At 33.8% G+C, this 116,105-nt stretch overlaps 13 protein-coding genes and 1 long non-coding RNA gene across 15 annotated transcripts; 9 read left to right on the top strand and 5 right to left on the bottom strand.

Moving 5' to 3' along the window:
* The first annotated feature begins 2,548 nt into the window (after positions 1 to 2,548).
* On the top strand, positions 2,549 to 5,700 carry LOC134273155 (sister chromatid cohesion protein DCC1-like). The gene is made up of 11 exons (XM_062755331.1): positions 2,549 to 2,655; positions 2,831 to 2,995; positions 3,202 to 3,367; positions 3,488 to 3,622; positions 3,831 to 3,921; positions 4,022 to 4,160; positions 4,290 to 4,339; positions 4,588 to 4,664; positions 4,836 to 4,913; positions 5,293 to 5,441; positions 5,546 to 5,700. The coding sequence occupies exons 1-11, from the start codon at positions 2,633 to 2,635 to the stop codon at positions 5,652 to 5,654; spliced, it is 1,182 nt and encodes a 393-aa protein (XP_062611315.1). The 5' UTR covers positions 2,549 to 2,632; the 3' UTR covers positions 5,655 to 5,700.
* Positions 5,701 to 8,091: 2,391 nt separating this feature from the next.
* On the top strand, positions 8,092 to 12,242 carry LOC134273143 (PHD finger protein 24-like). Its single transcript, XM_062755322.1, has 7 exons — positions 8,092 to 8,416; positions 10,665 to 10,853; positions 11,175 to 11,253; positions 11,346 to 11,527; positions 11,683 to 11,831; positions 11,965 to 12,042; positions 12,124 to 12,242. The coding sequence occupies exons 1-7, from the start codon at positions 8,144 to 8,146 to the stop codon at positions 12,203 to 12,205; spliced, it is 1,032 nt and encodes a 343-aa protein (XP_062611306.1). The 5' UTR covers positions 8,092 to 8,143; the 3' UTR covers positions 12,206 to 12,242.
* Positions 12,243 to 14,105: 1,863 nt separating this feature from the next.
* On the top strand, positions 14,106 to 17,642 carry LOC134273312 (PHD finger protein 24-like). Its single transcript, XM_062755516.1, has 5 exons — positions 14,106 to 14,411; positions 16,449 to 16,631; positions 16,800 to 16,878; positions 16,985 to 17,172; positions 17,421 to 17,642. The coding sequence occupies exons 1-5, from the start codon at positions 14,154 to 14,156 to the stop codon at positions 17,640 to 17,642; spliced, it is 930 nt and encodes a 309-aa protein (XP_062611500.1). The 5' UTR covers positions 14,106 to 14,153.
* Positions 17,643 to 18,695: 1,053 nt separating this feature from the next.
* LOC134273486 (ankyrin repeat domain-containing protein 29-like) lies at positions 18,696 to 27,184 on the bottom strand. Its single transcript, XM_062755683.1, has 9 exons — positions 27,106 to 27,184; positions 24,643 to 24,753; positions 24,096 to 24,194; positions 23,684 to 23,782; positions 23,258 to 23,455; positions 22,815 to 22,913; positions 22,568 to 22,663; positions 22,217 to 22,315; positions 18,696 to 22,067 (listed from the first exon to the last, which is right to left on the bottom strand). Exons 1-9 carry the CDS (start codon positions 27,115 to 27,117, stop codon positions 21,948 to 21,950), a joined length of 933 nt encoding a protein of 310 aa, XP_062611667.1. The 5' UTR covers positions 27,118 to 27,184; the 3' UTR covers positions 18,696 to 21,947.
* A 415-nt stretch (positions 27,185 to 27,599) lies between these two features.
* LOC134273133 (small ribosomal subunit protein eS21-like) lies at positions 27,600 to 30,485 on the top strand. The gene is made up of 6 exons (XM_062755314.1): positions 27,600 to 27,651; positions 27,909 to 27,970; positions 29,508 to 29,571; positions 29,702 to 29,773; positions 30,191 to 30,246; positions 30,417 to 30,485. The coding sequence occupies exons 2-6, from the start codon at positions 27,921 to 27,923 to the stop codon at positions 30,424 to 30,426; spliced, it is 252 nt and encodes an 83-aa protein (XP_062611298.1). The 5' UTR covers positions 27,600 to 27,651; positions 27,909 to 27,920; the 3' UTR covers positions 30,427 to 30,485.
* A 2,917-nt stretch (positions 30,486 to 33,402) lies between these two features.
* LOC134273116 (cell division cycle protein 20 homolog) lies at positions 33,403 to 36,248 on the top strand. Of its 2 annotated transcripts, none has more exons than XM_062755302.1 (8): positions 33,403 to 33,677; positions 33,803 to 33,895; positions 34,062 to 34,267; positions 34,542 to 34,639; positions 34,727 to 34,940; positions 35,043 to 35,168; positions 35,311 to 35,497; positions 35,991 to 36,248. In XM_062755302.1, the coding sequence occupies exons 1-8, from the start codon at positions 33,431 to 33,433 to the stop codon at positions 36,101 to 36,103; spliced, it is 1,284 nt and encodes a 427-aa protein (XP_062611286.1). In that variant the 5' UTR covers positions 33,403 to 33,430; the 3' UTR covers positions 36,104 to 36,248. The 2 variants fall into 2 exon arrangements, with proteins under 2 accessions (XP_062611286.1, XP_062611279.1); XM_062755295.1 differs by having other exon boundaries at positions 33,782 to 33,895.
* A 7,213-nt stretch (positions 36,249 to 43,461) lies between these two features.
* LOC134273105 (uncharacterized) lies at positions 43,462 to 46,464 on the top strand. The gene is made up of 5 exons (XM_062755287.1): positions 43,462 to 43,534; positions 43,639 to 43,704; positions 43,858 to 43,905; positions 45,865 to 45,918; positions 46,230 to 46,464. Exons 1-5 carry the CDS (start codon positions 43,471 to 43,473, stop codon positions 46,367 to 46,369), a joined length of 372 nt encoding a protein of 123 aa, XP_062611271.1. The 5' UTR covers positions 43,462 to 43,470; the 3' UTR covers positions 46,370 to 46,464.
* A 169-nt stretch (positions 46,465 to 46,633) lies between these two features.
* LOC134273475 (aminopeptidase O-like) lies at positions 46,634 to 53,120 on the bottom strand. Its single transcript, XM_062755677.1, has 15 exons — positions 52,129 to 53,120; positions 51,697 to 51,863; positions 50,827 to 50,932; positions 50,298 to 50,474; positions 49,999 to 50,185; positions 49,582 to 49,700; positions 49,342 to 49,432; positions 49,083 to 49,190; positions 48,919 to 48,959; positions 48,751 to 48,814; positions 48,465 to 48,530; positions 48,304 to 48,372; positions 48,051 to 48,167; positions 47,784 to 47,876; positions 46,634 to 47,262 (listed from the first exon to the last, which is right to left on the bottom strand). Exons 1-15 carry the CDS (start codon positions 52,995 to 52,997, stop codon positions 47,116 to 47,118), a joined length of 2,421 nt encoding a protein of 806 aa, XP_062611661.1. The 5' UTR covers positions 52,998 to 53,120; the 3' UTR covers positions 46,634 to 47,115.
* A 90-nt stretch (positions 53,121 to 53,210) lies between these two features.
* On the top strand, positions 53,211 to 59,034 carry LOC134273097 (monoacylglycerol/Diacylglycerol O-acyltransferase-like). Its single transcript, XM_062755277.1, has 9 exons — positions 53,211 to 53,337; positions 53,604 to 53,882; positions 54,802 to 54,969; positions 55,061 to 55,159; positions 55,537 to 55,631; positions 56,030 to 56,093; positions 57,073 to 57,148; positions 57,308 to 57,371; positions 57,567 to 59,034. Exons 1-9 carry the CDS (start codon positions 53,304 to 53,306, stop codon positions 57,651 to 57,653), a joined length of 966 nt encoding a protein of 321 aa, XP_062611261.1. The 5' UTR covers positions 53,211 to 53,303; the 3' UTR covers positions 57,654 to 59,034.
* Positions 59,035 to 60,833: 1,799 nt separating this feature from the next.
* On the bottom strand, positions 60,834 to 64,222 carry LOC134273465 (octopine dehydrogenase-like). Its single transcript, XM_062755667.1, has 2 exons — positions 64,067 to 64,222; positions 60,834 to 62,322 (listed from the first exon to the last, which is right to left on the bottom strand). The coding sequence occupies exon 2, from the start codon at positions 62,308 to 62,310 to the stop codon at positions 61,093 to 61,095; it is 1,218 nt and encodes a 405-aa protein (XP_062611651.1). The 5' UTR covers positions 62,311 to 62,322; positions 64,067 to 64,222; the 3' UTR covers positions 60,834 to 61,092.
* Positions 64,223 to 65,642: 1,420 nt separating this feature from the next.
* LOC134273087 (transcription factor Sox-14-like) lies at positions 65,643 to 68,960 on the top strand. Its single transcript, XM_062755266.1, has 2 exons — positions 65,643 to 65,923; positions 67,906 to 68,960. The coding sequence occupies exons 1-2, from the start codon at positions 65,695 to 65,697 to the stop codon at positions 68,568 to 68,570; spliced, it is 894 nt and encodes a 297-aa protein (XP_062611250.1). The 5' UTR covers positions 65,643 to 65,694; the 3' UTR covers positions 68,571 to 68,960.
* A 2,842-nt stretch (positions 68,961 to 71,802) lies between these two features.
* On the bottom strand, positions 71,803 to 73,111 carry LOC134273080 (uncharacterized). Its single transcript, XR_009993351.1, has 3 exons — positions 73,031 to 73,111; positions 72,836 to 72,934; positions 71,803 to 72,713 (listed from the first exon to the last, which is right to left on the bottom strand). It is a non-coding gene; the product is annotated as an uncharacterized LOC134273080 (long non-coding RNA).
* Positions 73,112 to 104,026: 30,915 nt separating this feature from the next.
* LOC134273071 (uncharacterized) lies at positions 104,027 to 106,802 on the bottom strand. Its single transcript, XM_062755251.1, has 5 exons — positions 106,632 to 106,802; positions 106,006 to 106,126; positions 105,723 to 105,862; positions 104,820 to 104,952; positions 104,027 to 104,535 (listed from the first exon to the last, which is right to left on the bottom strand). The coding sequence occupies exons 1-5, from the start codon at positions 106,768 to 106,770 to the stop codon at positions 104,526 to 104,528; spliced, it is 543 nt and encodes a 180-aa protein (XP_062611235.1). The 5' UTR covers positions 106,771 to 106,802; the 3' UTR covers positions 104,027 to 104,525.
* A 203-nt stretch (positions 106,803 to 107,005) lies between these two features.
* LOC134273307 (organic solute transporter subunit alpha-like) lies at positions 107,006 to 111,352 on the top strand. Its single transcript, XM_062755503.1, has 7 exons — positions 107,006 to 107,081; positions 107,576 to 107,745; positions 108,165 to 108,238; positions 109,706 to 109,870; positions 110,051 to 110,165; positions 110,734 to 110,986; positions 111,173 to 111,352. The coding sequence occupies exons 1-7, from the start codon at positions 107,006 to 107,008 to the stop codon at positions 111,319 to 111,321; spliced, it is 1,002 nt and encodes a 333-aa protein (XP_062611487.1). The 3' UTR covers positions 111,322 to 111,352.
* The last annotated feature ends 4,753 nt before the right edge of the window (positions 111,353 to 116,105 follow it).

Below are 116,105 nucleotides of genomic sequence, written 5' to 3'. Positions count from 1 at the left end.
TTTTTATATATCTTGAATTAATTTTGATAAATGTTTGGCAATTATTGAAATTCTAGTAATTCCATGCAAAGTAAAACATTTTTAACCTAGCGAGAACACAATCATCCATATACTAGTAGTCCATTGGATTTTCTCTCCCCAAACAGATTCTTTCTCTCCATACGAAACCTTGGATATGCAGCCACAATTATGGAACGCCGTAACTGCCTTATGTGGAGAACTTTCATTATATGATGGTTCTTTGTCATTATATGATGGTATTTTGTCATTATATGATGATATTTTGTCATTATATGATGGTATTTTGTCATTATATGATCGTATTTTGTCATTATATGATGGTATTTTATCATTATATGATGGTATTTTGTCATTATGGTATTTCATCATGATATGATGGTACTTTGTCATGATATGATGGTATATTATCATTATATGATGGTATTTTGTCATTATATGATGGTATTTTATCATTATATGATGATATTTTATCATTATATGATGGTATTTTGTCATTATATGATGGTATTTTATCATTATATGATGGTATTTTATCATTATATGATGGTATTCTATCATTATATGATGGTACTTTGTCATCATACTACTTTTCATTATATGATCGAGACTTCAAATAATGACGAAAAAGTAGTAGCATATAATGAAAAGTAGTATAATGAAAAGTTGTACAAAGAAAAGTAGCATAATGAAAAGTAGTATAAAGAAAAGTAGTACAATGAAAAGTAGTATAATGACAAAATACCATCATATATTGATAAAATACCATCATATAATGACAAAGTACCATCATATAATGATAGAATACCATCATATAATGACAAAGTACCATCATATAATGACAAAATACCATCATATAATGATAAAATACCATCATATAATGATAAAATACCATCATATAATGATAAAATACCATCATATAATGACAAAGTACCATCATATAATGATAGAATACCATCATATAATGACAAAGTACCATCATATAATGATAAAATACCATCATATAATGATAAAATACCATCATATAATGACAAAATATCATCATATAATGACAAAATACCGTCATATAATGATAAAATACCATCATATAATGATAAAATACCAGCATATAAGGACAAAATACCAGTATTTAATGACAAAGTAGCATCATATAATGACAAAATACCATCAAATAATGATAAAATACCATTATATAATGACAAAATACCATCATATAATGATAAAATACCATCATATAATGATAAAATACCATCATATAATGACAAAATACCATCATATAATGACAAAATACCATCAAATAATGATAAAATAACATCATATAATGACAAAGTACCATCATATAATGATAAAATACCCCATCATATAATGATAAAATACCATCATATAATGACAAAATACCATCATATAATGACAAAGTACCATCATATAATGATAAAATACCATCATATAATGACAAAATACCATCATATAATGACAAAGTACCATCATATAATGACAAAGTACCATCATATAATGAAAGTTCTCCACAGAAGGCAGTTACGGCGTTCCATACACAATATTTAGTTTCTTCCTAAGTCATCGATTTACCTGTCCTAAAGTTACGACATAATTTAGGAATATCCTAAGATAAGACGAGGTTAGTGAAACGGATAAGTAATGAACTTAGGAAAAAGTTCTTTCCTAAGATATAACTTAAACCTAAGTAGGCTAAGCCGCTTTGTGAAACGGGCCCCAGGCTGTTTTATACGCAATAACTCTCCCCATGGCCCTGTGCTAAAAATAGCGACATGTAATACTATAAATACTACATGTAATAAAACAAACGGGGCGGGGCACTTTAGGAGGGATGAGAGAGGTCCTAGGGAGTTCTGGTATAAAATTACATTGCATAAGCTCAAAATCTTCTTGAAATATCGCCCAAAAATGATAGTGTTACACACAGACAGAATGTATAAATACGACCTTGAACTTTGACCTTTTGACCTCAAAGTCAATCGGGGTCTTCATTAGGCCACAGGGAGTTGCTATGTAAAATTTCATTGCAACAGCTCAAATGGTTCTAGAGATATCGTGTGGAAACGAAAGTGTTACAATAGACAGAATTTGCTTATTTATGACCTTGACCTTTGACTTTTTGACCTCAAAATCAATAGCGGTCTTCTTTAGTCCATATAGGGAGTTGCTATGCTAAATTTCATTGCAAAAGCTCAAAGGGTTCTCGAGATATCGTGTGGAAACGAAAGCGTTACAGACAGACAGAAAGACGGACGGACAGAGGGACGGACGGACAAACCCAAATTAATATCCCCCACTTTTCAAGCGGGGGACAACAAAAGGGTGGGATATTTCAGAGACGTATTTGTAATCTTATGGACCAGATAACAAAGTTATAGATGGGATAAAGTTCTTTTTTTTAACTTTGAAGAAAAATTAGAAAACAGTATCAGGGGTCTATACATTCATATATAGGTCCCTGATAGTATTTTCAACAATACTTGTAACGAACTTTTATGGAGCGAGTTAATTATTAAAATACGAAACTGTGTCTGAAACAGCTTTACTTGCGCTTTCGATTTGTTTGGCGGAAAAAATAATCAACTTATCAAGAAATGAAATGGCTAGCGAGCTTGATGAAAGGTTTGTAATTTGTCACTTTATGAGTCAGGAAATGCATTGATTTGTGTTATTTTTCCCCCTGAAATCTGTAATTTATAACACAAATACGTTATCAATTTTTGAAAGTTCTAGATTTGAAAACGTGTCAGTATAAACTCACTAATTTTTTAAATAAAATCTATTGTTTATTTCATAGGGCCCTAGAGGATATTAACACCGTTTTAGAATATGCTAAGCTAGAATCGTCTGATGTAAAGCCAACGGTACAGTGTATTTATTTCTCTAAACACCTTGACAATCAGTCGTTCAAACTTTTGGAGGTGAATGATACAGTGCTGGAAACCTTAACAGATGGAGGAAGGTATACATCTCTGCTAGTAACTGAGCAGAGTTTCTTAACCTGCATTATAACATTATAACTAAAATTAAAATGAATTCCATTTCACTGAATCCTCATACATATTAATGTTTACATTCTTTTTGTCCGTTGAGGGCTTTGAAATGAATTGAATTGAAAAAATAATTTGTAGCTCATTCAACAAATTTAAGCCTTTTTTTTAATCCCAGAGTAGTAATTAGAGGGAACTCAGAAGACATGGCAGTACTTTGCACAAAAACAGCCACTTTTGAAATAAAAGAGGCAGAGATTTCGAATTCTATGTTGATTGTTCCACAACTAGACATTGGTCCGGATTTGGATGATTCAGGTCCCCAGAGACTCAAGGTTTCAAAGGTAATTATATAACTAAATCTACGTCTACTTCTTGAATTAATTGCCATATTCATATATTAAAGTATATTAAGCTTCAGCCTTTAAATAGACAAGAGTTACAATAAATGTTGTTTCACCCAGGTGACATCTGTGATGAATAACTACTATGAGCTGAGACCATGCAAACCTAAAGTGTCAAAGCTGAAGAAACTACTGGAGGAGAACATGTATAGTGGTAGAGAGTGTGAACAGGATGAAGAGCACCAGGGTCATAAGGTCAGTGAGGTTATAGGTTCAAATTAGGAAGATGTTCAGTGTACCTGTGTGTGTGTTTTACGTGTAGCTTAAGTTCATTTAGGAGATCTTAGAAATTCACCCAGGTGAAATAAAGCCTAAAAGATTCAAACAGCATGATATTTTTGGTTAGGAAACCCCAAAAAAACTTACCTGTATTTGTTCTTATACTTTTATATTTTTATTGTAGTATTCCTTTGAGGATTTGCTGAACATTGTCCAAGGAAGTGAAACAGAAATTAAAGAATCTTTGAAGAAACTTCAGGCTTGTCCAATTGAAGGTCTATAATAATGGCATAATCATAATACTCATAAATTTGACCTCAAAATTTTTAACGTATAATTCTTTGAGGTATTGTATAATATTACATTTTTAAACAGGTATGTGGAGAGTGTTAGATTTTGATTTTTTGACACAAGTGTTTAACCACATCATACAACTGTGTGAAGAGAATGACTGGTTATCCACGGGGATACCACTGGAGGAGTGCTGTGAAACTCTGCAGGAACTCTTCCCAAGGTAGACACAAGTTATGTCCCTCAAAAATAGGGTCAATTTATTAGGCATAATACAATTTGATATGGAAGGAAAAATAGCTCTGAGTTATATTTGATTAGAGAAGTGAAACTTTTATTTTATTTTTAATAGTGAAGTGCTTACTCATGTAATAGAGTGCTATGCTGATGAAATGAAATCAGGTAAAATACATTAATTATGTTCCCCAAACAAGGGGACCAGTACACATCCGATTAAGACCTTTTTAGGATAAGTAGGCATGTTAGAGGACCAGCCAATGGAAATAGGTTAACATTATTCTTCACAATTTGTAGACTTCAAACTAGTGTATAAAAACTGTTTCAGTTGTCTATTCCTAATAGCGATTTGATATAATGTATTAAGAATTTTACTAAGATCTTTTTATTATCTTTTTTTTTCACTTTTCCAGATGCCAAGTTTTACTCACTTAATGAAGACAAAATCTGTCAATTCTTTGCAGAACTTATTTTAAGAAATTCAGGAAAGGCAAGTGTTTCTATAATTGAAATTTTGATATGATTTCTGGTATGCAGATTTTGCATGTAAAATACATTAATTGTATTTTAGATTTATAACTAATAAAAATTTTAATCAACACTTAATCAAAGACAATAATGTTGCACCCACATATTTTTAAAAAAGATATTTTATTTACAGTTCAATTTAAAAGAGTTTCTTAGAGTTTGGGAACAGACAGTTCCACAAGGCATGAAGACAAATTTATCACAGCTGGAGGTAAGGAACATTTGGCCCTGAATGAGAAAACATAAATTTTGTACATCTTTAATTTACAAAATGCCAATAAAACTTTGTTTACAATCTGGAACTCAATGAGACACAGAAAAAAAGTTGAGAAATTCGAGATAACGGGTGTTAAATACATATAATTAAAGAATATGTGGTTCGAACTTTCAAATCATTTCAATATATTTATAGTATTTGAGATATTGTTGTCAAAGATAGTTTTTTTTTAAGAACCTGTATTTTTTCATTAAAAAAATTAAACTAAATTCAACAACTTTTAAGGAAGATTTAAAACCCAAAACAGATACCAGGCACTTTTGCTATTCATTACTTTTTTGACTGATTTTTCTGTGTACATGCTGTGTTGCAGGGAATGGCCCTCATAGACAGGAACTGTATGCCAGAGGTTATTTGGTATTTCCCAGTGGATGATCTACCAGAGGATATTGGAGAGAGGTTCAACATGTTGTTCAAAACCCGGGAGAAGTGGATCCTATCAGAGATCACACCTTATATCAGGTATATACTGGGAATATGAAGTCCATTAACGGTAAAAAATACTTTTGCATTGTTGGAAAGGTATGGCAGTTTAAGGTTTTCATTTGCTTTTGTTGAATTTTCAGGGACTTAACTACAGTCAAGGTTGATGTTGGTGGTCTCCTTACAAAGTATGCAAGAGCTTCCATGTTAAATGGAATAAAAGTTTTCAGTTCAAGGAAACCTGTCAACTGATATCATAAACATGTAAAATTCTTGAAATAAAAATGTGATATTACAATGAGTTTATCCTTTTACGGATTATAGACCGCAGATGGATAAAGCATACACTTGGTGAATGTGGTTCATAGGCTTTGAATCTCATGAATTTATCGACATCTGATCATCTTAGCTCATATTGAACTTAGACACCACGTGATATGAATTTTAAGCTCACTTAAGACTCAGACTAATGTTGTGGACCTCCTTTTATTGATTGATTGATTATTGGTGTTTTACGCTGAGTTGGCAATAATTCAGCCGTATTTCGGCTTGATGAACTTAAGTACTGCATGAACGGTTTTGAAAGTAATTGTTTCTCCAGCGGCCCCCAATGAGCCTACTCTTACAAAAACCAGAGAAACGATCTGTAGCGGGCCAAGGGGGTTGCAATCCTTGACACAGGGCACCGTTTAACGTCCCGACAGGTGTACTTCCTTTGAGTGAAGGTTCATTGGTATCTGATTAAATCTAACACTAGTGCATGTATGACTAACCATAGCTTTACTGTTCTTGAGAAGAATATTTATAAAGATTTCTAAAATGTTTTCCTATTTTTAAGCTTAATTGCCCAAATATGGGGGGGGGGGGGCAGTTATGATTTAAACAAACTTGAATCTAATTTACCTGAGGATGTTTCCATATAAAGTGATCAATCATGGCGTTGCCATTCTTAATAATATGATTTTTTAGGTTATTGTTATGTGGATATACCTAGTAAATATGAAAGCCCAAGCACCAAACATTCAAGATTTATCATAAAGGTAATGTTTTCTAAAAGTAGGTCTGGTCAAAATTGCTAACTGTTCAACCAAGCCTGAAGGTTCAAGTTTTTAAAAAGTTGGTCAAAGTACATGTACAAGGTCAAAAATATTAACACCCGTTGAAAGTTCTTGTCACATGTGAGATATGAAAGCCATAGCTCCAACCAATAAAAGGTTATGGGTGTTGTTAAAGTTTTTGCGGACAAACAGACAGACAGACGGATAAGGCAACAGCTTTGAATCCCCGAATACGAGGGGGAAAAAATGAAAATGTAAAATTCCGAAACCTCAGTATATCATCAATGGAACTCCAGAAGATGATTTGGTTACTGCGTAAAATGCAGCAGGATTTTAGGAATAAGGATTTCTTATGGAATTGTAGTTTTTCGTTTCCCAGTTGGCATAAATGATGAGAATAAAAATTCGTAAATCTGACTCAACATCTACAGGATATCATCAACCATATTCTAAATACGATTTGGCTAGTAGTTTAAAAATGTAAGAGGAATCTGAAGAAGATTTAGTACGATTTTCAGTTAACCTTGGACTTTCAGTAGGGCGTGACTTTTTCGATACTACATTGTTAACGTCTCTCAAATGGCGAATATATTCTCATTGGTTAAGAAATTAATGACATCAGCAACTTTAAATTGTTGTTGACAACGTTGAGACGACTTAAGCCCCACCTCTCTGCCGTACGAAACGCTTTCATTGGATCATTGATACACTTCTTGACACTCGGAATATTTCAACAAATAAAAAAAATGAATAGAAAGCTGTGTAAATTTCAGATGCGAATTATGTAACGCCGAGAATACCACGCCTTACTGAAAGTCCAAGGTTAACTGAGAATTGTACTAGTGACCGATTAACGGACCAGGTAAGAAAAATAAAAAGGGTACTAGAGTTTTTTCCCCTTTGATTAAAGTCTATGTTTAGTTGTGCTATTTTGAGTAACATGGATTCTTGTCGACTGACTGGTTTCCTGACTTGTTGGAAAATTTAACTAGATGTAGTATTTTCAACAATTTTCATTAACATTCGTCTCGTTTTCATTTTGAATTTTAACAATTTATCGTGCCTTCTCATTTGGGTCTGTATTTCAAGCTTAGGCTAATTACATTTTTTTTAATTTAGCGTCCGCGTGCGCCTTGGTTTTTGACATCCCTGTCCGAAAAAACACACAAACAAACTCTGGAGTCATGAAATTAATTATTCTGGTCAAAATCTTTGAATACTGTCAATTTTACTACATATTAAAAACTTTCTATCAGAAAAAAGGTTTATGAAATCAAATCGTTTAAAATGGCTTAATTTTTTTAACTAAAATTTATGTTTTATATTTTGGGCTTGTTTTTTCCCCGAATAGGTAGATGGTTTTTTTGAAATATGGGTGGACGCTAAACAGAGAAGAAACTGGAATGGCCTTATAAAGAGAACATATATAAGGTTTACTGAAAATTGTAAAATAAGTATATTATATCCCCTCAAAGTCAACTTAGATCCCTTTAAATTATATTTGTTAAGCTCAACGGGTAGACTTTTCAATAGTAAATGTACATAATATGTGCCTCCTTGAAGTTTTTAGAGTACTATTTAACTGGCTGGAATTATTTGACATTTTCTTAATTCTCTTAATCCTTAGGCTATTAAACATACTGCCACACATTCCTTGGAAAAATTTGAAAGGGTAAACAAAATATGGAGAAAAATCGTACTCTGTGGTCCACTGCCTCCCCAAGCGCTTTATTCATAGGTTCTCTCCTTCAGCATTGTCGTCTGCATCTGAAGGCGTTACAGACCAGGAAACAAAGCACAGAGGCGTTGAAGAATTTCGTCAAAGACATGAAGGAGCAGACGAAGGAGATCAGTTATGAACTGGAGGAGGAACCACCTGACACTCAGCGGTGGTACATACGCCGCAGGTCAGACAACACCGCACCACTGCCCGTGGCTAGTCTTAGATCAAACAAGGTTAGTTATTGTATAAACTTCTGTATCATTTTTTTTAAATTTCACTGCAGGAATAATATGATTGTATAGGGTAAATATTATTCAAAAGTGTAAATAAATGTACCCCGAATCGTTAACTTCGGCAGAATGCCTATTTACGTTTTGAAATCTGAATTATATTATTATAAAGAACGTTGAAAATTTTAATCTTCTGATTATAAAATTATTTTCTAATTTTACTTGATATTTCATGGTTTTCTAATTTTTTCTTGCCTATTGAAATTGTAAAATATACTTTATGTAATAAAATCTCTACAAAATTACAAATATATCTCACAAGCCTTTTTTGTGTATATGTAAAGAAAATGAAAATGTATTACACACACTAAAAAGAACAAAAACAATCATTTTGCCATCCCTATACCTATGTTAAATAAAATTTTTCAAAAGCCATGGCCAAGGTCACTGACTTTTAAAGGTAGGCTAAACTCCGGAGTCAAGGTCAAAGGGTCAAGATTGTTGGTTTATAAAGAAAGGCTTTGCCACAAAGAATATAAATGTGAAGAATGAAAGTCCTAGCACCAACTATTCAAAAGTTATTGCCAAGGTTAAAATTTTTAAAACGTAGGTCAAACTCCAAGGCCCAAGGTCCAAGGGTCAACGTTGTTGGTATCCAATGAAAGATCTTGTCATAAAAATACATACTCACAGTATGTGAAATAAAAAAGTCCTGGCACCAACCGTTCAAAAGCTATGATCAAAGTAAAAGTTTGGAATTTTGGTGTAAAATAGGTCAAACTCCAATGTCAAGAGGTCAGTTTAGTGGTACCCGAAGAAAGGTCTTGTCACAAGGAATACACCTGTGAAATATGAAAGCCATAGTCCCATCTAGTCAAAAGTTATGGGCAAGATTAAATTTTTGCGGACAAACAGGCAGATGGAAGGACAGGGCAAGAACTATGTATCCCTGAAACTTCGTTTTAATAAATATTTGTACTTTCACCTGGGATTTATGATTTATTCTTATAAATTGTATTTTGCAATGATTTCTCTCTATGCACCAGTTGGATGTACATGTTCATTGTTTTTGTTCAGTACTAGTTAATCATGTGTAGAGTTTTAAGAGGGGCTTAAAACCGAAAGTTACAGTCTTGCCTTTGCTAGAAGTAAGTCAAAGTGACATTTATAAAAGGTAGAGACTTTAAAAGTCATGTTGAGAAATTATTTTTGTTTCCTTTAGCACGTTACTGTATTGTTCAGATTTAATCTACTGAGAGAGGCCGGCAGCGCGGCGTTGTAGCGATCATCTTTAAATCTTGACAAATCCCGGTCATTACATACTTTCACTGCAATTATCTTCTTATAGATTTATGCAGTTGTTATTTCAAAATTATACAATATTTCCTTACATTGTTTCTTCCATCCGTGTATGCACTGCACAGGTCAGAAAATTGAATACATGTATTTCGAATTTTTGAAAAAAATGAAGGGCATATTAACTTTTTTTAATTTAATACTGTGACGTCATCTCAGGCTGATTCGGATGGTCCAGTTTTCGAATGACAACTCGTGACTATAAAAAGGCAAAGCTGCATTTCAATTAATAAACGCAAATAAACACACTAAAAATGTTTTAGCTATTTTAGAAAAAATTAACAGGAAAGGCAATATTAGTTATTTCAGTTAAATGTGAAGTTTTGCAGCGACAAGGACAGCTGCGCTCAAGGTAATGTACTTTTCATGGAAGTTTCTTCTATCCCTGATTGGTTGCTCGTGGAACAGACTATTTCCGTGTCAATGTTGACCAATCACACAGTAAATTGTTACGCTAGCTGGATGTGCATATAATGCAAAACTACACACTTAACTGAAATTACTAATAATGTAGGTTCATCATCAATGGTTATACAAGTATTTACTTGGTGTTGATATCCATGATTAGATTATTGAAACGTCTTGGAGATAAAATTCTGTATAAAACCATAGGAAATATTTTATGTTTTCTTTTTTTCTAAATTATAATTGTTGTTTTCATAACCTTTTTTAGACTATTAAACCGTTATGAGAAAAACTCTATAAAAACATATAAAATTGCATTGATATGATACTAGTAGCTGAAAGATCTATTTTTTCCAAAATTTCCGATTTTGTACATGTAAAAAAATTTTGTCTAGAAAAATTATACTTATTGATTTTTTTTTTATGTAGACAGAGTGCGTCATTTGCCGAGCACCTAGCCTCTGTAACCCGTTTCAATATTAATTTGCAGGACTGCGAAGATGTGTATTGTGAGTTATGTCAGTGTATGTTTAAGAAGGCGGAAAAGCAATATCCTTGTAGAATCTGCGAAGGAATTTTCCACAAAGACTGTGTCATGGGCATCAAAAACCTCCACCCGTCCCACAAATCCACCATAGAGCGGGCAGATACCAAAGTAGGATGGAGTTGTCCAGCTTGTGTAGGTTCATCGCTTTAGTCGAGAAACTAAAACAAGATTGTAGTACTTGCAAATCACGAGAAAATAAGGTAATGGAAATCATTAATGACTTTTTGTTTGAAACAATTAGATTATTTTTTTAATAACGCCCCTTTACAGAATTTGATCACGTGACCAACTTCATGTCATATCCCAATGAACCTCTAAAATTGATATCTTATTTCTTAAAAGCAATTATCTAAGGATATTTAATTTTAAAAAAAAATACTTAATGCAAAAGGATAATACTGCTTCTGATAGATAAACCCAAAAGTATTTACATGTCAGGTTTGACTCTTGTAGGATGATCTGAGTCTGTTACTGTCCGAAGACGAGTTGAACAATATTTTGCAAACGTTCGACGAAGAAATCAATCCAAAGGGTATTGGGTTTTATCCATAGCATTTCGTCTGATAAGATTATTTTAAAAATTGTAAGGTTGATTGTATAATTATAATTATCTAATATTTGTAGGAGATCATATCTCTTTTGAGGAATTTCTCGCTTTCAAAAAACGTCAACATGACATAACGGAAGAAGATCACGATCACCTTCGCCTGGAATTTCAATTGGTCGACACCGACTCCAACGGACAAATTGACTGGTGGGAGTTTCTAACGTATCAGGCCAAAATGAGGCTCTTTTCTCGTAGCCAGGTAACGAATCTCTCTACATTCCTTTGAATCTGACATTTTTGTTGCATTTGTCATTCTTGTCGTTGCTTCATAATTTTTCCGATGACGATCATCACTGATGATGATCATTACTTTTACCATTTTCACGTCATTCTGTTCTCATCTAATCATCACAGGAGGAGTTAGTGGACCTCCTGACAGTGAAGGAGATGGAGGTGGCGCAGTCTGCATTTTCTCGACTGAAGTTAAACAAGAGTGGGAGGGTGTCCCCAGGGGAATCAAGGCGGCTTCTGTCAGAATGGTACCGGTTTCTAGATGGTCATGGGTAAGTCGATATTGACTATGCTTGCAGTTTTATATTATTACGGTGTACTTTTTATTCATTTTTTTTATTTTTTTATAAATGCACTCAATAAATTTTTTTACTTTTTTTAAACAAAAACCTTCTTTATCTGCAGCGGAAAAGATGATGTTCTTGATAACTATGCAAGACTTGTATCCACAAGAGTTATGGCTCTTGATAAAACTCCATTGCAGTAGGTGTTCAATTCATTAATATATAAACATTGACATCTATCAAATGAACTACATATCAAAATTATTTATTTTTCTTTTAGAGATTTTTCCTGGAAAGAGTTTTTGATGGGACAAGCCAAGTATATCATTGGAGCGCGTCCTAACATGGTCAAAATTAAATGAGCAAAGTACTTTATTAGGTACAAGTATATGTCGCCAGGACTTAATTGGGTTGCTCCGCCTAGAGAACTGTGCTACAAGGCTTTTTTAGCTATTTGTCCCTGCACATTTTTTTTAACAGCGCCAATTGAGAACCACTGTACAATTTTATATAGACAAAAGCCTGTCCAGTTGTCTGGCTGTTCCAAGAGAATAAAGTCACCAGGAATACAATAAGTAATCTTTTTAATCCTACTTTTTTTTTTAAACAGATATACACTTTAAAAAAAGAAATGTATTTATCAATTGAGAGTATTCAGTGGTGATAAAATGTGAAAAGCAAAATTTTTGGAAAAAGTGGCTGCAAACATTTTTGAAGTATTTATATTTTGTAGTGCATGATTTTATTCTGTATCGAATGACGAATAACTAGTTAAATCATAAAGCATGAAGTGCTTATAATATTTCAAAAACATGTACATGTTTGATGTGATATAGATTTCCAAATAAAGGTGTACAAATTATGTTTTCTTGATGTGATTATCTTTAAAAGAGAGTGCATTTCGTAAAAATGTTAGGAAAAATTGTTTAATTAAGAAGATGAACAAATGCCTATGGTTCCAAGTGTTAACGCCACTGACATTTATTTCTTGAACTATAAGTATTTAGAAGAAAGTTCCTAATATTGAAATTATGATACCCCCCCCTTCTTGACAAAAAAAATCTGAAGAAAACCCTTTCGTCACTCATCGCGGATGCTTGAAATTTTAACACTGTCTTTGTTTTGGCATGCCATATGGTGGGATTCATTTTTGTACGAATCCACTGTCAACTTCTTGTTTATCCGTACGGTTGTCGCGGACTTCCCAGAAACTACCCAAGGCAGGTACTTGAAATTTTAGCGCACGGTGTTAAAGCATGCCATATGGTAAGATTCCTTTTTATCAGTGCGTCTTTGCGAACCAAATTTAAGGATGGAGAAACATTGGATACAATATTTTTTAAGGATGTGGCATATCTATTAACTATCGGCCAGTACCTCTAATTTTACTACCGGGTATATTATGTTTAAAATCTCAACAACTTTTTGCACGGGAGGCATGCAACACGAATCCAAATATACATGTATATATTATTCTACAAGCAGTATTTTGTTTTGATAACTTTTTCATGATTCCAATTTTTTTTTTTTACAAAATTAACCAGTACTGTTTTCAAGAACAATATATCAATTTGAAGAGAATACACTATGTACTAATGTATGAAGTTCAAGTATTAAAATTTAGCTTATTTCTAGATAATGCTTGAGTAAAATTAATTTAATAAAATGCATTGTGTTCTCGTGGTTCATTAGTGCTGAATGCCATACCTTAAATCGGTATAGGGGAAGATCTGGCGGGTTATTACAAATCGCTTCATCTCCTTTGTTTCATTTTTAATCTAAAATAATTTTTACCTATGCTGCGATTCTTTTCTCTCTTTTTTGCGCTGTATTATATATTGAATTTTTTTTTCAAGTCAGAGATTGTTGTATATATGCGGTGGGTGAGTGGGGAGGAGGAATTGATCTTTTTGAGGGTGCGATCTATTATGTTTGATCTTCTTAAGAATACACTAAAATATATATATATAACAGTATTTGCCACTTGAATCAGTATTTAATCAATCTTTGACGTCCCAGATGACCAAATTTTTTGCTTCTAATGGCCAGTGCGTTTTCGGTACTTGCTAGTTTAAAATGAGTGCTGCTTTTGCAGTCGCAATCATAATAAATCATAAATCTTTTGATTTATGACGTAGACCGGAATTAATTCTTAAAAGAAATTTGTTTTAAACAAACACTCGACACATTAGACCCAGATTTTCTCCACATAACTCATCCTTAATCGTCTTAACCTTTTCTTTAAATGTCCGAATAGTCCGATCAAAGAACAACACCATCGTGACCATTCTGAACTTACTACACACAACAATGGACAGTCCCCAAGTAACATGGCAGAAATACATACCCAAAGCCGTGCTAGTGGGATCTATGTTAAAACATTGCAAAGATCATCTGAGCATCCGGAAAGAACTCCATAGCTTTATGGAAGAGATGAAGGAGGACTCCAAGCGGACTAAACAGGAGTTAAGAGAGGAGGATCCAGCGGTGCGTCAGTGGTACATCAGGAGGCGATCGAGTGCTCCGGCTCCTGTCCTCAGTCTCAGAGATACCAGTGGAAAGCAACAGGTTGGTAATGATAAACATTGATAAGAACAAGTGATGATCAATTTGCTGCAGCACTAATAGACTATATGTAAAGGCGTAGAGAACTAACTGGTCATTCTTCTTGTATTATTTGTGCATCACTTCATCTCACCTATCCTCTCCTCTGGCACATAAGGCCCCAATACACTGCCTCCACCTGTTTCTGTGCTTGGCTGCTGCCCTCGCTGACGCCCAGCTTCTCCAACCCAGCTGTAATCTTTCTTGTTCACTTGATCTTCTCCAAATTGTGTTTGGTCGGCTCACTTTGATTTTTTCCTTCTTTGTGCTATTTCAGTGCGGTGGTACAAATTCTGGTCTCTCCATCCTAAGTACATGACCAATCCAATTCCACTTCCTGAGCGTTATTATCTCTTTCGCTCTGGCTGTATTTGATCTATATATGATGGGGGTTCTTCGTTTGACATTTTTCAGGCCAACTCAAACTCAGAATTTTTCTAAGGCATCCATTCTGGAAGATGTCGATCTTCTTTTTGTCCCGCTCTGTTGTTTTCTATGTCTCACTTCCATACATCAGAAGCGACAAGACCAAGTTGATATTTGTTTGGGTGGAAAATTTTGATGAGCTCCAGATTTTTCTGAGCCTTCCAAATTGAGATTTATCTTTCCTCAGTCTGTTGGTAAAGCTCTCATCAGCTCCTTCCTTTTGCTGTCACACCTCAAGGTAAGTAAAGGTTTCTACATCATCCAGGTTTTGTCTATTAGTCTTGACTGGCTCTATCATGTCAGAGTTGAATATCATCACTTGGATTTCTTCAATGTTTGTTCTAAGGCCAGCTTGACTTGCAATTTCATTTATTCTTTGTGTCTTTCGTTGGATGTCCCGGAATTTGTAGGAGAGCAAGATCATCCACGAAGTCTAGATCTTTAAGTTTTGTTTTAAAATTCCACATTATTCCTGTTGGGTTTGTTTCTGCAGTTTTACTCATAACAAAATCTATATTCAACAAAAAATACAGACATTGTGCAACCCTGCTTCACTCCTGTGGTTACCTGGAACACCATTTTGATTCTTCTCCATCTTCAAGGATCGATTGCACACTTGAATGAAAAGACTTTCACTACTCTGACCATTTTATTTGCCATAGAACTTCAAGATAGACCAAATGTTTTCACTATGTTTGGAATCAAATGCCTTTTCCAAATCAAGGTAGTTTACAAACAATGCTGAGTTCCATTCGGTACATTGTTCTATGATGTTACGAAGTGTTACTGGCTGTTCTGTTGTACTCCTTCCTCTTCGAAAAGCAGCATGTTCCTCGTGCAGCTGTTTTCCATTCCATCTTGGATTCTTTGTATAGCTATCGTTGAGAATACTTTGCTTGGCTGTGTACAGACAAAAGCATTATACAATGTACCTCTATAGTTATCAAATATCGATCAATCACCTTTCTTCGGAATCTTCACTGTCACGCCTTTATTCTAACCGATGGTATGGTTTCTTTTTCCAAAGTGTTGTGAAGAGTTTTTCCAAATAGATTGATGTTGCCTCTGTGTCTGCTTTTGACATCTCAGCTGTTATTCCAGCATCTCCTCCAGATTTTCCATTCTTTAATTTCTTTATAGCCTTGATGATTTTCTCTCTCTGTATGGAGCTTGTATCCATCTCATCAACTACTTTTCTTTCTTTCGTATTGACTGCTCAGGATCTTGCCCTCTTTGTCCTTTACTGCTGTTGGTATTCCTTTCTTCTCATTGCCTAGTACTCTGGGCATCTCTATATGAGTTAAATTTTTTTGAGAGGGGCGTCAAACAAAAAGCAAACAATCAATCTACCACCTTCCAAGAGTTTCTGCTAATCCAAGATTTTTGTCCCTTTTCTTTTACTCTAAGTATGCTGTCTGCTGTAACCTTTTGTCTCTTTCCAGTTCTTTTAGCACTTAGAGTCTTTCTTTCAGCTCCAACGTAAATGATCTTCATTTCTCTGGCTGTTGCAGTTTTGTTACATCATGTGTTTAGCAAGATAAGAAAATCAGAAATTTCATTTTATTTCATATCCAGGACAGCCTTCATTGTAAGCTGTGCGATAAGAAGTTTGAGAGCCCTAAAGACGAGTATCCGTGCCGCGTTTGTGACAGAGTGTTCCATAAGAACTGTGTTCTGCTCATGCAGGATCTCCATCCATCGCACGTAACCGCCATAGAGAGAGCCAACACTAGCACGGGGTGGAGCTGTCCTACGTGTGTAAGGGCTTCACGTTCTGTTGATCTGAGGCAGAAAGTAGGAAAGAATGTTGAAATAAAGCAACTCACAGCCTACATATTTTATAAACGTGCATACGAATAATAAAGTATATCACACTCTTCTTGTCATAAAAGAATTATTACTGAACAAACTTTTTTTCACTGACAGGATGATTTGGGTTTCTTACTAACTGAAAAGGAGATAGAAAGTATTATTGAAACTTTTGATGAAGAAATCAACCCAAAAGGTTTAGTACTCAGCACATTTGTCATTTGTGGATACAGTATAGGAATTTGACAAAGTGTTATTTTGTACTATTTTAAGATAATATCTCCGTTTTCTTTTAATGGCAGGAGGTCAAATTACTTTTGATGAATTCATCGCATACAAGAGAAAACAACTTGGGCACCAGGTCACAGAAGAAGAACGAAAACTCTTTGATCTCGAATTCAAATTGGTTGATACGGACGGCAGCGGAACTATTGATTGGTGGGAGTTTTTAAATTTCCAGGCTAAAGTCAAACTCTCCTCAAGAAATCAGGTAAAACTAAAAGAAAGTAAATTAAGCCAATTACTTATCAAAGTGGTAAAACTTCACTTGCTTGTTTACAAAAAAAAAAAATGAAAAAAATAATGTTTTTACATATTACACATAGGCGTTTTTGCATCCAATCTTGGCCTTGGCATTTTGTGAAATGTATCAACTTGTAAATGGGAAATTAACTTTATTAGTGATCAAAATCTTGAAGACATATTAGCACTGTGTAAGATGATGCTGATGCATTGCAGAATGAGTTAGTGGACTTGCTGACAGAAAAGGAAATTCTGATAGCAAAGATGGCCTTCTCCCACTTAGACACAAATGATGATGGCAGGATATCGGAGTTAGAAGCCAGGAAAGTGCTTGATGAGTATATCGGTCGTTTCAACCTACCTGAAGAGCAAGTATTCATAAATTATTACAGATATTTCAAGTTTCGACACTTCACACGCATTATTAACTCAAAATAAAATCATGAAAAAAAAATACTGAGTATGGTTCCATAGAATAGCTGAGGACCATACGATGTACTTGTGAAGCTTCTCCTGGAAGATTTTCTGTAAAGTTACATTTCTAAAAAGAGGATTTACTTAGAAAATCTTTCCCCTTTCGATTTACTACATATAAAAGAATACAACCATTGAAGACTGATTTTTTTTTAAAGAAAAGTTTTTCTAACTTGATTAACTTAGTTGTGAAAATAAAGGTCAAACTGCTTATCGTTTTCTTTGTATCTTCAAGGAGACGATATAGTATTGGCGAAACCTACGCAAAGCATGCTTTAGCTCGAGCCATGTCGCTCGATGTTAAGGAATTGGGGTCAGTATAACATCGATATTCCATCATAATTCTTTTAAATTTGTACATAATCTATATGTTAATTGTTTATCACGTCTTTTTTTCTCTTTGCAGAACTGTCACGTGGAATGAATTTTTGCTTGGTCAGGCTCAATACATTTTAGTCACACGTCCAAACATGACGTATTTAGGACAAGGAAAGCGCTGAAGAAATCGTAAATTGGACATCGATTTTTATACTTTCTAAAAATGTCCCTCTACATTTATATTGAAATTAATTAAATTATTTAAGTCCTTTTTTCATTGTTTCTTTTCTGATATTGTGTCATTCGTGTATCCCCTCAGCTGCAGAACTGTAGCTTGCTGCTCTATAAAAAAAAAATGGGAAGAAGAACCAGAAAGCTACAGTGCCATCCATAGAAAAAGCTGTCATTTCATTGCACAGTGTTTCAGATTAATTTCCTCATATTCTTACCTTAATTGCACAAATGTTCGATTTCAAAAACTTTTTTTATATCTCTCTCAACTATACATGCACTCTTTAAGTCGATACCACCCATATTGGCAGTATGAACATCTGGCAAAAAAGGAAGTTAGACAGCAATTGTCCATCCGAGTGTCTTTTGTGACATAAATTTTATGCTCTAAGCTTCCTCCCCACAACAGACATATTGATTGCCTAAGACTCCTTTTGTTTATGGGAACAAACAAGAAAAATAAAGCAGTTTTAAGCCTTTGCCAATAAATGAGGTTTATTTGCTGCATAATTATTGTAAGAAGGAATACTAACAAAAACATGTTAAGTAGTAAGTAAAAATGTCTGTTTTGATTTTCTCACAACACTAGCTTATATACACCTAATATCGGTTCAAAAACGGGAGGTAACCCCAGTTCTATAATAATACATCACAGATTCATAAAATGTCTAATAATATGCACGTACAAATTTTTCACTTGCTGAGGTTGGTCATCTAATCTTGTATGTGGCAATGCACTTGAAGTTATTTCCATTTCCTACATCATAGCAAAATAAATCAATGCTAATTGTTTAAACATTGTATGTACATTAATGACTGTATTGACACAGCATTCTTCTCCACTATGAAAAAGAAATTGTTTTGAAGAACACTGTGTTATTTTATACAGAGTTCTTTGAAATTATTTTCACCCCAAGAAACTTAAATCCTCAGTGTTCTTTTGCCAAATAAAAAAATCCATAATAACACAAAAAATAGCCAGATTGTGAAGTATTCATAAATTAATGAAATGAAATCATGCTAAACAAAAAATCTAGATTAAAGCATACCACATGTTATCTTAATTAATTCAAGGTCAGGGGTCAAAGCCAACCTTGAAATTTCTCTAGAATAAGATTTATTATTATGAGGAGATGATAAATGTTAATCAGAATGCACCACACTAAATTGAGCTAAGTAAATCCTTTAACATGGTTAACTCAGAAAGTGATTACACCTTTCAATCTTCCAGGCTGTCAAGACCCCAAAAAGCAATGAATGTTTATCACCAACTAATACCAAGGTCAAAGGCCAAGATGTCATGTACATTACAATGTACCTATCAGTATGTGAAGTTAAAAAAAAAAATTAATTAAAGTTATTTGTAGAGACCTAAATATGTACCACAGTGACCTTAATATATCTGTTCATTCCATGGTCAAAATGTTCACATTCAAATTAAAACAGTGATAATCAAAACATACCAATGACCTAGGCAGTTGAACCAAAAGATATCGTGTACTCTTACTTACAAATTATACAGCTTATAGAAAGAGTATACATTTACTGCTATTTTCAAATGCTGGAACTATATTGCACACCTATTACATGTACATGTATCTTAAAACTGTACTGCACAAGTAAAATATCTTGCAAATACATGTATATGAGGGGAATATATTATAACATAAACATGTATGAGTGAATACTGTTGTGACACTAGTCATTCAATAAATGTATCATAAATAACGATCATATATCATACCACTACAAATAAAAAATACAATAAATATGAAAGAAAATACATGCACTTCTTATTCTACAGTAATGATATAACTATAGTCACACAAGTCTCATTTATATTACCAGTTGTTATAGATTCATATAATACATCTGTTTCTGAGAAAATCAACCAGTTTCAAATTCTTCATTATTAATCATCATCAATTAAATCTAAAACAAATTACTTGAAACAACTGAACAGATTTCTAACCTCATCTCAATAATGTGAAAATTCTTATTTACAGAAAAAACCCAATATTTTGTCTCTGAAACTCACCTTACTACTAAAGCCAAAATAATGCCAAAAATTTGTTGGTTTATTCACTGTATATGTTATGACAAAAAAGTTCAGTAATTATGATGGTATTACCCAGAGAGGTTAAGAGTATTCAAACAATTCTGATATGAGTCAATTCACAACCTGTACATAAACAGTCATCCTCCTAAATCACATTTCTCTACCTTGACTTTCCACTTTGGTTTGCTTATCGATTTTCCATAGCTTAATGATTTAAGCTTGCCCTCAATGTTTCATAAAAAGATATTAATTTCATTTTATTCCAAAAGATGTGCAGAAATTTATTCCACACAAGGACATCCTTTAAAAACATGTATAAACTTTTTTTCTGTAAACATTTATCTCCTTTCTGATTAAACAATAATCTGATTGTCTTTAAGTCTACTTTCTGTGAAATATATTTACTACCTTTACATTGAAATTGCCTGAAACAAATATCTACATGCCGACAAGTCAACAACACAACACGGAAGCACCAATACAACATTCAAGGCAGCCGTAATATAATGGAAAGACATCTGGGTGATATACACAGAAACCTGTCACAACAATGGAATATCACCCTTTATTATGCACCAACTTAGATCATTTTGACAACTCGTACATAAAATTTAAATCCCTCATTTCTTAGTCTCTACAATCTCAGAAGTTAGAATACGACTCAGGTATGAGGTAACTCAAAAGAGGCAAAACTGTTCAATAATAACAACCTCTACGATTTAAAACTTAATCTTTATAAAAAAAAAAGACAAAAAATATATATCAGTTTTCCTCCTAACTATGACTAGCACACGAAAAATGAATTGCACTATATTTTTCAGACTCTTACTAAAATAAACTGTACAAATAAATACGATTATCATGGAGATTTAGGAGTATTTTGAAAAACATTAAATATTTTTTGCAAAATTGTGTCAAAATTAAATTGCAAACATAAGCAGGATTCTTTTTGAAAATATTCAAGAATTCTGTGACTTCATTCCTATTATTACTTTAAGTATTTTGCTACTTTTTTGAATGAAGGTCAAAACACAAAAACTCACTGGCAAAAATTCATGAAAACAGCCAGTCACTTTACATATATTAACCCAATCAACACCTACAAACACAATTTAACGACACTTAAATCACAGCGGAAACTAGATATGGTGGCCTGCACCATATTATTTTATTCTACGAAATGATACTGACCTATCTACCTTAAAGAAAATAAGGGCAAGATTATTTCATGTGATAACAAGTGTTGACAATGTCTGTAAATAACCTTCACATCTCTTGGTTAGTTTTTCAAATTTGCTCTAGCTACCATCTATAAAAGATATGCTTATGTTACAAGAACAAAAGTAATTAATATCAAAATCAGCCAAAAAGAAAAACAACTGCAAATATAAAGTTTCATATACAAAAATCAATAGAACTTTAAAAATTACAATGGTGATATTCTGATAAACAAAAAAAAAAAAGAATGAAGCTGCGTAAACATTTCTTTGAAAATTGTTAACAAAAAAACATTGAAAAAAAGTTCGTAAGAATTTTCGATTCCATCATAAATTTGCGTAATTATGAAACACCTGATGGTAGACATGGGACCTTTATAATCATCACAGACAAACAGAAAGCTTGCTTTGCTAGGTGGGGTTTGTAGATTATCGCTTGGCACATCAAGATGGCGGTGGGGTGGTGGGGCTTTTCCTGTCCTGACTGGTTTGGAAACTGTTGATAAATTTGGCAATGTAGTCATATCCTGCTTCTTGGGCAAGTTCTGCAGCAGTTTTACCTTCCTGTAATCAGAGGAATCATGTCCTTATAATGATCAGATAATCCTTCAGGTAATTATTCATGGAGGCTGCTTCAAGAAGTAAATGCAACTGATATCATGATTGTGTTTAAAGAAGTATAAATGCCAAAGTACATGCATACTTTATCATACCTTGTTTTTGAGCCTTGTATCCACACCATAAGACATGAGCAATTTCATCACTTTCATGTGCCCAAACAGGGCTGCAGCATGAAGTGGTGTCTCTCCATTCTGAAATCAAATATAAAATACAGGCAAGGATAGAAAACAAAAAACTTGCAGTAATTGGCATTTACATGTGTAGCAAATTCTTTAATTTTGTTTCTCTTTAGTGATCTTGTTTCTCTTCAGGAAAAACAGCCTATATGAAACTCATGTCAACTTTTAAAATATTCAAATTTTAATTTACTTTAATATATCATTAGAGGACCTTTAAATATCCTCATGATGTGACAACTCATTCTTACTGAAAACCTTCCATACCTTGAGTAAACCCAAGTTTGGTTTGTGTTTAAGGAGTTGCTCAGCAACATCTAAATGGCCCTTATGGCATGCCTTGAAAAGGGGGGTTGCACCATCCTATAAAGAAAACATCATTTATGTAAAGAAAGTCCTCCATCTCATAATTCATCTCTTTTATTACTTGTCCTGTAAGAGGTTTTGCTTTAGAAGTTCACAGAAAAAATGAAAGAAGTTTTTTTTTTTTTTTTTGAAACAGCTCTCTATATACCTCTCTGACAGCATCTACTTCAGCACCAGAGGATAAGAGCTCTTTAACAATGGAGGTGTGTCCCATTTGTGAAGCTATCCACAAGGGTGTAGCCTGATCCTACAAAACAGATTATCATACATTATTAAATGTCATAGCAGTATTTTTAAATTGAACGACCCAAACAAGAAATAGAGAAATTATTGAATTCCATTCAAATATAATTAAATTTCATGTTCAATTTCTCTGGTGCATTGTAATAAAATTTATAGTCTTAATTAATTCCTTTTCAAGCTTAATTTTAATTCAATTTTTAAAAAAAATTAATGATTAATAAATATTTTTTGCCGTTTACTTTAACTAGCGCTTAAGTGTACCCTGTACACATGAGTGATTTTTTAAAATCAGAAAGCCATGATTTTTCAAAAACAATAGAATATGATTATTATCTATAGGTTTGATACCTGTCGTTTAACATTGACATCAGCCCCTCGAGTTATCAGGTATTTTAACAGGTGTAAATGGCCATTTTGTGCAGTGATAAAGAGAGGTGTGGCCCCGTCAATCATTTGAGCATGGAGATCCGCTCCTCTACTGAGTAACTCCTCCACAACATCCAAATGATTACACTGACAGGCTACAAACAAAGGTGTCCCTCCATCCTGTAAATTACACACACTGAATCAACACAACACACTCTTTTGATCAAAATTGTAGCTGTGCAAAATTCAAAAATGTTCCTCACACCAAATGATTAAATTCAAAAATTCAATTTCTAACTGAGTGAGTTATGATGCTTGCAAATGTAATACTAGGTGAACCTTTAAACCCAAGAATCAAGTTTACATCAAACAAATACTGCACAGTATACATGTAATACAATAACTTACATAGCTGGCTAGATCTAGGGAGGCTCCGCTGTCTAACAACACACGTACAATGTCTAGAAATCCTCCTTGAGCAGCAAAGAACAATGCACAGGTTCCCGTCTGTAACAAAATTATTACTTTATATATTCATATAATGTAGGTTGTGTATGTCTTACAAGATTTGGAAATCGTAAAGTGTTCAAATAATAGCATATTTCAATTTGTGTTTGTGTTAAATACCCAACAAGACAGTTCTTAGCAAGTCTATGAATTTACATTACAGGAAAAATATGTTTTATATGAATACATGAAGAAGTCTGCTTAATTTGCTAGATATGCATAAATTTAAATTATTTATTAATTAAATTTCCTCATTTTACATCTGACATTCTGTTTCTCTGTCTGGAATCTATCTTGGTATGCATGTACTCACAAGTCTGCGAGCTGAAGGGTCAGCCCCTTGTTTCAGAAGTTCTTTTACACAGTCTAGATGATTGTTTGCAGCAGCCAAAATTAATGGAGATGTCCCTTCCTGTTGAAAACAAAAATTTAACACATTTTTGAAAAAAACACTAATCCACAATTATAAAAGTATACCTTGTGCTTAAGATAGTAAATTCATATGCCAAATAATTATTTTCCTTGTCTGATATAAATACCACAACTTGAATTTCTAAATACGAATGTAAGCATATGTATAAATATTCAAAATAGTCAAACCAGCCATGGCTGCTGCTGTGAAGTTGAATATTTTATAATTATCATTGATAGAAATAAAAGGCAAATAAACTTCATATCATTCAAAAAGAGTGGAAAGAGTATTTGTATACTAACTCAGTATCATGGAATATCAGAAATTCCAAATTGCAGTAACATATCTTCTGGACTCCCAACAAACCAAGAGTGATGTCCTAACTTTATGAATTTTACCAGAAACAATATATAAAAGAGTAGCTGGCTCCATAAAATGATATAACTACCTTGTCTTTGCAGTCTACATGTACTTTTCCGGTGTCTAGTACACGTTTTAGTTGTTCTAAGTTTCCTTGTAAAGCAGCCAAATGAAGTTGCTGGTCTGATGGAGTTTCCTTCTAAAAAAAAATTATATGTTAATGACATATATAGAGTACAATATATGGGAGGTATTGATTTCTACAGAGGATATGAAATTGGCAAATTCTGTATAATCTACTTGACATTTGGTCTGGTGAATTGTAAATACTTATTAACCAAAATAACCAAAGAGAAGTTAAACCCCAGATCAATATATTTTGTTATAAAATTAAATACAAAAACTATTTTTTTTTTTAATGAAAATGCAATCTTTACAACAGAAAATCTGAAATTGATACTTCTCTGTATGATTTATTATCAATGTTATTATCGTTTGCAGCTAACTGTAAAGTTTCATGTTACTTCACGATTTTTTTCGTCAGATGCATCCAGCGTAAACAATTCACGTGATTGGTCAACTCAAATTATCAACACTGATATGAAAATAGTCTGTTGCACGAGCAACCAATCAAGGATAAGAAGAAAGTTCCAGTCGTAAAGCTTGCAGTTAGGAGGGGTGTACAATTTACCTTGAGTGCAGCTGTCAACTAGATTGTGACATAACGTGAAACTTTACAGTTAGCTGCCAACGATAATATGTAAAAAGAAAAAAAGAAAGAAAGAAAGAATATAATACATTGCTTCAAATGTGTTTACTACTTAGTTTAAGGCACAATAAAAAGATAATCTATAGTTTAAGATTAAGATATTGGTTTCTCTCTCTCTTTCTCTCCCTCTCTCTCTTTTGGGGGTGGGGGTGGATGGGGGGGGGGGATTTAATCATTTATTAGATCTTTTTGAACTTTTACACTATTCAACTTATAGGTAGGTATGGCATGTAGGGCTGAAATAATATGCTGTCTCCACAATAAGAATAAGATACATATTCAGAATTATTGCAATACTTTTTTCACAATTCATTTTTTTCAAAACATTTTTAAACACAAATCATAAGGTTTAAGAAAACATGTATTCAGATTTCAAAAGGCAAGTAAAACAGGCCCCAAGACAATAAACTGATAATAAAAATAAGTCAAAATATTGATTTTTATGACCGTATAAGTGGAAATTTTAGCGAGACACAAATTTAGCGATTTCTCCTTAAAAACTGGTACTTTATTTTTAGCGAGAAGTAATTTTAACTATTTCAAAAATGTTCACTAAAGAAGCTAGTACAAATAACACAATTTATTTTTAGCGATATTCAATTTTAGCAATTTCAACGGCCTCGCTAATAATGCAAAAATTAAATCCTCGCTAAAATTTCTACTTATACGGTATCTTGAGCTGTTTGCTTAAAAAGTGCAAATTTTTGAAAAATTTAATTCTATGATCACTGATGAATATTTTGACTGATTACATGTATTAATATTATTTCACAAGTTATTATATTGGTTTGAAATTTTGATTTAAGTCTTTTCTCAGTTTTATGGTCTTGGAGCCAGGTGGTGGCACAATAAAGAGTACTAAGTAAATGTGCTTCTGAAGATTAAACATGTTAAAAGAGCACTTTGTTTGTGTCAATATTAGCAGCGGCAGTCTTATCTGAAACTTACTTCGTTGTCATGTGTTATGTTGTCTGTTCAAATCTAATCAGCTGCCAGGAGGACAGTCTAATGAACATTAGTGACAGAAATTGATAAAGTCTTCTAACTCAAAAAACTGCCTTAAATTTTATGTGAAAAGAAACTCATTTCTACAATTGATGGTACTCAAAAATTAAAATCTCAAGTTAATCTGCCATAATGATTGCAGTGTGGGTGATATGAATGTCAATGACAATGTTATATTTTGAGTTTATTAATTTTTCAAAGTTGTTTTCCATTTTCTTAAGTTCTTAACCCTTGTTGGCTTAACATATCACATCAACCCTATAATCACCAAAGCATTCCGTTATCATTATCATGATTATTGCAATGCTGTTAAGACTGTAGACTGATGATTTTTTAAACATGACAGAATTATGATTTCTTGCCTTCAGGCACCTTTCACTCATCTTATCAAAATATATGCAGACTTACAGTATATATCATAATCATATACAGTATGTATACCTGATAAGAATTTTATCTCAAAGTTAGTAAATTATGAAAGTATCATTTTGGTCGATTTGGGGTTATTCTCTAAAGCTATCCAAATGTTCTTTTCTTCTAAAGCCTCATCTGACAAACAACAGCAACAACAACAAAAAAAAAAAAAAGAAGAATTTCAACTGCCTCAGTGCCTTGTCATAAACAGAACAGACTACATTGCTGAATTCCGTTACTTTCCAACTGTTTAATTTTTTCATGTGTATTTGCACAGTTTAAAATATTTCGCGTTTTCGGAAAAAAAAATAAAATATTCTTGTAAAGCAAGTACATGATGAAGTTGGGTAGATTTTCACCAACCTTTAACGACATCTTTGGGGGAATCGAAACTTCTTCAACTTCTGCAGACAAACGTGTAACTGATCATGAAAATCATCGCCGAAACGCTTTGCAGATTTGATAAATCGTACAATTTCTTTATGTCAAAAGAAGAAGGAAAGATCATGTTAAGTTAATGTTACTCTACTCAGAGATTTTTTTTTATAAAAGCTTAAATTATTTGTGATTTTTTTTTAAATCAACGGAGATAAATTACAAGGATTTTATTCCAAAGAGACACAACCATGAACGTGTTAACAAAATAAAATTTGAGGGAAAATATCAAAAATCTAATCTTCAAACTTATAAAAATACCCTTTTTAATCTTTTCGACTATTAAAGAACATCTTAGATAGTAAAAAAATGTTTAATTTGTTTTGCTAACATGTATAACATATTAAATGATTTTATGAAATTTAGATAGCTACATAGAAAGTATGGATTTATATACCACCCCCTATATTCTATGAATTCTGGGTAAATGACATATCCATGTGCTTCCTCTTTTCTCTCACAGCCATTGCAGTCGTGTGTATTTATATTTATAAAATTACATATTGCCTAAATTCGCCATATACAATCATTTTACGCCCAGTAAAGTATTTATACATACAAACATCATCTCATATGCCTTTATTTTAAATTCATTTTCAGTCAATATCTGTCTGTATATAAGTCTAATACAAAATAAAAAAGCTTGTTGAAAGGGGGGGTTATAAAAATGTTTTAGATGTGCATTTATTGTTTATGCTCCAAGGTTGAAGTTTATTTGTTTTACATTGTAGTAAGCTGTCACTATGCAGAACGATCAAGGAGAATTTGTGGATATGTACATCCCTAGAAAATGGTGGGTCATTTTCTTTACTCCATATTATTTGGATGTCCCCAATATTTTACAAAGAATGGGTGGACTTAAGTGGCCAGAAAAAATGCTGTAAATTTAAGTTCCATAAAATGTTATTTTTTTCCCATCATATAAACCCTCGATATCTTAACTGTGTATTTATGGTACGGATGTGAATTTAAGATGCTCTTTTCGGGGTAAACTAAATAAATCTCGAAGGCATGATGCCTGAAGATTTCTTGAATATCAATAGATAATCAGGGTCACACATTTTTCATTGTGTGTATACATAGTCAGCGCATGTTTGTCGGCCGTTCTTACAAAAACTGTAGTTGTATATTGAACAAAATAATGTCATATTGAAAGGAGAAGAGCCGACAAACATGCGCTCACACTTATTTAACAAAAAACATGTTCAAAACAAACTTCTCACTTCCATTGTTACGACTTCGATTGACCTTCTAAATTAATATAAAATAATTTAAAGTAAATATATCTTATTGCTCAGGGCAGGGATGGGTTATGTTGATCTCTGTATTAAATAATTATTGTTGATTTAAAAAATGAATTTTTGTAAAATTTCAAATTGTGTTTTTGTTGAAGTTGATAGAGAAGAAAACACTTTAAGAGGTAAAGATTATAGATAAATATGTGTCCACAATGAATAAGATAGGTATTTTTAAAAAATGATAAAATATTAGTTTCACAACAAAATGCCACGAATCTAGAACTTTGAAAAATGTCGTTACGCGAAATCTCCCCCAAGAAAATTTTCAAAAGTTGGCATGTATGTAAATATTACAATTCATGACGTGATGTCCACCTGGGTGGAAACAGTTACATTGTATTCTTCAACCTGACCTCAATGTATATCACTATGTGTGGTTGCCGTTTTCAGAATATAGCACATTAAATGTTGAGTTAATTTTGTGTGTCCTCACATTTAAAAAGAAATCATAATGACATCGCTGTAATATGCCAAACACGTATTGGAATTTCTAGAGAGAGAGACACAGAGAGAGAAATGTCAACAATGACACCGATCGATAGCCCCGCTTCCTAAGAATATTGATAGCGTGACCGAAAAACCACTCTGGTGCATGTCAAATTCCAGAAGAGGACACTAATGTATCGTTGCTTCAATTTTGATTCATGGCAACAAGGCATTGCTTTTGTATATGTGTTCTAGCTAAAATAACTATGTAGACGTTGCTCTTGCTATTGCTTGTAATATACTTTGGATTCACTTTATTTTCAACTTGTTAGAGTAGTTGCAGAAAGATCCAAAATAGGGCTTTAAGTCCACCTATTCTTTATGATTTATGTAGCCTTACCTTTATAACTATAAGGGTTAATGATGGGTTCCTTTATCAGCTTGAGTTGAATGATTTCATTGTATCTCAATTGTCTCAACAGATGATAAAATAGAAGCAATGTTTATGTTTCAAATATGGCATGATTTTGTTTTAAATAATTATGTTAGCTGTGTTTATTTTCTTTCTAAAGTAAAAACTTAAGTAACAATCATCTTACATTACAGCTCTGCAAGCAACAGAATCATAGCAGCAAAGGACCATGCATCAATTCAGATCAATATTGCTGATGTAAGTTAAAGTGCATGTAGTTTAATAATAAACCTGACTGTACTAGTATACCTGAGGTACTTATCAGAATCAAACAGTGCTAAAATGTCCCTATGATGCTTTGATATATATGTGATTATTAAAATTTCAGGTGGATCCTAGCACTGGCCGCATGACTGGATCTAACACAACTTACGCCATCTGTGGAAACATTAGAAGAATGGTAAGTGTAACAGAATATGGTGAAATGTTGATTAAAACATTACTCTTAACATCATTTGTACCAGATTGTTCAATATAGTATTGAATGTAAATATTTATAGACAGTTTCACCATCAGAATTTGACTATTTTTTGTCATTTTCCATACGTTATCTCGACAAAGAGTTGTTTACTGCATATTGCATATGTTAGTCCTTTCATGTTTGTCAGTATCACTGTTGTTGATGCTAGATGAAAAGACTATAATGCCATTATTATTATTGTCAATGGCTGTAATAAGTTTTATTGTGAATACAATGTGAATTAAATATTTGATAATGAAGTCGTGATAATCAACATTGAAGTACTCTTATTTACGTTTTTTGGAGTCATTTAGGTTGGACATTTCTCCCTTTATAATGAATTCTTTTATCTTTCAGGGAGAATCTGATGATTCCCTAATCCGATTGGCAAAGAGAGATCACCTCATAGCCCAGTAAGAAAATATTATGGCAACTTATGTATATAATATATTTTCTGTGAAAATTCTTTATAGAAAACAGATAATCATTTGATATTTTACTGCCAAAAAAAATTAATCCCTCTATGAAACTTCATTCCTAAAGAGTAACATACAATAATGATGAATCTGTGTTTGTTTTACAGGAACTTCTGATGAGAATGTGATCTGCCTGGTGTTGTTAACTTCTATGAATAAACACATCTACAACATCATTTTCTTGTTTCTTTTTTTCCTATACTGGAAATCAGGGAATGCATTTACAGATGGATAAAAAGCAAACACCCAAAATAGGCCATTCTTTAGGTCTAAACGTATTGCCTAAAAATCAATTCCAGCAGAAGCAATTCCAAAAGAACAAGAAATCTGTGAGCCAATGCTCACTAGTGATACCCCGGCTCTGATGTAAATAAGCACTTTTATTTCATGTTAATATACACAAGTTCAGTTACAGGCAGATGCACAGAAAAATATGAAGTTGACATCAGATCGATATAAAAATTAATCCAACCATATGGCATGCCTCAACAAAGAGTGTACTAAAATTTCAAGCATCTGCTATGAATAGTTAACTGTGACGAAGATATGTCATATATGAAATGGACAGATGCACAGACAAACAGGAAGTTAACATCAGATTTTAACAAAAATGTATCCCACCATATGGCATGCCTCAGAGAAGATTGTTTAAAATTTCAAGCATCTGCGATGAGTAGTTGCAGAGAAAACTGCAACGAAAATTTGTTATGTATGAAATGCACAGTCAAACAGAAAATTGACATCGGATTTTAACAAAATTATATCCCACCGTATGGCATGCCCCAGAGAAGATTGTGTTAAAATTTCAAGCATCTACGATGAGTAGTTGCTGAGAAAACTGCGACAAAAATTTGTTACGGACAGACACACAGACAGCTAGACACACAAGGGTAAAACAGTATACCCCTCTCCTTCGGAGCGGGGGTATAAAAATGCATAATTCAAAATACGGACACATCACAGCCAAATTCAAAGCTTGTCAAACATCAAATGGCCTATTTTATATAATTAATATTGGTATAAAGTATCCTTGGTTGAATAAAAGTTTAAATTAAGAACTTTGAAGTGCCAAGTCCCCTTACAACAGGAGATAATCAAGAAAAGACAAAAATAGAGTGGGTTATTTAAAAAAATATCTCAAAAACCACTGGGTCCGAAAAGCTGAAACTTGTAATTCAGGGGCGTAGCAACAGGGGGGGGGGGGGGGGCTGGCCCCCCCACTTTTTTCCCAACCTTATCTATACTATAGCAAATATTAATTGAAAACCTGGTTGGCCCCCCCAGTTTTAGTGATGTACCGAAAATGAAGTATTAGAATTGGTACTGAAAGTAGTTGACATTGAAAAAAAGTTAGCCTCTAACCCCCCCACCCCCCCCACGAAATAGGATTTTCGACTTTCGGCAACTTTCAACTTTTCCCTTCTTCTTCTTTTTTTTTTTTTTGCTTGTCAACTTTTTCAGGTAAGTAAAAAAAATTTTTTTTCTCCGGCTGCCCCCCCCCCCACTTTCAAAAACGATGCTACGCCACTTAAATTGCTCCTAGGGGTAGAATGGGTCAAAATCGGGTGAAGAAGCTACTCAGATGAGCACTATGGCCCATGGGCCACTTGTTTTATTGATAGTTTTGATAATTCTTGGTTAAGGTTAATAAGTATTTTTCTGTAATGTACACATAAAATTTTTTTTGTTATTGGAGGTCTAATTAGAGATCCCCTTAAAGAGAGACCCATGGTCCAAAACGCTCACCTGAGTAACTAATGGTCATTTGTGTTCTTCATCAGCAGATTCTTCTTTCCATATACTCCTATGTTAATTTTTAATATTGCCTATTGTAGCTCCGGTCATGATTTGAACAAACTTGAATCTACACTAATTGATCATGCTTCCACATGAATATGATGAATTGTGGCCTCGTTTTTCTTGAGAAGATTTTTTCTATTTATTCCACATGTAAAATATATTAGTTCTTCTAACCTCTGGGGTCATGATGTGAACAAATTTTAAGCTACAATACCTAGCAACAACCTTTCCTCCTATTTATTCCAGTGTAAAACATTGATTGCCCATTGTGGCCCCCATGATAACCCACGGGGTAGCGAAGACGAGGGGGGTGTTATGACTTTAACAAATCTGAACCTACATACCTGACGGTGCTTTCATATAAATATGACTGAACATTGTTGTGTTGTTCTTGAGATAAAGATTTTTTTTTAAATTGTTCCTAAGTATTCTTATAATAAGTAAAACTTTGACTGTCCATTGTCGCGCACCATGATTTGAACAACTTTAATCTATATAATACTACCTGACAATGAATACGAGTGTTCGTGGCTTTGCCTTTCTTGAGAACATTTTTAAAGATTTTTCCTATATATAGCCATGGAAAATTTCACTTATAGTGGCCCCACTTTACCCCTGAGAACATGATTTGGACAAACTTGAATCCACACTGTGTCAGGAGGCTTTCAAAGATTTTTTTTAAGTACATGTATTTCTAATTATCATTTGATCCTCGCTCAGGTGAGCTAAAAAGGAAATAGGGCAAATTCGAGGGGTAGGGTCGGGTTAGAATTCATTGTTTTTTATAACCAAATTCCATGCACACTTAACCACATTACTCTGACTCCTCTTTGCTGCAACAAAGAAATGCCATTGTGTTTAGAGGGGGAACCAGCCTTTTAATAAACATTTTCAACAATTAAAATAATGTTTGGAAAAAATGGGGGGATGGGGCGCTTGACTCCTCTGGTACTCGGTGGTATTTCATGATACCCCATGGCCAGTCTGTTAGGTCACAAAGTAGTTTGGGTACTCTTGACAGAATGTCGATGATGCGTAACGCCAAATAATTTTATTTGAACAGAGACTTCGTATGATATTCCGGATAGCCACAATGCATCGGAAACTTCATAAAATGTTCTTATTATAATTAAAATCCGATGAATTTACTGATATTATTTTGACTCTTTTTCCCTTCTACAATTGAAATTAGTTTTCTGTGGGTAAATAAATACATCGATTTCCATTTTTTGACGATTTAGCTTCTTTTTAGAATATGCTCGAAAAAGACAAAACGTTACACATGAGTGATTTTGAATTAATAAGAGGAATATGCTACGTAATGGCCGCCACTGAGCTGTGTTCTCCCGGTATTTACACCCATGACCGTTTTATCCCATATCGACCCCACCTAGATGTGGATGTGGCCCACGCCCGGGTGATGAGTCCACCCAGCGAAACCAAGAACCACTCACTTTGGGGCAACGACCATCAGCTGCTTTACAGTGATGTTCTCGATGAAATTCTCGATTCTCCGGGTCAAAAACGAGTATTGCCCATAGCACCATGTCAAAGTCCGGATTCACAGAGTAAGTTAATTTTTTTTCTAGACAATAAGGCTTTGATTTTTGCATGCTGCCAGTGGTAAAGTAGGATCTGAAATGACAATTGTATACAATGCATGTATCTTCAGGATCTTCTGTGTCACCCACAGGTTGCCCCAAAATATGCTCCAGGAAGATGAGAAGAAAGGTGGTCACATCACCCAAAAATATACTGGATATGCCAAAAATTCGAAATGATTTCTGTAAGTAGGAATTTAGGAAATCTCTCAGATCTGTTGCAAAGCCATATGAACAATGAATCTCCTGTCTCTTGGCAGTTTATATTCTTTCTTTTCATGCAAATGTAGTTGAATTCCAGACAATTTGAAGGATTTGGTCTAGTCACTCTATTAAAATTTGTCACTTCAGACACAAATGTCCTTGACTGGGGACGTTCCAACAAGATTGTAGTTGCCTTAGAACAAACAACATACATCTGGGATGTCGATTCAAAGGTTTGCAAGAAAGTTAACATCGTCCCGGAGGATGAAACCTCCTCTAATTATGTGTCTGCTGTCTGCTGGAACAACGAGGGCTACCTGGTGGCAACTGGAGACAACCAGGGTCATCTGAAGGTACACATGACATTGCAACGTCTTGGGGAGGAGGACAATCTTGCAAACAGTTTTAAAACTCTCAAAAGATGTTAAATAATCACAGTATATATTTCTAGCGAATTACAAAAACAAACGTTTAAAAAAAAATTGAAAACATTTTTTCATATCACATCCCATATAGACAATCACTCAAATTAAAAAGAAAACGTCTCTTTTGATTTTTTTGAATATATGTTATTTGTAACTTATTCGAGTTTATGTTTGATTAAATCATTTTAAATCCTTCTGTAAGGTCTTCGATCCTGAAATGGAAAAAATAATACACGATTTGAACGTAGATGAGAAGACTACAATAAGTGTGATAAAATGGAGAAACAACGAAATCTACACGCAAGTATTATTAATTGAAGTATGGAAATTCATTTGAGAAAGGGGGGTTAAAAATAAGCACTCTACAACTAAGATTTTTTCTTTCAGGGGAGATCGCAAAGGGAGAGTTTGCCAGTACGATCTAAGATGTCCTGTTTTAGCTGGTAGACTAATTGGACGGGGGTTAGACATTTGTGGTATGGCACTGTCCAGTAATTCTCACGAAATGGTGACGGGTGGTAACGGGGGTATTGTGCGGTTGTGGGATCTGCGCGCGCAGCATTGCTTCAGGACGATTAAAGCACACAGTGGATGCGCTAAGGTTTATTAAATTTTTCAACAAGATTGGCAAAGTTGTTTCAAGACCAAAAATTCAATTAAACTCGGAACATTTTTAGATAAAATTATTTTACGAAATGCGCAGGCGCTGGCATGGTGTCCATGGCGAAGCAGTATCATAGCAACGGGAGGGGGAGCACAAGATGGGTACATCAAACTGTGGCAGATTCACACGGGGGAACTGATAGCGAAAATGTCAACCAAATCTCAGGTTTGGAAAAAAGTCGTTTGCAGATGTCATAGAATCTTGCACTATGATACGGAAGTACCGACAGAAATCATCAAAACTATGACGACAGATACATAAAACTGTATTGTAAGATTTATTATAAAAGTTTTTGAAATCTTTTTAGGTGTGTGGGTTATTGTGGTCACAAGAGTACCAAGAACTTGCTTCCAGTCACGGTTCAGTAACACCAGAAAACAACGACATTGTGCTGTGGAGGATGTCAAGATTTCAATTCGAACCCCTTGCAAAACTTCAACAGCACTTAGCACGCCCTCTACACATGACGCTAAGTCCTAATGGGACTACAATAGGTAATCATATTCTTCATACTTTAATAAGACAATACTCGTGTTTCCATTGGCATTTATATATTTCTATTTTGTCACTACTAACATAATCACTATTTTCACAATTTTCTTGATTCAAAAATTTAGAAAGTTCTACATAGCATGTCTGTACTTTTAGGCTAGGTGGTATTTCATATTACTTGTATGTTTATCAAGTATCGCCATATTTGTAGTTACTCGTGCGTATCGGTTTGATCTGAGGGAAAATGCACTCTTATGTCATTTGGTTTCCATAAATGAAAAAAGTTACGAATTTGCATGATTTTTTTCTAATAGAGGACAAGAAAGTCCGTCTTTCTCTCCTCTTCTCTATCACTTGTTTATTCCTGGGAAACAATTAGAATTTTATTTGATCACAATGTGGAACTGCATGCTTTCCTTTGTTATTATTTTATCATAAATGTATACATTATTGCCATGTTATGACAATTAGGAGGTATTATGGATTTTTCTGCAGCCTCCGCCGGAGTAGATGAAATGATGTGTATCTGGGAATGTTTTCCGGAAAATCGCGACAACTACCGGAAACAATCTTCGTCGCCACTCGCTCTGAATCAAGTGATCCGATGATAATGGTTACCTTGGAGACTTGCATCAAGAAAGCTTCTACAAAAACATTTTGATTGTTTTGAGCATGTTAAAAGCTGTTTGAATTTGTAAATATGAATAGTTACTGTGTTATAATTGTTACGTATTAAAAATTAGTGCATGTTCATTATTCTTTGTTGATCTTTACCTTAACAAAGTTTGTGTCTGCACAGAGTATCCTTCTATGTTTCTGTGACAAAATTTCTTGGCTGGACACAAAGGTTATTTAACTATACCCGTCTCTGGTCACGAAAAGAACCGTAAGAAATTCATTCAGTGGTCTTAAAGTGGCTTGGACGCAGATTTGAAGTTTGTATTTTCGCAAATTTTCTGTATAATATCATGACATGCCATAGCACTTCACAATGTCAAATGGGAGATTATACAATACAAATTGAAAAGATCGAACATTACAAGGTTTGACATGCCATACAACCTTTTGAGTTTATTTTCAAAGGTAAAAAAATATATCTCGGGAATAAACGCAAAACTTTCTCTTTAAAACGCGTAACTTTCGCAAAACTTTGAGTTTAAAAAGTGTGTGATTTACAGAAAAATCCTATCTTTATATACAGTAATTAAAGAAAGGGAAAGATCTTTTAAATTTTGCTTATCATAACTTATAAAGATACGTATATGACATAATGATAAACAAGAGGCCCAGGGGCCACAGCGCTCACCGGATCACATCGGCTAGGAAAAAGCACGTATCAGATCAGAACTGAAAGTTCACTGAGGTTGGGGGGGGGGGGGGGGTTGAATTTTAACCTCCCTGGGGATCATTGTTTGAACGAACTAGAATCTAGAATCTACATTACCTGAGGATGATTTCATATAAATATTACTAATCATGGCTTTGAAGTACTTAAAAAGAAGGTTTTAAAATGTTTCCCTATATATTCTATTGTAAAACTTTAGTCGGCCATTTTGGCCCCACCCTACCCCCGGGGGTCATGATATGAACAAACTTGAATATACCTTATATGAGGATGATTTCACCTGAGTTTCATCTTTCCTGGCCAAGTGGTTCTTGAGAAGAAGATTTTTAAAGATTTTTCCTATATACTCTTATGTAAAACTTTGATCGACCATTTTGGCCCCACTCTACCCCGGGGGTCAAGATTTGAACAAACTTGAATCTACACTACCTGAGGATGATTCCACATGAGTTTCATCTTTCCTGTTCCTATGGATCTTGAGAAGAAGATTTTTAAAGATTTTTCCCATATATTCCTATGTAAAACTTTGATGGGCCATTTTGGCCCCACCCTACCCCCGGGGGTCATGATTTGAACAAACTTGAATCTACACTACCTGAAGAGGATTCCACATGAGTTTCATCTTTCCTGGCCCATTGGTTCTTGAGAAGAAGATTTTTAAAGATTTTTTCCTATATATTCCTATATAAAACTTTGATCATCCATTTTGGCCCCACCCTACTCCCGGGGGTCATGATTTGAACAAAGTTGAATCTACACTACCTGAGGATGATTCCACACGAGTTTCATCTTTCCTGGCCAAGTGGTTCTTGAGAAGATTTTTAAAGATTTTTCCTATATACTCCTATGTAAAACTTTGATCGACCATTTTGGCCCCACTCTACCCCGGGGGTCATGATTTGAACAAACTTGAATCTACACTGCCTGAAGATGATTCTACACGAGTTTCATCTTTCCTGGCCCAATGGTTCTTGACAAGAAGATTTTTTAACAAGAGGCCCATGGGCCACATCGCTCACCTGAGTAGCTCTTTACCAGATTTCCACTCTATTTACATCTATTGTGGCTTCCTACCCACTCCCAACCCCCATCTTTATTTTAATATTTTAGAATCTACACTACCCCAGGATGCTTCCACCTAAGTTTCAGCTTTCCTGGCCCACTGGTGCTTGAGGAAAAGATTTTTCCAATATATTTCTATATAAAACTATGATTCCCTAATGTGGCCCCTCCCTACCCCCGGGGTCATGATTTTAACAATTTAGAATCTACACTACCCCAGGATGCTTCCACATAAGTTTCAGCTTTCCTGGCCCACTGGTTCTTGAGAAGATTTTAAAGATTTTTTTCTATATATTTCTATGTAAAATTTGGATTCCGTATTGTGGCCCCTCCCTACCCCCGGGGTCATGATTTTTACAATTTAGAATTTACACTACCCCAGGATGCTTCCACGTAAGTTTCAGCTTTCCTGGCCCACTGGTTCTTTAGAAGAAGATTTTTAAAGATTTTTCCTATATATTTCTATGTAAAACTTGGATTCCTTGTTGTAGCCCCTCCCTACCCCCGGGGTCATGATTTTTACAATGTAGAATCTGCACTACCTCAGGATACTTCCACAAAAGTTTCAGGATTTCTGGCCCAGTGGTTCTTGAGAAGAAGATTTTTTAATGACACCACCCTATTTTTGATTTTTCTTGATTATCTCCCCATGGAAGGGAACCTGGCCCTTTATTTTAACAATTTAAATTCCCCTTTACCCAAGGATGCTTTGTACGAAGTTTGGTTAAAATTGGCCCAGTGGTTCTTGAGAAGAAGTTGAAAATGTGAAAAGTTAACAGACAGACGACGGACAATAGGTGATCAGAAAAGCTCACTTGAGCTTTCAGCTCAGGTGAGCTAAAAACGCCATTAATTTTTCTAATTCATAATTATCTCCCCTTGGAAAAGGGTGTGGCCCTTCATTTGAACAAACTTGAATCCCCTTTACCCAAGGATACTTTATGGCAAGTTTGGTTGAAATTGGCCCAGTGGTTCTTGAGAAGAAGAAAATGTGAAAAGTTTACAACAACAACAACGACAGACAAGGTACAAATTTTGATCAGAAAAGCTCACTTGAGCCTTCGGCTCAGGTGAGCTAAAAAGGAATCTTTGGATTTTAAGAATCCGCGTTTCCGAAGTTACTATAATTAATTTATTCAAAACTCTAATCCTCCTTCAGCAAGTGGTACGATTTCATTAAGTTACCTTTACACATGTAAACAATTAAAAAACAAAAAAAGCACCCCCAAACTTTCCTGTGTATTGCATAGCTAGCTACTACTCGTCATTTTTCGAATCTTGTGCCATTTTCTGCTCCTGTAATAGTATCTTGCGGCAACTACAGTCGTTTGGTCAGTTCCGGATTTTGGCCAGTTCCGAATAATTAGTAATTTAAGGACTGATAATTAATAAATTCAACGGCGTAAAAATAAATTGATTTCTATGGTAAGAAGGCTTATTTATGAGTGTTTGAATTATGTTAAGTTATGATTTTTTGCCCTCGGTTTGGTTTCGTTATTGTAATTGAAACAGTCGATATACTTTTACAACGCAACAAATATGAATCACCGCGACGCATAAGTCTGCAGAAAAACCTTTGTAGATACATAAATTTTTCACATAAAACCACGTTCCAGGTATCAAAAGTAAGTTTGATATGTACTCTAACATATACTAAAAACTTGTCAAAAATAAATATTTAGAACACTGTAAGATATTGAAATATTTTCGTGTTCTTATTTTACCAGTTCCGAATACCCATTTTAAACACTATTATAAATTCACTCTACGTTGTTTTCTTCATTGTAAACGTGACTTATTATACCCCTGCTTGAAAAACAGGAAGAAGGGGTATATAGTAATGGGATGTTTTTCCATCCATTCATCTCTACTTCCGTCCGTCCGTCCAGCTGTACGTCCGTCCATCTGATATGCTCTTGGGTATATTCATTTCTTATTCGCAACCCCTCTTCTACCACTGAATGAAGTTTAATGGGGCTTCACAGAATTTAATGAGTCTTTCACAGAATCTTTGTTTAACAGTACCAAAGTGCACCTATTTTATTTTTGGATCAGGCACATAATTCGGGCTCCCTGAGAAAAACATAGATGCTGCCATTCTTTGTAATATTGAAAGGTATATCCATCTCTTATCCGCAATTCCTCCTATACCACTGAATAAGATTTAATGATACTTTCACAGATTCTTTATTATATTGTGACATTGTTACCTTTTATTTTACTTTTTGATTTGACACTTATTTCGGGTCTCCAAGAGCAAAACATATACTTTGTCTTAAATTATCATGAAGGAGGTGTGGGGTATCATTAAAATGAGCTCAGTGCCCACAGTACCTCTAGTTTCTCTTCAACCTTTGGAAATACAAATAATTTATTGGTAAGCAATTAGTTTAACTTTTCTTAGGCATGCCAATGGATAACATTTGGGACGTATAGTTTTTAATTTAGGGTTGAATTTGAATAAGAATCTCTAGGCTATCCGGAACACGTCGGCTTATTCGTAACTGGTAAAATAGACACCTATGGTAACTTGCGAAATAATTTTTTTGGAGGGAAGGCTGAATTTTTATGAAACAATATTTAATTCCACAAGTCATCGAACTACCTTGACAAAACACTTAGATTTTGAAATAATGCCTAGTATATCTATAGCACCACCGAATCGGTTTCTTATTCGGAACTGGCCAAATAACTGTATTTTTAACCCTGTCTGTCCGTCTGTCTGTCTATTTATCCGCAGATAATTTAGCCTTGTCCATAACTTTTGTTCTCATATTTCAAAGGTGTGTATTCCTTGTGGCAAGACTTTTCTTTGAGTTCCAGCATTTATGACCTCTTGGTCTTGACCATTTACCAAACTTTAACCTTGGATATAATAATTAAATGGTGTGTGCTAGTGCATTCATGCTTCGCATGTATATTTGTGTAATAAAACGTTTGAAAATATTTTTGGTTATTTTACCTTGCCCCTTTGAATATGACTTATTCAAAAAACAAACCTTAGCCAGTTTTTTTAACAGTTAAAGATAGGGCTTTCATGTTTCAAAGGTATATTCCTTGTAACAAGACCACCCGTTGGGTCCCGATAATTTTTACTCTTTGACCTAAGATATTGACATATATGTGTACTTTTAAAAAATATAACCCTGGTCATTTCTATGTTTTTATATTTCCCATGCGTATTCCTGGTGAAAATCCCTTGCAATGCTAGATCATTCAAACAAGAGAAAATTGGGGTTTATGCAAATGTCTAGGTTTCGTTGCAAAATCTTCACGTTTATTCACAAAAGTTTCTCATTTATTAGCGAAAGTTTTGGGTCATAACGCGAAAAAATCGCTTTTCTTCGTGAAAGCTACGCGTAAACTTATAACGCGATTTTTTTTTAACTACGGAAATGAGCTCAAATGAGTTTCGTATAAATATATTTACAATTGCAGCAATTTGAAGAATTTTATGTTTTGTTGAATTCTACACCACTTGTATACGCGTGTAAATTGTTATTGGTTTGTAGGTGTCAAACATAATTGATTTTTTATCATTAACCATGAGAATTCAAATTATTCACACAAGGTGCGACAAATGCTGTTGTAATGTTGAGGTGGGTAGAAGGGGGCGTGGTTCATCGATCAGCTGTTTGGTATATCAAGAGTGAACAATGGCAGAGAGGGCTGTCAGTGATTGTCAGTAGCTGGATCTACTCACTTTATACAAGGTAAATTATTTTTAACAGTTCCTTTTCCCTCGTGAAAAGTTTCAGTCCTTGAAAGACTTATGACATTGCCAACAGGAACATTTATCCGATGTATTTGGAATAGCAGACGAAAATGTCACCATCTCTGAACATTTAGACGAAAACTTTATTCTAAATATCAAAATAAGTAAATATTTTTTTTACAACCTAATAAATTGTTTTTAAAAAGTTCTAAAAAGTTAAAAAAAAAAAAAAAAAAAGAAAGCATATCTATTCCAAACCAACTGATATTTTAAAAAAGTATTTGACGCATTTGTATGATATAATTACAGAAACTAATCAACTTATGAATAAACATAATTCCTCTTAAATACCATGTCATCGTGCTAAAAAAATTGAGAGCTTAAAAATTGCTCTAATGATTTCTAAACGTTACCAAAACTTAATTCCCAGCAAGAAAATATCTGCTAAGGTCCGTCGTCATAAAACATACTTAAGTCTAAGAATGTTCTCAAGTCTGAGAATTTTCTCAAATCCAAAATTCTCAGACTCAGCAGCCGTCATAAAAAAGTTGAGAAAAATAAAAATTCCTTAAACTCTGTTTTATTCTCAAATTCTTAGCTGAGTAATTCTCAAGACTTGAGTTGAGAATTTTTTTTGAGAATTCACAAAGTTTAATGACGGCGGAGACTGGATTCCCTTCTATAGTTTCAGACGTGGACATCATCAACATGAAATAAAAAGCTTAGAATATAGATATCAGTCATATAAGATATAACCTACTCAAAATTATTAAACTCGATGTCAAGTTATTTTGACCTTGAAACACGTATTTCACTCTATTTTTCTGAGGAAGTTTTGTGTTAGAATTAATGGAAACTACATCACCCAAACGCTGTCGAATCTTGTATATTGCATATTGTGTCGTAGACAAAATATGAATGTCGAATATTATATCATCTATGCAACATTTTTAATTAGTAAAATAAAACGTTTTTGTTTATTTGACTGAATTTTACAAGGACCAGGAAGGGGTGGGGGTTGGGCGTAGTTAAATGTCAATCCTGAACCTGCAAAAAGGCAAGCTACATTCACAATAAGATAAAAACACAATTGGAAGAGGAAGAGGAAATACTTGCGAATTGTAATTATATCTCCTATCTAAAATTACTTTTTCTTGCTACCATATCCTTACATGTAATTTTTTCTTTAGACCATGGAATTCATTGAAAAAAAAAACAAACTTCAATACGATAGAATGACCTTGTCAGCAAATCTATCATTTAGTCAAACGCTGAATGTTTTTCAACGAGGTAATTTATTACAAACAAGTTGGTGAAACAAGAACTTTATCAGTTATACGGTCTATAACAGTCTGTTAGCAAATACAATTTATCTTGATAAAGTGCTAAACTTTTAATGTAATTGTTAACTATTATTTACACACTGAATGAATTGATGACGGATTTTCCCACTATTTCCCGATTATGACAAGGAACACATGGCGAGTGTGATCGGTCGGCAAGGGATGCTCTTTCCTCCATGGCACCAGATCCAACCTATGTTGTTTTAGAGGTTCGTTTGCCCTGCTCCTGGTTTTTATTGTTTTAATTGACTTTTGAGCTTGAATACCGTTCATAAAATTATCTCATACTTCAAATAATTCTGGAATCTTTCGGTAGTGAATATGTTTTTTTTTCACCAGAAAATAACATCAATACTGTCCGAGCCGAAGCCGTTTGTGATGATTACACAGGGACTTTTTTTAAGACAATATAAATGATAAGTAATATTATTTTATTACTTTGAATATGTAATGTATATGTTTTCTTTTTAAATGAACATCATCGTTTTTCAGGTGCTAACACAAAGCGATATGAAAGGTGTAATTTGGTCCGGAAGACTCGCCTGTATAACCTTAATGACTATATTTGTTATAGGTAAGGTTAATGCATGTTATGAGAGTTTCTTTCCCAATATAGCCGCAAAGAAGATTATTTATTCTATAAAATTCACAAGAAATATTGTATTTTTCTTTTTATAGGTTTAACTGAGTCACGAACGTTATCAGAAGACAATTTTTACCCTGGATCACATGCTAAACGTAACTGTAAGTATAATTACTATATATAAAGGTAATTAATTTGAGTATAATATAGCGTAAGTCTGTAATTATCGGATCATATACATGTGTAGCAGTGATGAACATTTTATTTAATTGTGTTCTTTCTTATTTGTTAATGTATGTTGTATTTTTCTTCAGCATGGTGGAGCAAGAAGTCATTTGGTGACGATGTTGTGAAATTAAGTGGTAATCTTTTTCTCGTTTTTTAAAGGAGGTCATAAAAAACTATCTTTATAACTTCATAGGCATCATGGTCAGAACCCTCCCCTACTTATTTGCACATATATAATATAGACATTGAAAAGAGCCATAGCTGCCTTACCGACGACACTGCCGACTCAAGTATTTAAAAGGAAATCACCTGTTTCTATTTATAGATACATATACCTTTTCAATTGAAGATCAAACTACATGTATGTAATCATTTGTGGACCAGTGTTATATTTTCATGGTTGCAAGTTTGTTACATGACAATTATTTTACTTCTTCAATCCTCATATTCTAAACAAGATTTTTAGAAAATTTTAGAAATAGAACAAGCTAGCAGCTATGACTTTAGGTCATTAAAATAGTTTAGAATAGTCCGAAAAATCTGACGTTTTTCTGGCTTTTTTACGATTTTGATATTTTACGCGCCAGGAAAATGTAAGAACTGGCGCCATTACGAAAACTGGAAATCGCCGCCTCCAACCGGAGGCGGCATTCAGAGGTTGATTTTCGATAATTGTAAACCGAATTAAATGCTGAATTCACATATTATCAATAGTATTACACCTTAAGTACTCACCAACATCGTTTTTATGTTTCGTTTATGAAATAATATAATCCGATGAACACGTTTTATCTGACTGTTGAGATTTGTTTTCATTTCGTGCATTTTAAAATCGTGCGAGTTCTGAATCGGAATGTGGAGTGGTAATTTCTATTCATCGATATTGGTGAGTTCTAGGAGCATTGTGCCATTGATAAATTGTGATTTCGGCATCTAATTCGGTTCCCAACTATAGAAAATCAACTTCTGGTGGAGACGGTGAAATTCCCAGTTTTCGTAATGGCGCCGGTTCTGACGTTTTCCTGGCATGTAAAATATCAAAATCGTTAAAAAGCCAGGAAAACGTCAGGTTTTTCGGACTAAGTTTAGAACTGTTTTTTTTTTAACCGAGATACTTTCAAGGTGCTATGTTGTATTATATTTCTCTTACATTATTTACACATGTATTATAAAAAATAAATAAAAGAAAACATAGGAAAAATGCACAGAGAAAAAAAGAATAAAAGCATAGATAAGAAACATAAACTGTGAGACTCGAACTCGTGAGCCTTATGTCTACAATCCAGCAATTCTTTTTTTTTTATCTTTTATTTACAATCCAGCAATCATAACTCTACGCCACGAAGTCATTGTATTCGGATGGACAAAATTAAGACAGATTGTTGAATCTTAAAATAATTTTGAGAAGAAAAATTAATACATATTTTCAACATTTTCAATATGAAGACCACCTTTAACCAAAATTATCTAAATGTAATGAAGTACAGTCGTATCCAAATAAAATTATTTAGAAGTTGTTTTTCTGGTTAAGGGTGGTCTTTTGCTACAGTTTGTCATTGTTTAGGGGGATACCTCAGTATTTACTATATTCTCCATATAAACTGAACGATTTTTATATCTATCATATGAGGGAACTTTTAATATTTGAATATTATTTTTGTGTGATTTGCTTTAAGGCATGTATAAACTGACGTTGTATGACAAAATTTTGGTTAAACAATGTATTTAAAAAGTCACTACTAGAGTAGGCGAAAGTGGCTATCAAATGCGCTATGGCTCTTTGGGCTTACCTTTTTTTGTTGCTTAAGCCCCCACCCCCAACTTCCAATTACCCCACCCCCACCCCCAATTTCAATTTTCTTCTGGCGCCTATGGGCTTACAATTATAATGCTCCTACGAAGAGAAAATTTAAATCACTGGGGCAGATTAATTAAAGTTCATATTGGTCTACTTTGGTGATCCAATCATCTCAATAAAGTGTTCTCATTTTGTTTCATTTGATTTTCTTCTAAGTGTGGTCATATACAAGTCTTAAACCCAATATAGTCACCAAAATCTATGTCAACAATGCATTTCTCTTTTCTTTTTTTAGGAAACAGAATTTCTGAAGATGGTTGTAACTGTGAGACTTCTCTAAGAATTCACAGTATGTACATATTTACCTTTTTTTAAAAGAACATGTATGATGTATCTAAAAATAACAGATATTGTTTCTAAAAGTAAGTTACAAAATATGACAATCTTATACATATAATTTTGATATTTTTTTTTTTGTTATTATTATTTTTTTTTTTTTGGTAATACAGAATGCTATGCTAGACATTGTGTGACGGCCACTTTTGTTTGCAATACAGAATGCTATGCTACACACTGTGCGACAGCCATTTTGTTACTTTTTTGTAATACAGAATGCTATGCTACCCACTGTGTGACGGCCATTTTTGTTTTTTAATACAGAATGCTATGCTACACACTGCGTGACGGGCTTCCTCCACTGTTTACGTAATGCAGTCAGTGAACAACACTACTCTATATGCCACGAGGAACATAACCTGTGTCTGTCTAAATGTTACAGGCTGGAGGAAGACAACTTCTGATTGTCCAGTTCCTGACTGGACAAAATTTCTCATTTCTCTTGACATTAATATTGTAATATTGCTATGAATGTTATGATTTGAAAAATAAACTGCATTTTTTTTTTGATTTATGTTTAATGTAACATTAAATCACAAGACTGTTATTTTTTTGTTGTTGTAAAATTATGTTTTTCAAAGGATTTTGAATAAATCTTATTTTTCACAATTTTCATTTTATTTGTGTCAAAATCAGTGCACATGCATTTACTTTAACACTTTTATTCAACTATACTGTTGAAAACACACTCAATAAATACTACCTGAATCATAGGATATTTTGGAAATGTATTAAAATATCACAAAAATTACTTTGTCAAATCTTCCATAGGTAGAATCTAACACAGAGTTCTGCTCATGCAGTCAGATAAGCATGCAAGCACCTTTCACAGGTCAGATACCTTATATTTGTACATGTATAAACAGTTCAGTATTTCTTATACAGGAATGATAAATTTCATGTATTATTATTCCCCATCCTGATATCTACATGTACCAAACAGCACTAAGTTATAGCACTGTCTACCACAACCAAGAAACTTTTAGTTCCTGTGCTTGAACCAAAGTAGCATACATGTGGAAGCCTTATCCATAGATACTATCACTCTCCAAACAGCATAGCGGTGTAAGTGTCTATCCCCATACTTTATTGTAGCTGCCCTTTCTTCCTTTATTTGAGGTTTACATACATACAATGTATATAGAAATTGTCATTCTCCAAACAGCATACTGTGGACAGCAGTGTAGGTGTCTATGCCCATACTTTGTTGTAGCTGCTTAAAACACTTGTGTGCCAGATTGATTAATGCTTTTCTTCCACTCAACATCATTTCTCCATATAGATAAACACCCATGCCCTAAAGAAAAAAATATCACATATTTTTATCATAAAGAGCTTACTGTGAAAGAAACATATCCCAAAATTTAGTATGCAGATAACCTGTCCTCTGTTATTGTTGTGGATGAAGATATTTTACCAAGGACATGCCCCTTCCCATAATTTTACCACAAAATACTGTAGACCACAGAGCCAATTACCATTGTGGCCTCTAAGTGTTTTACAATATAAAATATACATTAGAAAACAAGTTTGTGTTACAGTCGTGTCCCCTTTTTTGCTTGCTGTTAAATACTGTAAACGTATTTCATTTGGCCTTGTATTCTTTTTAGCTTTTTTGGCAGAAAATAAAAACTTCTGCTAATTCAAGTACAACACTAAATATATATACTTTAATAAGAACATTCAGAAATGCGCTAAATCAAATCTACGCTAACTTGTTCAAAAATCAATATCTGCCAAATAGCTAAATATAATACATTACAGTATTCTATTAGGCTGTTTCCCCAAAACTGAATTAGTTTTCCACTGGCCCATTACCTGATGATCTATAAGGAAGTCCTGAATATCTTTGTAAAAACTACTGCTTCTCTGTCTGCACTTTATTATGAGTTCACACCATCTGTGTTTGATCTGAAAACATATACATTGTACTTGACCTTCTCATACAGGGACAATGACAAAATCAATAACATGACCAGCTTTAAAAATAAAATTTGGGGTCTAAAAATAATTTTTGACCATGTTTGATTTACTTTACTCTTAATTTCATCAATTCACTGACTAACAGACTTCAATATGACAAACCTCAGCATTGCAGGTTTCTAGGTGATACTTTTTCTTCAGACTTGATAAACCAAACCATGGAATCTCATTTTCATCCAGAAGTAATTCTAAGAATAATATCAATTCATCTGGGCTGCACTGTAAAAATAAGAAAGGAGTCAATCTTTAAACTCTGTTGAGTGCACTAAATGTTTTCTTGCATTGTACAGACATGGAGTTAACAGAAATCTATGTTTTCTTGCACATGAAAATAAAATTCTATATGCGTACTTACATCCTTTAATTCTGCAATTATAGTAGACTCAGACTTTCTTTTCCTATAGCTTTCACAAAACAGATCAACCTATTCAAGAATAATATTTAAGCTATAGAGTGTACAGAGAAATTGAAGAAGTCTCCCTTTCTGAATGGTCATCAATGGGATATCAAGTTTACCTGACTCTTCACATTTTGCACAGTTTTGCTTCCTTTCTTTACTTTTTCTATCATGTCTGATACTGCCTGCAAACAAATAAGAATTTGTTATTTTTATGTCTTAGAATGAACATTTTCCTAATGTTTAAAAGGTGTACATAATTACACGGCAATGATATATATACAATGTATAGTGGAGTATGTTTTCCTCTACCAATGATGAAACAAATTCTGTTAATCCATGCTGTCAAAAGATTCATCATTTAGAGTTTAAAAAAAAAAATCAAAAATTCTGGATTAGACTTACTGATGGCAAACCTGAGCATTCCAACCAAACAGAGGACAATTCTGAAGCAGTCAGCCCAGTTGCACTAAAACCAAAGTTAGAAAGATAATGCATTTGATGAAAATTGAGAATTTAAAACATGTATTTTCTATATTGCTTTCTTTGCCTGTAGGTTTAAATAATACTTACGCTATTTCTTCACATTTATGGATAAAAAATTGCAGGACCTCCTATAAACATAATCTTTACAATTATTACTTGACACTCACATGTAAAATATACACTATAGTTTTATCATGTATCTAAATACACAGATTGATAATCAAATTCTTTGGAAAGTCAAAGAATGTTACCTGAGAGGAAACCAGTTTTCCATGAAACTGCTGAACATATTTTCTGAGACATTCTAAAAATTTCGCAGTTCCAGCTAATTTTTCCAAGTATCTAAGTAGGAAATATCCCTAAAAATAAGATAAACTTTATAATACATAACTAATTTATTGACAACAAAAATTCATTACTTTTAAAGTTTGGACAATTTTTTTTGTTTGGCTGGACAAGCATTTATAAAATAAAGAAAAAAACAACACTAAAACTCAAGACTGAACTTACTTTGAGGTAGTGAACCTGCAAGTATTTCTTCTCGGGGTTCATTCCATTTTTAACAAATGTTTTGTTGCTTCCTGACTCAGTACAATCTGGTCTGTGAAAAGAAATACGTATTTGAAAATTTTGTGAATATGAATAATACAACATTCTGTATTATGACCAACATTTTAATCAAAATCAGTAAAATCATCACATCTGAATGTACCAATATTAAGTTAAATACAATGTATAATGCTTGCACACTTGAGTGTTTGAAGGGTTTCTTCTGTATTCTGAATTTCAGCCGTCAGGATGCGGAATTTAATGAGGTCTCTCAGATCACGGATGTCATCCTCCTCCTCTTCTGAAATTCTCCCCAGTCTCTGTTGAATTAAATCAATAACCCTTGTAATATTATTGTTGTCTTACAGTACTCAATAAAGAGCTTTCAATATACACTGTAAATGTGGTTATACATGTATTGAAGGGCTTAATGTTTGATGATATTGATATTTTAGGAATATGGCAAAGGAAAATTTTGATGATCTAATAGTATTTTTTTTAAAAATGTCCTTTAATTAAAAAAGAATGCCAAATTTGAAAAGTGGAAATTTCAAAGACCTTTTTAAAGTCAATTTCATCATCATTTTTACATCATCAATGTTTCAACTTTTTACTTACTCGTAGCACCCTGAGGTGTATAATGTCCTCAAAATAGGTACAGAATCCTTCTGTCAGCCATTCCTCAGTCCAGTCCACGGGGCCAATCACAATACCAAACCAGGTGTGACAAACCTCATGAGCGAGGCGGTAAAACATGGATAGGTCTGTCTGTAGGAGGGACTGGGATAAGTATAGAACACTGGGGCTGAAACCAAATTTTATACATCAGTAATGATTACCCTTTGTCTAGAAATAACTTTATAGGTTATAAAATATTTATGCATTATGGATTTAAACACATTTGGTTTACACTTTACCTTGCCATTCCTAAACTGTCAAAAGATGCTGGTACTATCAAAATTTCCTGTCTTTTCATTGGATGTTGTCCAAGAACAGCGGTAACCTCCTCTAGACACAGTGGAATGTACTGATGAATGGCATTCATTGAAGTCATCAGAATCTCAGGACCAAACACACGATAAGGGATCACTTCACTATAAGACCCAAATACACATTGCATGGTGAAGGATTAAGTCTCTAGAAATCCTTAATATACTAGGCGAAATAACAGATAACTTTACTAAAAATCTCAAATATACAGTAAATGGAAAGGGATGACACAAGAAATCCCATATGTTTACTGGTACTCATGATTGAATTATTTTTCAATTGAAGTCTTTCAAAATACAAAAGTGCAGTGGATTATATGGGATCTACTGGTACATGTACACATGCAAGAATTACCTATGAAATGACACAAAAATTGACTTGAGAAATGTCAAAGAAATGTATAAAAATAATGTACTTTCTCAGGTACATTTTGATTTTCACAAAATCTTGTCTTACTTCTTTGGTGTCTCTGGCTTTTTACATTCTTTCCAATGTCCAACAGCAAGTGAAAGAGTTGAACTTGGCATGGGAAAGGAAGTCCAAAAGTAAAAACATTCCATTTCTATAGAAAACACTCATACAGTTACATGTACATAAAACTCTTAACCCTTTCCATGGCAAAGATTTTAAGCATTTCTAGACAAATTGATATTAAGATTTCAAAGCATTTTTTTCAGGTATTTCTTGTAATTATTGTACATACCAACGTATATATATTCTGAAAGTAGGTATTGTTTAGCTTCTGAAAATGATTATAAAAGATATAATTTCAGTTGCCATGGCAATGAAATACACAATAATTGTAATTTCCAAAAATAATGTTCATTTTGGTTTTTCTTTGCTCAGTTAAATTTATTTAGGAATATTTTATTGTTATGTTGAAAATCATGAGTGTGTTGTACATTTTTTTTAAAAATCCAATTTAAAGTATTTTAGAGAAATGGGGTAGGGTTTAAGGTACAAGTAAACATCGCTCGAATAGTGCACAAAGTTTAAGTCAAGCTAGCAAAATACTGGTACAACCAATAAAAAAAATTTCTGCATATTATTTTATCGTAATTATGTTCTCTTTCTAACGGTACAAGAATTATTCTGATATTTGCAGTATTAACGAAGTTATGAATGTTTGAACACAATAAACTCGTTTTTCAAGTAAGATGCGTAGAAATGCGTATATGCCATGGAAGGGGTTAAACATTACTGGTCATATTAGAAGGATATATTTTTTGTGTGTAATTTCATCCAGTCTTCATTAACTCTTAAATTCCTTGAAATGAAATATATATAAACATTAAGATTAAATGTAAATTCAAATATTAGATTTACTGTTTTCTAATTGTTTTCTCTGTGGATTGTGATCCCCACTCATGATGACAGTCATTCCCTGGGGTACATAAATAAAGGCTTGCCATGTCGCCAGGGCCTCAGGAACATCTTGACTAGGAAACAGTGAACGGTTGTTGATCCAGTGTCCATGTGTGTACACACAGTCACTACAAACATCAATAACACAGTCAATACAACATACAGACATGAGTGTGGATTATTTAGTGCACCTTATACATCATAAAGATTCATTTACTGTAATGTGATACCACTCAATATTCTCTAGCAGTGTTAAAAAGAGTTGCATATATACAGAACACCAACCCAATGTTAGAGATATAAAAAATATATTACATTGTGCAAGTTTTTAAATTGTTCAAAGTGATCATAGAACTACTGTAGAGTATCAACTTTACTATTATATGTACTTACTTGCCATCTTGATCTTTTGACCATTTTAGAGAATGTCCATCTAAAGTTTTATATGAAATATTTATTGCCCTCAACTCATTTTGATCTTTTTTACAATCAGGTACCTGAATTTTTAAACACTGGTCTCCTAATTCAAATTTGAGTGGCGTGCCAGTTGTTCGAGTATTTTTTATTAAACAGTCTGGTGAACTAAATGTTTCTGAGTCAATGCTTGATGTCACATTCTCTTCTGAAACATTTTGTATTTCCAACTTATGACAGTCTAATATCAATGTGAAATCCTTAATTTTAGTGTCACCTTCATTGTTAAAATTTTTGCTGGATAATTTTTTTAATATTTGTGTATTCTCAAATGCCTGAACTGAACTTTTCATTTGTTTGTTTGGAGACACACCAATTTCTGACTCAGAGAGGGGTCTTTTGTCAAGAAATTGAGTTTTTCCAAGATGTGCACTAGAGCTCCCCAATTCTGATGTTTCTTTGCTTACATGTTGATACGACCATGATGACTCAACAGAGTTATGAAATTTCGGTAAATGCAAAAGTGGTTCATCAGTTTTTACAGTCTCAGTTAAATTGGATTCCTGAACTACATTAGAGCTCTCTGGGTTATAAGAGTTGGAATCTCTTTCACAAATTTCATAATTTGAACTATTGGAGCAGATGACATGACAAGAAACACTGGGCTGCTCAGTCTTGGGATTACTTTCAGGTCGCCGAGTGAAAAAGACAGTTGTACTGCCATGAAAGACTTGATTTTGAAGATCACAATGCAGATTAATTACGTAATGATGCACGTGTATTTCCGATATGTTTGCGGACAGTGGCAGGTCATATTCTCTTCTCTTTTCAATATTCTCATTCATCATTAACTTTGTGAATGAAAAAAAAATGTTTTAAAAAGAATTTATCACATTGTCAATTAAATTTACTAAATGATAGATTTAAAAACTTAACATATCTGAAAAAAAATACAATGACAACTTGTAAATCCTGAGGTAAATCGTCCTTCTCTCTCAATTCTCTGTCAAAATAATGAAAATTTTCATGAACAATATACTGGAAATACACATTGCGTTATAAAAGAAAGAATTGATAAGTAACTTCCGTAATCCGGATAAGATAAAATGCTCCTGAGTGCTCTTTTTCTAACAAAAGTCCAGCAAAAGTCCTAAATGATATTGACAGTAAACAAGGGAATGTGGGAAGGTAATGACATACCTAGACAATACACTATAGACCATACAAATGTATGTGAGTTGTAAAGTGCACGTTTTTACCGGCATTAAAATTGTAGAGGAAATTCGGGAAGGATGAAAAATATATGTCTGCACAATTTCTATGGAAATGTTGTGCCAAAAACTAATATAGGAGGTTGAATTTATCTTGATATGCTCCATTTAGTATTACATTAGTTGTAAAATCAGTTGTTCTTGTCTATAAATAAATTGATTCCTATCTGTCTTATTTTCCAGGGACTTGGGAATATTGCCTTGGTTACTGGGAGAGTTTCCAGGAGACACTGAGTGACTTGGACATTGATTACTGGCGCTGGGTGCTTTGGGTCATTTACCCAATCATCATATCTTTTTTACTCCCAATTTTTATTCTTCTGTTTCTGTATTGTTCAGCATTCTTTCTTCATTTGTACAACTACCGGCACAACTTCAGAGAAGCTTACCATCATGACATTTGGGATGGAGCCAGGACGGCCATAGCTGCAGCATGGGATGCTCAAGGAAGAATCTGGCATGGTAATTTAAAGTTAATTTTGTAATGCTGTGTAACTGGATAGGAGAAAAATTCAGCAGAGCAGACCGGGATTCGAACCTTGGCCCCCTGACTCTCCAGTCAGGTGCTCTATCAAGCTATCTGGCCGCTGGCCATCAAACCCATCTGACCACCACATTTCTCCCTCCTTTATGGTCTTAGTCTTCAGAAGACACCAATCCAGGCACTTCCCTAGCATGTCTTTTAACTGTCACTTACAGGGCATGTCATGATACCAAATCTGTAACAGGAAAGGATTGACTGTATGGCATGATAGGGAAACAAACCCAGGACCTTTGATCACCAATTAGGTGCTCTTCTGACTGAAGTACCCAGGGTGATATTCATGACCCAAACCATTACAAATATGTAATAGTCTATGGATTGGACCATGGATGTCAACCTGGGTTGCTCCTTTTGTAGTCCACACCTCACTGTTGGTACAGGGATATTGATTTCGATTCCCAGTCCAGCTATAAATTTTCTCTTTCCCTGTAATTTGATACCATTGACTACCCCAGGTCTTGCAGATGAAAGTAGTCTTTCAGTGCAATAAGAACTTGAGTTGTGTCTTCTAGGGTGAAGACAAATTGATTAAGGAGAGAGGAATGCAATTGTTTAGGCCATGGATGTTTGGGTAGCTCAGTAAGAAGGGCACCTGACTATAAGTGATGCAGGGGTCCAGGGTTTGATTCCTGGTCCAGTCTACATTTTCTCTTTTTCCTGTTACAGATGCCTTTTCATGAATGATCATTGTTATCAGAAATGATAGGGCTCATAAGGAATGATACAGTTCTAAAGGCAGACTTCATTTTCGAAAAAATATACTTTTTATTTTCTGAATTTTATATCTCTCCTACATTAGGATTATTATTATATTCATCAACTTATATGAATTTCTAGGTTTTGAGATAAAAGGTTTAGAGAAGATCCCTGAAGTTGGTGCAGCCTTGATCGTTTACTATCATGGAACTCTGCCTGTAGACTTCTACTATCTCATTGCAAGATGTCTACTGGAAAGGAAAAGACATATTAGAGCTGTCGGTGATAATTTCCTTTTTCATATACCAGGTATTATAGAAGTTTTTTTTATTAATGCTCATTTTTAACAAACTGTGCTGATCATGTTTGAGCACTGTATTTTTGGTTTTGTTTCTGACAGGATTTAGAAACATTTTGGAGGTTTTCAGAGTCACACCTGGTACTGTCCAAGAATGTGTCAAAGTACTGAATGATGGACACTTGTTAGCTATAGCACCAGGTAAAGTCTGCTGATTTTTATACATATCTTACATTTATTACACCAATCTTTGTTAACATATGTACCCACAATTGTAACCGATACAAAATCCATATTTTGCCTCTTGTCAATTTTTTTTTGCTATATGCATACCTGAAAATCTGACACTGCATGATTTTGTAAAATGATTACCTTCTTTTTACCACAAAACTTGTTTCCTCTATTAGCAAAACATTTTGTTATCTCGAATTATATGTAAATGAGAATAATTCATCTGGATACTTTGTATGTTGGCCTTGAAAATTATCACATTCTCAAATAAGGGTAGTTCATTTTTAAATGAATAGTTTTTCCAGCTAATGCTGAGGAAAATTAAATAGTAGTTAATTGTATTTCAGGTGGAGTAAGGGAGGCCCTGTTTGGGGATGAGAATTACCCAATCATGTGGGGGAAACGACAGGGATTTGCCAAAACTGCTATACAAGCAAATGTGGTAAGACTTCGTCCCTTAAGATTAATTTGATTAAAATATTTTTCAAATATTCCTGCCATATGATTTTTGAAAAATGAATATTACTGGTGAAAGTCTGTTATCTATCTTATGTTTCTCTTTTGTTTGACCTTTTTGTTAATCACTGAGCTTTTAAAATCAATCATGACATAATGGATACCAGATTAAAAAAACAAAATGTAATTTTTCTTAAAATTTTCCACTAGCCAGAAAAGAGTGAAAAAGAGTGAAAAAAAGATTTATTCTCAGTGAATATATTATCATTACTCCCTTCCATTCAGACTAGTAAGTCCATTTAATTATTTTAAGTATTATGCTTTAAAACATATTCAAAGGTAATTTTTATAAAAATATATATATTCACTGTTCTTATTTTGCAGCCAATCATTCCAGTATTTACACAGAATGTGAGGGAAGCCTTCAGAACACCCAAAATCACTAGGTGTAAGTCAGGTCTACTTTATCAAGTATCAAACATTGTGGAAAACTAAGTGGAACAAACTTACAGACAGACAGAGGGACTAACAGACAGATAAACAGAGGAGGGAACTTATAGTTCTGGCCATAAGACAAGTGGGTCTATAATGAGAGACATTAATAGAACAAGATGTGTTTGTGAAACACTGATGCCCCCTTATGGCTAGGGTTGAATTCTCTCAAATACATTTCCAATGCCAAGGTCAAGGTCAAAGGGTCAAAAGTGTTGGTACTCAAAGGAAGGCCTTGTTACAAGGAATATACCTGTGAAATATAAAAGCCCTATTTCTAACTGTTCAAAAGTTATGACCAAGGTTAAAGTTTTTAAAAAGTGGGTCAAACTCTTAGGTCAAGGTCAAACTATTTACATATGTTTACCAGCTGAAAGGTCTTGTTACAATGAATACACATGTGAAGGATGAAAGCTCTAGCTCAAATTATTCAAAATTTATGGCCAAGGTTAAAGTGTAGTACTTGTTTTTGAAAAAGTAGGTCAAACTCCAAGATCAAAGCCAAGAGGTCAAATTTGGCAGTACCCATGGAAAGGTCTTGTCATAAGGAATACACCTGAGAAATATGAAAGCCATAGCCCCACCCACTCCATAGTTATGGGCTAAATTAAAGTTGACAACAGACAGACAGAGAGACAAACAGACAGACAGGACAAAAACAACAATAGGAAATAAGGCTTATAAACATCCTCCAAGTCCTTTTTTAAGGACATACACATATAATCAATCATCAATAATTTTAAACATAGGTAAATTTTTATTAAATCTGTAATAGACTGTTTTTCATGAATTATAATTTTCAAGGAAATGTTTTTCAAAGGCTTATAAGTAATACTGAACACCAGAATCTAGATATCTGTGGCTCTGTTTAATTTTTATTGAAATAACATTTTTTGAAAAATATATTGATCATCTTAATTCATCTGCTTTTCCAGCATGCCTTCGAAGACTTTATGAAAAGACCCGCCTCCCCCTTGTACCAATTTATGGATTTTTCCCAGTTAAATTCAAGTATGTGTGTAATTAGAGCCGTAAGATTTGGATGGCGAATCAATTATATATCGGAAAGATTTTTGATCAAGTAAAGAACCATCAATAGTACTACTCTGAATTTTGAGTACTTTAGGTATTTTTATTACTCTTGTTTATAATTTAAATTGTAAATTTCAGTATGGTTATTGGTGATCCTATTTATCCAAAAGAAGATCAGAGTTCTGACGCTTTAGCAAATGAGGTATGTAGTTTGAATGGACTCTTAACTGAAACTCTACCAAAAATAGAAATACCAGGAATATCTCTACTTTGAGAACTGAAATTCAGTAAAAGAAAACAATATCCCAAATAACTTCTATCAGATTCTTAGTTCATACCATGATATTAAGATATTTAACAAGATGTAGTATGAATGTTAAACAATATATTTTTGTAGGTGATGGATGCTGTAGGGACTTTGATACACCAGCATCAGAGACTTCCAGGTAACATACTGTGTGCCCTGATGGACAGGTTTATGTAGACTCTAGAGGTGATCCGAACTTGGCTTTCATTAAAATATAATCCTCAGGTTATATCGTAGAAATTACAGCTGATTGTGTTCAACTCTGTATTTGTTGATGAACATTGTCTCTTAATGTTTAAAAGTGTGATACTCAGATTCCAGACTGTAGAATGTGTTGTACTAGCTTGTTAGCTATATATGTTTACGAATTAGGACTTACTACCTGTGTCTATGTTATTTGTTCTTTAAAGGCAGCACCTGTAGTGGTAGATACATATTACTGTAGATAGTTTACATTTTCAAAAAACTTGTGACGTTGCAATGAATTTTGAAAATGTTAAATTGTAACCTTTTTTTCTAGTCTTTAAATTTTTCATCATATAGAGGATTAAGTTGCAATACTTTTTATAAATTATATAGATCTACTATTATTGACAATTTAAATTTTTTAAAGAAATTCTTACTGCATTTTTTTTCAAAAACAAGTTTCTTGATGTAGAGGTTCTTTGGGTCAGTTTAATTAACGAACACTCAGCATTTTTTCTTTAAATCTTAGTATATTTTCCTGTTAGATTTGAGATATAATAGATATGTACATTAATGTATTCCAGAGGCTGATTCTAGCTCAAGTTATAAAATTGTATCAACATATTTATAATCATGATAAATTTATCCATAATGTCATATCCTCACTGATGCCTACTTAACTTGTTGATATTAAAAATGTTATAAAAGTTTGATATAAAAATATAGTCAATACTCTTGAAATAATACTGTAATATAAAGACATTAAGTCACGTTAAAGTGTAATATTAGTTGAGCCACATTTAAACCGAGAACTTTCATGTGTGGACTGACTTCTTAATGCTATTGATTTTAATATGTGCAATATGCATGTACAGGTATGTCTCTGCTAGATACTGTATACAGGGAAATTTTCGTCCCCCCCTTTTTTTGCCCCCTTTGCCCTATCCTCGTTTAGGCAAATTCAAAATGAGACAGATTCAAAGAATACAGTGTAATTTGTTAAACAAAATTATGACTGGGCGAATTTAAAACCGGACAAAACTGTTTGCAATTGTGAAAGTTAATTAGAGAGCAAAAATAATGAGGGGCGAAAATAACCCTGTATACAGTATTTCAAAATTGTCCCAACATCACTTCCCAACATCACTTGTTTATATGTATATGCTGCATCTGTCTTTTTATATTTTCATTCTTGGGAGAGATTCATTTTGTTTATTTTCTCAGTGAATACATTTGATTTCAAACAATGAACACCTATTTATTATCAAATTTTTATATCATATTAATGAAGTAGAGGGGTCCAACTTTATGTCAATTTTTTGTTGAATATCCATTGTAAATATATTCAATAATAATATATAAGCACTGAACTTATTTTGCATTTTTTTTCTCTCTCTCTCTCTCTCTCTTTTTTTTTGGTATAAAATGAACAATATACATATTTTTTTTTGAAAATGAATATCATTGTATTAAATTTTGTACATTTTTATTGAAATGCACAATGTTAAGATTTCCATGTGAAGTCAGTGTGAGGAATATATGTTGTATGTTTAATTTCCATGGTGCTTCAGAAAAGAACTCTGTGTTATTTATTCCTGATTGGTTGAATGAACACATCACTCATTGCAAAAAAAAAAAATAAAAATGATAGGCTGTTGCATTGAACTTTAGAATAGAATATGTCTTTCACTAAGCTGATCATGTAGGTTTATTTACATTTTTTGCCCATTATGATCAGAAACTTTAAGTTTGTCACTCTTGGTGCACTTCTTTTCCTTATACATGTAGTTTATATAGAAAGTATTTATGAATTAACATTATGATCAATATTTTGTTGCAAGTATAAAGGGAGTTTGTATTTGTTGTTAATATTAATAAATCTTTGTTTAAATAATTTTCTGCATTAATTATGTTTACTGTCTTAACATTCAGTATTTAACAAAGAGGAGGTAGGATGTGCTGCAAGACAGTGATTTAAAACTAAAATTAGACTAGCCTCAAAATTTCTATTTTGTTAAAAAATTTAAGAAATATTATTGCTTTATGGTACTTAATTTGGTGAATTAAATCAAACCAGAAAATATAATGTGCATTTTGCTTTATATATTCGTCAGCAACAGATTTACATCCCCCCATATTTCTATGTAAAATTTTGATTGTCCATTGTGGCTCCTCCCTACTCACCCCCACACCCATGATTTGAATCTTCTCTACCCATTTTAAAATACTTCCATATCAATATGATTAGCCTTATTGTTCTCAAGATTTTCCCAACATATTCCTTTGTAAAAAATGCCATTGGGGTCATATAAAAAATGTACACATTTTTTTTTCAATACCTGAAAATGCTACAATACCATTTTAATGACATATTGTGGCCTTTCTGTTCTTTAAAAGATTTTTTTCTAGATATTCCTTTGTAAAACTTTGATCCATTGTGCCCCCACCTTACCCCTGGGGGTCATAATTTGATTAATATGAATAATCGTGGCTTTGATGTAAATGGGAAGAATTGTGTAGATTTTTCCTGTTTACAAAATCCTATGTTGAACTTTAATCCCCTTGTTGTGACCCCCCCCTTTTTTTTGGTCCTTCATTGAAAAAAAGTTATACTCCCTAAAACTCAAAGATACCCCGTGCCAAGTTTGGTTGAAATTAACCCAATCGCTCTGAAAATGGTTTACTGCAATATCTACAACGTATTGACTGTGACGGACAACAGAAAAAGCTCTCTTGATCCAACAGCTCAACCTGTTTTAGGAATTAGGACCGCAATCACGCATGTCCACACCTGAACTGTATTCTTGAATTTCTATTTCCTTTTAATCTTTGGAAGTACATTGTATTAGAGATGTGATACCTAGACCATATCCAGTTTTCACATCATAGTTTAATGATGAAGGGAAAAGTTCAGTGGCATGCGTGTAGAAGATGAAAACAAGTAGATGACGTTGATATTTGTTTCCTGTCTGATAATCTGTACAAGTACTGACAAACAGACGGTGAGTTATATAAGATGTAGACACAATGTTTGCTCACATCTTTGATTACCTTGATGATAAAGTACACCACAAGGTCGCTTGACGTTTCATCAACGATCCCTAAACTGGGAACATGTGTTTGTACAATTGTGAAGATTAGTAGATATTTCTGAATATCTTGCCACGTGAATGCTGTAAAATTTCTGCTTTTACTTCAACCATGAACAGATCTGGACTGAGGAATTACAGAAAATGCAGTTGAGGTTCACATGAAGAACATAATTACTTACAAGTTGTTAACAATTCCAAGAAAGAGTTATGTATACAGGTCAGACAAACCTGTATTTATTTTTAGAAATGGAAAAATGATATTGTTCAGGTTTAGGTTTTGATTTATGGAATGATGTACAAAAATATCTTTATAAATTCGTTTTTTATAATTCTTTAAATCATTGTTCCTCAACTTTTCCATTCACTAATGCCTCTACTGTACAAAGTCCAAATCTTTGAGGACATCTTGATGTTGCTACGTCACTTCCTGTTAATTCTCCATTCACTAAATACTCCTTGCCAACTTTCTCCTGGCACCACTTGATCAGTTCATCAGTTTGGGGAGTAGGAACTTCCACTATAAGCGCAATCCCCTTTATGACCACTAATCCTGCTTCTAAATCCTCCACCAGACGTCCAAAATCTGGCACGAGACCACCGTCTGCTTCCTTCATTGTGTGTTTGACATCAGCAAATTGCTTATTGGTGGTGATAGTACTGTGCAAATCAGCATTGTTGCTAATGTCTCCCTTGAATCTTTCCAAACACCACTGATACAAATCCTGTACACTCGTCAAATCAACTTTGACCTTCTCGGACGTTGTAATTGCTCGCGACACTTCCAAGCATTCTTGGCTGCAAGTATTCAGTATTTCAGCAGTTTCTTTGCTCATTCCATGATAAAAGAGTGGTGCTTCGGAGAGCGGTTTCCCATCCCATTTATTCCATTGTCCATGCATAATTACTGGACAAAGGAACGTATTTGGCATTAATGTAACCTCTAGAAAATGCTTGGAAGGACGAAATAATGGTTTACTACCGTGTATCATTTGCAGACACATAAGAGGTGGTCGTCTGCAAATTCCTCTTCCGCGAACAATTGAGCCTACCAAAACCTGCATCGCACCGAGTGCCTCTACATGATTACCGAATTCTATAATTTTAGATGTCCATGACGGTTCCTCAAAAGACAAGAAAGTACACAGATCGGCTTTATTGCCTAATATGTTGTAACATAGGTATTCAAATCCAGGTTTCCCCGGTAGTCCCACGATGACGGTGTTCTTGCTTGCTAATGGTTCTATTGCTTGTAGATATTTACCATGGTCCATTGCTGACGTTGTAAGGATGATGAGGTCACATCCGTTAAGAGCCTCCTTTGGATTACTCGTCACCATTCTTGGTTTAGCTTTCACTTCTCTCTTCGTTCCATTGTCTTCGTTAATGCTTAAGACCATCTCTTTCTTGTCGACGAGATTTTCCCATTTTGTTGCCTCTTCTTCGTTTAGGTCCAGAATGCGTGTTTCTGTGTCAGGATTGGACGCAGAGAAGGCAGCCACAAGGTGTGCGTTGCTGCCGCCACCACAGACACATATCTTTAACGGACCAGAAGACATGATTCCGAAAATCTGAAAAAAGAGATTGATTAGTTTCTACCTCGCCACAAAAATGTTTTTTATGATTTTTTGACTCCGTTGATCTAGAAGTTTGTCAGTTTGACCTACTTGTGAATTTCTACTGCAAACTCTGTGACTTTGGTCGTGACTTTTGACATGGGTAGCTTTTGAATTATGACCTCATAACCTTGAAGTTTAAACTTCTTTTCAAATATTTTAACTTTGGCCGCTTATTTTGCACCAAAGAGGCTATGCTGTAGTATTTACGTGTGCATTACATGTGTCAAGACATTTAAGAATGGTTTTGACCTCGTAACAAGATTTGACTTGAGACTTACTTTTTATATAAATTTTCCTCTTGAACGGAACTTCTCTGACAGAAATGACAGGATTTTATATTTTGTTAGAACATTTTCCTGTGATAAAACCTATAATTTATGATGTCATACTTTCCAGAATTACTACGAACTATAACCTTGAAGTTTGATCTTCATTTCAAAACTTTTAAGGAGATCTGCGCTTTTATGATCTAGTGTACATGTGCCTTACCTTGTACAAGACTATTCCCAATGTACTACTAGTAATTGTTTTTTACCTCATGACTTTGACCTTTTCGCATGTTAACTTTTGTCGTATCTTTTTTTTTACCTGAAGGGAGAAGGCTTTCATATTTTACATGTGAATGACGTGTGACAAAACCTCTCCAGATGTAGTTCTTGAATTTATTTTACCTCGATCATAACGTGATCTTGAACAGTTACAATATGTCAAAAATCATTGCGATTCAGCCAGTGAGACCCAATAGTTGGAGACCCAATTTTATGAAATTGCTTGCCTTCATTTGGAATTAGCTTTTGACTATAAAGAACTAGCAACCTGTCAATAAAAGCGAAGTATGAGGTTTGCATCTTTTCCAATTACCCAAAGTGAACAACTGTTAAATTTGGATGATCTTGTAGATCCAATGTTTTCCCCCAAGTCCGCAAAGTTCATACTTTACTAGTGCAGTTATTTAAAAGCTGAAGTTGGCAACCACCTACCAATACTTAGTTTCAGCAACAAAGCAGTGATATGTCTGTAACTTTGTATTTTTGAAGTTTAAGGGTGTCTGAACGTCTTTGATGGCACCCACGCACTCATGAGAAGATAGTTCAATGCGTACGTCGGTCAGTATATCTATATCACAATCAAAGGTTGATCAGTTCTGAAGGCTAGTATATTTATCGAGGAACAGGTATTTACTCCATACAATAGGAATGTTGATGCAAACGTTTTTCATGGCATCAGCAGATGCCAGCAATAAAAAAAAAATTTGCTTCTCTCTCAATTTGCTCATTTGATTATACGTCAACTGTTCTGACGTCAAATATAAGATCTACAAAACGCTAATTGCAACAAAGATACTGTAGGTGGGTAGCGACAGAAATACAACTCATTGTGTTCTGCATAATGAAACAAAAGATTGGTTGTCTGCCAATTGTGACGAAATTCTCGCTTCAATGTCATTTCTAATTTGGTATCTATAAAGTATAACATTTCTAGATTTAAAAGTTTAAATTTTAATGATAATTGTAAATTTCTCAACAATTACGCAACCTATATGTAAAGGAAGCATTTATAATGACCAATTCCAAGAAAATTTTAAACGTTAAGTCTCTTAAAAGAAAAATAATACCCATTGGTCAGAGGGCCTTTTGACTCAATTTGTTATACATGTATATGTTTTTTACATAATCAAAATATATTGGTCACTCACCTGTTCAGGAAATAAAAGTCCAGCAAGAGTGGCACACACACGGTGGCTGCTGAAACAATACGGCGCGCGCACGTGCAGAAATTGGATCTGCACTGTAGAGGATCATATAATTTATCCTATTCAGTTCGCTGCATGACAGTATAAGCGTGCCGTGGTTATTACATTTGTTTTCACTTTTCCGGGCTCATCATGGAGCTACTTTGAATACCTTGCTATATATACCAAGAGTCTGTCAATAATAATCAAGTTGTTGTTTTTTCCACAGAGTATGAGCCAACACATGCTCTCCAGTGAAACGAGATGTCTTTGAACAACTTGTGCTCTCTTCTTTAACAAAGCATGATATTCTACTAGACCAGAGTCAGCTATTGTGGAATCATTATCTTGTCTAAATACCATTAGTTTTTATTTCTGTTTTTGCATTATAAGTGCTTTGTTGCTGTAATTCGGTTGATTGAAATTAATGAGATGAGTCGAATTCCTCGATTTGCCCTTGAATTCCAAGTATTTCAAATATAAAAGAAAGTTAGACAGAAATATACATTCGTATTAAATTAACGAACATAAGAGAAGGTAAAATAAATATAAATAATAAAAGGAGGAATGCGCGAAAATAAACATGATCAGCCAATGTGTATACAGTACAATATGCTTATAACGAAGAGCCAAGGGTGGGGGATTTTGCTTCGTCATAATTAAACACCATTCATTATATCTGATTAGTTACAATATATTTTAAAGCTACTTAGGGGAAGGAAAACCATTTTTTTTAAAGTACTGACCAGGTCATTATAAGCATACTGTTCATAGCCCCCCCCCTCCCCAAATAGGGACAAATATAGCTTATTTTAGTGTCCTTTATAAAACAAAGAAAATTGAAGGCTCATATAATACTTAAGATAAATAACTGAAACCATTGTTACTATTTTTTTTTATTACAATACAACAATTAGAATTGAAAAATGGAATCATATGACAAGGATAGTGGGGAAAAATATGTCTTAGTGGCACATTCATACAAAAATAAAAGTGATAAGTGTACATTTCCCGAGATGAATTGAATACAAGTGCACCTTTTTATTAAATTTATTTTACTTAGTTTTTTTTAAAAAACACATTTGTGACAAATCACATATCAAAAGCGCAATAAATATATGTGCATGAAATGCACATTTAAATATTGTTCTTTCTTACAGATTTTATTTTAATAAATAAAATCTGCAGTAGCCATATATATTACAGAGTTAATTTATTGAAATAAAACTGGCCAGAAAGGACAATATATTGACAGTGTATCCTTTATCAGAAAATACAACGATTACAAGGCATCATTAAAATTTGATTTTTAACGTTGATATTAAAGATCGGTTCAAACGACCGAATTGGATTTTATATCTCTGTGGTTTTGCGGGGTATGAAGATAGTCATATGTTTCACTTTTACTGCCCTTTGCCATTGATTTTGTGATAAGATAAGCTATTTGATTGACACATTTCTCGCTCTGAAATGTATAACTCTGATCTATTTTAAGTGACATACACAATATCGAAGTGTTTATAAATACAAAAAACTTTCATCCTGTTTCAATTTGCTTAACATACTCTTGATTGTGAAGGAGTTACAAAAAAATGGAGGACGTAAAGGATATTGCTAAATTACCATCATTTGCAGAATTTTTTTCGAGGACGAACCCTTGCCCATACCCTCTTTACTTGCCAAACCCGCCCCATGGCGCGCGGGGGGAGGAGCGCATACGCCGCCCTATGAACGCCTTTATGGTCTGGGCGAAAAGTGAGAGGAAGAAACTGGCAGCAGAAAACCCTGAAGTTCACAATGCCGATCTCAGTAAAATGCTCGGTAAGTGGCTGCAGATTTGTTAAAAATTTTAATGGTTTTGAATATTTCAATTAAACCTTAAAGGAAGGAAGGAATTCGATGCAAAGCAGATTATTTAGATGTTTGATCATTTCTAATTTGAAGGCCTTTTTTGAATTTTTCTTTGAGTTTGATGTAAATTCCATTATTTTTTATTTCTCTGCGTTTGGTGCGGTACAGCAATATAAATCAAACTATTAAAAAATACTTTAAAATTTACTTTGTACATTGTGTGTGGAGAAAGGGTTTCTTAAGGATTTGAACTTGCCACATGCTATCAAAGTCTGCTAAACAGCAGTATATTTTACTGATCAAATTCAATAAATCAAATATTTTTCTTCATGAACATTATTACATCATCAAAAAAGTTTTCTAGTGGATGTAATAAATTTTAATCAGATCTAAAGGGTAAAGACTTGCCTGTGATAGGTGGTAACGATCCGCAATAATGTTTATTATGTTTATAAACATTGCAATACACTTTTCCGTCGTGACGTTCTTTCTAAACATTTTTTTTTTCTCAGATTGCTATGAAATTCAAAAGTTTGACAGTTTTTTTTAAACGGGGACTGAACTTAACCCTTTTTTGCCTCATAGCATGGTAATTCGTAAATAAAATAATTGAAAAAAGTATAATGCATTTTTTTTTTCCATTTTAAAGTCACATGTAACATTGAAATAAATAAAAATAGGCCGAAATATTTTTGTCCTTGTAAGACAATATTTTGACCATTCGTTATCACCCTCCCTGTATAAGTAAAAAAAAAGTCCTTATCTCTCTTGCCAAATGCAGTATTTCAATAAAATGTAATCAAATCATTATTCCTCTCGACAAATGCAATATTTCAATAAAATACAATAAAATCCTCAAAATTCTTGCCAATGCAATATTTCAATAAATTGCAATAAAATCCTCATCCCTCTTGTCAAATGCAATATTTCTATATGATGGAATTAAATCGAGCTTAATCTCCTTCGTCAAATACAATATTTCTTCTCCCCCCCCCCTTTTATGACCGAAATCGAAGATTTGTGGGAATATAGTTTTGTGTCATGTCCGTCCGTCTGTATGTCTGTCCGCAAATACTTTAACATTGCCCATCACTTTGGCATTAAAGACCTTCCTTTGGGTATAAATATTGATACACTAGTATATTTGACCTCTTGACATGACTTTGGACTTTGATCCATTGCAATAAGTTTTGTACAGTTGGCACAAGGACTTTCAAACTAAACATGTGTATTTATTGTGACATGGCCTTTTTGGGAGTATTTTTTCTTAACTTTTGACCTTGACCTTAACTTTTGAACAATAACTTTAGGGTTTTCATATTTCACAGGTGTATTTCGTGTGACAAGTCCTCCCTTGAGATAACAACTACCAAGTATTTTGACCATTTGATATTAACTTTGGAGTTTGACTTAAAAAGTTCTTTACCTTGACCATTAATTTTGAACAGTTTGTGCTCCGCCCTTTACGTATAAGTCATTTCACTGGGTATCATTGATTTTGACCCTTTGACCTTTTCCTTGGAGTTTGACCCACTTTTTAAAACCTTGAACCTTGGCCATAACCTTTGAAAGGTTGGTTTGTTCTTGGGCTTGAGGGTTTCACAGGTATGTTCACTGAAACCAGTCTTTTCTTAGGAAACACCATTCTTGCTTTCTCAACCTTGGCATCAAAGTTAAACTTGTTTGATTAACTTTAGCCTTCGTATAGGCTGCCATATACGGGGTCATCAGTGTTTCATAATCAAATCGTTTCATGAACACATCTTAGTTTTTTTAAAGCACCTGCATTCATATTTGTTTATGATTTTGTTTAAAGTAAATCACAAGTGTTTTTCAACTTAATTATTTTCTGTGAATTGCGTAACTGGGGTAAATACTTTCATAACGTTACAAACCTTGTTATTACAATTCAAATATTTGCATAAACATATACGAGACGGTTTACTTTATAGGTAAGAGATGGCGAACTCTAAGTTCATCAGAAAAGAAATACTACACCGAACAAGCTGATGAGTTACGGGAGCAGCACATGAAAAAATATCCAAACTACAAGTATCGACCGCGCCGGAAAAAGTCCAAGTTCAAAGATTCTCTTGACGAGACGTTGTTGCCTAACATAAGCAAACAAGTGGAAACTGAATGTGTGTCAAAAGCTACCAACTTAACGCCCCCTGCAAGTCCAGAAGTGCCCCAAAGAGATGTACCACCCTCTTTGATTTCCCAATTTAACTATGCTGCAGAGCAAGTGGGGTCTGGCTTTGGCCTTACAAGTGCAGAACCATCCACGATTTGTCTTGGGTTTCCGGAAACTCCACCCTATCAAAACAATTTTCACGGCTTTGTCTTCCCTATGGGGTGTCAAGATGCTCAGACAGGAGTACACATGTACTCAGACGAACAATGTTTGACCTACTGGTCGGAATATGGAACTGTGTCATCGGGTGGTCAGGAAACGGAGCCCCAAAGCCAGCCTCCTCAGATAAACGACTACGTGTTATCATCTCAAGAACTAAAGGATGTGTCCGAAGTTGATAGTGATGAATTTGATCAATATCTAAAGACAGACCAAAGCAAATACAGGAACAACTCGACAGGTGAAATTGACAATCCAGTGTAAACAAGCCGATGTGATATTTGCAAGACGTTTCAACTTCCTTTGCAAAGTATCACGTGACTTAACCTTTTTAGCAAATCTGTTTGCTAGCGCATAAAACGAGATCACTTACATTATTGTATTAACTGCATAATACATTGTATCCAATGCATCTCAATAATCAGGTTCAAGAATTTTACATGTAATATTTGTTTATCTGACATACTGTGTATTTTTGCATGAAATTTTACTATTTACTCACTGTAGTGGAAATCAATGCAGGATTTTGCACGTCTTCCATTTTTACAAGATTACAAGCATGTTATTTTTCAATCTGTAGAGAAAAATCATTTACGATGTTGCATCATCAAATAAAAGGTTTATATTTAAAAACTTCCTGAATCTTTTAATTAAAAGGTGACATGATGTTTAATAATAGTAAACTTATGACTATGAATATGAAACTCAAATTAAAAGGTCAATATAAATTAGCAAACATTTATCGCTGATTACAGATAAGTGTGGGCGTGAACTTTATCCACGTGTCACTGTATAGTGAAAGTGTTTACACTGATGTATTATCATTATCATCGTCAACTTCAGAGATTTCTTAGAAGAAAATGGGGATTTTGCAAATTTTTTGTAGTACACTTGTTTTTCTTCAACTTGTATTCCGTTAATTAAAATTTTTAAAGTTATTAAAATAAAAATTCTAACATTTAAAAAAGACGTTTCACACCTATATACACATAGTTTGTCTGTTACTTTTTCAACTTTTTTCATTTCTTGTAATTAATTTTATAGATAGAAAACGATTTATAGAGTAAGAATGCTTTATGCACTATAGCTCTGTTTAGAAGCTACATTTTGTTTGACGTCATTAAAAAAGTACATATATATATACATACAGTCCAAATGGTAAAAAATTCTACCAGAAAAAAAATTTTTTTGAAATGCTTTACTAGCGGAATCTACAAATACATGTATACAGTCATGTGAAAAAAACTTCTTTTTTAGCTCACCTGAGTCGGTAAATTGATCGAAATTATGTTTTCTTTGTCGTAATTAAACTCTTCAAATTTTCATTAGTACAGAGTATCCTTGGGTAAAGATATTCAAGTTTTTTTTCTAACGAAGGTACGTACATAATCTTCTAATGGGAAATGATAAAAAACAAGAGACCCATGGGCCTTATAGGTCACCTGAGTATCATGCAACAACTTTCCAACAATTGAATTTGATTCATGTTTTAATCTAGAAGTCATGAAATTCACAATTTTGAAAGAGGCACCATTGCTTATCATTATTATGCACTCAGCATGCTTTCTTTGGTTAGTAATACCCAGAGATACATGTAGATCACAGTAACAAAGAGAAAATGCATTTCCACTTTATCATTATCAGTTGTGCACCCCATCCCACAGGAACCACTGACCCTGGGGCCACATCTTTCAAAATTTTGGAAATTTTATAAATTTTATTTCATCATCTTGTTGATTAATAGCAAAGTGCAGATTTCAAAGCATTAAATCATTTTCAGCCCCCCCCCCCCCCCCCAAGTACCCCTGTCCCAGGGGCCAGGAAATTAAGCATGTTTGGATGAAGCAGCGTTCTTCGTCATAAATATGTACTAAGATCATTGCCATAATACCCAGGATCAAAGGAGAAGATTTTCAAAGAATTCGAGCATTTTCACTGTATAAGCATTAGAGCCCTGCCATAACACAAGAAGTCCTGACCCAGGGGCCCTGAAATTCACAAATCTCAAAGAGGCATCCCTCCTCCTCATAACTATGTACATAGTTCATTGGTTTAATACCCAGGTGCAGAAAAGAACATTTTTAAAGAGTTCATGCATTTTCACTATATAAACAATAGAGCCCCACCCTAACACCTGAACACCCAACCCCGGGGTCATGAAATTCACAATTTTGGAAGAGGCAGTCTTATTCAACATAACTATGTACTTGGTTAGTTTATTTAATACTCAGGAGCAAAGAAGAAGATTTTCAAAGAAATAATTCATTTTCACTATATAATCTATATAGCCCCGCCCTGCCACTAGAACCCCTCACCCTGGGACCATTAGATTCACAATTTTAGAAGAGGCAGCCTTATTCACCATAACTATGCACTTGGTTAGTTTATTTAATGTCCAGGAGAAGAAAAGAAGAATATCAAAGAAATAATGCATTTTCACTATATAATCTATATAGCCCCGCCCTGCCACTAGAACCCCTCACCCTGGGGCTATTAGATTCACAATTTTAGAAGTGGCAGCAGTTATTAATGTAATTATGCATTTTGTTAGTTTATTTAATGCCCGCAAACAGAAAAGAAGAAAATCAAAGAATTATTGCATTTTCACTATAATAATCTATATGGCCCCACCCAAGCACTAGAACCCCTGACCCTGGGGTCATTAAATTCACAATTTTGGAAGAGGCAGTCATTTTCAAATCAACTATGCACTTGGTTATTTTATTTAATGCCCAGGAGCAGAAAAGAAGAATTTCAAAGAAATAATGCATTTTCACTATATAACCTATTTAGCCCCGCCCTAGCACTAGAACCCCTGACCCTGGGGCCATGAATTTCAAAATTTTGGTAGAAGACTTAATGCTGATTACAATCATACCAACAGTTTGACTGCTTGATGTCCAGGAGTAAAGAAGAAGATTTTTAAAGATTGCACTAATTTTAGTTTAATTTTATTTTTTAATTTTTATTTTTAATTTTTAATTTTTTTCCCCTTCACCTATAGATGCTATATGCCAAATTTGGTTGAAATTGGTTCAGTGGTTTCAGAGAAGAAGCTGAAAATGTTCAAATGTTAACGCACGACAGAGGACAAAAACAGTAGCAATAGGTCACCTGAGTTTACTCAGGGGGGCAGGGACCTCGGGGGGGGGGCAATTTTGAACCAATTTCAACCAAATTTGGCATATAGCATCTATAAGTGAAAGGGAACAAAAATTGTGAATTTCATGGTCCCTGCCCCCCTGAGTTTACTCAGGTGACCTAAAAAATCTTTGCAGTCGCTTACTTGTCCACTTATAAGACGTTTTTTCAGTCACTTTTTTAGGAGATTTTTGCAAGTTTCAAGTTTTCAGAATATTGAAACTGTTTCATTTTTTATTTTTTACCAATTAGTGGCTTATAATTAGCAAATCTTTTTAACACTTAAAAACCTTTGAAAATCTCTATCATGAATGATATTTAAGCATAAAATTTTATTGAGAACACATCATCATGCATACATAACAATTAGAACTGCATCACTTGTCATGTTTATCAGGAAAAACTAGAGAAGGAAAAAATGAATCTTAGATAACCTAAGTCAAGTATGACTGTTTTCAGCTGCACATTGTGCATAACATGAAAATAATTAAAACACAGTTTATTCAACATTTTAAGTTAATTTAATTGTAATTAAAAAACATATTCAGTTCCATTTGATGTTGTGGTGTTGATATTTTGCAGGTTAATGTATAGCTTCAGAACTGTAGCTCTCTGCTTGAGAAAAATCTCGGAGAGCTACAGTTCTGCAGCTAGTAAATGTAACAAACAAATGAAATACGGATTCAAGCTCAAAAATCCATTGGAACAATACAAATTAGAGGCAGAGCACAGGGACTATATCCACAAAGTTCATATGAAATTATTTGTTAATGACCTCAGCACATCCATTGAATTCGATGAGTTTAGCAAGTTCATAGTGTGTCTAATTTTTTATTAATAACAACATACTCAGCACGGTCCATTAAATTCTTTGAGTTAAGCTATTTAGTGTGTCCATCACTTTGTTGATAACAATGAACTCATCAGCACTGTCCATTGGATTCTTTGCATTAAGCTGTTTAGTGTGTCCATGGCTTTATTAATAACAATGAATTAAACCTTGTTATTGTACATTGACTTTTGTGAGTTTATCTATTTAATGTGTCCATCACTTTGTTAACAATAATGTACACTGAGCACTGTCCATTTGATTCTCCAAGCTATCTAATGTGTCCAATTTGAAGAAAAAGTTCTTCTGAGTCCTGACTTTTTAGTTTCTTCATTACGACTACATCAGGCTGCAGTCCAAACCTTACTCTCTGCACTATTGTTGAAGCATATTTGTCTGCTAGCTATTACAGAAACAATATATTGATGCCACTCTGCCTGTAAAGAAACAAATCACGAGAGATCAACAAAAAATATTATTTAATTTTAATAAATGAAAAAGAGCTAACATACATGTATTTTCACAGAGTAGAATGGAGTTTATAGAGCTTGTGTCTTACCTTTATTTACAGGTTCAAGTTGATCTCATTGGACTCTCACTGAATCATGACAGCCTGCTATCTCTTGGAAATAGGATCAATGCCAGCATAACCCCCTGCCTATTAACAAAAAAGACACCAGAAATTCAAGAAATGAGAGATGCTTTAAAATCTAATTTACATAATGAAAGGCCTAAAGCTTGACAACTGTCTTACCATCAATTTCAGGATAGACAGTAGTTAGTCTTTCTTCTCCACAGTCTTGTTGACAGATTGAGGTCAGTCTCATCTTCTGCCTGTTAACAAAGAAAATCCAAAGATCATTACAAATGAACAAGAGGCCCATGTGCCACAATGTTCACCTGAGTCACCTTAACCTTGTTATCAGAAGAAAAAATCTTTACTTCATATTTTTGCCAATCCTAGCCCCAAAGGATCGAGATGTAACCTAATTGAATCAAGACAACCTTGGAATGCTTCAGTCCTATTGCAGCTAAGTTAAACAATGGTCTTGCTGCTTTGCAACATAAGTAATTCCTCTTGGACCCATGATTTGAACAAACTTGAATTACAAGTACAAGCAAAATTTGAAAACTGCCAAAAAGCTTTTTACTCATGCCTTAAGCAGATATTTGCTGTGGACAAAGCTTGGCAATGGACTCTTCTTCATTTCTTGGTCAGCCCTGGTCCCCCCCCCCCCACTTCCCTTTCTTCCCTTGTCAACGTCCTTGAAAATACACAAGGGAGAGAATTTCAGTACTTAATAATTCAATGCAATATAATAATCAAAGAATTTCAAGTAAACATTATCATTACAACATTATTAGCTGGAAAATCAGTTATAAAATAAGACAATAAGGTTGAAATAAGAATTACAGGGAAAGTTAGGGTGGGGAACGGATGTATAATTACTTTAGAGTAAAGAAGAGGTAGGAGAAAGATTTGTCAGAAAGGATTAAATGAATACTTCATGTAAGACTCATGGCTGTTTAAGTGGGTCCTGGTGATGTTCTATAGTTTAAAGAATTAAGAAGTAAAGCCCAAATCTTAACGTGCTTTCTCCTCATTACCGCAGTGGAATGAGAGAGGGACTCCATCCTTAGAATTCCTTGTCAGTCTTAACCTTCCTCTGCTATAATAGATCAAACAGAAACATCAGAGTGGGATACTTGCACTTCATATCAAGCGAGAAGCTTAAAACAAGCTTGTTAATTACCACTTTTGAAAATGTTGCCTAAAAACACAGCCAGGACATCGACTCTTTTTATATTAATTGACCCCTGTCCTCGATTGTAATTCTATCAAGTAAAAGTCCAGAGGTTAAAGCTTGGTACAGCCAATCTCATTTGGCAAGCAAAAAGTCAGGAAATTATACAAGAAGTAAAGTCTGAATCTTACCGCAATTTCTGCTCATGTGTGCAGTTTAACGGGAGATGGACTCCTCCTCACTTCAGGATCCTGGTCAGCCTCAACTTTCTTCCGCTTAAAAAGAGAAAACAGAGACATTAAAGGGGAAACACTCTCATTTCCTATCAATTGAAAAACTTCATTTAACAGAGAAACTTATTGCTTACCACTTTGGGCCATGTTGGCTGCTGCATATAGCTTTTTAAAAATACTGTATCAAAATTCTTGGTGTACCTACATTTATTCTTAGGTACTTAAGGTCATGGTAACATTCAACTTTTCTGAGCACATACAATATGAGGAAAGAAGTAAAACAATCTTTAAGAGCAATGCATTGGGGCATATTGAAATTATTTTATTTATATTTTTCTCCATAAAAATAGAGTTTTTAGTTTCTGAAATCTGTAATTTCCTGAAACCAAATTCTTTCCGGAATTGAAAAAAATTGACAAGGGTCATGCAAAAATTCTACCTTTGTCAAATTTCCCCTTTGTGTGTCACAGTGTCTCTTTAAAAAAATTTCCAATGTATATTTTTGATCCTCATTCTAGCACCACCCTAATAGGGGGGTCTAGATTTGAATAAATTTGAATGTACACTATCTGAGGATAATTCCACACAAGGGTCACCTTTCCTGCTCCAGTTGATCTTCAAAAGAAGATTTTTAAAAGATGTCATATTAATTTTTCACTTATTTGTAATAATCTCTCTTTAGAAGAGGACATGGGGTTTCATTTGAATAAACTGGAATCTCATTTACCCAAGGATGCTCTGTCAAGTTTGGTTGATTTTGGCCTGATGAAGATGAAAGTGTGAGTTTTCACAATAATGACAAAGACAGACAATGGACAAAGGTTCATTCCTATTACCAGTTACCATTGAAATCAATCGAGTCTTCTACTAAATCGGGATTGTGATCATTTTTCTCTAGTAGATAAGGTGCTTGCAAAAACTTTGGAGACTAATCTTCCTGTGCGCCCTTGCGAACTTAGCCTGGGACCAATAGCTGCCCAGTATCCGTCTGCTTCCACGTGGAGGCATCGCATAGGACTTGTTGTGGAGAGGCTATGTACTGGCAGGGGAAGACAAAAATTTCTTCCCTTTTCACATTGCTGCTAGCCAGCGGTGATGGCTGAAAGCGTAAGGTGACAAGCACACAGACACTAACACCAACACACTAGACGCATCACACAACATTTAGCAGACGTTAGTAGTTTTAGTAGCTTGTTACGAGGGACGATCAGAAAATTCTGCAAGTATATCTATTAAATAATGACAACAATATGTATCCACATGTAAACTAGTTAAATCCTTCAAAATAACCCCCTTTTACATTCAGACACATTTGCAATTTGCATATCCATGATTTGAAAGCCCCGAGGGAGTCTTTCCTTGGAATAATGTCTAAGCACTGATAAAAGCACTATCAACTGCACTGCGCAAAGTATATAGCGATGTCCAGATGACATTTTTTTCAGTCTAGATACTAGGAAAAAGTCACAAGGACTTAGGTCAGGAGAACAGGGTGGACGTTGGAGCTGAACAATTCATCTTTCAAAAACTTTGAACTGTTTTACTCTTATGAGCTAGAGCATTGTCATGAATGAGCTTTATGTTCTTCAAGCTTGTGTTTGGTCTTTTCTTTTCATATACTTTCTTAATGTTTTTCAGTATGTTTTTGTAAAATTGTCCCGAGATACAACTACCTTTCAGAGTTGGAATTTGCACAAGAGGGCCACTAGAATTAAAGAAAAATTTCTTAGCACTCTGACACCTTTTTGCAATGACAGGACGTTCGTTATTCTTTCTTACCCTCATCATATTGTTCAATTTTCTTTGCGGCTCAAAAAAGTTAATTTCAAGTTTCATCACCTGTTAACAAGTCAACAAATTTTATTCTGTCACAGTTTTTATAGATTTTTAACAGTTTTCTAGCAAATTTCAAACGCGTTGTCTTTTGTTCTGGTATCAAGAAATGTGGAATCCATCGTGCACATACTTTACATAGGTTGAGGAGCTTGGTCAAAATTTCATGTACCTTTGCTAATGAGATACCAACAACACTAACAATATATTTAAGAAGAATTTCTATGGAATAACATTTCTTGATTTATTTTCTGATCGCCCCTCGTACTTGTTAGGGTGTTAATCATGCAAACCTATCTACCACAAGCACTAACTAACAAACACCTTAATTACAATAATGACCTACACTTCTAAAGAACTCTAATTTGTAAAACTAGAAACTAAAGCTTACAAACTAACTTAACCTACAACAAAACTGTGCCTACTGGAAACACTACACAAACTAAACCTAACACTAACAAACACCTAAGTAAGGCTACTTACAACTACAATAATCCTCTTACCTTTCGTAAGGCTACTTACAACTAAAATAATCCTCTTAAGTAAGGCTACTTACAACTACAATAATCCTCTTACCTTTAGTAAGGCTACTTACAACTACAATTATCCTCTTACCTTTAGTAAGGCTACTTACAACTACAATTATCCTCTTACCTTTAGTAAGGCTACTTACAACTACAATTATCCTCTTACCTTTCAACTGAAGCAGGAAACACTCCAAAATAATCGTCTAAGATAGCCACCGCAAACAACCGACGGGACCCCGAAACACGAATCACGTAGATCCCCAAAGGCAGATCTTGAAAATGTTAGTACATGTACTAAGTAGGAGTGGCAAACTAATCATGAAACAATCTTACATCTTCTTAAATGGCTAAGAAATACCTCTAATCTAGCGTTGTTGGCATGCTGCGAGTTCGAGGGAGGGATTTGAAGTGGGGATTTGAACAAACTACACTTCCTCAGAATTAATTTGAATTAATATGACACATAAAGGCTTATTTTTTTGTTTATTGTTATGATTCACTTTAATTATGCTTTTAAATAAATGAACAATTATGGCTTTGTGAAGAATTGTAATAATTTTTTCCATGTATTCCTATGTAAAACTCTGATACCCAATTTTGGCCCCACTCTACACTCTGAAATACAACCTAAACAGGATCAGGGAAGGGGAAAGGTGATCTGTGTACTTAAAACATGAAATCAAAATACAAAATAAACAGATAAGGGCTGAAATACTAGCTTAACAGGATCAGGGATGGGGAAAGGAGTGTACTTAAAACATGATATCAATAAACAAAATAAACAGATAAGGGCTGAAATACAAACTTAACAGGATAAGGGATGGGGAAAGGAATGTACTTAAAACATGAAATCAGCAAACAAAATATGTAAACAGATAAGGGCTTAAATATAAACTACACAGGATTAGGGAAGGGGGAAGGAATATACTTAAAACATGAAAGCAGAAAAGCAAAAAAAACAGATAAGGGCTGAAATACAAACTAAACAGGATCAGGGAAGAAGAAAAATGTACTTAAAACATGAAATCAATAAGCAAAATAAACAGATAATGGGTTGAATACAAACTTAACAGGATAAGGAAAGGCGAATGAAATGTACTTAAAACATGATATTAATAAATTAAATAAACAGATAAGGACTTAAATACAAACTTACCAGGATCAGGGAATTTATAAACAAAATAAACAGTTAAGGGCTTAAATACAAACTGAAGGGAAGGGGAAAGGAATGTACTTAAAACATAAAATCAATAAAAAAAAGAAAAACAGATAACGGGGTGAATAACAAACAAACCTCATAACAATAACAATTAACAAAAAATTCATAACAATAACAAATAACTAAAAATCTCAACCAAATCAAATAACTAAAATTCATAACAACTGTCACAATAATTAATAACAACTAGTTAACACTCAAATCAATAACAAATAATTCAAAATCACAAAAAAAGAAGGAATGTACTTAAAACATGAAATTAATAAACAAAATAAACAGTTAAGGGCTGAAATACAAACTTACAAAAATCAGGGAAGGGGAAAGGTTTGTACTTAATACATAAAATCAATAAACAAATGAGCAGATAAGGACTTAAATACAAACTTAACAGGATCAGGGAAGGGGAAAGGAATGTACTTAAAACATAAAATCAATAAACAAAAGAAAAACAGATAACGGGGTGAATAACAAACAAACCTCATAACAATAACAATTAACAAAAAATTCATAACAATAACAAATAACTAAAAATCTCAACCAAATCAAATAACTAAAATTCATAACAACTGTCACAATAATTAATAACAACTAGTTAACACTCAAATCAATAACAAATAATTCAAAATCACAAGAAAAGCAAATAACTAAAACTCTTAACAACTAAAACTCATAACAACTTCACAATAACAACTTACTAAAACAAATAACAACAAATGCTCATAACTGTCACAATAACAAATAACTGACTCATAACAATTTCAACTCATAAAAACTCAAACAAATAACAAATAACTAAAACTCATAACTATAACATCATAAATAACTAATATCCCCCTATACATGTAAATATAACAAACGACTGATCCCCATACCAATAACAAAGAACTAGCATATTCAAAACAATAGCCAATAACTTACATACTGATAGAAAACAAATATCTATCAATCATAACAATAACATTATGACTCATTAAAATAACAAATTTAACAACACTAACAAAAGCTAAAACTTAACAGTAACAATAACCAAAAACATTAAAAACCTAATGTAACAAATAAAAAACATGAAAATTAACAACTTTTACAACCCTCATTAACAAAAAACTATAATAAGAACCAAATAAGCAAATAACAATAATAACAACCTAATAAACATACAACAACAAAAACTAACAATCTAAACAAATAAAAAACAATAAAAAACTAAAATAACATTGAGACCTAACATGAAAAAAATACAAAGAAAAACCTCCATTCCAGCGTTGTTGGCATGCTGTTCCAATCCAATATGCCCAGCCTCCTCCAAGTCATCCAACGATGAAGAGCCCGCCGCCTCCAAATCCTTATTCCGTCATCTCCAACGATGAAGTCCCGGCAAAGAGAAAACAGAGAAGATTAGACAAAGAAACAAAAACACAACAGAAACCAAACCAAAAGAACCATTACCAAAAAAAGTGATGAGAGTGGGGTAGGGGAGGAAAATGTTAGTACTTAGTAGGAGTGCAAAAATAATAATGAAACAATCTCACCTCTGCTTTTCCTTAACATCTAAATACCTCCATTCCAGCGTTGTTGGCATGCTGTTCCAATCCAATATGCCCAGCCTCCTCCAAGTCATCCAACGATGAAGAGCCCGCCGCCTCCATATCCTTATTCCGTCATCTCCAACGATGAAGTCCCGGCAAAGAGAAAACAGAGAAGATTAGACAAAGAAACAAAAACACAACAGAAACCAAACCAAAAGAACCATTACCAAAAAAAGTGATGAGAGTGGGGTAGGGGAGGGAAATGTTAGTACTTAGTAGGAGTGCAAAAATAATAATGAAACAATCTCACCTCTGCTTTTCCTTAATAACATCTAAATACCTCCATTCCAGCGTTGTTGGCATGCTGTTCCAATCCAATATGCCCAGCCTCCTCCAAGTCATCCAACGATGAAGAGCCCGCCGCCTCCCAATCCTTATTCCGTCATCTCCAACGATGATGTCCCGGCAAAGAGAAAACAGAGAAGATTAGACAAAGAAACAAAAACACAACAGAAACCAAACCAAAAGAACCATTACAAAAAAAAGTGATGAGAGTGGGGTAGGGGAGGAAAATGTTAGTACTTAGTAGGAGTGCAGAAATAATAATGAAACAATCTCACCTCTGCTTTTCCTTAACATCTAAATACCTCCATTCCAGCGTTGTTGGCATGCTGTTCCAATCCAATATGCCCAGCCTCCTCCAAGTCATCCAACGATGAAGAGCCCGCCGCCTCCAAATCCTTATTCCGTCATCTCCAACGATGAAGTCCCGGCAAAGAGAAAACAGAGAAGATTAGACAAAGAAACAAAAACACAACAGAAACCAAACCAAAAGAACCATTACAAAAAAAAGTGATGAGAGTGGGGTAGGGGAGGAAAATGTTAGTACTTAGTAGTAGTGCAAAAATAATAATGAAACAATCTCACCTCTGCTTTTCCTTAACATCTACATACCTCCATTCCAGCGTTGTTGGCATGCTGTTCCAATCCAATATGCCCAGCCTCCTCCAAGTCATCCAACGATGAAGAGCCCGCCGCCTCCAAATCCTTATTCCGTCATCTCCAACGATGAAGTCCCGGCAAAGAGAAAACAGAGAAGATTAGACAAAGAAACAAAAACACAACAGAAACCAAACCAAAAGAACCATTACAAAAAAAAGTGATGAGAGTGGGGTAGGGGAGGGAAATGTTAGTACTTAGTAGGAGTGCAAAAATAATGATGAAACAATCTCACCTCTGCTTTTCCTTAATAACATCTAAATACCTCCATTCCAGCGTTGTTGGCATGCTGTTCCAATCCAATATGCCCAGCCTCCTCCAAGTCATCCAACGATGAAGAGCCCGCCGCCTCCAAATCCTTATTCCGTCATCTCCAACGATGAAGTCCCGGCAAAGAGAAAACAGAGAAGATTAGACAAAGAAACAAAAACACAACAGAAACCAAACCAAAAGAACCATTACAAAAAAAAGTGATGAGAGTGGGGTAGGGGAGGAAAATGTTAGTACTTAGTAGGAGTGCAGAAATAATAATGAAACAATCTCACCTCTGCTTTTCCTTAACATCTAAATACCTCCATTCCAGCGTTGTTGGCATGCTGTTCCAATCCAATATGCCCAGCCTCCTCCAAGTCATCCAACGATGAAGAGCCCGCCGCCTCCAAATCCTTATTCCGTCATCTCCAACGATGAAGTCCCGGCAAAGAGAAAGCAGAGAAGATTAGACAAAGAAACAAAAACACAACAGAAACCAAACCAAAAGAACCATTACAAAAAAAAAGTGATGAGAGTGGGGTAGGGGAGGGAAATGTTAGTACTTAGTAGGAGTGCAAAAATAATAATGAAACAATCTCACCTCTGCTTTTCCTTAACAACATCTAAATACCTCCATTCCAGCGTTGTTGGCATGCTGTTCCAATCCAATATGCCCAGCCTCCTCCAAGTCATCCAACGATGAAGAGCCCGCCGCCTCCATATCCTTATTCCGTCATCTCCAACGATGAAGTCCCGGCAAAGAGAAAACAGAGAAGATTAGACAAAGAAACAAAAACACAACAGAAACCAAATCAAAAGAACCATTACAAAAAAAAGTGATGAGAGTGGGGTAGGGGAGGGAAATGTTAGTACTTAGTAGGAGTGCAAAAATAATAATGAAACAATCTCACCTCTGCTTTTCCTTAACATCTAAATACCTCCATTCCAGCGTTGTTGGCATGCTGTTCCAATCCAATATGCCCAGCCTCCTCCAAGTCATCCAACGATGAAGAGCCCGCCGCCTCCAAATCCTTATTCCATCATCTCCAATGATGAATTACCAGACACCTCCAAGTCCATCATCTCCAACGATGAAGTCCCGGCAAAGAGAAAACAGAGAAGATTAGACAAAGAAACAAAAACCAAATTCAAAGAACCACTACAAAAAGTGGCCCAGTGGTTCTTGAAAAGAAGATTTTTTTTCTATATATATTTTTTAAATATTTGATTCCCTATTGTGGCCCCGCCCTACCCCTCGGGGTCATGATTTTAACAATTTAGATTTTACACTTACCAAAGATGCTTCCACATAAGTTTCAGTTTTCCTGGCCCAGTGGTTCTTGAGAGGATTTTTAAAGATTTTTCCTATACATTTCTATGTAAAACTTGGATACCCTATTGTGGCCCCGCTCTACCCCTACCCCATAATAAAATTATTTTATTTATATTTTTTGCCATAAAAATAGAGTTTTTAGTTTCTAAAATCTGTAATTTCCTGAAACCAAATTCTTTCCGGAATTGAAAAAAATTGACAAGGGTCATGCAAAAATTCTACCTTTGTCAAATTTCCCCTTTGTGTGTCACAGTGTCTCTTTAAAAAAATTTCCAATGTATATTTTTGATCCTCATTCTAGCACCACCCTAATAGGGGGTCTAGATTTGAATAAATTTGAATGTACACTATCTGAGGATAATTCCACACAAGGGTCACCTTTCCTGCTCCAGTTGATCTTCAAAAGAAGATTTTTAAAAGATGTCATATTAATTTTTCACTTATTTGTAATAATCTCTCTTTAGAAGAGGACATGGGGTTTCATTTGAATAAACTAGAATCTCATTTACCCAAGGATGCTCTGTCAAGTTTGGTTGATTTTGGCCTGATGAAGATGAAAGTGTGAGTTTTCACAATAATGACAAAGACAGACAATGGACAAAGGTTCATTCCTATTACCAGTTACCATTGAAATCAATCGAGTCTTCTACTAAATCGGGATTGTGATCATTTTTCTCTAGTAGATAAGGTGCTTGCAAAAACTTTGGAGACTAATCTTCCTGTGCGCCCTTGCGAACTTAGCCTGGGACCAATAGCTGCCCAGTATCCGTCTGCTTCCACGTGGAGGCATCGCATAGGACTTGTTGTGGAGAGGCTATGTACTGGCAGGGGAAGACAAAAATTTCTTCCCTTTTCACATTGCTGCTAGCCAGCGGTGATGGCTGAAAGCGTGAGGTGACAAGCACACAGACACTAACACCAACACACTAGACGCATCACACAACATTTAGCAGACGTTAGTAGTTTTAGTAGCTTGTTACGAGGGACGATCAGAAAATTCTGCAAGTATATCTATTAAATAATGACAACAATATGTATCCACATGTAAACTAGTTAAATCCTTCAAAATAACCCCCTTTTACATTCAGACACATTTGCAATTTGCATATCCATGATTTGAAAGCCCCGAGGTAGTCTTTCCTTGGAATACTGTCTAAGCACTGATAACAGCACTATCAACTGCACTGCGCAAAGTATAGCGACGTCCAGATGACATTTTTTTCAGTCTAGATACTAGGAAAAAGTCACAAGGACTTAGGTCAGGAGAACAGGGTGGACGTGGGAGCTGAACAATTCATCTTTCAAAAACTTTGAACTGTTTTACTCTTATGAGCTAGAGCATTGTCATGAATGAGCTTTATGTTCTTCAAGCCTGTCTTTGGTCTTTTCTTTTCATATACTTTCTTAATTTTTTTCAGTATGTTTTGTAAAATTGTCCCGAGATACAACTACCTTTCGGAGTTGGAATTTGCACAAGAGGGCCACTAGAATTAAAGAAAAATTTCTTAGCACTCTGACACCTTTTTGCAATGACAGGACGTTCGTTATTCTTTCTTACCCTCATCATATTGTTCAATTTTCTTTGCGGCTCAAAAAAGTTAATTTCAAGTTTCATCACCTGTTAGCAAGTCAACAAATTTTATCCTGTCACAGTTTTTATAGATTTTTAACAGTTTTCTAGCAAATTTCAAACGCGTTGTCTTTTGTTCTGGTATCAAGAAATGCGGAATCCATCGTGCACATACTTTACATAGGTTGAGGAGCTTGGTCAAAATTTCATGTACCTTTGCTAATGAGATACCAACAACACTAACAATATATTTAAGAATTTCTATGGAATAACATTTCTTGATTTATTTTCTGATCGCCCCTCGTACTTGTTAGGGTGTTAATCATGCAAACCTATCTACCACAAGCACTAACTAACAAACACCTTAATTACAATAATGACCTACACTTCTAAAGAACTCTAATTTGTAAAACTAGAAACTAAAGCTTACAAACTAACTTAACCTACAACAAAACTGTGCCTACTGGAAACACTACACAAACTAAACCTAACACTAACAAACACCTAAGTAAGGCTACTTACAACTACAATAATCCTCTTACCTTTAGTAAGGCTACTTACAACTAAAATAATCCTCTTAAGTAAGGCTACTTACAACTACAATAATCCTCTTACCTTTAGTAAGGCTACTTACAACTACAATTATCCTCTTACCTTTAGTAAGGCTACTTACAACTACAATTATCCTCTTACCTTTAGTAAGGCTACTTACAACTACAATTATCCTCTTACCTTTCAACTGAAGCAGGAAACACTCCAAAATAATCGTCTAAGATAGCCACCGCAAACAACCGACGGGACCCCGAAACACGAATCACGTAGATCCCCAAAGGCAGATCTTGAAAATGTTAGTACATGTACTAAGTAGGAGTGGCAAACTAATCATGAAACAATCTTACATCTTCTTAAATGGCTAAGAAATACCTCTAATCTAGCGTTGTTGGCATGCTGCGAGTTCGAGGGAGGGATTTGAAGTGGGGATTTGAACAAACTACACTTCCTCAGAATTAATTTGAATTAATATGACACATAAAGGCTTATTTTTTTGTTTATTGTTATGATTCACTTTAATTATGCTTTTAAATAAATGAACAATTATGGCTTTGTGAAGAATTGTAATAATTTTTTCCATGTATTCCTATGTAAAACTCTGATACCCAATTTTGGCCCCACTCTACACTCTGAAATACAACCTAAACAGGATCAGGGAAGGGGAAAGGTGATCTGTGTACTTAAAACATGAAATCAAAATACAAAATAAACAGATAAGGGCTGAAATACTAGCTTAACAGGATCAGGAATGGGGAAAGGAGTGTACTTAAAACATGATATCAATAAACAAAATAAACATAAGGGCTGAAATACAAACTTAACAGGATAAGGGATGGGGAAAGGAATGTACTTAAAACATGAAATCAGCAAACAAAATATGTAAACAGATAAGGGCTTAAATATAAACTACACAGGATTAGGGAAGGGGGAAGGAATATACTTAAAACATGAAAGCAGAAAAGCAAAAAAACAGATAAGGGCTGAAATACAAACTAAACAGGATCAGGGAAGAAGAAAAATGTACTTAAAACATGAAATCAATAAGCAAAATAAACAGATAATGGGTTGAATACAAACTTAACAGGATAAGGAAAGGCGAATGAAATGTACTTAAAACATGATATTAATAAATTAAATAAACAGATAAGGACTTAAATACAAACTTACCAGGATCAGGGATGAAGAAGGAATGTACTTAAAACATGAAATTAATAAACAAAATAAACAGTTAAGGGCTGAAATACAAACTTGCAAAAATCAGGGAAGGGGAAAGGTTTGTACTTAATACACAAAATCAATAAACAAATGAGAGGATAAGGGCTTAAAGACAAACTACACAGGATCAGGGATGGGGAAAGGAATGTACTTAAAACATGAAATCAATACCAGTAAACAAAATAAACATATAAGGGCTTAAATACAAACTTAACAGGATCAGGGAAGGGGAAAGGAATGTACTTAAAACATAAAATCAATAAACAAAAGAAAAACAGATAACAGGGTGAATAACAAACAAACCTCATAACAATAACAATTAACAAAAAATTCATAACAATAACAAATAACTAAAAATCTCAACCAAATCAAATAACTAAAATTCATAACAACTGTCACAATAATTAATAACAACTAGTTAACACTCAAATCAATAACAAATAATTCAAAATCACAAGAAAAGCAAATAACTAAAACTCTTAACAACTAAAACTCATAACAACTTCACAATAACAACTTACTAAAACAAATAACAAAAATTGCTCATAACTCACAATAACAAATAACTGACTCATAACAATTTCAACTCATAAAAACTCAAACAAATAACAAATAACTAAAACTCATAACTATAACATCATAAATAACTAATATCCCCCTATACATGTAAATATAACAAACCACTGATCCCCATACCAATAACAAAGAACTAGCATATTCAAAACAATAGCCAATAACTTATATACTGATAGATAACAAATATCTATCAATCATAACAATAACATTATGACTCATTAAAATAACAAATTTAACAACACTAACAAAAGCTAAAACTTAACAGTAACAATAACCAAAAACATTAAAAACCTAATGTAACAAATAAAAAACATGAAAATGAACAACTTTTACAACCCTCATTAACAAAAAACTATAATAAGAACCAAACAAGCAAATAACAATAATAACAACCTAATAAACATACAACAACAAAAACTAACAATCTAAACAAAATAATAAACAATAAAAAACTAAAATAACATTGAGACCTAACATGAAAAAAATACAAAGAAAAACCTCCATTCCAGCGTTGTTGGCATGCTGTTCCAATCCAATATGCCCAGCCTCCTCCAAGTCATCCAACGATGAAGAGCCCGCCGCCTCCAAAATCCTTATTCCATCATCTCCAACGATGAAGTCCCGGCAAAGAGAAAACAGAGAAGATTAGACAAAGAAACAAAAACACAACAGAAACCAAACCAAAAGAACCATTACAAAAAAAGTGCTGAGAGTGGGGTAGGGAGGGAAATGTTAGTACTTAGTAGGAGTGCAAAAATAATAATGAAAAAATCTCACCTCTGCTTTTCCTTAACAACATCTAAATACCTCCATTCCAGCGTTGTTGGCATGCTGTTCCAATCCAATATGCCCAGCCTCCTCCAAGTCATCCAACGATGAAGAGCCCGCCGCCTCCAAATCCTTATTCCGTCATCTCCAACGATGAAGTCCCGGCAAAGAGAAAACAGACAAGATTAGACAAAGAAAAAAAAAACACAACAGAAACCAAACCGAAAGAACCATTACAAATAAAAGTGCTGAGAGTGGGGTAGGGAAGGGAAATGTTAGTACTTAGTAGGAGTGCAAAAATAATAATGAAAAAATCTCACCTCTGCTTTTCCTTAACAACATCTAAATACCTCCATTCCAGCGTTGTTGGCATGCTGTTCCAATCCAATATGCCCAGCCTCCTCCAAGTCATCCAACGATGAAGAGCCCGCCGCCTCCAAATCCTTATTCCATCATCTCCAACGATGAAGTCCCGGCAAAGAGAAAACAGAGAAGATTAGACAAAGAAACAAAAACACAACAGAAACCAAACCAAAAGAACTATTACAAAAAAAAGTGATGAGAGTGGGGTAGTGGAGGGAAATGTTAGTACTTAGTAGGAGTGCAAAAATAATAATGAAACAATCTCACCTCTGCTTTTCCTTAACAACATCTAACACTCCAAAATAATCGTCTAAGATAGCCACCGCAAACAACCGATGGGACCCAGAAACACGAATCACGTAGATCCCCAAACGCAGATAACAAATAACTAAAAATCTCAACCAAATCAAATAACTAAAATTCATAACAACTGTCGCAATAATTAATAACTATAAGTCATTACAATAACAACTAGTTAACACTCAAATCAATAACAAATAATTCAAAATCACAAGAAAAGCAAATAACTAAAACTCTTAACAACTAAAACTCATAACAACTTCACAATAACAACTAACTAAAACAAATAACAACAAATGCTCATAACTGTCACAATAACAAATAACTGACTCATAACAATTTCAACTCATAAAAACTCAAACAAATAACAAATAACTAAAACTCGTAAATATAACATCATAAATAACTAATATCCCCCTATACATGTAAATATAACAAACGACTGATCCCCATACCAATAACAAAGAACTAGCATATTCAAAACAATAGCCAATAACTTATATACTGATAGATAACAAATATCTATCAATCATAACAATAACAATACGACTCATTAAAATAACAAATCTAACAACACTAACAAAAGCTAAAACTTAACAGTAACAATAACCAAAAACATTAAAAACCTAATGTAACAAATAAAAAACATGAAAATGAACAACTTTTACAACCCTCATTAACAAAAAACTATAATAAGAACCAAATAAGCAAATAACAATAATAACAACCTAATAAACATACAACAACAAAAACTAACAATCTAAACAAAATAAAAAACAATAAAAAACTAAAATAACATTGAGACCTAACATGAAAAAAATACAAAGAAAAACCTCCATTCCAGCGTTGTTGGCATGCTGTTCCAATCCAATATGCCCAGCCTCCTCCAAGTCATCCAACGATGAAGAGCCCGCCGCCTCCAAATCCTTATTCCGTCATCTCCAACGATGAAGTCCCGGCAAAGAGAAAACAGAGAAGATTAGACAAAGAAACAAAAACACAACAGAAACCAAACCAAAAGAACCATTACAAAAAAAAGTGATGAGAGTGGGGTAGGGAGGGAAATGTTAGTACTTAGTAGGAGTGCAAAAATAATAATGAAACAATCTCACCTCTGCTTTTTCTTAACAACATCTAAATACCTCCATTCCAGCGTTGTTGGCATGCTGTTCCAATCCAATATGCCCAGCCTCCTCCAAGTCATCCAACGATGAAGAGCCCGCCGCCTCCAAATCCTTATTCCATCATTTCCAACGAAGAAGTACCGGCAAAGAGAAAACAGAGAAGATTAGACAAAGAAAAAAATACACAACAGAAACCAAACCAAAAGAACCATTACAAAAAAAAGTGATGAAAGTGGGGTAGGGGAGGGAAATGTTAGTATTTAGTAGGAGTGCAAAAATAATAATGAAACAATCTCACCTCTGCTTTTCCTTAACAACATCTAAATACCTCCATTCCAAATTGTTGGCATGCTGTTCCAATCAAATATGCCCAGCCTCCTCCAAGTCATCCAACGATGAAGAGCCCGCCGCCTCCAAATCCTTATTCTGTCTCCAACGATGAAGTCCCAGCAAAGAGAAAACAGAGAAGATTAGACAAAGAAACAAAAACACAACAGAAACCAAACCAAAAGAACCATTACAAAAAAAAGTGATGAGAGTGGGGTAGTGGAGGGAAATGTTAGTACTTAGTAGGAGTGCAAAAATAATAATGACACAATCTCACCTCTGCTTTTCCTTAACAACATCTAACACTCCAAAATAATCGTCTAAGATAGCCACCGCAAACAACCGAAACAATAGCCAATAACTTATATAAACGCAGATAACAAATAACTAAAAATCCCAACCAAATCAAATAACTTAAATTCATAACAACTGTCGCAATAATTAATAACTATAAGTCATTACAATAACAACTAGTTAACACTCAAATCAATAACAAATAATTCAAAATCACAAGAAAAGCAAATAACTAAAACTCTTAACAACTAAAACTCAAAACAACTTCACAATAACAACCAATTAAAACAAATAACAACAAATGCTCATAACTGTCACAATAACAAATAACTGACTCATAACAATTTCAACTCATAAAAACTCAAACAAATAACAAATAACTAAAACTCGTAACTATAACATCATAAATAACTAATATCCCCCTATACATGTAAATATAACAAACGACTGATCCCCATACCAATAACAAAGAACTATCATATTCAAAACAATAGCCAATAACTTATATACTGATAGATAACAAATATCTATCAATCATAACAATAACATTATGACTCATTAAAATAACAAATTTAACAACACTAACAAAAGCTAAAACTTAACAGTAACAATAACCAAAAACATTAAAAACCTAATGTAACAAATAAAAAACATGAAAATGAACAACTTTTACAACCCTCATTAACAAAAAACTATAATAAGAACCAAACAAGCAAATAACAATAATAACAACCTAATAAACATACAACAAGAAAAACTAACAATGCAAAAAAATAATAAACAATAAAAAATCTAACATTGCTTAACATGAAAAAAATACAAAGAAAAACCTCCATTCCAGCGTTGTTGGCATGCTGTTCCAATCCAATATGCCCAGCCTCCTCCAAGTCATCCAACGATGAAGAGCCCGCCGCCTCCAAATCCTTATTCCATCATCTCCAACGATGAAGTCCCGGCAAAGAGAAAACAGAGAAGATTAGACAAAGAAACAAAAACACAACAGAAACCAAACCAAAAGAACCATTACAAATAAAAAGTGATGAGAGTGGGGTAGGGGAGGGAAATGTTAGTACTTAGTAGGAGTGCAAAAATAATAATGAAACAATCTCACCTCTGCTTTTCCTTAACAACATCTAAATACCTCCATTCCAGCGTTGTTGGCATGCTGTTCCAATCCAATATGCCCAGCCTCCTCCAAGTCATCCAACGATGAAGAGCCCGCCGCCTCCAAATCCTTATTCCATCATCTCCAACGATGAAGTCCCGGCAAAGAGAAAACAGACAAGATTAGACAAAGAAACAAAATTACAAAAGAAATCAAACCAAAAGAACCATTAAAATAAAAAGTGATGAAAGTGGGGTAGGGGAGGGAAATGTTAGTACTTAGTAGGAGTGCAAAAATAATAATGAAACAATCTCACCTCTGCTTTTCCTTAACAACATCTAAATACCTCCATTCCAGCGTTGTTGGCATGCTGTTCCAATCCAATATGCCCAGCCTCCTCCAAGTCATCCAACGATGAAGAGCCCGCCACCTCCAAATCCTTATTCAACCATCTCCAATGATGAAGCCTCCAAGTCCATCATCTCCAACGATGAAGTTCCGGCAAAGAAAAAACAGAGAAGTTAGACAAAGAAACAAAAACCAAATTGAAAGAACCACTACAAAAAGTGGCCCAGTGGTTCTTGAAAAGAAGATTTTTTTATATATATATATTTTTTAAATATTTGATTCCCTATTGTGGACCCGCCCTACCCCTCGGGGTCATGATTTTAACAATTTAGATTCTAAATTTACCAAAGATGCTTCCACATAAGTTTCAGTTTTCCTGGCCCAGTGGTTCTTGAGAAGATTTTTCCTATACATTTCTATGTAAAACTTGAGATTCCCTATCGTGGTCCCTCGGGGTCATGATTTTAAGAATTCAGAATCTACACTACCCCAGGATGCTCTCTCATAAGTTTCAGCTTTCTTGGTCCTGTGGTTCTTGAGAAGAAGATTTATTAATGACCTCACCCTATTTTTGTCTTTTCATCATTATCTCCCCTTTGTAATGAGACTTTGCCCTTCATTTTTTTTTTTTTACAATTTACACTCCCCTTCACCAAAGGATGCTTGGTTAAAATTGGCCTCAAGGTTCTTGAGAAGAAGTTAAAAATGTCAAAAGTTTACAGACGGATAGACGGACGGACGACGGACATCGGGTGATCAGAAAAGCTCATTTGAGCTTTTAGCTTATGTGAGCTAAAAAGTTACATACCAATTTGGGCCATGTTGGCTGCTGTATAGAGATTGGAAATGGACTTGTCATCTCGTCTTCTTCTGTTGGTAGACCTGGTTCCTCCATCATTGTTCTTTCTAGTCCCTGAAGGAAACTGGTAGAAAATTAGTAAAACTTCAAAAAAATGCAACAAATCACAGTAATTCAAGTTAAAATAATCAGTACAACACAATTATAGTTGTAAAATCAGAAAACAATGACATATCATTCTGGAAGAGGAATATGGGAAAAAGGGGAGGGGAGGGTTAGTTCTGTTTGAGTTAGGAGGGGGTAGGACAAAGAAAACTGAGAGAAATGGGTAATCAAAAATACTTCCAATTAAGCTCCCTTGGGTGCTGCTTTGGCTCCTAGTGATGTTCCTTCTGAACTGTCTCAGCAAGAATCTTGGCTTCCTCTCAATTGAGAGTAAAGAGGTCAAAGCCTGACAAAGCCAACATCAATTGGAAAGCAACAAATCAGGAAAAGGACGGCAAGTAAAGTCTGAATCTTACCATGCTTTCTGCTCATGAATGCAGTTTTAAGGGAGAAAGACTCCTCCTCATTTCAGTATCCTTGTCAGCCTTAACATTCTTCTGCTTGAAAATAGAAAATAGGGACATCAAAGGGGGAACATACAATGTACCCCAATAAATCAAGGTCAATGAAAGGACTAGGTAAAAATGTTGAATTTTCAATTTCTATCATCGATATGCATAAGCATTTTAATTTGGATTAAATTGTCCTGAATAATTTCTTTGAAATAAAGCAAAACAAAAATCTATAGTCAAGGTAAAAGGAAAAATTTGGTTGCCATTGAATACATGTAGCTCTCAAAATGTAGAAGTGACTGTGTGTAATGTTTGATAATCATATATTGGATATTTTCTTTAAAATCAAGCTAAATATAATGTTTAAATGAAGGTAAAAGGAATTGCCAAAAATGTTGATGCAGTTTAATAGCTCTCATCAACATATATCTGCATTTTAAGCTTTTTATATTGTAATGATGTTATATGACATGTGTCTTTTACAATAAAGATACTGAAAGTTATTCAAAAATTAAATTAAATAGTTTCTTTTAAACCAAGCTTATTATTCATTTTAGATAAGGGAGATCAAGGACAATGAAATTGCCTTGGTATTACAGGTGGCCCATGAGTCAATATGGCCCTGGTGTCCTTTATCAGCAGATTTTTTTCTATTATATATTCCTATGTAAAACCTTTATCCCTAATGTCATCCTACCCAACATCAAGATTTGTTCCATAATACTCCTACACCTGTATGTTAAACTTTGATCTCACATTGTGGTCCCACCAGGACCCCTACCCCAGGTTGAAGATTTGAACAAAGTTGAATGTACATTATCTGAGAATTTTTACATATCAATGACTTATAATGGCTTTGCTGTACTTTGTAAGAAAACTTATGAAGAATTTTTCTTTAATTTGGCTATGCAAAAAATTTAACTGTCCATTGCATGTGGCTTCAACATACCCCTAAAGTCATGTCTAAAACAATCTTAAATCTACCGGTAATATGAATATGACCAATACTGACTATGCTGGTCTTGACGAGAAGATTTTCAAAATATTTTCCTATATATACTTTTACAGAAAAATTTGTTGGTAGATTGTGACACTGCCCCCCCCCCCCCCCAATAATATTTATGGACTTTCAAAAAATACCACCTGAGCTGTGCATCAAAAGAAATTAAAATTATGAGGTAATATTGACCTAAGACATGTTTAATTAGGTTCTGTATAAGTTAATGCATTCTTAGATGTATCATCCATGCAAGTTTGGTTATCATAGGGCTCACAGGTACTTGGAAATGAGAACTGCACTTAAAACATTGGTTTTGGAATTTCATAATTTTAGTAGGTAGACTGAGCTGTAACACGCAAATTCAAAGAATTGTGGTCCCTTACTTTTGGTGTCTTTGTGGTAAGATGTCATTATGTTATGGTCAAGGTTTGTTTTTTAAATGTAGGTCAAACTCCAAAGTCAAGGTCATAGAGTCAAAATTTTTGTTATCTCATGAAAGGTCTTCTCACAAGGATTACATATGTAAAGTATGAAAGGCCTAACCCTTACTGTTCAAAGTAATACACTTAAAGTTTTTTCACAAGTATGGATATCTCCAAGGTCAAGGTCGAAAGGTCAAAAGTTATTGGTATCCAATTAAAGGTCTTGCTACAAAAGAATACATATGTGAAATATGACATCCCTAGTATCTACCGTTCAAAAGTTATGGCCAAAGTAAAAATTTGGAATTTCTGTGGAAAAGTGGGTAACACTCCAAGGTCAAGAGGTCAAATTTGGTGGTACCCCAAAAAAGGTCTAGTCACAAGAAATACACATTAAATATATTTGAAATTCATAGATCCACCAAATCAAAAGTTATGGGCAAGGTTAAAGTATTTGTAATGGACGGACAGACTAACAGCGGGACAGATGAATGAGATTTAATGTCCCCTTGCTTTTGGGAAAGCGGGGAACAATAATCATGCCAACAGATTGACAGACTGCTTAGTTTCCTGCAAAAAAAAATATTTTGCATGTTCAATACATGTACTTGGCAAAGTTAGCCTCGTCCTATACCTAGCTAGTGCCTCTATCCTCAGGCCCGAGGAAGCAATTACAGTTGGGGGATGGGGTGGGTTTAGGGGGATCATCATTCATTTTAATTAGAGGGGCATGAATAATGTATGAAGCATTATTGTTTTCTATCCATTTTCTATAGAGTACCTAGTGATTTTATACTATACTATAAATCAGCAAAATTATTGGCATGCCCCCACCCCACCCCGGTGCATTCAGTTCCTACGTCCATGACCTTAGTGCCATAATAATTTAACAATTTATGTACTTGGTTCATGGCATTATACATGTATATATCTATACAAACAGATTTTCTACTTTGAAGTCAATCAGTACACAAGATTATAAAACATGTTAAATTAAAGCATTCTATGCATTTTCACTATATGACACGCCTACTACTAAGCAAGTCTATTATTTGTTACCCGTTTTACCTGTACATAGGCTATGAGCAGTCTCTTTCCACAGTTTTATACTTTGTCTAAAACACTGCACTGTAAATTCATGCAATTGACTCAAATATTTTTTCATGGAATGATTTTTCAGGAAATTCATTAAGCCCATCGTTCTCCCGATAACGTATAGACTTTCTCACCAAAGACGACGCCATTCGAATTTGCTGTTCGCGCCACATGTCAAAATTTAAATGAATTCATCATTTCGATCCCGATGCAAATTAGACTAGAAATATTTATGCCTCAAATTTGTCTTCTATATAAACAGGACTGTTACCAGATTTCTGGAATTGAGAGAGGCGAATATCTAAGCAAAACTTTTTGAAATATAATAAGGTATTTTTATAATCTCTGGTGCATTAAAAAAAAAACATTTTCAATTTTTTACTTCAAGAGGGTTTAGACTTCACGATATAAATAGAAAGGATATAGGCAACTTCTTAACAACAAGTTGTGATTTCTTTTTCCTTCATAAAAAATGTTAGCAAAAAAGTAACGTCAAATTGATTTTCTTGAACTTAACTAAAATTTTGACGTTACCGAAACTGACACCAACACCGTGCGCAACATAGTCCTTTCAGATTAAAATTCCTCATTATGCCCCTTCGAAGCGAGCGGGATCAATGCAGCCTTTTGATATGCTCGTAAATGTAAACATTTTGAATGCACAATCAATGAATATACAATGTAACTAAACAAGTAATTCACAAACGTTTTGCCGTCTACAAAATTTGTGAGTTGTATCGGTTTAACCACTGACCACTGAAAAAAAAATTGAAAATGGCGGGAGTCATAGAATGTCAGCGTGCATATTTATACGGTTTTCATCTAAAAATCTTAACTAATTCGCAAAAATATTTATCATTTTTATTTACCTTAAGTTTTTTTTTTCATCTGGAGCGTCCCGTATAGAATTTTGCACATGAAATTATACATTTAGTCTGCAGCGTAATCTGTAAAGTTGCCCGGTGTTGTTTGTTACTGCTTTGTGAATCGACTAGTGAACATTGGTCAAAGACCATGATCACGTGATTTAATAGGTACCATGGGGTATTCATTAATCTATGGTGGTGATTAGAGCATACAAAGTCGAGAGTGCAAAACCAAATTTGTAAAGTTTGTAAACTAATCTTGCGGGCTATTACTTAAGTACAATTACTTAAAATTGCACTTAAAAATATGCATCCTTTAAAGACTAATCTAGAGTAAACAATGTTTCATTTGTGAATCCATTTGTACCTCCATGGGAAAAAAAAAGAGCCGCAGCAAAAGACTCATTACTATTGCAAAATGAAAAATAAATAAATAAATCGTGCACGGATCTAGTAAGAGGGGTGCGAGCCTTCATTGGATTGTTTTTAGTCATTTGTGAATCCATTATGAAAGTAGTCATATTGCAGAATTTATTTGATAAAATGAATTATGTCAGAAAGGACAGTTATGTTTAAAGATAAAATTCAACGTTGAATTTTAGTAAATCAATATTTCAATTTTGTTTAATGTATAATATGGTATTTGATATTATCATTTTTATTGTTTCGTAGGAATTAGACAACCTAGATTTTATTTTATTTCATGATACAATTCGAAATGTAAGTAAAGAAGTTGCTAATAAGTATTTTATTTGACAAAAAAAGGAATGTCTTTGAAGAAAAAAATGCATACAGGTAATTTTCTAAAATAAATAGATTGTGTTACTCAGAATATTTGGCATGAGGGATTAGTAAACTGTTGAAGCCTTTATACATACAATTATGTAATTTTGTTGGAAAAATTTGTAAATGATGTGTTTGTTGTACAATTCTTTATGGTTTCTTTTATCTTTTTTATCTAGTGTCAAAAATGCTATCACATAAAGTAGAATCCATTAACCTATTGTTAGGGGATTAACTGGTTAAGTGACAGGTCAAATACTAAGGTAATGGTCAGTCCATGTCACGTGATTTTTCAAAGTACGAGTTTTTGGCTATTATTAATACAAATTAACAAAGAAAAACTGATTTGATTGGTTAAAAATAATTTACGGCAAGCGTGGGTCTCCGAAAATTGCGCCCGCTCCTCGGCCATTCTATTCGGAGACGTTAATAAAGTTGTATCGTTTTTAATTTCATCCACGCTTTGCTTTTTCATATTACAGGTATGGTAAAAATGTTTTTATTTTGTTAAGTTATTTTTCTCAAAATTATTTTGAAATTGTTAATTAATGAATTATCAACATTTGCCATTAATTTTTGAAGTTTACAAAATTTTTTCATTAAATATCTATAGATAGAAAATTACTTTATTTTAAAAGTATTCTATTGTGTTGAGATAGGGCATTTATATTTGATATATAAATGTTCTTTTGAGTTTTGCTGTATTTTTGTAGTAGTTATATGTAGATATGTAGGTTTAAAGTTTGGCACATTAATTTTATGCCGGAAATATAATGTCTTTGTTTATTTGATTATTATTATTATTGAACTCTCCAGTCGAGGGAGGTAAATTTAAATGTATCCAGTATAAACAAATTGTTCGAGTTTTAGGATTTCGATTGGAATTTACTTTGTTTAGATTTTTATAATATAGAGTGAGTATTTTTAATATTGTTTAACTTAATCACCAGATGTTAGGTAGGTTAGGGCCATTTGTAATGCTTCGAGCAATTAACATTCATTTATTTTATTGTGCCTGGTGAATATGACACATTTATAAAGTTGTATCGTTTTTAATTTCATCCACGCTTTGCTTTTTCATATTACAGCGCACCCAAACCTACATTTTGGCTGGAATTTATCTTAGGGTCTCTCATTACGCCAGCGAGTTATTTGATTAAATTCCCAAATTAAGTGCGGTCACCCAAAAGTGCGACACGACACTACTCTCCCATAATTTAGTGAACTGTGTATAAGTTGTATGCTTTTTTATACACTTTCTAAAAGAAAAGTCGTGTATACACCTGTTTTGTTATTATCCTGTTCCGTCCGTCTGATCTTTATCGTTCTCTTTCTCAAACTTAATCAGCAGAGGCCATTTCATCTTATGATTTATGTATGTAGGTGTTTATGGTTTTAAATTTTAAGTTCTATTACAAGCATTTTAAAGCCTTTCTTAGAAATGCCAAGTCATATTTTTGCTATCTTTGATAAAGATATGGCATTTTTCAAGTTCAAATATCGTTTGTCATTTTAAAAAAAGATCGGTTTCTAGTGATTTTTTTTTCAACTACTGTGTCGCAAATTTATATTTCAATGGCATACTAAATGTTAAGCTCCATTTTGATAATTTTCGGGCGTTAGCGATATCGCTAGAACTTTTTGAAGTACAAGGATCCATAATTCACAACATAGGCCTACATTTTCAACACTTCAATACAAGACCTCAGAAGAAAAATGGCAGATCTTGCAGAAGGTTAATTTTGTTTCATTTTCATTCTACTTTCTGTGCATCTGCCATTTTACAGTGGCATTTCATATTTTAACTGAACCGCAAAACAATACAATTAAAAGGGATTGTATATTTATTTTTTCTTTGATTACATTTTCAGAGAATGTGCAAATGAGACTGGCTTTAACAGCTCTGAAGAACGATGCCGAGGAAGCCGAGATACACCTCGGCTCTCACCCAAAGAAATCCATATAAGTAAAAAAAAATATATAACACTAATCAGTAGCTAATAAGCAATGGGTTTTTAAATCAAGCAAACGACTTATTATAAATATTGCTTTTTTATAGCTTTGAAATTGAGCGCCCTCTCCCAGGAGCAGGAAAATTTAAGCAAGTGGCTGAATTTCCACACTGGTATGTTCAACATCAGGTACTATTATTTTATTCCAATTGATTTTTGTTTTAGGTGCAAACTCCTTAACAATATTTATACAATTGTTATTATTGTAATTTTAATTATTATTGATGAGTTATATGAGTAAATTATTTATATTTTTAAATTTGATTTCAGACTGAACAGCATGGAGAGCCTAGCTCACAAAGCATCACAGAGCCGTATAGATACATATGCTGAAGATTAGTATTGAGCCAGAGTGACCATGAACTTTGCATCAGCGAAATTTTATTAGTATCATATTGAACAGTTAAACATGTTCTAATAAAGTATTGTTGTTTGAAACTTTTAAATTTATTTTAAAATGTATACTACACTGAACATTTGTCAGTGACATGTACAAATCTACAGTGGTGATTATATAGCAGACAACGTCCAGTGTCTTGTTTTGCAACTGAAAATCATTTTCTTTCGAATTTTTCTATTATTTTTTATTGGCATTTAAACTGTTGTACATGTCTGAACAGTTTGTAAACAGGTATTTTAATAACTTGCTTAAAATGCACTTAAAAATACATAAGAATTATCCTGAACAAGGTTTCATTCGTGAATATTTATTCTTGAAAAAAATTGTCTGTCCTAAATTATATAATAATTTAATCAAAGAATTTGTGACAAACTTCTATAGAAAACAAGGATCGTAGCAAAGAGAGTATGAAAAGTCATTCTTTGTGAAGGGTCGCTAGAAACTTGTCCTATGGTTACCGCAAAATTAAAAAAAAAAGCAGGGAGGGGGTCTCCCTGGCGGTAATATCAGCAAAAAAAAAATTACTTGTGAAATTGTTTGTCCTACACTTCCATTTCCAGTCTCGTATCTAGTTATATTCAGTTTGGACACGTTGCATATAAAATATATGGAGATGACGAACAGTATATTATTCAAGCTCAAAAGTCCATTAAACAAAACAATATAGGATCAGAGCAAACACGATACATAAGAGGTGGGATCAGGTGACATGGAGGAGTGAGCATCCCCTGCCGACCGGTCACCCCACCCGTTTGCTCCTTGTCCTGATCGGGAAATAATGGAAAATGCGTCGTCAATTCAGTGTATAAATGGACAAAGAATTAGTATGAAAAATGCCAGTCAGCATTTGATTTAATTAATGGTAAATTGCATTTGCAGGTGCGGATCCAGGATTTGAAGTTAGAGGGGGCGGGGGGGGGGGGGGGGGGTCTGGGGGCCGTCTTGAGGCCCCCACTGGGTCCAGGGCAAAGCCTGGATCAGGGGGTGAAGCCCCCACTTCTGGATTCTAGAATTTTGATTTACGCTAACACTTTCTAGACGAAATTGTGATTTACGCTAACTTTGATAATTTAATGGGGGTGGGGGGGGTGCGGCCCCCTTAAATCCGCCACTGATTTGCTGACAGGATCATTGTATCGACCACATAACTTACGAAATGATGACCTTAAATATGACTTATTTGTCAATAATTTACTTCTGTTTAGAAATTGTACACCTTTATATGTAAAGCATGCTCTTGCGTATCGAATCGACAGAGAGATATAAACTCTGTATGCAGAAAGCACTTGACTGCCGGAAGATTCGTTCATGTGAAAAAATAAACTTGTGTAGCTCACGTGAGTCGAAGACTTGATTGAAATTTTCTGATAAAACTTGAAGTTTTTGCCGTAATTAAACTCTTCATATTTTCTTTTAAGGTCATTTTCAACTGACTACACTCTTGACATAGAGAATCCTTGGACAAATTGTTCAGATGAAGGGCGAATCCTATTTAATGGGGAAATATTTTTTTAAAAAATGTTTGTAGTTGCTTACTTACACCCAAACGATACTTTTGTTCATAGTTGTTGTTTTTTTTTTGGGGGGGGTGGGGGTGGGGGGCATTTTTTGCAGTTTCTAGTTTTCAGAATATTTAAAGGCTTTCTTTTTTTGAAAATCTCTATATTTTTATCTAGCTTAAACCACGTATACGAAATGAACCTGATAACTAAATTCAATTTAATAAAAAAAAAAATGAAGAAAAATCACTTTACATTCAACTGCAGAACTGTAGCTCTCAAAAACAAAGGCCAATGGGCCTTATAGGTCACCTGAGCATCATGCAACAACTTTCAAATGATTGAATTTGGTTCATGTTTTAAGCTAGATGCTATGACATTCATAATTTTGAAAGAGGCACCATTGCTAATCATAACTATACACTTAGCAATTGTTTAGTTTGTTTACTTAATACCGATAAGCAGGGTAGGGGAACAAAAAAGTATGTCAACTAATCATTAATATTCAGCAATAATCTGAAGTGCACCTACCACACATGAACCCATGCCCCTAGGTCTACACATTGCACAATTTTTGAAAAAGCACACTTGCTTATCAAAAATGTTTAATTAATACCAAGCAGATTTTAAACAATTCATTTTCAGTATATAAGTAGACCCCCCCCCCTCCCCATTTTGGTATCCCTGACCCAGGGGACTTGAACATGTTGAAATTCACAATTCTGGAAGAAGAGCCCACCATAACTATGTAAATAGTTCATCTGCTTATTACCCAGGAGTAGAGAAAAAGATTTTCATAGATGTAATGTATTTTCACCATATAATCATTATAGAGCCACATCCTAACACCATAACCCCTGACCCTAGGGCCATAAAATTTACAATTTTGGTAGGAACATTCTTGCTCATCATAACTATGTACTTAATTAGTTTATTTAATACTCAGAAGCAGAGAAGAAGATTTTCAAAGATTTGATGCACTTTCACTATATAATCCATAGAGCCCTGCCCTAACACCAGAACCCCTGACCCTGGGGCCATAAAATTCACAATTTTGGTAGAGGCACTCTTGCTCATCATAACTATGTACTTAATTAGTTTATTTAATACCTAGGAGCAGAGAAGAAGATTTTCAAAGATTTAATGCATTTTCAATATGTAATCAATAGAGCCCCGCCCTAACACCAGAACCCCTGACCCTGGGGCATTGAATTTCACAATTTTGGTAGATGCACTCTTGCTCATCATAACTATGTACTTAATTAGTTTATTTGATACTCAGGAACAGAGAAGATTTTCAAAGAAATAATGCATTTTCACTATATAATCAATAGAGCCCCGCCCTAACACCAGAACCCCTGACCCTGGGGCCATAAAATTTACAATTTTGGTAGAGGCACTCTTGCTCATCATAACTGTGAACTTAATTTGTTTATTTAATGCCCAGGAGCACAGAAGAAGATTTTCAAAGAGCCCTGCCCTAACACCAGAACCCCTGACCCTGGGGCCATGAATTTCACAATTTTGGTAGAGGACTCAATGCTGATTACAATCATACTAACAGTTTGACTGCTTGATGTCTGGGACTAAAGAAGAAGATTTTTAAAGATTGCACTAATTTTAGTGGTTTTTGCCCCAGGGGGGCAGGGACCATGAAATTCACAATTTTTGTTCCCCTTCACCCATAGATGCTATATGCCAAAAATGGTTGAAATTGGTTCAGTTGTTTCAGAGAAGAAGCTGAAAATGTTTAAATTTTAACGCACGATGGACGACAGACGACGGACAAAAACAGATAGCAATAGGTCACCTGAGTTTACTCAGGTGACCTAAAAAATATATATATCGACAGACCTGAGAGCTACAGTGTCCAATTGAAAAAGCTGTATATTTATTGCACACAAAAAAGTGTGCTATTTCTCGATTTATTTCTCCATGATTTTAAAAACTGTCATCACATATTACAAACTGTGTGTCCCTAACATATTCGTTCACTGTTTCCACAACAAAACATTCTGAACAACGGTTTTTAATAGCCCTCCTGGCCCTGAAATTGAGATAATCCAATATTTCGCCTATTTATACTGCCATTTTGGTTTGCAAGATAATTCGGTCCAACATGCTTCGTACAGATGTCAACTACAAAAGTACTAGTATTTGATAGAGGAGCAAGGAATTTTTTGAAAAGAAGCTTTTATGCAATTGAAGCAAGAATTTAGAAGAATTAATCCAGAATTGATTGCATTTTTGTGCACAATAAATATACAGTTTTTTTCAGTTGGTGGCACTGTAGCTCTCCGGTCTGTTAATATATATATATTTTTTCTGAGAGCTGCAGTTCTGAAGCTACTTACATTCCTACCAACTCTATTTTAGGTTAGTGACTGCAAACAAATAATTTTTAAAGCATGGTCTCACCTGGATCCATTCTATTTCTTTTTTATATACCCATCCAAAATTTACATGTAACAGGCTATTGTTACATTTTAGCACAGGCCTGTGAATTTCAGATATTTTCAAGCAAAAAATAAAGTAAAAGTAATATATGATAATGTGTATAATATGTGGATTTAATTTTTCTTTACAACAAGAAAATCATAATTTTAAAAAGTGGGACCTGCCCAAAAAACAGCTTGTATGTATAATCGTAATATCAAAACAATATGAAGAAATATTTAACAAGCTAATTTTTGCCCCGTGTTATTTTTGCCCTCTTACTCTTGCCAACAATGCTGCCTCTTGTTATACATTGTATTTTGATGAGACACAGTTTGGTACAGATTTCATTGTATTTACTTTGAATATTTCCCCTTTCAACTCCTTCTTTCAACAAGGGCCAAAATAAAACAGAAACAAAATAAACAAAACTTTTCCACAACAGTTATGATAATGAATAAAATCTCTGTGATGGATAAAAGAAGAATTAAAAATACTTTAAAAATTGAAAAAAAAACAACATATTTTCCTTTAAATAAAAATAAAAAATTTTAAATAAATTTTCATATAAAAGGAAAATTTCAATGGTCTTTCTAATAAACAATCACCTCCACTATAAAATGATGAAAATATTATACGTTCATTGATGTATACAATTAATGGTACAGTGTATTTAGATACTGTAGAAGTACATTTTTCCGTGTGGTATTAATTTACGCTATGTACGTGGGCGAAAATTTTCCGTGGAAATTTTTCCAAGCGTACTTAATATTTATAAATGTAAGGCATATAGTGACAGTCTAAGAAGACGGAATAATTTTCTACCCGCAGATTAAACAGAAATTCAGATTCCGCGGAATTATGACCCTGTAGAAAAAAGTAGGTCTACAGTATAAAATATATGTTTTAGAATACTTTGGAATGTAGACAGCATGTTTATACTATAATATAGAGAAGATCACAATGCAATTACAAGTTCATGTATTAAAAAACAAAAGTAAGAGGGTTGTCCCAAAACTCCGTAGACAAGTGTTGCTTTTTAGGAACCCTATGTCATACATTAATGAAACTTCATATATAGATTAAACCAATACTATCTAATAAATTTATGGACAAATATGGAGAAATTACACAGATTATTCCAATTTGAAAGACACATTTCATTTTCTAATGTAGAAAGGTGGCGCAATACTCAAAAGTTGCAAATTAAACTTGGCATATTATATTTAAAATCCTACGGAAAAGTAATTACTACCCCGTATTTTTTTTTAAAGGAAATGAAAATTCTTAATAATGTTTTATTAACTATATTTCCTGAAATTTTGGTGTTTATGCTTTGATAAATACGAATTTTATAACGTTTTATATACTTGGGGTTGAAATTGGACTTTTTTCAAAATAGTGGCTGCGTTGGAACAGGCGGCGCACTGGACTAGGATCAAGTGTTTTGATCCTGAATTCACTCTTACAGAAATGTACCAGTCATAAATGTTAGGTAGACTAGGAAACTTTTTCTCATCTTTAGTATTTAAATTTACAAAAACTATTTCTCTATGTATATGTGAATAACAGTAACTAAAATAAAGACAGGGCTAAGTAATGGGCAAGAGTTCCATTGTGCAACTCCATTAGAGGAAACAGACGAAAAGCCCTATTAAATATAGCGTTTTCAAATAATTATTATTTCATACCGGTACATGCATATAATTTGTTAACATATTTTAAAGTTTTATCATATCATCGTAATTAAGATATTTCACATTTATAACTATAATCGTTTTGTTTAATTTAAGAATTTGATTCTGGTAATTGAAATATTTTCGCCAAAAATTAGACTCGTTGACATTTGCATTTTTTGACATTGCAGATTGCTCCAGATGTTAGAGAACAATATCACTTGAAAAGTTATTTCTCGAAAAGTTTTCAGGTAAACATGATTTTATAAAGATACATTAATTTCTTTGAAAGATATGAGCCCAGTCTACGAAATTTTGGGACAACCCTCGTACAATCAAATACAAAAAATAGTTTGAGGATATGTAAGAAGGAGATGTACTATATATGCATATACATGTAAATAAAACAAAAATTTACAATAGTATTTTCTCCTGATTGCAAATTATCCTGGACGGAATAAATACCGGTAATCTTCACACACTGGGCTCAACTGTCTAACAAAATCTGAAATAAATCCTCTAAAATTAATATGAAAGACAAAAACAATAGAAAATATTTTATAAGTGAACAACTCAAAACAATTTACACATTTAAAAAAAAAAATTCCTCTTTGCTTTTATGAATAAGTATTTTAATATTTTTACATTTTACCTTGTAATAAAGCATAGTGATCCATTTCTTAACAGAAATGTACATCTAATAATTCTTCACTGACTCACGTTGCAAAACAAAAGAATTCTAGTACCTATTCAAGGAGATATCCAGATTTAACACAAGCTGACACTTACCCGCAGGTTTTCCTGCAGAAGATGGTTGTGTAGTTGTATATCCTGTCTGCATAACCATCGGTCCCATTCCGACATCCGCTGGTCATGTTTGACCAAACACTGCAGGCAAAATCTGAGCTCAGGTCATAACAAGCTGTCAAAATTAATAAAGCAATCAATCATTTTATTTATACAGGCATTGCAAACAAAGTAAGTTCAAAAACTTTGTCGATAGAATAAAGTGATCAAGAAGAGTGAAGGAAATTAAATGAGATATCGGGGCCACAATTCTCTCCAAGAACACTGTTTTATTCCTAGTGAATATGTCCATATCAATAAAAGGCTGTTTCATAACTCTTTTTAAATTGAATTCCATGATTTAAACATATTTATGTACAGTATACCTGTAGAACTTGAATATAATTTGAGTCTGAATTGCATGAAAAGGCTTTAATAGATGTCATTACGACAAATCTGAAAGCTATTCTAACTTAAAGATAGATTTTTAGAAATTTTTATATACAGCAAAACTTTCTAATTTGGACCACCATTTGTTCCACAAAAAATGGGCAGATTTGCTTTACATCACTGAATGTCTACGAATGCATGTGGTCCATTGTGATACCTTTGAAAGTTTTTAAATAACCCATCCCCCCATTTTTAATCTGTCATTATAAGTTATGTTTGCCTCCATTTGACTAATCTTTAATATTTGTCATTTTTTTAAGGATGGTTTGTGGCAAGTTTGTCAAAATTGGCTTAGTTTTGGAAATGACCAAGGCAACAAAAAATTACATTGATTGTTGATCAGAAAAAAAACTCACTTATACATGTTATCAGGCTCTGGTTCAGGTAAATTAAAAAATCAAAATGGATGGATATTAAAAGACATATGGTTTTGAATGAACCAGAGAGTAACCTCACCTGTTGGTGCCAGAGTTGTCAATGGTACAGAGGAATTACAACTGAGTGTTGGACAGCAGTCTGGGAAACTCAAACCAGTATTGGATGTTTCAAAACAATTGCCACTATCTGGATTTTCACCAGTATTCAGGGAGGGGCAACTGAAATAAAGAAAAAATAAAAGTATATAGTTTTATATGAAATTGACCACTAAACCTTATAAGACAGTATTAGAACTGAATCAATTTCTTAGTATTTCATGTATATCATTCCAGAAAAATATCATTTGTCACAAAAAATATACCTGTATGTTAGAACAAACTTCTTTAGTGTCCCATGCCAACATTTATTTTTATCACAGGAGCCAGTAGAGGTAGGCCATGTTGCTTCATGCCCAACAACTGCACCAGTGTTATCAGTACAATCTACAAAAAGAGAATGAAACATCAATTTCTTTATGATACAAGAACATGTATGTACAAGAAACTTTGTGACAATCTATAATCTGAAAATGTTAGACCGTTATCGTTAGAATAATTTCGTTGTGTCTCGGATCTGTTGAACAATATCATTTTAATGATAGAACCTTCTATCTACAAGGATGTATTACATGGTTTCTATATATACATTTTTTAACCACCTATACACTGCATTTTATGTGATGGATTCATTTATTGGGGTGGTCAAAAAGTAGGAAGATGCCCAGAACATGCAGAAGATCCAGGTGAGTGAAAGAATTTCATATCAATCTCTCCTGCCATCTATCTTAACACAAAAACACAATAATACATGAAATACAGAAATATGGTATTGTTAACAATGTAAAGGCATGAATAAACTCTATAAAAATAAAATACAACGTTACAAAGCTGTCCTCATCACAGTCTTAATTTAGTGATTGTAAATAGTCGGTTTAGAACTCGTTTATACCTGATGTAAGCGGCATGGATTGTTTTATAACAATTGTTGGTTTTGAAGTACAGATATAATCACAATGAAGAAGGAGAAAGAATAAAACTGCAAGAGAAACGCCACAAAATAGTCGCAACTGTCCACCACTCGCCGCCATATTGTTTACCCCAGTTATCTAACTGGTTCCCTGTGACGCTTTCGCTTTCAGGGGAACCAGTTTATAGCCCAGAGGTCCAGTGTGAGTGTTCCAGGTTGTTTACAAAAATTGCAAGGTAGGCAGTGTAGCTTTTTATTCAGTCAAGAAATGTCAGACATATTAAACTTCTTGCGAAACGAGAGAGATTTTGACACTATAGTATTTGAGTTATTTTGACATTTCAGACAGAACAACCATGAATAACAGCAGCCTTGTACAAGAACTAGGTTGTGTGCAGAAAGACTTTCCCGTGTCATCTGCTCTTTTTTTAGGTAGGTATATAATTAATTTGCTGACATGCCTAAGAATATGCCGAGAGGCAGAGGGTGTTTGTTGGGGTGAATGTCCAGAGCTCAATGAAAAGATAAATTTTTGAGTTCAAGCAGTTCTTGTTATGTTATATTAAGAGCACCTTAAACTAAAAAATGTTTTAGAAAAAAAGTGTGGGAAACCAAGTGAGAAAGACTTGCAGACAGACAGAAGGACAGCTAGACAGACAGACAGATGCAGAAGAAGCCCCCTCCAGTTTCTCTTTTTAACATATTGCATAAAGATTGATTCATGATTTTACCAGTATTACAGTAGTAATTTTATCCATTAGCTTTTGAAATATCCTCAAATAGAATACATGTAGTTAACGATTGATGCACTTAAGTACCCTTGCTAATTTTAAAATGAATGATTTTTTCTGACAATAATTAGTGGCTTGATGATTGAAATGTAACTTGGTTGTTTGAATATTCACAGTTAAATCTTATTTCTACAGAGTTGGAGAAGCAGCCCGCCATTTTAGGTATCACTATCACAGCAGCAGTAATATGTATAACAACAGTGGTCCTGTACTTTGAGACATTCAGGTTTATACATGGCCATAATCACCTAGAAGGCATAAAAATCAACAAAAACAAAACTCTTATCATGCTGGGTGTCTACCCGGTAAGGATCCTTTTTTAGAAACTAGTTATTGAAGCAATTTTCAGCTGATTGTTTTCTTTCTTTCCTTTTTTTTTTTTTTGCTTTCACTATAGCTTTTTAAAAAATATCTGCACTTGTGTACAGGAAAACTGTATAATCCAACCCGCACTTAGCCATTAGGACACAAATTTTATGTTGTAATGGGTACAGCTAGGGTATTGGATTGCTCAGTGTAAAGAACATGGAAAGTAGTAAAAAAAAGGTCAGAATTCTCAGTAAAATGGATCGCACAGGTGTTGGATCATACAGTTTTTACTGTACCATCTTGTTGATGGGTTTTTTCTACATTAAATACCCATATTGTCAACATTATCACTGCTTGAATTTTGGTTTAATCCATTGTAGAGCTGTTGTAATTTGTTGTGTTGGATACTTTTCAGTTGGTATCTTGTGCTTGTATGCTGTCACTTATTTTGCCACGTACAACAATGATTGCGGAGCTTATGATCGCTATGTAAGTTTCTCAAGGGATGATTGGCGTAATTGTCATAATCATTAGTTCTTTCACTTAATGGTGGATTTAGAAAAAATATATATATTATTCATGTTTCAAGAGTAACTTTTTTTCAATTTTCAAAGTGATATCTTTATCTATGAAAAATTATTTGAAGTTCTAACATGTCTAAAAAACAGCATAAGATATTCCGCGAAGAGGTTGTGTACAATTTTGTTTTAAAATTACAAGTTCAAATGTCAAGTTTTGAAAAGATATTTTTTTTAGGAGAAATTAAACACCAATCTACAACAAAAAAGTCTGCTTAGCAAGCTTTGCTTATTATAACTTTTGTAGAATTTGCACTTTGCAGGTACATTTATTACTTCACTTTATGATATTATGCTTCTGACACCACAATAATGGTTTCTGTCATATGGAAATCATTTCAAAATACAGTTCTTGTACTATTAATCGTATTAATCACAGGCTTTGTGATATCTGGCAGTAATTTCCGAGCTCCCTAGACTAGCAAGCATGGGGTAGTATGAAACTACTGACCAGGCATTGACCATAACCTCATATTGCTGCTTACCCAGTATATTTGTTTTGAGTACATGTATATATAAGCTATAGCCTCATGTCACAATCACAGATGCAAAAGTAGTGCATGAGCACTACAGTGCATTTGCAGGTTTTCCGTATTTATTCATTGAGAAATATATCAAAATATGCAATTTAAAAACCTTTTATCAGATACTAGTACACTTACACACACCATCTTCAAGTAATAATTTGTAACTGGTCACAGTTGTTGAATTCACCTCAGACTAGTTGGTGATGGGGTAGTATTTTATAGCACAGTTGACTGTTGTATGCCTGCAATCAGGTACTTTGAAATTTATATTGGTAAGTACAGTATTTAATGTGCATGTATACTGTATACAGTGTTATTTTTGCCCTTTTGCACTTGCAAACAATTTTGCTTCGTTTTCAATTTGCCCAGTCATGGTTCTGTTTAAGAAATGATGTTATGTTCTCTGAATTCTTTTCATTTTAAATTCACCCAGCTTTGAACGGGGCAAAAATAAAACAGGGTCGAAAATTACCCTGTATACAGTATTTGATTGTGGTGGAATAGTGAACTTTCTACACAGGAACAGACTCCATGTTGATAGATGAGCCAAGTAAATGTAGCTTGTTGTAAGTTCCATGTGTATACCAAGCAGTTAATCTTCAATCAACCATTGATAATATTTGCATATACCTAGTGGACCAAAAACAAGCAAACATGTTGATAGATGAGCCAAGTAAATGTAGCTTGTTGTAAGTTCCATGTGTATACCAAGCAGTTAATCTTCAATCAACCATTGATAATATTTGCATATACCTAGTGGACCAAAAACAAGCAAACATTTAATACTTGTATGGAATGAGAGCTAGCTGAGGTATGTTTGATTGTTAAGTGTATCTGATCCCCTGTTGTAGGTACATGGCCCTGTGTATACTGATGTTTGTCAGGATGGTGGTGGATTACATGGGAGGCTTTAAGGCCGTGTGTAAGGAGATGGAGGGGGAGCAGATGTCCTTCAGAACCCCTCCCTGCTGCTGCTGCTGTTGCTGTCCAGGGGTGTACAAGCAGAAAGTCAACAGGTCAGAAAAAAATTACATCCAGAGGAGATTAGAAATATTTAATATTGAATTATAATGTTTTGATATCAAAGCAGTGAATTCTTAATGGAAGCAATTCCAGCATTATTTAAACTACTAACGATATTTGTATACCCTGTCGATCTGTACACACTAATTATGCATCATTATATTTAAAAACAGGAACAACCTAAGGAAAGTGAACCTGATGACCTTGCAGGCAGCCATAATTCGACCAATCATTACAATTTTAGCTATGATTCTGTGGGCTGATGAACGCTACATTTTGGGAGAGGATGTAAGTTGTTTAAGTGTATTTGAAGTTTCAATGAAAAGATGTTATTTTGTTTTACCAAAGTGTTTTTATCTAATTAAAACTACCAGGTAGATTGAGAAATAAGTATTACTCGTAGAAGAGACTACAGTAACGTAAAGTTGCCACACACATGCAGTCACAAACAAAAGACCATAAAAATGCCCCCTCCTCCATCAAATAGAATGGGAGGAACACAGGCACTTATTTCGTATTTTTGAGGAATAAATGAGTGGATTACAATAAAAAGGATCTAATAGAGACGTCTAAAATGATTTAATTGACAAGAAAAAAGTCTCTAGAAGCAATTTAGCTGCAAACAATGTCATTTTAAAGTAAGTTAATGATTGATAGATGAACAAAGTACAAGCTTGAAGCGGGGGTGTCTGAAATCGAGTTAGGTACCTTGTGATAGAAATATTAAGTAGGGGTGCCACGTACATGAAACTAGTGCCTGTGGGGAGGAATCATAAAAGATAAACACAGTTTAATAGTGAATTAAAAGTTTTGTAAAGATTACAATGCAATTACACAGTATGTGGGTTACTTGTAGATGAGTCCCACAGCTGCCTCTCTGTACCTGAATTTGATTGGTGCCGTGTCCAGTCTGGTTGCTATGTGGGCCATGATGATCACATTTAGAACCCTCAGAGATCGCCTTCAGGACTACAACATTGGAAAGAAATTTGCTGCCCTTCAGTTGACCATTGTGGTGGTCAACATCCAAGGCTTTATCTTCCAGATTCTGGCCAAGTACAACATTCCAGAGTGTGTCAGGATACTCAACTCTACTGTTAGAGCTTACAGTAAGTCTTAAAAAAATATCATCAAACAGTTGACTTAATTGGCAGTTATTCCCCCTTTTTTGCATTTTAAGGAGTTCCTCTGATGCTTAATGTTTATTAAATTTTATGGAATCATTCTTGATTGCTACAAATATTGTAAATAAATTGAATTAATAAATACTGAATACCTATGTTTTTCTTTTACAGGGTCTAACTACTTCCTTTTAATTGTGGAAATGCTGCTTCTGATGATTTTTGCCAGATTTGCATTCAAGAGAAAGGAGGAGAGTTACAGGGCACAGAATGGGGAGGTAAATAAGAACGACAAGCAGCTGGAGCCCCAAACCCAGCTTTAAACATAAAAGAATCATAGCAAAGCCTGCTACACAGTACAATTGTCAAATCAATGCCAGACACACAATAGCATTGTCTTATCAATGCCAGCTACATTGCCATTTGAAATTTTTGTTATGAATCAGTGTTGGTGTTTATGAATGCCAGTTACATATTCTTCATGTTACATATTCATTATGTTGGTTTTGATAGAAATCAGATTTGTCTTTCTTTGAATCTGAGATTCATGTACATGGGGTATTGAGCTCTGTTGCCAAAAAATGTTCTTTTGATTTGCAATTAGACAAACAAAACAGCAATTTTATATTACCTTAGTGACACAATTCACAGACCAAACAATCTTCACAAATAGTTTAATGACAAAATCTACCAGTACTAAAGAAGTGTTGTACTGTTGTACTATTTTTTTCTATTGATGTTCCTATTTTACCTACTTTTACACACATGTTCTTTACAGTAAGGTGCTTTTGGTGTTGTTTTGCAATGTACATGTATTATCCCTGTTTTAAACAGATTTATGTTGTGTATTTTATTATGCACATGATTACTCCCTTATATGGTGGATATACATGTAGCTCATAGGGTATTGTTTTCATATCCACAGTTTTGACACGACAATGGTTTTTGTGTGAGTTTTATCAATTTAAGAAAGGTGTATAATGTATTTACATATAAAAAAAAAAAACAGTTCAAAACAAGTACGTAATAGCTAAATGTAAAACCTGAGAAAAGAATCCCCTATAGTTTGTTGTTAAATGTATAAACAACCACGAACTATCTACCATGACATATAAAAAAGTTACAAGGTAGTTCACAGATTTTGTTTTCTGAAATTAAATCATATCATATCCTATAATCAGCTAGACATATTTTATAATTTTCTTTTTATGCCTACAAGGTTATACACATTTTGTTATTATAACTAAATCATTTTATCTTATAATCCTTGAGACTTGTATTGATTTTTTATTAACTTTCACTTTCTGCTTATAACACAGCTATATTTTTCTTATCACAGATGACAGACAAACTACAGGCTGCTTAGTGTAAGCTATTAACACATATAGTGCTAGCTTGTATAACTACATATATATCTTTAAATGTGTGTGACCTGTTAGAGGCTGTATAAAGGGGAGTGATCAAGTTTATTACTATCTAATAGTTTGTAATTTTTAGTTGGTGGTGTTTTTATCTCAAAATGCATGCAGCATACCTTAATTGCAAAATTTTGTTAAGTGCATTTAGTATGGTAAGCAAATACAGTAAAAAGTCAATATATAGAATAATAAAATGACAAAATTTTGTATCATAATAAGTATTTGATTAAATCAAAGAGAGAGAGAGAGAATCTTAATTTAAAATGAATGTCTTTTGGATAAGTCTTATAGAAAATGGAAAAAAAAGTAACATCAGAGATTCTTAATTATTCAAGTTAATTCATTGGTTGTGTCCATATATACCAGGCTGTAAGATTTTCTGGGAACCAAATGTTTATCTCAATGTTACTGACCAAAGAGAGAAAGAGAGAGAGAGAGAGGGAGAAAATGTTAGTTTTTGGCAGAATACGGCTTCAATGATTTTTTTTCATCTTCGAGGATATTTTTAAAAAAAAACGTTTTTAAAGGTAGGCCTGCTTTTGAAGTTGCTCTTAGCAGAAAAAATAAAAGTATGACTATGATGAGCAAGGGTGCCTTTTCCAATTTTCTGAAATTTAATTACCCAGGGCCAGGAGTTTTGGAGTAAAGGCATAGCTAAGATGATCATATAGTGAAAATGCGAAGATCTCTGGTCTTAGGTATTTAGCAGACAACTAAAGGCATTATTATGTTGTGAAGGAGTGTTTCTTCCTGAACTAAAATCCATGGCCTCTGAGACAAAGTTTCTCAAAGGGATCATGTGTAGGAAAATTTTCTCTGCTTTGAGAGAAGTAATTCCCCTTTGTGATTTACTAAATGAATGATAAAAAATCAATTTAAATAATGTAATTGATAAGGTAAATTGAATAAAACAGTAATTCTAGAATTTATGATATAAAAAAAACATAATTATATTCAAAGTTTTGTAGTTTTTATTTGTCAGGAGTACTCAGGATATGTAAGAAACCATGTCTATAATGAAGCAAATTCAGGGAAGTAAATATTAACCAAGGACCAAGATAGGCCAATATGATAGGGGGATTGTTTTAATATAGGTTGTTCTCTCTGAATTTATTGGTTTTTATGCACCCTGATTGATAGATCCGAGGCATATATTGTTCTTGTCCTGTCTGTCTGTTTATCTGTTTGTCTGTCTGTTGTCAACTTTAACCATCGCCATAACTTTCGAACCATGAGAGATAGAGACTTCATATTTGGTAAGCATACTCCACTAATTAAGCCCTTTCAAATGACACCAAGGTCAATGACCTTGTGACCTTAAATGTGACGTATATGCTATAAATAGCTTTTTTAACTTTGGCCATAACTTTTGAACCATGGGAGATAGACTTCATATTTGGTATACATACTCAACTAAATAAGTTCTTTCAAAAGACACCAAGGTCAATGACCTTGTGACCTTGATTGTGACCTATATGCTAAAAGTTTCTTTTTAGAACTGTGTTGCCACCGAGAGCATAGTGTTTTACAAACACATCTTGTTTGTGCTAAAGCACTGTTGTGATAGAGTGTAGATTGCACTGTCAATAACAGGCAAGTTTATGAGTTGTTATTTAGAAGTTAATTTTATTGATCTCCAACCATCCTTTTTTTTGTTTTGGTTAATTTTATTACATGTATTTTATAATTATTTACCATTTCCTTATATTTTACATCATAAATATCTTACCACAATAACAATTTTTATTTCCAACACAGAAGAGTTATACTGCTAATTTTTCAATACCTATATTTCTTTCAACTGAAATCTAATTAAAAAATTCAATTACTGTAGATTGAAGTACTTTTTTCTGCGTGGTATCAATTTACGCTATGTAAGCAGTCACAAATTTTCTGCAGAAATAAATGTAAAGCATATAGTGACAGTCTAGGAAATCCACATAATTTTCTACACGGATTCAACAGAAATTGACATTCCGCAGAATTATGACCCCATGGAAAAAAGTATGTCTACAGTATATCAAACTAGACTCTTTAAAGTGTTCCCAGGAACTTTACTCTAAACAGAACTTCACAGATTTCTAAATATTTAACAGATTTTATTAAACTTAAAGTTACATTTTCCACTTATCACCAAATTGTGTCTTTGTAAAACATAACGCTTTTTGGGTAAGAAAAACAAAGACGTATTTAAACAAACATATTTGCATTTGGGAAGGAAAATGTTGTTTATCCTTATATTAAAATTTAGCATGTAAAGTAGAAATGCTTGTTAAAATAGATGGGAAAAAAACCCGCTGTATATGTGAATTTCATTGTGTTTGAAATATATACACATATCAGTTATTTTTTATACAAGAGATCTTCCTATTTCCTGTTCTCCAAATATATCTAAACGACTTATTTTTGCTTGTGAATATAAGCATTTTTTAAAAATAGCATTACATTTGCAAATAAAATATATTCTATTGCATTTTTTTTTGCATGCAATACGGGTAATTGAATGTTCGTGAATGTGTAAATATTAATTGGATAATTGTATCATATTTTGTTTTTATTTTTTTGATAATTGATGCCCCTTTTTTGATAGTTAATGCCTTTTAAAAATTTTACACATGATTTATTTCATACAATTGTATTTGTAAACTATTTGTTACAAGTTTCATTTTCTAAAGGATATGGGGCACTTTGTTTTTAGTTACAGTAGTGTAGCATTTACTTAATCCCATTTTTTATCTAGGAATTTTAGCTTTTTTAGAGATGGTCTCATGGTGCTACAGGTGTACTTATAAACTATTACTCTGTACTATGATTCAAGAAAATTGATTTCACTGTTAAAATGTTTTGGAATTTTCTGAGGCCACCTTTATATAATTTTAGCCTGCATAAAAGTAAAGTCATAATATTGTGATGATATGGGAAAGTAAGCTTGATTTTGACTATTCTACATAGTAGTAAATACAGTGTACAACTATAGGCAAAGGGGCCATCTTTAAAAACATTTTTGTTTGCGCTTTCCCCATGGACCAAAAATACAAAATACCCTTACTCAAAAACCTTTTTAAGCTCTAGGAAACTAGTTTAAAAATTCATTTTGAAGTCAATAAATATTCCATTATTATATATGCAAATACATGTACTTTTTAATTAAAAAATTTCCCCTACCTACTGACCCAATTTTTTTTTACCCCAAACAGGGAGAAGACAAGCAAACATATTAATAAAGATGGCCTAAAACCTTTTTTTTTTAAATATTCCATGATTAATTGATTATTTTGGCTTGTATGTTATATAAATGTATCATGTTAAGATATACAATACAATAAAATGTTGATGATAATGTTTTCCTGGTTTGTAATTTGTCATCTTGATATTTTTGTTCAGTCCAGAATATTGCTTTCTCAAATGAGCTCAAGCAATAAATCCTTATACAGTAATGTAGTATCACTTTGGCAAGAGATATCCATGCTTATTGGCTGTCAATATATTTTGTAATTTGTCTTGTATCTCGATGCAATGTTCTTATTGCCGATCATGACACAAGAAATAGCTGAACAATTTCCTGCAACACTCATGTTTAATTCAACATGTCTAATTATTAAGCCTACATACTGTGGGATCCTTTTGTTTTGAAAGGAGGTTAAGGTTATTCATTTATTTCCCACAAAAAAAAAATTAACTGTCACATC

The sequence above is a fragment of the Saccostrea cucullata genome, unplaced genomic scaffold, assembly GCF_032062105.1.
Source record: "Saccostrea cucullata isolate Sc308-1 unplaced genomic scaffold, CSIRO_AGI_Scuc_v1 ctg31, whole genome shotgun sequence".
Classification (NCBI taxonomy): Eukaryota; Metazoa; Mollusca; class Bivalvia; order Ostreida; family Ostreidae; genus Saccostrea; species Saccostrea cuccullata.
Note: the sequence above shows the minus strand (reverse complement) of the source record. Positions and strands in the feature narration are given on the sequence as shown.

Bases quoted from the DNA above. Each gene is read 5' to 3' on its own strand.
- LOC134273155 (XM_062755331.1), top strand. From the start codon at position 2,633: ATGGCTAGCGAGCTTGATGAAAG. The intron at 3,623-3,830 runs GTCAGTGAGGTT...TTTTTATTGTAG, and splicing joins AAGAGCACCAGGGTCATAAG to TATTCCTTTGAGGATTTGCT. The intron at 4,161-4,289 runs GTAGACACAAGT...TATTTTTAATAG, and splicing joins CTGCAGGAACTCTTCCCAAG to TGAAGTGCTTACTCATGTAA.
- LOC134273143 (XM_062755322.1), top strand. From the start codon at position 8,144: ATGGAGAAAAATCGTACTCTGTGGTCCACTGCCTCCCCAAGCGCTTTA. The intron at 11,254-11,345 runs GTATTGGGTTTT...TAATATTTGTAG, and splicing joins CGAAGAAATCAATCCAAAGG to GAGATCATATCTCTTTTGAG. The intron at 11,832-11,964 runs GTAAGTCGATAT...CTTTATCTGCAG, and splicing joins CGGTTTCTAGATGGTCATGG to CGGAAAAGATGATGTTCTTG.
- LOC134273312 (XM_062755516.1), top strand. From the start codon at position 14,154: ATGGACAGTCCCCAAGTAACATGGCAGAAATACATACCCAAAGCCGTG. The intron at 16,879-16,984 runs GTTTAGTACTCA...TTTTAATGGCAG, and splicing joins TGAAGAAATCAACCCAAAAG to GAGGTCAAATTACTTTTGAT. The intron at 17,173-17,420 runs GTAAAACTAAAA...GATGCATTGCAG, and splicing joins AACTCTCCTCAAGAAATCAG to AATGAGTTAGTGGACTTGCT.
- LOC134273486 (XM_062755683.1), bottom strand. The intron at 24,195-24,642 runs GTAGTTATATCA...TGTTTTCAACAG, and splicing joins ATGTAGACTGCAAAGACAAG to GAAGGGACATCTCCATTAAT. The intron at 23,456-23,683 runs GTAAGTTATTGT...TGTAATTTACAG, and splicing joins CCCTAGATCTAGCCAGCTAT to GATGGAGGGACACCTTTGTT.
- LOC134273133 (XM_062755314.1), top strand. From the start codon at position 27,921: ATGCAGAACGATCAAGGAGAATTTGTGGATATGTACATCCCTAGAAAA. The intron at 29,572-29,701 runs GTAAGTTAAAGT...TTAAAATTTCAG, and splicing joins TTCAGATCAATATTGCTGAT to GTGGATCCTAGCACTGGCCG. The intron at 29,774-30,190 runs GTAAGTGTAACA...TTTATCTTTCAG, and splicing joins GTGGAAACATTAGAAGAATG to GGAGAATCTGATGATTCCCT.
- LOC134273116 (XM_062755295.1), top strand. From the start codon at position 33,431: ATGGCCGCCACTGAGCTGTGTTCTCCCGGTATTTACACCCATGACCGT. The intron at 33,678-33,781 runs GTAAGTTAATTT...ATGTATCTTCAG, and splicing joins TCAAAGTCCGGATTCACAGA to GATCTTCTGTGTCACCCACA. The intron at 34,941-35,042 runs GTTTATTAAATT...CGAAATGCGCAG, and splicing joins CACACAGTGGATGCGCTAAG to GCGCTGGCATGGTGTCCATG.
- LOC134273105 (XM_062755287.1), top strand. From the start codon at position 43,471: ATGAAAGGTGTAATTTGGTCCGGAAGACTCGCCTGTATAACCTTAATG. The intron at 43,906-45,864 runs GTAATCTTTTTC...TTCTTTTTTTAG, and splicing joins CGATGTTGTGAAATTAAGTG to GAAACAGAATTTCTGAAGAT. The intron at 45,919-46,229 runs GTATGTACATAT...TTTTTAATACAG, and splicing joins GACTTCTCTAAGAATTCACA to AATGCTATGCTACACACTGC.
- LOC134273475 (XM_062755677.1), bottom strand. From the start codon at position 52,997: ATGATGAATGAGAATATTGAAAAGAGAAGAGAATATGACCTGCCACTG. The intron at 48,531-48,750 runs GTAAGTCTAATC...ATTTGTTTGCAG, and splicing joins AATGCTCAGGTTTGCCATCA to GCAGTATCAGACATGATAGA. The intron at 48,168-48,303 runs GTAAGTACGCAT...TTATTTTTACAG, and splicing joins TAATTGCAGAATTAAAGGAT to TGCAGCCCAGATGAATTGAT.
- LOC134273097 (XM_062755277.1), top strand. From the start codon at position 53,304: ATGATATTGACAGTAAACAAGGGAATGTGGGAAG. The intron at 53,338-53,603 runs GTAATGACATAC...CTTATTTTCCAG, and splicing joins AAACAAGGGAATGTGGGAAG to GGACTTGGGAATATTGCCTT. The intron at 53,883-54,801 runs GTAATTTAAAGT...ATGAATTTCTAG, and splicing joins TCAAGGAAGAATCTGGCATG to GTTTTGAGATAAAAGGTTTA.
- LOC134273465 (XM_062755667.1), bottom strand. From the start codon at position 62,310: ATGTCTTCTGGTCCGTTAAAGATATGTGTCTGTGGTGGCGGCAGCAAC.
- LOC134273087 (XM_062755266.1), top strand. From the start codon at position 65,695: ATGGAGGACGTAAAGGATATTGCTAAATTACCATCATTTGCAGAATTT. The intron at 65,924-67,905 runs GTAAGTGGCTGC...TTTACTTTATAG, and splicing joins CGATCTCAGTAAAATGCTCG to GTAAGAGATGGCGAACTCTA.
- LOC134273071 (XM_062755251.1), bottom strand. From the start codon at position 106,770: ATGGCGGCGAGTGGTGGACAGTTGCGACTATTTTGTGGCGTTTCTCTT. The intron at 106,127-106,631 runs GTATAAACGAGT...CTCTTTTTGTAG, and splicing joins ATCCATGCCGCTTACATCAG to ATTGTACTGATAACACTGGT. The intron at 104,953-105,722 runs GTGAGGTTACTC...TAATTTTGACAG, and splicing joins GACAACTCTGGCACCAACAG to CTTGTTATGACCTGAGCTCA.
- LOC134273307 (XM_062755503.1), top strand. From the start codon at position 107,006: ATGAATAACAGCAGCCTTGTACAAGAACTAGGTTGTGTGCAGAAAGAC. The intron at 107,082-107,575 runs GTAGGTATATAA...TTATTTCTACAG, and splicing joins GTCATCTGCTCTTTTTTTAG to AGTTGGAGAAGCAGCCCGCC. The intron at 110,987-111,172 runs GTAAGTCTTAAA...TTTCTTTTACAG, and splicing joins CTCTACTGTTAGAGCTTACA to GGTCTAACTACTTCCTTTTA.